This window comes from Equus caballus, chromosome 14 (assembly GCF_041296265.1).
Source record: "Equus caballus isolate H_3958 breed thoroughbred chromosome 14, TB-T2T, whole genome shotgun sequence".
NCBI lineage: Eukaryota > Metazoa > Chordata > Mammalia > Perissodactyla > Equidae > Equus > Equus caballus.
Window position 1 is genome coordinate 32,445,424 of NC_091697.1, and position 144,179 is coordinate 32,589,602.

A 144,179-nucleotide genomic window follows, 5' to 3' on the forward strand; every position below is an offset into this window, starting at 1 on the left:
CGGGTAAAAGGGAAGGGAAAATGTAAAGGGAAATGACTGAAATTAGATTCCCACATCCCCTCCCCAACACCTCTCCATTCCTCGACTTCTCTCCTTGGAGAGACTAACGTGGATGGTTTCTGGACTGGAAGGGGTCGGGGTGAGACGGGCAGGTTGAGGATGGAGTTTCTGCATGAAAATAGGAGTAATAAGTGAACATATGAAAGCTGAATGTTAATTGCAGGACCTCTGAACTGTGTGGGAACTCGTACATAATCTAGCAAGGAATCCAAAACTGCTTACCCTAGATCTCGGGACTCAGTCCCCACTGGACGAACTGCTCTCTTAAGTAAGAAAGTCCATTATATAAAGGTACGCTTGGCTCTAACAATGGCTCTCTACATTACTAATTATGGCATCTCTAAGGCGCAGTTAGCCTGAGGAGGAAGAGGGTGGCGTGAGGGAAGCCCTGGGTGCTACTGGGTGCCGCCAGCCTGAGGCTGATTCCCCTTCTGGCCCCTCTATCTCCAGCCTCTCAAGATAGCTTAAAGCCATGATAATGATGTGCTGGTGTGCCTGGCAATCTCCTTCCTCCAGCAACACTTTTTTGTGATAAACCTGTTACCTGGCTACCCTCTCCCTGAAAAAGCTTAACAGTACAGATTTCAGTCTTCTTCCACTCTGCCACCAGACCACCGGCAGTCAAACTTTTGCCCCCAAGCAGGGGACTGGAGAACATTTTCTGAGGAATATCACCTGCCCAAGAGGAAAAACCTAAAAATAATGACATTGGGAATTTCCCGACTAAAAGGGACCACTCAGATTGTCCTAGAAGAGTTGTTCTCAACTGGCATGACTTTGCTCCCAGGAATCCCTTGACGATGTCTGGAAACATTTCTGATAGGCATGACTGGTGGGGTGTGGCTGGCATCTAGTGAGTAGAGGCCAAGGATGCTGTTCATCATCCTACAATGCACAAGATGGCCCTCTTACACACAGATACTCAGCGACTCCAATTAGCCTTTTAGTCTCTCACCTCAATCATGATCAGACAGCCAAAGATCACCAGCCGGCTTAGCAAAGCCTCTAACAGAAAAGAAAACAGATCAGCACAAACAAACAAAAGCAGTTTGGAGGAAACAGCTTAGAGGACCCTCCCTCAAAAAAACCCCTAAAACACAATTATCACTAATATTTCAGAGAGAGAACAGAATCCATACATCCATGAAACATGATAATGATACTAGTTTTTAAAAAAGGAAATACTGAGAGAACAAAGAAAAGCTCTTGGAAGATGGTAAGCTAAGATGGTAACAAAAAAGAATAACTGAGTAGAAAAATTGGGGAAATTTTTAAAAGTTAAGGCAATCTCCCAGAACGTAGAGTAAAAAGACAAAGAGGTAAAAAATAGAGAAGAAAATAAAGGAAAATTGGAGGATCAGGGTATTAGTTTCTTTGTGCTGCTGTAACGTATTACCACAAACCTGGTGGCTTAAACAACACAAATTTATTATCTTTCAGTTCTGGAGGTCATTAGTTTGAAACAGGTTTCACACTAGGCCAAATAAAATACCAAGTGTTGGCAAGCAAATGGAGAAATTGGAACCCTTGGGCACTGTTGGTGGGAATGTAAAATGGGGCAGCCACTATGGAAAACAGTACAGCAGCTCCTCAAAAAGTTGAAAACTAGAATTATCATATGGGGATATGGCCCCATGGCGTAGTGGTTGAGTTCAGTGTGCTCCACTTCAGTGGCCTGGGTTTATGGGTTCAGACCCCAGGGTGTAGACCTACACTACTTGTCAGCCATGCTGTGACAGCAATCCACATACAAAATGGAGGAAGACTGGCACAGATGTTAGCTCAAGGCTAATCTTCCTCAGGGAAAAAAAAAAAAGAGAATTACATATGATCCAGCAATCCCACTTCTGAGTATGTACCCAAAAGAATTGAAAGCAGGGTCTTGAATAGATATGTTTTTGTATTTTTTTGCTGAGGAAGATTCACCCTGAGCTAACATCCATTGCCAATCTTCCCATTTTCGTATGTGAGCCACTGCCACTGCATGGCCACTGACAGAGGAGTGATGTAGGTCGGTGCCCAGGAACCAAACTTGGGCCACCAAAATGGAGCACGCCAAACTTAACCACTAAGCCACTAGGTCTGGCCCTCTTGAATAGATATTTGACACCCATTTTCACTGCAGCATTATTCACAATAGCCAAGAAACAAAAGCAGCCCAAGTGTCCATCAATGGATGAATGGATAAACAAAATGTGGTATATACATACAATGGAATACTATGCAGCCTCAAAAATGAACAAAATTCTGATACATGCTACAACATGGAGGAACTTTGGGGACATTATGCTATGCGAAATAAGCCAGTCACAAAAAGACAAATATTGTATGGTTCCATTTATATTAGGTACCTAGAATAGTCCAGTTCATAGAGAGAAAAAGTAGAATGGTGGCTGCCAAGGGCTGGGGAGAGGAGGGAAAAAGAAGCTCTTGTTTAATGAGTATAAAGTTTCAATTTTGCAAGATGGGAAGAATTCTGGAAATTTGTTGCCCAACAATGTGAATGTACTTAACACTAGTGAACTGTATGCTTTAGAATGGTTAAGATAGATTATGTGTGTTTTACCACAATTTTGAAAAAAGAAAATTTTAAGTGAGGATAATGGTTACCTTGCGGGGAAGAAGTGGCACTGTGGTGGTGAATTTTATGTGTCTACTTGGCTAGGCAATGGGGTGCCAAAGATATTTGGTCAAATGTTATTCTGGGTGTTTCTTTGAGGCTGTTTTGGATGATATTAACATTTAAACCGTGCATTTTGAGTAAAGCAGATTGCCCTCCATAATGCTGGTGGACCTCATCCAATCAGTTGAAGGGCTGAATGGAAAAAAAGACTGGCCTCACCCTAGCAAGAGAGGATTCTCCAGCAGACAGCCTTCTCACTTCATCAGCAACATCAGCTCTTCCTGATTCTACAGCAGAGTGCCTTCAGACTTCAACTGGAACATCAGCTCTCCTAAGTCTCCAGCCTGCTGGCCCATTCTACAGATTTTGAATTTGCCAGCCTTCATAGTCACATGAGCCAGTTTCTTATAGCAAATCTCTTTCTACATATATACACATCCTATTTGTTCTGATTCTCTGGAGAACTCTGACTAATAACAGACACAACAGGGGAAAGGCATACAGAGCTTCTAAGATACCCATAATGTTCCATTTCTCAACCTGGGTGGTAGTAGGTATGTGGGTGTTTATCATTATTCTTCAAACTGTGTATACATTTTATGCACTCTTTTGTACGGATAATTCTTTTCACAATTAAAAACTTTTTAATTAAATCTAAGATTGGGATAAAACCAATCTACTCACCAAAGTTCACCTCTAGATTTATTTCTTACCCCTTCAAGATTTTAAATAAATAACCTGGGCCTGATAAACCTGTCTGTAGCTGGAGATGATGCTAACTTAAATTGGTTTGGCAGACTTAAGTGGATCAAAGATGATGGATCTGTAATGAGTCATTAAGAGAACTCAGGAATTTGGGGAGGTTGACATTATGAAAGATGACTATCCCTCATGCTGCTGAGACACACGTTATCAAACTAGACAGTGGTGCCCTCTCGTACGGTGTCCTCTCAAATGGTATGCATTTTTTCCATCATCCATCCTCATCCTCTAGTTTCAGGGTCAACTCTAACTACGGAAGAACACTTCCACAGGCCAGAACCCTCATCTCTCTTTCAATTCAACTATTCAACAACCTAATATGTACTAAGAACATAAAGCCTGAGGGTGATATGGTATAACGAGAAGAAAAAAATTATTCCCAGCCCTTTAATATGTCCAAGTGTTTGACTTATCCTGGATAAGTTTTAGCATCTCACATCAAAACATTCTGAAGTCTCTATATAAAGTTTACATTGCAAAGGCAACATTTTTTGAAAATTAGAATTGTTCAATAATAAATATGTAGTATGTTTGTCAAAAATCAGAATGAAGATGGGGACCATGGAAAGCAAAACAATTGTAGCCATGAGCTGAGCAATTTCACAGACATCTTTTGATATAAATCATTTGCGAACAAATACATGAATTTTAATTTATCTGATTTCCAGAGATACAATTAAGTGCATATAAATTCAAGTATTTTGCCATTTGCGTGGAAAAACACAGAACTTTCAGAAGTCATTAGGCTAAACAGGTTACAAAAATAATTTTTCTTCTTTGAAATCACCAGTATGGATTCCGGATGCGGGCATGGCACTGCTTGGCAAGCCATGCTGTGGTAGGCGTCCCACATATAAAGTAGAGGAAGATGGGAACAGATGTTAGCTCAGGGCCAGTCTTCCTCAGCAAAAAGAGGAGGATTGGCAGCAGATGTTAGCTCAGGGCTAATCTTCCTCAAAAAAAAAAATATGCTGCCATATTTACTACTAATGATACGATCGGGTATTCAAAGAGACAGGATTTAACTTAGACTCCATTAATAATTTCTTCCATAGGTTTTGCAATTAGAGTTCGATGTTTCCTACTTCCTTTTGAAAGTGAGTAAAATGTTTACTGTTTTGTATTAAAACAACGTGAAATAAGCTAATACATTTAACTACGTAGGACAGTAGTTCAAGCATATAGCATAAAAATATTCTGATTTGAGAAACATTTGTGTTCTTTTCTTCACACATTCAGGTCCATATCTCAGGCTATTTTCCTATTTTGATACTGAAATTTTCTGAATACTTTCTTATTTTGCAGACTGATATACACTCAGGACCTGTAGCCTATACTTGCAAGTTTGTAAGTATAAAGTGTGGATATACAGAATAACAAGTCTCATGATCTTGACTAGGCTCACTAAAATCATGCTCTAAAGATTCATACACATCTAAAGCACATCAATAGGAAACTGATTAAACAAACTGTGGTTCATTCATTGATACAAGGGAATAAATGCAGCCATAAAAGAATATCTAGTTCCTTCTCTGTGGGGCTCTGCTGGTAGGTGGTGGCCTGTGTGTTGGGTGCAGTGCCTTGTAGGCTGGAGACGGGGAAGTCCTTGACCAGGTGCAGTGGCCCACATGGTCAGGAGCACCACGGCCATGGCCCAGGGGTCAGGGATGCTCAACTGGCTCATGGAGGCCTGAGTGACGAGGGGAGCACGCGGGACTTGGTGTGAGAAGCATGGTTCTTATCGATGACTTGAGCAAATGAGCAAATATATTGAAAATAATGGGAGCTAAGCTTCTCTGTCAGAGAAAGGAGCTACAAATAATGGAAAGAGGGAAGCTAAAATAAACCCTGTGGAACAATACTGGAATTGGAGGTATCAATGTGAATTTAAGATGTCTTTAAAACCTATAGAGATGTCAAAAATGTCAAGATCATGAAAGAGAAAGAAAGACTGACAACCTGTTCTAGATCGAAGCTAAAGCGATGGTAAATGCCAGGAGAGGTTCCGGTTCAAGATGGCAACGTACGAGGATCCTGAACTCACCTCCTCCCACGGACACACTGAGTCTGCAGCTACATATGGAAAAATTTCCTCTTGAAAAAAACTGAAGGCTGGCTGAGTGACAACTACACGTCAGGCAAACAGGAAGAAAACCACATTAAAGCAGGTAGAAGAGGCTGGGACACAATCTTTCCATAAACCCCACCCTTGGTGCAGTGACCACAACCAGGCAGGAACTCAAAACATGGAGTTTCTCCCCAAGGAGCGAGGAGTTCAAACCCCACGTCGTGCACAGAAACTTTTAAGACATGCTCTTGAGATGAGCACCCAAAACATCTAATTTTGAAAACCAATGGGGCTCGTGTCTGGGGACCCACAAGAAGGTAGATCTGAGAAAGCTCCGTGCCAGGACTCACTGTCCAGGGCCCAGGTCAGAGGCAGCCGATGGAGCCAAGACTTACAGTGAAGGAGGCTCACCCGCTGGGGGCCAGGCCTACAGTTTCACACACACATCTAGAGCCTGCTGGAACACTCGCTGAGTGGGAGACTGGCAGGGTCTTCTCCCGGCTCTCCCTTTGCTCGGGAGCACCAGTATCTCCCAGAAGGGGGCCTTTACATGCGTCTGGTGCCTCGATCTTTGCAGCTGCCACCCAGGGGACATCTCTTGATCACCTGGCTCTGGAGGCCAGGGGAGCTTGCATTCCTGGTCACATGGGACTGTAATAATCAGTGTCTCCCAAAAAGGAGCTCATAGCCCAGTCTGGTGCCCTGATTTTTGTGACTGCTGCCAGGGGACACCACTATATCAACCCACTCTGGTGACCAGTGTCGCTTATGCTCATGGGTCTTCCAAGACTGTAACTGGCAGAGTTCTTAACAGGGCACAGCAAGAGGCAACAGACCCAGGGGCTCCATCTTTCTGTAAAGGAGGCCTATTAGCTAAATATTGTGACTGTGGCCTGAGGGCAGGCTTCTCATTGAACTCCATCTAGGGGCTGACCGTAATCCTTTCCAGAGACCTCAGAGGTTGGGGTGCTATCTTCACGCCACTTGCCACACTCCAGAGCACCAGAATCTCCTGGAGGGGAGCTTTAGAGTGTCTGGGGCACTGGTTTTTGCAGCTTATGCCCAGGGGCGCCCCTTGATCACCTGGCTCTGGTGGCCGGGGTGAGATGGGGGGGGGGGGTGCTTGCATTCCTGGGTCCCAGGGAACCGTGGCATTCGGAGAGATGGTTATTGACAGATTACCAACCCTCACAGCACGGCCCAGACAGCAGACTGAGGCACACCCCACCCCCAGTCCTTCTGTGAAGGCAGCCACTCAGCTTGTCCTGGAGCCTCAAACTGAGGTGTAGGCTTCAGGTCTGGGACACATTCAGTGGCCTACGGAGCTACTCTCAAGGAACGCAGGATGTGGACGCCTTCTTTGCGCTCTCCCTCTGTCTTGCTCCCGCTCGAGGTATCTCCCAGAAGGAAGGTCCTACACTCGTCCAGAGCCCTGATTTTTGCAACTGCTGCCCAGCAGACACCTCCAGATGACCTGGCTGTGCCAGCAGGGCTTATGCTTACAGCCCCTCAGGACTGTATGTATTTGCATACTTTTAAAAGCTGCTTCCTGAATTTAAGCCTGAGACCCTCCCCTTTGGGATACTGACAGGTCTCGGCACACCCTCAACTACTGGGAGCTATTAAAAATACACTAGGCTGCTTGGACAAGCAGAGGTTTGAGAGACAACCAAGAGCTGGGGCAGGCTGAACAAAAAGGTTCATCTCCTCCATGAGACCACTCCTCCAAGACTGGGAGAAGTGGCTGTTTCATCTACTGTATAGAAACCAAAACGGACAATCAAGCAAAATGAAGAAACAGAAAACTACGTTCCAAATGAAAGAACAAAATAAAACTTCAGGAAAAAACCTTAACAAAACAAACACAAATGCCACAGGTAATCCTGGATTGGAGAGATTTATAAAGGACACCACTGGGAGAACTGAAATGTGAATAGGGTCTGTGGATTAGATGATAATATTGGATCACTGTTAACTTCTTGATTTTGATGGTTTATTATGGGGTTATGTGGAAGTGCATTCTTATTTTTAGAAAACACATACTTAAATTTATCTACTAAGTGAGTGATTTCACATCATAGCTGCAACTCACTTTTAAACGGTTCAAGAAAAAAAACATGATTTACTGTATCATATATGCTGCTCTGTGTATAATTAAAGAGGAGATAGTGAGAGCATGAACACACACATATGTTTTGAGTGTATTCTTATACACACAGGGTGCCTCTACAAACATAGCAGAATCTGATCTACAGTGGTTTCTTCCACAGACAGACAACAGGGGTCTTGAGAAAAGAATGAGAAAGAGGCTTTTTTACTCTGAAAATCGGAATTTGTTACTATGCAAAATGAAGCAACAAAAAAAAACCCCAGGAAGCTTCAATTCGGTGGTTGCCAAATGCAAATGCCAGGCCGGCTACCTTAGAAGCACCTGGGGAACATTTAAAACTAGATTAACAGGCATCAATTCCAGAAATTCTATTCCTGTGGGTTCAGGGCAGGGCTCAGGTATCAGTAAAATTTCCCTAGCTAATTACAAAACATAGCATGGTTTGAGAATTGCTGCTTTAACCAAATCACCCAAATCTAATCCTCTCTAAACTCAAAACTAAGAAATCCGGGAAATTAGAAACAAATATTTTTGTCCAATGAGAGAATAAGATCATAATCTAAGGAAAGAATACCCCACAAATGAAATCAGAAAATCTGAAACCAGGATTTGAATAGAAGCCAAGTCATACATGTCACTTTACCTTTTCTGCTTCCTTGTTAAGGACCAAAAATAGTATTGAGGCTAAGGTCACCTGAATATTACTTAGTATAGATAACACATTCACAGAACTCTGCATTCTTCAAAAGGAAGATCCTATGTAAATATATAACAAGATTACAAAGCTACTTACTTTTAGTTAAAAAATGAGTATCTCTAAGATTCTAGATCTCAAGTGGAAGGTACGCCAGTGTTCATTTTATTATTGTGTTTTGTATCTCAATATATTAACTATATTCTCTTGTATGATTCAATTGTTACATAAGAATGTAATTTTAAAAAATCAGAACTAACAATCAGACATTTGATCCTTGCATTCAAAAAGAGAAATAAATACAAGAAAAACAAGCCTTACCATGCCAGCAGTACGTATTTATTATTATTATTCATGAATGGTCAAAAGACTTACAAGGCCAATTATTAGTATAACCACACATATGAAATATCACTTAGTGTGACATGGAGTGAAAAGGACAGTTTTATATATATATTAAAAAAATACACATACACACATCCTCTCCTCTCTCAAGTGCTCACCATACACTGCTACAAAAGCAGGAGGCGCGAAGCTGCAGGAGTTCCAATATACATAACACATCGAAAGATCTCGAGCATAAAAACCTCACTTAAGTTGCAAAAATAAAGTATCTTTCTTCAAACATTTTGATCTGAGCTCAGGCAAAGCAAATAATGAACACCAATGATTTTCATACTATTTAACACTTTAAAACATAAAAGGGTCAACAGTTGCAAAAGTCATGAAAATGTAGAGCTTATAGGAATGAACGATGCATTTCATCCAAAAAACAAGTCTACAGCAGATCTGTTTCAACTTGGCTCTCAAATATTTCAGAATCATAATTTACTATACGCAAACAGCGAGTTAAGCCAGAACAAACAAAATGATAAACAGAAAAACTGTTACTTCCGAAACAAGGCATTATTGCCCTTAGTTTCTTTAGACCATTTCACTAGCGCAAGAGCATCATTTACCTGAAAGATCATGAGTCACAATTAAAGAGCACTCATACAAAACTATTTCCTTTTCTTTAAAAAGTGCCACATACTATACTTCTGATTACAAAAAAAAAAAAGACCACACATACACTAATGAAAAACCGTTTGTCTCCATCTCTTGTCAATGAGGAAAGGCCAGAGTGATTCTTTGATTCCAATTCGAAATGGTGTTCGCTGGCCAATGCCCAAGGTCTCTAATTTGGAGCAGTCAAGCTGAGCATTTCTTGGACGTAGTGCTCCTAAGACTGGACTGTCAGTTATCTTTAAAGAAAAATAAACACAAAAAATAAATGAAAAGCCACATATTGAGGTTTTATATTCTCTACTTCATTTTGCCTTCAGTGCAAGAAGTCTGCCGTGATCCCTGGAAAAATAAACAAAAAGTTTGCCACAATCAAGACAATGCTTTTCCTATAAACTTCACCAATCCTCACGGCCTTCTTTATACACGATAACTTAGAGAAAAGTAACAATATAAACTGCCACAAACAAGCAAAGTTCACTCTGATTAGTACCTGAAAAGGAAGTTATCCAACACTTCCAAAGCAACAAGAAAAATGTTACCAATAATACACACTATAGCGATGGATGTGGACTTTCAAAAAGTGAAGAGGTTTTAAATGCCATGTACTTACAGGTCTTAAGTGACTGCTGGGGAGGTTGAAGGCATCGGCAATGGCACATGCCATTTCATACTTAGTCATCTGTTCGTTGCCAGACCAATGAAAGGTTCCCTTAATTGACGGATCCTAACGAGAAAACAAAAGATTCAAAATAGTTTCAACTTTTTGAGTTGAGTAGAATGGCAGCTTTGACAAGAAAGCTAACTTAAAAGGCCCAGGAATTAAAATGTATCCCTCCTTTTGGAATGTATTCCACAAGATATCTAAAATCAAATTCCTAGAAATATTCCCACCTAAACACAAAAAGCAATTCCTAGAATTTGCCTTAAGAATTTTTAAAAATAAAAACATAAATGGCTCTAATTTTATTTAGTGGAAATCCTAAAAATGATTAGATTTTTATGGAAACACAGGTCAATTTAATGAGTATTTCTAATTATCCTAAGAGCTATAACCAAACCTTAACAGAACCATTTTTCAGGATGAGCTAATTAGCTGTAACATCTTTAAATACTGTCATAGCACAAATTTGAAATATATAAGTTTTTATGCATTAAACTTTAGTCATACTATTATTAATAGTCTAAAATAGATCAGTTATTCTAACTTTTCCTTTTATGGATATTCTATTTTAGCTCCAACTTTTTTAAATGCTTAAAATTAAGCCCTATCCAAATATCTCTTAAAAAATTACAAATCAGTCTTAAAGGGGCTGAAATAATAAATTGCTATGTAGATTCTTCTTTGGCATGACGTAGATCTTAAATAGGGTAACTTCTTAAAAGACATCAGAAGATTATTTTGTTACCCAAAAGAAAATATACAAGTTTTCAGTCATTTTGCAATGAAAGAACAACAGAAAGGATCTATAATATTTGGGAAATAAATTCAAACTCAAGAGCGTAATATTTTTCTTACTCATAAATATAGCCTACTATTTGTAAACTACTTTTATTTGGTCTCCTTGTAGTTTTATTTACTTTTTAAGACTGGCACCTAAGCTAACATCTGTTGCCAATCTTTTTTTGTCCTTCTTCTCCCCAAAGCCCCCCAGTACATAGTTGTATATTCTAGCTGTAGGTCCTTCTGGTTGTGCTACGTGGGATGCTGCCTCAGCACAGCTTAATGAGCAGTGCTAGGTCCCTGCCCAGGATCTGAACCAGTGAAACCCTGGGCCGAAGTGGAGCACGCAAACAACCACTCAGCCATGGGGCCGGCCCCTCCTTGTAGTTTTAAAAACAACACTTTAACTTTCACTCATTAACAGGATTTTTACTCATTCACAGAATTTTTACTAAAATGGAAGTTAGGAACTCATCCTTCCACAGGTTCTCACCAGCATTCTCTTCTCGGCTAACTGACGACACACGGTGGCTACATCTTTGACATGGGTGGGGAACCTCTGCTGCCAGTGGTCCATGTTCGCTGACTTGTTGCTGAACTGCACTTTATCAAACATAATAGTCACGGCACTTTCTTCAAGCTTCTCAACTTCTCCATACAGAACAGGAATTCTCAAAACAGCAGCTCCTAGAGATTAATAAAAGCAGATAGTATTTCAAAGCCGATGGGTTCTTAAGTCTTGATGTAAGATGAAAGTATGTGGATTTAAACACCACAAAGGTAGAAAACTTGCAAGATGCCAAAATGACATTAAGGAACACTTAACAAATGTGTTCCTGAATATTTTTAAATTTCTCTGTCATTTGGGGTATTTTTACATATAATTTCTTCATTATTATGAACATTAAAAATAAAACTTAACATGACAACTGAATGCAATGAGAGAACCTTAACTGGATCCTAGATTAAAAAATAGAATGTAGGGGCCAGCCCAGTGGCACAGTGGTTAAGTTCGCATTTCTGCTTCAGCAGCCCGGGGTTCACCAGTTCAGATCCTGGGTGTGGATCTATACACTGCTTGTCAAGCCACGCTGTGGCGGGCATCCCACATATAGAGTAGAGGAAGATGGGCATGGATGTTTGCTCAGGGCCAGTTTTCCTCAGCAAAAAGAGAAAGGTTGGCAGCAGATGTTAGCTCAGGGCTAATCTTCCTCAAAATAAACAATACGTGAAAAAAAAGGAAAATAAAATAAACTTAACTTCTTGGACAACTGTATACAGACAGGTATTCAAGGATGATCCTGCAGGATAATTTATAATAAAAAAATCCTGAAAAACTAGATGCCTGTGAGTATGATGTGTATGATAGGGGATGCTTCTCAAGGATGCAGTACAGTCTAAGGCAATAGTTTCAGTGTATAGGATCATTAAATCAAGTACTATGCAGCCATTGACATGGAAAAGGTATCTGAGAGACGGCTCCATTATGCACTGAAATGCAAGTGTGTGTGTGGGGGGGAAACAGGTTACAAAACAACATGCACAAAAATACTTGCATAGATGACCACATTTGGTACCCCTCTCTCTGATGTAGCATAATAGTAAGAGAATTTCCACTCTTTACAATTATTAATTTTTTCTTTCAAGAAGGGTGCACTTCTCATAATCAGCACATACATATGTATAAGTACATTTACACAGAAACACACATATGAAAAAAGAAAAACCATACAAATAGAATACCTCAATCTAAGAGAAATGATATTAATCTGTTTTTTGAAAGTAGACTACAAAAATTTGTACTATATGATTTGTTTTCTATACACAATGATATTTATGTACATACTGATACTGGAAAAAGTCTAGAAGGATTCATAAATTCTTTAGGATTTCTAAAATTTATTTTTCTTTTTTATTAACTACGTTCTCTAATTTTTCTCCAATGATTTGTGTTTCTTGTTTTTAAAAATTAAAAACGTACATATATATCACAAAAAGGAATCCTCAAAACAGTGAGGGGCTAACGAGACTGTCTTACCTAAATTGTTCTCCAGGACGGCCTTTTCTCCTTCTAATTTGGTTTTGCCATACAGGTTTAGGGGACTTGGTATGTCTTCCTCCCTATAAGGTGGATTTGTTCCATCAAATACATAATCTGAGCTAATGTAGATTAGAAATGCTCCGATTGCAGCTACAAAAAAAATGAGCAAGAAAAATACCTATTATTACAGGACATTACTCTTTACTGGAATTTTTAATGGCTTATTCATCGTATATAAAATCAAATCTCTTATATGTGATCTATAAACCTTTAATCTTCACAAACTCGGCAATCATTTAATATTTAATGAAGATTTTATAAAGTCACATTACCTGCTTCCTTTGCTAAATTCCGAGAAGCATCCACATTAAGTCGAGAAGCAGCATCCGGCTGATTTTCCACCACATCGGGCCTTCTCTCTGCTGCACAATGCACTATGACGTGGGGCTGGAAGCGAAGCATTGACGCATTTTTAACCCAAAAAGGAATAAAATAGAGGAACCACAGTTTTCCAACAGTAAATTAATGTATAGAAAAATGTTTGTTAAATCAACATTCTTTCCACTAAAGTATCAATGTAATTTTTTAATGTAATTTTGTCACAATTCCCTTTCCCAAGGTTCAAACTTCCTCAAAAATATATACAGGCCCTGAAACGGGAAGAGTAATTTAGTAGTCCCTAGGCAAAACCGGACAAAACTCTGTATCATCAACTGTATTTCTAAATCAAAATAAGCTTCGTCCCCTAATTTGGATGAGAGAAAAGAGCTATCATTTATATAATTAATATGACCTAATATTTGATAAATCTATGTTAAAGGAAGAGGAGTATTTTGAAATTAAATTCAAAAATTCCAATCTCTTACACCAACTATTTAAAGAAAACCAACTATCTATAAAAATTATATTTCCAGTTGAGTATTTGTATGCCACTTATATGCTAAGCACTGTGTGAGCAGCAAGGATTTCATAATTTTGTGGAAAAGACAGATACGTAAAGAGACTGTTTCAATATAATGTGACAGATGTCAAGAGACAAATGCAGAAGGTCCTTTGTCAAGCAGCACCTACTTCCCAGAGGAGCTGAGCAGAGGTAAAGCCTGGGATGACCACTCAGGCAGGGCTGGTACACCCACATACGAAACTTCCTCCTTCGCAACTGCTTGAGGCAGCATGATCTCAGAGTTGTCTGCAAACTTAATGTGCATAATCTGAGGTGCTTCTTAAAATGTAGACTCCTGGGCTCCACCACAGATGGACCGACTTAAACTCTCTGGGAGGGAGGGCTAAGCACCAGTCTCCCGAGTGATTCTCATGCAGGTGTTCACTGGACCATATTCTTAAAAAGGACTCTCGATCTGATCAGAGGTGCAACAGAACGTAAATTTTTCTCTAACTTTTCTGCGACCACGGCCAACAAGTTATTTAACCTCTCTGAGCCTCTGTCATCTCTAAAATGGAAATGATAATATCTATTTTGCAGTGTTGTAAGGTTTACAGATAACACTAAAAAGGCATTTGCACAGAAAGTGGTACTTAGAAGAGCACTTTAAAAACATGAGCTTTTGATAAAATGCTTAATATTTTTGTCTTTTTTCAACTTACGTCACAATCTAATCATTTTAAGGATTGCATATGCTTTGTAATGCTAAAAAAATAAGTCAGTTCACCATCTATTGTTATTGCTTTACAGGTTAGAGCTTAAGTATAGTAACTTCCTTGAGAGCAAGAACATTTTCTGTGTCATCCAGACAATTTTTAATGCAGTTTACCTCTGGGTTAAAGCGCACAGACTAGACCATACCTGAACGTCATGAACAATGTGACGAACCGCATCGGAGTCCAACAGATTGACCTGCTCAAACTTTGGCCTCGCTCTTCTATAACCACAGCCAAAGGCATGCCAATTATTCTGCTTAAATTCTCTGTACACAGCTCTGCCAAGAAGCCCAGTGGCACCAGTGACCAGAACCCGCCTGCTGGGGATGTTCACTTCCTCCTAAAGGGTGAAAGGGGAAGAAAAGGATTATTCACTTTGAAAATATTCTCTCCACGAAATTAGTCAACATAATCGTCCACTAAATACTTCAAAGTCTAAGCAGTTTACTTCGTGTCCGAAATCTATAAGCCAATCCATAAGTTATGAAAAAGATTAATCAAACTACTTCACAAAAATTTTAATCATCTTACCCAAGAAAAAGAACCTAAGACGATACTGCAGAGAACTACCTAGACTAACAGATTTAGATTTCCTGTGTTAATGATGAAAAGTCTTATTTTGACGAGCAATGATGTCCAAATGAGCAATAAATAGCAATTTTAATAATGTTCTTCAGTTTATTAAAATGCACAGTTTTAAGCTTATTTTATGGCCTGATTAAATATTTGCTATTTTATTTGGTCAGTAAATCTACAAGTTGACATTTTTGGTCTTCAGTTTTTAATCCCATGTTTTCTTCCAAATTTCACTGAGATAACATATTTTGCTAGGCTGAGTTAGAATTCCTATTTCATAGGAATTTATGTGGAGAAAAAATAATTTTGGTCCTTACAGCACTAAAATCTTTCTAAGTTTAACCGAATTAGTAAATGTTCCCGAGTAAATTCTCAATTGACCTATGAAGACCAGTTAAAACTAATAAATACAGATAGAAGAAAAAGAAAAAAACCTAAAGTATTTTAAACTGACTCGTGTTGCTACCGTAAAAACGAAAAAAGTCCTTAAACACTGAAATTGAAAGAAACTACTATTTAGGAAACATTTCAAGTTCTGTGTTTCCAAGGCATAGTTTAAAAAATTCCCCTTCTTCCCAAGACAGTTACACCAAATTTTCTCCCAGACTCTTGAATAGAGTCAACATTTACTATTAAAAAACAAAAAGTTTTATTATATTTCATCAACTTGAGGCTTTTTGATTTCCAATGTTGTTACAGTCACCTAACTCTGAGCTGTCAAAAACTGTAAACAGGCATACAATAACTACAGACCTATCTTTCTTTGCCCTTAGGTCAGCTGAATAACTGTGCAGACTATGCATTTGAAAAAGAAGAAAAGGCCACCTAAATCAGGTATTTCTATTGTAGGAAAAATCTGAAATAAAATGGCTGACAGAGACAGTATAAAGGCTAATACTTAACGATATCTTTTCTTTAGTTCAACCAATTTCAACACATTTTAATGGGTGAAGAAAAATTCATCTAGGTTTTACATGGCAACCCTTGACTCTAGGCCAATTGATCTCAGAAAACAAAGATTTCAGCCTGCAAAATATTTTCTTTGAATTCTGGCAAGAAGACAGCTATACAAAGACTGAATTATAAAGAGCAGAAAACAAGCCCAAGTCTAGTAGAGATACAATCAGAAAACAATTCACACAGGATAAATACCATCAAGATCCCTCGGAAAATACTGTAAGAGAGCCATGATTTGGTTTCTTCTGAGTTTTTCACTTTTTACTTCACTCTAAAGAAGCAAAGGAATAGACAGCAGTTCTTAAGTCACTGGTTCTCAGGCTTCAGCGAGGATCAGAATCACCTGGAAGGCTTTCGGACCAGGTGGTCTAGGGTAAGGGCTGATGAAAGCTCCCAGGTGGTGCTGATGATGGTGATTTGGGAACTCCGCTTTGAGAGCTGTAACCTTGAACTCCGGGAAAGTCCAAAGCTTTCTTAAAGATAAATTTCTCTTATACAAACAAGCCAATAAATTGCCATTTACCCTTCTAGAAACAACATCTTTCCCCCTCAAAAAGGAAAACTAGAAAAACAAGTCAAAGAACAAGCATTAGGCAATCTACAAAGGTTACTAAACATAAATTAAGATCTGTGTCCCTTGTTGATTCTGTGAGGCACACTTTTTCCTCATTTTAAGATCTCTGTTAAACGAATGAAATAGAGATGCATCTTATGAATGCATCAGTTTGGTGGTGTTGCTTACTTTTTAGTGCAGCTTAGAATAAGAGTCCAGATGATCTTATAATCAAGAGCATCTTAGATTTGATGAAATACAGTATTAAGTTAAAGCACAGCAAGGGTCTTAGGGACTATAATACACTTAATTTAAAAAAAAAGGATAGCAGTTGTATGGAGAAAATACAAGCTTACATCCTTACACCCTGGGGTAATTTGTAAGGTCCCTAGAAGAAAATATGAAACAGTTCATGGTACCCAGTGGTCAGACGTCATTGCTCAAAATTTTCTTTAAAAGAGCAGAGATCTGAAGTGCAAGCATTTTCTGAAACAGAAATGATTCTGCACAATTGTATATTTGTTACATAAACCTACCCCATACCTTTGATCATAAGAATAGCCTCGTTAGGCAGGGCAGATATTATTTCCAAAGTGAGGAACGTGAAGTCTAGAGATGTTAAAGGTTGTGCCCACAGTAACAGGGGAAAAGTTGGGAGCAGAACTTGGGTCTTCTTCCTTCTGTGGTCAGCCAAATACATACTGAGCTGTCTCAAGCCTTTGGACTTCTATTTGGTTTCATGATGATTAAGTTTTATCTGCTCTGCCACAAACTGTGGTACTGAGAAGTTACTCCATCCCTACCCATCTAATTCCTCATTGGTAAAATGAGGCCTCTGGGCGCGATGAGTAAGGGTCTTCCAGCTTTACAGCTCTACAACTCGAACATTTTCCATGTTATCCTTACCACAAAGGGGTCTGAATAGAGTGAAAGGAGCTTCATTTACTTAAAGAACTTTTCCTCTTTTCCCATAATTCCCTCTAGACTCATTGACACCTTCTGTCACCAGTACAGGAGCCAAAACAAGATTTTTCTCATTTGGATTGCAAGTTTATTGGTGGTTGGCAAATAAAATAGGTGCATCACTCTGAAATTAAAAGATGCCAAACAAAAATAACTCTTCTATTTTTGAGTTTCTATATATAAACCAAACTCTACCTGAAGCTTTTTAAAGCGCACTATTTTGATTTTTTTTCTTTTTAAAAGAAATATTCCTCTAAAAATTACTTTGGCCCATTACTCTATAAATTATTTTAGTCCTGCAAAACAGGAATGTCCAAACACCTCAAGGGACTCAGAAAGGAATAAAAAGCTGTCTAGTTAGCCCAAACCACAACAGAAGAGCTGAAAATATTCTGTCTGCCTGAAAAGCCTACTTTCTCAATTTTTATTATCTTACGGGTTATCTCAAACGTCAGTTTAAGTTACTCTATTGTATATAAACTCTCAGATGTACAGAATTCAATAACTTCAGGTGACCAGATTTATAGACACTCAAAGAATTCTTGAAAAATTAAATACATATAAATGTAGAGCTATTGCTCTTATTATGCTATGTAATTAAATAATACCAAATTGTATAGGTAATCAGAGATAAACAGCTCTTTCAAAATGGTCCAAAGAGGACTCTGGGACAGAGACTTCTACTTTAGCACACTTGCATCAACTTCTACTAAAAATGCCCGAGGAAAAGTAAAGAGCAAAACATTACTAATATCTAAAGAGGGATCTTCCTAAGTTTCAGTGATAAGGATAATAATACTTTGCTATTTTTAGAACCTCTTAAATTTGGCAAAGCTCCCTATTCATTTCCTTAATTGGTCCTCACAACATAGCCCTAGAGGCAGGTCTTTCACCAGACATTCCTAGACTTTTAATAAACGTTTTATAATCCCATTACTACCTAGGACACTGGTCTAACTCCTACTGTCACCATCTTGTACCCCAGAGCCAGTATTACTAACAGAAACCATTACAGTTTGCTTTCTCCAACATCAACTATAAGACAGCCCTCATTCTCACGAGTGAATTTTAATTTTACAGTTTTTGAGAGCAGCAAATATGTGCCAAGCTTTTGGTTGTACCTTTTTTTTGGTGAGGAATATTGGCCCTGACCTAACATCTGTGCCAATCTTCCTCTATTTTATGTGGGGTGCCGCCACGGCGCGGCTTGGTAAGCCATGCGTAGCTCCGCCCGTGGGATGGGATCCGGATCTGTGAACCCAGAAGCGGAGGGCGCGAACTTAACCACTAAGCCACCAGCCTGGCCCCTAGTTGTTACCATTTTTAATGTAGGAAAACCCATTTCTATTAGTCTACTAAACTCCTACTGTGAAAACTGATTAAGCTTTATACATGCATATATACATACATGTATGCATAAACACTAATGTAAACAATATGTAACATTATTTAGTTCTGTTTGGGGTACATAGGAAAAATACGGAGGTTTAACAGCCCATCCATCCTAACTTTACCCCCAAAATCCCAAAGCGACTTGAAAACACTAAATGTAGCACATGTTGGAGGCGTAAAAATTTTGCATTATCAAAAACATCCGTCTCCTATATCCTCTCGTATAACCATAAGACATATTGGCCTGGGCATTAACAGTCTTCCAATCCCCAGTGCTAGATATACTCTCTGGACTGATGCACGCTGGGGGCCTGGAACAGAGAACACAGAGAATGAGGGGAGAGGAAGGGGACTGCCAGGGATGGCTCTCGCGAAGACAATCATCCCCTTCCTTTCTGCAACCTCCGTAGTGGTTCAAAGCCTGCGATAGTCAAACAGACCTGTATTAGAATCCCGGCTCCAACCTTACTGAATGAACTTGAGCCAAGGACTGACCCTCTAAACCTCAATTTTCTCATCTGTAAAATGGAGCAAAATCAGATCTCGGAGTTATAAGGATTAAAATAATGCATGTAAAGTGCGTAACATAGTGCCTTGTATAAACTAAGCGTTCAATAAGCTGCCACCTCCAATACTGTCATTATTTCTGGAAAGCCACCTTTCCCCTTCTTTCTCAGAGATACGAACTGCTAAGATCGAGGGTATCAAAGAAATTAAGAAAATTAAAACCGCAACAGCTCTGAAAACCCCTCTTCGTTCCTAGCCAGGGAGACCGAAGATTCGGAAGTGAAATTCGACCTACTCATTTCCTGCCGCAGCACTGATACAGAAAACCCTGACGCGCGTGCCAACTTGGTGGCACCGCCCTCGCGGTGGTAAACAATCTCGGCGGCACCGCCCTCGCCTCCCGGGGCTGGAAAGGCGGCGCCGAGGCGAAATCAGGGCGGCGGCCCCGCCTGGAAAACCACTCGAGTCCCCGAGACGCGGCTCATCTCCCTCTGCGCCCCCGAGTCCCAGACCCCCGGGCCGATTCTTTCACCTCTTCGAGCCGGCAGTTCCCGGGAACAAAGTGGATGGCGAGCTCCTTCTCCCGTCCCACCATGCCCGCCGCCTTCGCGCCGCCGCTGCGGCGACCGCCACTATCTCCAGCCCAGATCGCTAGCGGCCGCGGCTGCGTCGCCCTGGGCCCGCCTCCCCAGTGCGGGCCAGCCCCCGCTCGCCGCTTCCGGCTTCCGCCGCCAAGGCCGCGCGCGCTGACTGGCTACGCTGCGCCGACCCTCCCCCTAGGAAGGGCGCGAGAGCGTCTGGACGTTCCCGGCCCACGCGCCAATTCTTAAAGGGCTACGCAAAACAAAGGCCTTGGTTTTAAGCGGTGAGCGCGAGTTTTGTTTGGGGCGATTTGCGTATGCGCTTTTTTCCTTCTTGAGTAGGGAAGGCTTGAATCGGATTGCCTGGAGTTTCCATTTTGCAGACTGTGAGCAGTGTGCATGAGAATCAACTGGGCATGGAATATATAAAGTGGGATAAAATATTTTAAAGTCATGGGCAGGGAGGCGAGAGGGAGGAAGCACAGTGGACATACAGTATCTAGAGAGATTTAGAAAGAGACATGGAATAAAAATAAAAGTGTTGGTATCTGAGTCATTAACACCTCAAGAACTCATTTGTCTTTCTGGGATGCTAAAAAAAACAGTACGTGTGAAATTCCAAAGATGTCAAACTATTTTTTACTTAGTTAAAAAAGGTGGGAGGGATGAATTTTTTGGGTGCCTCTTCGAAATGCAGACTCTCGGACTGTCCCAATAACTACAGAACGAGGATCTGTGGTATTCCAGCCTGGGACTCCAGAGTTACTAGATTTACCAAGAGTTTAGGGCACCCTTAGAGAAGCACAGCCTTAGGGCTGCAGAGCTGGGATACAAGCGCCCCTCCTCTGCAACCACCGAAAATTAAAGAAGGAACCAAGGGGAGAGAGGACTGCTGGACCTTCTGCTGCCTGTAACGCGTTTTAAGTGACAAATCAGAAACAGCCCTAAGTGTTGAGCCTGCCCTAGCACGCAAGTGATTTCCCTTCCAGTTCAAAACCTCTTAAGTCCCACGCCAGCCGGGATGCCTATGAAATTTACTCAGAAAAAAACTCCAGCATAGACCTTGTAGGGTTCGCCAACTTTTCACCGAAGTGAGGGTCCTTGCCAGACACAGAATAGCAAGACCTCCAAGTCGCCCACAGACGAAACTACTGCTTGGTTCTTTCTAAAAGGCTTTATTTTCCTAATCCTTTTTGGTTTAATCTTACAGCTAAAGAACAGGCAGCCTTTTAAAAAAGTTTTTCCACGTCTGAGAACCGTGACTTTCCTTTCTACCCAATCCCCAACAAAAACTCATTTCCTTCTTTGTGTAAATAGAAAGTTTCTTTGGAACAGAAACGGAAGAGACCCTGAGGCCCCTCACTTCGATTTTTGTTTTAATCCAGGCTGTTACTGTTAATCGGTCTAGCATTATTTACGAAGTCGTTGAAAGGACTGTCCCAGCACTGAACGTGCATCATCAGGAAACAAAGAATAGGCATTTGTGGATTCGGGGAAGCAGATTCAAGATCCTCTTAATCCTCGCCCCTTTGAAAACTGGGAATTTTTTTTTTTTAAGTTTCTAGTTGCAAGGTGTGATACAATCTAATCTTTCTGGGGAAAAAAAATTAAGTGTTCAACGTGAAGAATATTCAAGGATATGCACATGCGATTAGCATTTTGCTTCTCACAGCAGCCTTGTCTAGGGTGAGGAACAAAAGAGTTTACTTGCCCACATTTGAGACGCTGGTTCGATACTTGCCAGGTAAAACTGGGGGATGGTTCTAGGGGCATATGTTCGTGTTATGACTTTTAATCATTCTCTTTAGAGATGAAAGTTTCTACGTGAATAAAAACGCCACCGTTATACAGACAATATCCAAGTTCGTGTGGTGGCTAAGACTGTAAGATTAAAGAGAGCAACCTGGAGCTAAAAGTTACATTAGCAGATTCAATTCATGCCAAGACAAAGAAAGGCTGGAGAACACAACTATGGATAAAATCCTCATTTATAGAGAAACTTCGCTTGCATCATTGCATATAATCTGGTAAACGAAACTGCTGTTCTGTTTTGCATTTTATTTTTGTCACTTAATGAGACTTAGCTGAGCTCTCCGTAACCTGGTTCTCAGGGTCAGTAATTAAAGTCGGTTTATTCTTGCATGTCCTAAGGTTCTGTGTTTTAAGGAAATGAATGACATCTTTTCTATTTTTTTTTACACAGCCCTCCGGCTTTTACCAAATGTTTAGTGGGATGCTTTTAAAGCAACTCCAACTCCAGAATACTTTATTTCTTGAATAGTTAGCTCTTACCTGTTCCATGTCCTCCGGCATTTCAGGCATGATTCCAAAATTCTCTCAGGAAAACAGATTTGGGTTGAGTCTCAGCCTCTGCCTCCCCTGGCTGGGTCTTTGTTCTGCCCCACAGAGCGCAGGCACGCGAAAACGTGAGCCGCAGCTTCACTCGACCTTTTAAATTAGCATTTTGATTCCTATCCCAGAATCTCGTGCAGTTTTTCACATTGCAGTAAACTGGCAGCTGATTCCCCGTGGCGGTCTCGAAAATACCCAATGAGAAGTTTCATATTTAATTGCCACCCAAGTGAGGGTTCATTCGCAAAACCATTAGGAAAACCAACTTACTTAAAAGGAAACTTTCTTGAAGACTTGTTGCAATTTTCTCTTGCAGAAGAAAAGCAAGACCTAGCAGCTGGGAAGCACGCAGACCGTGCAATTGGTTCCTGTTCTGAAATATTGTATCCTTATGCCTTCTTACAACAGAATCTATTTAGTAAATTCCGCCAGCTCTTGCCCCCATCCCCCAGTGCTTTCTAATTAACTATTTCAAAGGACGCTAAAAGGCACTGGTGGTAACAGCAGGCTGAAATGAAAATGCCACAGGTCATTTCTATTAACATTGTCCTGCCCTCTGTTTGAGAAAAACCTTAGGTTTGGCCAAGCGTTAAGGACTTGTAGATCAGGGATTCCCAAACTTGCCTGCACCACAGAACGTACGAAACAAAATCGTTCTGTAGGAGTGGAGCCCAGCAATCTTATCGTTAACAATTTCAAAAGTGATGAATATGCTCTGTTAAATTTTGAACCACTGTTTTGGATTATGGCTCTATAACAATTTAAGAACAACAACAAAATTGCCATTCAGATGGGGGGGGGCGGGGGAAGGAATCACTTAACTCTACAGGCTAGCCACTTAGAGAACACAGCACATGTTAAACTCTGTGAGCCATGCAGAGGTAGTGAAGTAATGAACTATACAATTTTTAAAAATTGATAAAATTCATCAAAATTAAAAACTGTTCATCATAAGACAATATTAAAAAATGAATAAGCAGAACAGAAAAAATACTCCAGATACATACATCTGAAAAGGACTTAAATTCAGAATATTTAAAGAACTCCTACAACTCAATAATTTTTAAAGAGTCACTTTAAAAATGAACATAAGTTTTTGGGGTTTTTTTTTTTGAGGAAGATTAGCCCTGAGCTAACACCTTCTGCCAATCCTACTCTTTTTTGCTGAGGAAGACTGGCCCTGAGCTAACATCTGTGCCCATCTGCCTCTACTTTATATGTGGGACACCTACCACAGCATGGCTTGCCAAGCAGTGCCATGTCCGCACCCAGGATCCAAACCAGCGAACCCCGGGCCACCGAAGCAGAACATGCGCACTTAACGCCTGTGCCACTGGGTTGGCCCCCTGAACTTGAGGTTTAAACAGATATTGCACAAAGTGAAGACATAGTATGGCCAATAATCACACACAAAGATGCTCAACATCAAAGAAATGCAAATTAAAATCTCACTGAGATACCTTTACATACTTAACAGAATGGCTAAAATTAAAAAGACTGATAATATCATATGTAAACAAGCATTTTGAGCAGCTAGAATGCTCATTCATTGCTAGTGGGAGAATGACATAAAAGAACCACTTTAGGAAACTGTTTGGCAGTTTATTATAAAGTTAAATGTATACCTACCCCACAGCCCAGTAATTCCACTTTTAGGTGCTTATCCAACAGAAATGAAAGCATATATGTACACAGACTTGGACAAGAATATTCATAGCAGCTTAATTCAAAATAACCTAAAACTGGAAACACCCATCAAAGGATGAATGGATAGACAAATTGTGGTATATCCATACTGTGGACTATTACTCAACTATACAAAGAAATGAACTATATGAATGAATCTCAGAATTGTTATGCTGAGTGAAGTTAGAGACATGTGAAATGCTAAAACAGGTGAGACTAATTTATAGCGAAAGACATGATCTTGCCTTGAGGGAAGGATAGGGATTGACTGTGAAGGCCATAAAAAACTTTCTTAGGTGATGGACATGTTTTATATCTTGATAGGGGTGTGGGTAACATGGATATGTGCATTTATCAAAATTCATCAAACTGTAACAGTGAAGATCTGTTCATTTCACTGTCTGTATTACTGTATGGAATTTATACCCCAATTTTAAAACAATAATACAGAAGGTTAATGGGGTGGGGGCACAAAAGTTCAATTGAAGGGTGAGGAAAGAATGGGAAATAAAGACATCAACCCCGATATTGTAGAAAACTCTTCCAAGCACTTTTTCTATGAAGAGGGAAAATAAAGGCATGGAAGCTGGAGGGTAATATAAGATCCAAGGATTGTGAATTTTGTTGTGTTTTTTGTTTTGGTTTAGACAGTCCGATACTAGACCATGTTCGTGTGGTAGTGGGAATGGTCCGCTAACTAATGGAAGGTGGTAGGGCTTGAATTGTATCCCCTAAAATGATATGTTGAATGTGACCTCACCTCACAATGTGACCTTATTTGGAAATAGGGTTGCTGACCAACTCACACTTACGAGGGCACAGATGTATAATTCTCCAGAAGGGAGGGACACTGCAAGTCTCATGGCGCAGGCTGACGTCAATGGAGTGGAGAAGTATAATCCTCCCCTTGGAATGTGTATTTTGAACACTAATACAAGGTGCTACGAGAAGTAGAGGCAGAGGATATGAGTACAGTACACATGCATTCATGCTCACAAATTCGTTCGGGGAAGGATGAGGAAGTCCTCGTCGAGCTGCTTCGGTTTTCAGTTGTGTGTGTGGTAATGCCATCAGCTGAGGGTGATGAGGAAAGAGCGAGCCGTGAGTCAGAACTTTGAGGAGAGGCCTACGCTGAAATTATATATAACTTTTTAGCTACTGTAAGAAAATTTTTAGAACTTTTTATTACAAAAATTTTCAAACATACAGAAAAGTTTAAAGAACACCCTAATGAACACTCTTACCCTTTCTACCTGAATTTTGTTTGGTTATGTCTTTTTCTCTTTTCATCTGAGTCAGCCCTTCTACTCTTTTTTTTTTAACTTATTTATTAAGCCTTTATTTTTTTAGAGCAGTTTTAGGTTCACGGCAAAATTGAGGGGGAGATACAGAGCTTTCCCATATGTGCCCTGCCCCCACACATGCACAGCTTCCCCATTATCCACATCCCCCAGCAGTGTGGTACATTTGTTACAACTGATGAACCTACATTGACACATCATCATCACCCAAAGTCCACAGTTTACATTATGGCTCGCTTTTGCTGTTGTACATTCTGTGAGTTTTGACAAATGTATAAGGACAGGCATCCATCATTGCAGTGTCATACAGAGTATTTTCACTGTGCTAAAAATCCTTTTTGCTCCTCCTATTACTCCACCCTATCCCTCAAACCCAGACAATTATTGATGTTTTTTCTGTCTCCATAGTTTTGCTTTTTCCAGAACGACAAATAGTTGGAATCATACAGTATGTAGCCTTTTCAGATTTGCTTCTTTCACTTACTAATATGCATTTAAGTTTCCTCCTGCATGTCTTTTTATGGCATGCTAGGTCATCTCTTTTTAGCACTGAATAATATTCCTTTGTCTGGATGTATGACAGTTTATTTATCCTTTCACCTACTGAAGGACATCTTGGTTGCTTACAAGTTTTGCAATTGTGAATAAAACTGCTATAAACATTTGTGTGCAGGTTTTTGTGTGGAATTACTACTTTTTTCCTTCATTACATTGATTTTTTGAAGAGCTGATGTCAGTTATCTGATTATTTTCTTCAGGAGTCATTTAATATTCCACTAAGCCTTGTATTTTCTGTAAACTTTTTGAAGGGGGACTTGATTAGATTGATGATGCTGTGTATTTCGTATTGTATCATATTAGGAGGCACTTGACAAAAGGTCTTCCCAGTATTAGTGATTCTATGTTTTACCATTTGGTAGGGGGCCACTTTTTTTACCCTTTGCAATCAATAAGTGATCTTTGGCGTCCTACTTTGGAACCGGGGAATATCCTGTAACCTAAGAACTTTCACCTAATTGCTTCCATTGACGTTCCTCCTCTAAATCAATTATTGCATTGGAGGTGGCAAAGTGTGAAAGATGGTGTTTAAATTCATGAGAATGAGATCATCTAGGGAGAGAGTGTGAGTGAAGAAGAAAAGAGTCCAGGTTCACCCCCTTAGTGACTCCAACCACTGCAAGTCAGGTACAGGATGGTGCAGCAAAGGGGTGAGGAAAGAAGCAGTCAGATGAAAGGAAACCAAGTACAGAGAGCGTTTCAACAAAGAGGAAGTTGTGAATTAGCGTAAGATGAAAAAAGAAGTGCCCATTAAATTTGGCAAGATAGAATTCACTGGAGAAGTTGGCAAGAGATTTTGCAGAGGACTGGGACAGAAACCAGGCTACCGTGGGTTAAAGTGAATGAGAAAGAACAAAGGAGAAAGCCATACTTTTTCAGACGTGGCTTTAAATATCTCTAGCTTGGGCTTGTCAATAAACATTTATTGGCTTTCACAAATTTCACATTAATTTCTCTTCCTTTGGTCATTTCTCTCAACATGAGCTTTGAAATGTAGTATAGTTAGATACGTAAGTGTAATTGATCGTCTTTCTTGCTAGACTGTAAGCTCTGTGAAGACAGGAATTGTCTTGGTTCATTTCTGTGGCCTCTGGCATAGTAATTATTCAACAGATCTTGGTAGTTGTTACATGACTCTAAGTCTGGCAGATCTCATTGATCGTACGATCAATTACCATCTGCACGGTCATCATTCCCAGGTGTGTGTCTCTAGCTCAGAGCCTTCTCCTGAGGACTTACATATGCAAGATTTTACCCAACATCTCCACTTCACCTCAAACTCAGTGTGTCCCAAATCGAATGCATCAATGTCACTCTGCAAATACGCTTTCACCCAAGTTCTTTATCTTAGGGAATAGCATGGTCATTAGTCCAATTGCCCGAGTCAGAGAGCCTTGAACTCTTCCTCAGGCTAGGGGCCGTCTTCTACTCTTATCTGAATTATTGTCTATTTTTGTTTAGTTTTTTAAAGCAACCAGCCAGTGTCTAACACATACTAGGTATTCATAAATAGTATTGGATGAATGGTCTGACTTCAGGTTTATTCCCATTGAATTCATTTTCCACTCAGCAGTCAGCGACTTTCTGAAACATATCTGATGCTGATCTAATGCCACTTAGTGGCTCACCATCGTCCACAGGTTAAAGATCAAATTTCTTGTTGTTCATTGGGCTCTTTATGATTCACACAATCAGATCTACTTACCTCTGCAGTTTAACTTCTTGCCACTTTACTCCTGGTGATTCTGAATGTTCGGTGTCTCAAATGTGCCAAACTCTCTTCCCTTTCCACTTTATGTTACATTTGCACTGAATCCTCATATTCCTGATCCTCTTTCATCTGACTCACTCCTACTAATTCTTTAGGTGCTACCTTAGTGCTCACCTCCTGACCTGACCTAGACTAGGTTAGAGACTCCTGCTAGGTCACAAAGCATTTTGCTAATCAAGCATTTACTTACGCACTTAAGTAATCAAGGCCCACGTTGCCTTTTGCTACCAATTTTGCAAGGAACATTCTTACACTAAAGTCTTTGTACAGACTGTCTGAAAGGTTAGGTCCTGGGAGAGGAATTTCTACATCAAAGAGCACATGAGTTTTGACTAACAGATATTGTCAAGTTGTTACAATTAAGTTGTACGGTATGCCATTTCCCTCTACCTTCATCTTAGTGTATGGTGAAAGTGTTTGCTCATTGTTAATCTGCTATGGAAAGATTGGCATTTCATTTTACTTTGCATTTCTTGGATGATAAGTAAGATTATCTTTTCAAAAATAAAGGACATTTGCATTCCTTCTAGGTTATCTTTGCATGGATCTTACCTACTTTTTGTCTTTTCCTTATTGATTTATAAAAGCCTCTAATCAGAAGAAATTTGCTTTGCCTGTCAGGTGTTTGTCATTTGATTATGGATTTTTCCTCCATGCAGATTCTTTTTCTTTTTATGAAATCACAGCTATCTTTCATGGTTTCATAGTCTGCTTTAGAAAGTCTATTTTAGGGGCCAGCCCTGTGGCTGAGTGATTAAGTTTGCGTGCTCCGCTTTGGCGGCCCAGGGTTTTGCTGGTTCAAATCCTGGCGCGGCCAGGGCACCACTCATTAAGCCACGCTGAGGCGGCATCCCACATGCCACAGCTGGAAGGACCCACATCTAAAAATACACAACTATGTACTTGGGGGGCTTTAGAAGAAAAAGGAAAAATAAAATCTTTAAAAAAAAAGTATATTTTGAAATTCTAAAGACACTCTCCCACATTATCTTGTACTATTTTTATAGTTTCTTTTTTTAAAATTTACATCTGGAATTTATTTTTAGTTTGAAAGTAGGTGAAAGATACAAATTCTTTCCCCCATGTGGAAAGCCAGTTTTCCCAAAATTATTTCTTGAATAACGTACACTTTGAGGAAATTCCACCATTGATTGTTTCTATTTTCTTTGTGAAGTAGAAGTTGCTATTATCTGCTGAGAGGGAGTTGCTGAAGTCTGAGGTTTGAGGAAAATTAAAAATGGGAAAGAAAAAAACCCCACAGAATGTTAGGTGATATCAAGAGGCTAGCTAAGGTTGGAAAGCAGGGCCTTGCCATAGCCACCACCCTGATATTAGAGGATTTTATTTAGTAGTGCTCAACAGCTTGGCTTTAAAAGCATAAGATGCAGACATTTGAATTTGTGCAGTGTTGAATTTATTTATTTTTAGGAAGATTGGTCCTGAGCTAACATCTGTGCCCATCTGCCTCTAATTATATGTGGGAGGCCTGCCACAGCATGGCTTGATAAGCAGTGCGTAGGTCCACACCCGGGATCCGAACCAGTGAACCCTGGGCTGCTGAAGCAGAGCGTGCAAACTTCATCACTACACCACTGGGCCAGGCCCTGTGCAGTGTTGAATTTTAACAAGATGAGAGGAAAAAGAATGGAAAGATGGGGGATAGAGTGATGGACCATTAAATCTAAGATAAATAGTAAAGGGAAATAAATAGAATATAGTCTGGTAACAACTCTCTAAAACCTAGTGGCTTAAATGACAACATGTATTTTGCTCACAAATCTATAATTTGGGCAGGGCTCAGCCCAGGCTCTTTACTGCTGTCCAGCATCACCTGGGACAGCTGGCTTGAAGACTGGGAATCAACTGAAGTTGGCTGTGTTCCAAGTGACGTTGTATCATCTTTTTTTTTTTTTTTGAGGAAGATTAGCCCTGAGCTAACTACTGCCAATCCTCCTCTTTTTGCTGAGGACGACTAGCCCTGAGCTAACATCCCTCTGTGCCCATCTTCCTCTGCTTTATATGTGGGATGCCTACCACAGCATGGCTTTTGCCAAGTGGTGCCATGTCTGCACCCAGGATCTGAACCAGTGAACCCCGGCCACCGAAGAGGAACGTGCACACTTAACTGCTGCGCCACCGGGCTGGCCCCATGTATCATCTTTGACAACTGTGGTAGACAAAATAATGGCTCCCCCAAAGATGTCCACATCCTAATCTCTGGAATCAGTGAATATGTTTACCTCACTTGGCAAGGGGACTTTGCAGATGTTAATAATGGGGGGATTATACTTGATTATCTGTGTGGGTACAATATAATCAAAAGGGTCCTTCCTTCTTATAGAAGGAAGTCAGAGGGGCAGTCAGAAAACAAGAGGTTGGAGTGATAGGCTTTGAAGCTGGAGGAAGGAGTTATATGCCAAGGAATGCTGGTGGCTTCTAGAAGGTGGAGAAGGAAACTGATTGGTCCCCAGAGGCTCCAGGAGGAATGCAGCCCTACCAAACATCTTGATTTTAGCCCCATGAGACTCATTTTAGATTTCTGACCTCCAGAACTGTTAACAAATTTGTGTTCTTTTAAGCCACTAAATTTGTGATTTGTTATAGCAGCAATAAGAAACTAATATAGATGACCCAGATACTGAAGTTACATAGCGCCACTTCCACCATTGTTACTGACCTACCCAGACTCATGAAACAGATCACCATCTCCCAATGGAAGAGTGTCAATGTCACACTGAAGAGCATGTAGGGTGGGAGACAGTAGTGTGGCCATTTCTGGAAAATATTATCTGCCACAGAAAGAAAATTAGGATCAACTTGATTAGTAAAGGGCTAGATGTGGTCAGATGCCTAGCCTTCAGGAGGTGAGTATTTGTAAATTTTCATTAGGCCTTAACCATGAACGCTTTCCAATATGTGGCCTGTCAAGCCTAGGTGCTTCTCAGAAATTATAGGCAATCTAGGGGTGGTGGTAGCAAAAATCTGGGCATATAGTTTGAACTGTTCCAAATATGTATTAAAAATACTAGTAAATGGAATTTGACATTATGTATAAGAAAATAAAGAGGATCTTTATTATTTCATACCTGAAGGACTGTATGATGGTGGGGGTTAGGAGCAAACAAAAAATAAAGTTTGGGACTTGACATTCTCATTCTGAAACCGTCATACAAAGATCCCTCCTAACCAGTGCCCCATTTCCTTCATGATCTCAAAAGGCAAGAAGTCATTAGCTTCTACAAACCGTTCATGATCTTTATAGAAAATGCAATTTTAAAAAGGGTATATTTTCTTCTCTTAAAGGATTGTCTTCCATTAGTGATTTAAAAAACAAACACATTCTGAAATGCTTCCCCTAAAACAAAGCTAAACATTTTCCAAAGAATGCGAGAATGCAAACTAATTTCCTTTCAAATAAATCTTATGTAAAAATAATGCATGCAAAAATGAACAGGTTTTCATAAATAAAGCCATTTTAAACCAGTAGCCCAAGAGAAAATAATCATCTCAATGTTAAGACTTTAGTTTGAGAGTGATCTATTTGATTGTTTTAAGAGCTTTATTGAGGTATAACTGACATATAATAAACTGTACAGATTTCAAGTGTACAATCTGATGTTTGACACTCATATATTTATACACAACCATATATATATATATATATTTATATACACACCCACAAAATCATCACTGTGATCAAGATAGTGGATATATCCTCCACCCACAAAAATAATGCATCTTATTCCTGATATTGGTAGTTTATGTATTTTTATTTTCCTGATCAATCTAGTTAGAGGTTTACCAATTTTATTGATCTTCTCAATGAATCAACTATTTTTCATTGATTTTTCTCTTTTGGTTTTGTTTTCTAGTTTATTGGTTTCTGCTCTTTACGATTCCTTTTCCTCTACTTACTTTGCATGTAAATTTCTTTTCTTATTTCTAAGGTAAAAGCTGAGGTTATTGATTTGAAACCTTTCTTCTTTTGACATATAGGCCTTCAGTGAGGTAATTTTGCTCTAAATCTGCTTTAGCAGTATTCCATGTTTTGAAATGTTGTGTCTTTATTTTCATTCTGTTCAAGTTTCTAATTTTCCTTTTGATTTCTTTGACACATGGCTCATTTAGAAGTGTGATATTTAATTTCCAACTATTTATGGGTTTTCCAGAGATTTTTCTGTTACTGATTTCTAATTAAGGTGAATACTTGAGGAACCTTTTGTTGATCTCCAGAGTTCTCTTTCTGTGCAATTTTCTCCTTTCTAGTACTCTGTCCTGCCAACTCTGGCCACTTTGCTCTCCCCAGATCTCAGCTCTGTCTTTTCAACTAAGACAACTGGGTGGGCTCTGCCTGAGTTTCCCTTCCCTACATCATAGTTTGGAACTTCTCTCAAGGCTGTAAACAGGGAACAATCATAGGGCTCACCTTAATTTTTCCCATCTCTCGGGGATTGCGGTTCTTTGTTGTTTCATGTCTAGCATCTTGAAAATCACTCTTTTGTGTATTTCATCTAGTCTTTTGATAGTTTTAGGGGTATGGGTGTGTGTGTGTGTGTGTGTGTGTGTCGGCTAGAGGGAGGAGCAATAAATCCGATCCCTGTTACTCCATCTGGCCTAAAAGCAGAAGTCTTGAATTATTTGATTTTACTGGACAATTTTTCTAATTTCTACATTTCCTCTGAACTTAATCCAAATAATGACATTTAAAAATTCAACCATGTATTAAGATTAATAAAATAATTTTTTATGAAAAGCTATTCTGATTGTAATAGTCTCAGTTGGTCCACCAATGGGGAAACATTACAAAAAAGTGGTTTATAATAACATACCAAGTGTGTAAATCAGATATTTGAGATGGGAAATTACCACTTTCTAAATAGTATACTACCATTTGGGATTCTGGAGACAAGGTGAGGAGGGGGGAGGCCAGAGACAATAAATACACTGTAAATAGAAGTATTAATACAACTTCATATAATACAAGTTGAATAATGGGGTAATTGACTTAATATGTGATTTTATTTCATATTACACAAATATTAATCAAACAGTAGTCAGGCAGATGATAAGCTGTATACGACAAATTCTCTAGAGAGGATATGAGCAGGGTTTCTCAGATTTACTGTATCTAAGAATTAACTGCAGAGTTTGTTAAAAATGCAGATTTTCAGGCCACACCCAGATTTTAATTTAGTAGGACTGGGGTGGAGTCTAGGAATCTACAAATTATTGAGCAACTCAGTGACTCTGATAAGAGCTAGAGAGATTACTATGGAGTTAAACATGTCCTTATTTCTTATTTGAACTGGATAAATGGATGATGGGTAGGACAGAATGAACACTATTAGGTGAATCAATACAGAGGCGAGAACAAGCCAAGCTTTTTTAGCCTCGCTTAAGAGGTTCAGAGTAGAAAAAGCCTGCAGTATCAAACTAAAACACCTGGGGATTAGAATCTTGAAAACATCTAGCATTTCGGAATAGGGGGATAATAAAATGAGAGTGAATTTTAAAGGAATGTTGATTTGATGGGATGAGTTGTAAAGCGGGAAAGCCAGTCAGAGGTTTAGAATAAGGTGATAAAAGTGAGCATTGAGGAAGAGTACGGACAACAGAAAATAAAACGTTAGAAGACATATTGGTAAAAAAGAGTTGAACTTCCTTTCACATACTTAAGGATAGGAAGTAATATTAAATACAATGTTAAAAATATTTATTACAAACAGAATAATAATAAAATCTCAACAATAATAAAAACAAGATGAAATAATCTTCAGCAGGTTTTCAGATGTTTACTTGGGTGAATCTTGAAACTCCACAGGAGCTCAGTAGCAGTTTGTAGTGCCTGGAAGGATTATCCAACAGTGATATTAGTTTTCTAAATTAAAACAAATTCCCCAGTCATTATAAACTAAAGACAGGCACTCCGTATCTTGTGTATGGCAGATGAAGCAATGCTTGTGTTTTGTAGCATAATTTTATTTATATTTCATTTACTATTTCAACCGATTTTGATTTATTGTTAAAGATACAAAGATTCACAGTCATGAAAGACAGAAAATCGACTCCAAAACTACAAATTAGACATTTCGGTTAAAAATGCTAAGGGCATGTTAGAGGGAATAATTCTGGTGAGGGGGAGGTAGGAGCAAAATGTCAGATGAGGCTTCAAGGAAGACGGGGTCTGAACTGGGCTTGAAGGACAGGTGGGATCTGGACATAGGGAAAATAAAGAGTACGGAAGGAGGAAGGAAAAGGCATTTTACACGGAAATCTCAGTAAGAATTTCTTTTATATCTGAAGATGTTAACAAATTTTGACAGTTCATAAAAATGAATAACTTGCTAAATGCTGTGACAGCAAATCCAAAGGAAGCTGATACTTCTACACATTTACTTGTTTCTTACCTTCTTTTAATGGGGTTTTGAGAGCAAAATTTTCTTTACTTTCATGAACAAAAGCCTTTGAAGGATCAAAGTGTTTGATGCCCAGAACTTTATTCAGTTCCTCTTGAAGTTTTCTCTCACTTTGTTTCCTTTTAGCAAGCTGAGAGCGGAGTTTTGACACCTCCTATGTCAAAAAATATAGACAATAAACAATTATTAAAGAGCGTGTCGGTGAAACGTGTTACCAATGTTACTGACAAATTCCAAAGTTGCTCAGTGGCAAAAATCACTACTAGGTACAGGCTTTAAGACAATGAACTATAAGATGGCTTTGAAGAGCTGTGACAAAGGGGACAATGAGTCATTTAAATCTTCTTGCCCCTCTACAGGTACACAGCTTTGTTTCTGATAAAAGTTCATCTCCAAATTAAATGCTGAGATCAACTTCTGGCATGAGAGCATGAGAAGCTCCGGTGAGCCGCTTCCCAGGGAAACTAAAAATTATAAAAAGGCTACCACGTAAGGCCTCTAAAAACGGTCCTAAGGCAAAACAGCCAATGAAGAAACAGCCACTCAAGCAAATCTACAAAACTGCAGTGAAAACGGCGAGGGTCTGTGGGATTTGAACCAAGCCTGCTTTCTCCCTCCCCACTCCCAGCTTAGCAAGGCGAAAACTCCAGCCAGACTGCAGCGGCCAAGAACACAGGGCTCCCTCTCCCCTCAGGAGGAGCAGGGCATCAGCATTTCTCATCTTGGCCCAGCTTCCTGTTGCTGAGGCCACGTCCCAAGCAAACAAGGTTGAAAAAACCTCAGGGTGCTCCCCAGCATCCTCTCCCTCAAGTCCACAGAGCACTCAGCTCCTAGGGCAGAGGTGTCACTCAGAAGAAAGCTTGCCATTGTCCCCAACTTGGGCTCCAGAGCCCTGCCTCAGAGATTTTACCTGGGAGGAGAAGCAGGCCATAAAACATAAAGCTCGTAATTTCTTCCCAAAGGAACTGACTTCACTTGCAACAGAGCTTGGAGAAATTAAAGCCAAAGGGCGCCCTAAATAAGGTAGAGGCTGTGGTGCAAGGGAATTGGGAGGTATTAAAAATGTAGGCTACACTGTAGACTGTCTGGTGTGTAGAAGAGAACTGGTGAATAATACAGTTAGTTGGGAGGAGCCCTTCTCGAGTCAGAACAACGTCAATCACTGACCTCAGACATAATTCCAACAAAGGAGACAGAATTTGATTGGATTAGTTTGTAGAGCAATTTATGCCTCAGGGCATTGTCGAAAGTAATAGAGCAATAAGCAACTAGGTATCCAGCAACCAGTTTAACATGCGGTCAGGGAAAGAGAGGAAGACAAAGAGAGCCTTACCAAAACCAGTGTCATCCCAGGGAGACTGGGCATACCCAAAACTGAACATCCCTAGTAGCAACACCAGAGGCACAACACTATTGCGGATGGAGAGGAGAAATAGTTTTCACTAAAAGTCTAGCCAAGGGGCCGGCCCTGCGGCCGAGTGGTTAAGTTTGTGCGCTCTGCTGCGGCAGCCCAGGGTTTCGCCAGTTTGGATCCTGGGCGCAGACATGGCACTGCTCGTCAGGCCACGTTCAGGCGGCATCCCACACGCCACAAGTAGAAGGACCTGCAACTAAGATATACAACTATGTACCAGGGGGATTTGGTGAGATAAAGCAGGAGAAAAAAAAAAGATTGGGAACAGTTGTTAGCTCAGGTGGCAATCTTAAAAACCAACCAAACAAACAAAAATCTAGCCCATTATTAAACAAACACGAAAATAACAACATACCTGGAAGGAGAGGGCAGTACACTGAGGGGCTACAAGGTATTATCTAAAATATCCACTTTCCAACAAAAATTTACAAGGTGTGCAAATAAACAGGAATGCATGACCTATACATTGGGAAAAAGCAGGGAATAAAAAATGCCTGTAAGAGTAATAAGATATTGGATTTATCCAGAAAAGATTTTAAAGTTGCCATTATGAATATGTTTACAGAACTAAAGGAACTACAAAAAGTAAGATGACTCAAATTACTAGAATCAGAAATGAAAGAAGAGACATTACTACTACTGACCTTACCAAAATAAAAAGGATTATAAAGGAATACTGTGAATAATTATATACCAACAAATCAGGTAACTTGAAAGAAGTGGACAAACTCATAAAGACACAAAACTGTCTACTGAAATTGTCTCAAGAAGAAATAGTCAATCTGAATAGGCTTATAAGAAGTGAAGGAATTGAATTAGTAATCAAAAACTACCCACAAAGACAAGCCCAAGTGCAGATGGCTTCACCACTGAATTTTACCACACATTCAATGAAGAAGTAATACCAACTATTCACAAACTATTCCAAAAAATAGAAAGGACAAAACCGTTTCCGACTCATTTTATGAGATCAGCATTATCCTGATGCCAAAACCAGACAAAGACATTACATGAAACCTACAGACTAGTATCTGTTAGGGGTATGGATGAAAAAACCCTCAACAAGTACTAGCAAAGCAAACCCAGCAACACATAAAAGGAATTATACACCATGACCAAGTAAAATTTATCAGGAATGCAAGATTGATTTAACATCCAAAAATCAACCAATGTAAGAAATCATATCAATTGAATTTTTCAAAAATCACATCATCATCTCAATAGAAACAGAAAAGGCATTGACAAAATTTAACACCCTTTCATGATAAAAACTCTAAAGAAACTAGGAATAGAAGGAAATTTCCTTAACTTGATAAAGAGCATCTACGACAAAGCCACAGCTAGTATCATATTTAATAGTAAAAGTCTGAATGCTTTTCCCCAAATCAGGAACAAAACAAAAACGTCCACTCACACCACTTCTATTCAACATTGTCATGGAGATTCTAGCCAGGGAACATGGGCAAGAAAAATAAATCAAAAGCATTTAGATTAGAAAGGAGGTAAAACTACTTCTATTTACAGATGATCTTCTATAGAGAAAATCCTAAAGAAACCACTAAAAAACTATTATGACTAATAAATGAGTCAAGCAAAGTTGCAGGACCCAAGATCAAGATACAAAAATCAACTGTATTTCTATATACTTGCAATGAACTACCCAAAAATGAAATTAAGGAAACAATTTGATTTACAATAGCCTCAAAAAAGGATAAAAGATTTAGGATTAAATTTAAGAAAAGAAGTTTAAAATATATAAAATATATACTCTGAAAATTACAAAACATTGAAGGAAATTAAAGATCTAAATAATTGGAAAAACATCACATGCTAAAAGACTTAACTATGCCCCAAACTGAGAAGATGACTTCTCTAGAAATTGAAAAGCTGATTCTAGAATTCACATGGAATTGCAAGGGACCCAGAATAGCCAAAACAATCTTGAAAAAGAGGAACAAAGTAGAGGGACGCATGCTTCCTGATTTCAAAACTTACCACCAACCAACAGTAGTCAAGACAGTGTGGTAGCACAGGATAGGTATATAGATCAATGGAATGCATTTGAGAGTCTAGAAATAAGACCATTCATTGAGGAAAAGAGTAGTCTCTTCAACAAATGGTGTGGGAACAACTGGATACCTACATGCTAAAGAATGAAGCTGGACTCTTACCTCTGGGCCTCACTCTGTATACAAAAATTCACTCAAAATGGATCAATGACCTAAATGTAAGAGCTAAAACTATAAAACTCTTAGTAATAAACATAGTGGTAAACCTTCATAACATTGAATTTGGCAAAGATTGTTAGATGCAAAAAATAAGCCACAAAGGAAAAAACAGGTATACTGGACTTCATCAAAATTTTGTGCTTCAAAGAAAATCATCAAGAAAGTGAAAAGACAATGCACAGAATGGGAGAAAATATTTTCAAATAATACATCTGATAAGGGACTAGTATGTAGAATATAAAAAGCAAGAATAAAAAGACAAAAGACAAAAAAAGACTCATAAAAAGACAAATAATCCAATTAATAAACAAGCAAAGGGGGCCAGCCCGGTGGCACAGCGCTTAAGTGTGCATGTTCCGCTTTGGTGGCCTGGGGTTCGCCGGTTCGGATCCTGGGTGAGGACATGGCACCGCTTGGCAAGCTGTGTTGTGGCAGGCGTCCCACATATAAAATAGAGGAAGATGGGCATGGATGTTAGCTCAGAGCCAGTCTTCCTCAGCAAAAAGAAGAGGATTGGCAGCAGATGTTAGCTCAGGGCTGATCTTCCTCAAAAAAAAAAAAAAAAAAAAGGTAAAAAAAAAACCAAGCAAAGGATCTGAATAGACATTTCTCCTAGGAAGATATACAAATGGCCAATAAGCACATGAAAAGATGCTCAACATTACTAGTCATCAGGGAAATGCAAGTCAAAGTCACTATTAGGTATCACTTCACATCCACTAGGATGGCTAGAATCAAGAAGTCAGAAAATAACAAGTATTGGTGAGGATGTGGAGAAATGGGAACCCTCATACATTGCTGGTAGAATGTAGAATGATATAGCTGCTTTGGAAAACAGTCCAACAGTTCCTCAAATAATTAAACAGAGAGGTACCATATGACCCGGCAATTTCCCTTCTAGGTCTAACCCAAGAGAAACAAAAACATATGTCCACACAAAAATCTGTACACGAATGCAGCATTATTCATAATTGCTTAAAGGTGGAAACAACCCAAATGTCCATCAACTGACAAATGGATAATTAAAATGTGACACATCCACACAGTGAAATATTAGGCCATAAAAAGGAATGAAGCACTGGTACATGCTACAACATGGATGAACCTTGAAAACACTGTGCTAATCGAAAGAAGCCAGTCATGAAAAACCACATATTATTTGATTCCACAAATAAGAAATGTCCAGAATCAGGAAATTTATAGAGATTGAAAGTAGATTAGTGGTTGGAGGGGCAGATGAGGAGATAGGAAGATGACAGCTAAAGGGTAAGGGGATGCTTTTTCTTTTCTTTTCTTTTTGAGGAAGATTGGCCCTGAGCTAACATTTATTGCCAATCTTCATCTTTTTGCTTGAGAAAGAGAGCTGCTGAGCTAACACCTGTGCCAATCTTCCTCTATTTTCTGTGGGATGTCACCAAAGAGTGGCTTGACAAGTGGTGCTAGGTCCACGCCCAGGATCTGAACCTGCAAACCCCAGGCCACCGAAGTGGAGCCCACAAACTTAACCACTAGGCCACCAGCCTGGTCCCAGGAGTTTCATTTTGAGGTGGCGAAAATGTTCTAAAACTGACTGTGGTGATGGTTGGCACCTATATGTGAATATACCAAAACCCAGTGAGTGGTATACTTTAAATGGGTGAATTGTATGGTACGTGAATTATATCTCAATAAAGCTGTTAAAAAAACTTTAATGCCTAACTATTTTTGAACGCTGCTTATCTATATGGTATTTAATTACATCGAGGACTTTGCTATTTTGCAAATAGAAAGGATGTGTAAAGCTTTATGAATTCTTCCAATTCCACTAGTAATTTTCAATATATTAATGAGGTAGCTGGAAAACCAGGGAACATTCATACCCATCTGATCAACACTCTAAAATAAACCCATAATTCTCAGATGGATTTTTCCCTATAAACTGTTAGTTGTTTCTGATACCAAAGTCCTTCATTTTACTTAAATGTTATCAACAAAATAAAACATACTCCGTCCCAATATCTTCAATAGAACTAATTGTATTGTTTTACAAACCGATTTGAGTTGGCTGTTTTCATCTTTCAATTTCACAACATGCTTGATTTTTTGCTTGAGATTCTGATGGCCCAATAATTTCGCATATGAATCGCTCAGTTTATTGAGCTGTTCCTGAGCTGCACCATGTTCATTCAACAAAGCCTGTTTCTCAGCTTCAAAGGCATCCAGTTGTAGCTGAAAAAGATTTTATTTTTATAAACTTAAGACTTAAAACTGTTATATCTTACTTGGTTCATATAAACTATGAAAATAAGAAAATAAAAAAACACTGGAAAAAATAGATTATGGTGATATATTCTGAGAGCTCTTCATAAATTCTCTGAGACTCTTTTAAAAGAACTGTGCATTTTTCATTTCGAAGATCACTGAAAATGACGGAATGAAACAAGGAAAGGAGAGCAGCTAGCCAGCCTAACTGTATCAGTCAGATCACCATATTACAACCAATACTGTCTTTCTATTTGATTTAAGTGCCAAGATAAGCATTTATCCTTTTTTTTCTTTAAAATTGGTGTATTAGTTTGAAAAACCACTAAGAAAGATCGCAACCAAATAAGTATCACAAATTTACATAGATTAATTATCAAAAGTTCATATCAGGTGAGCCTTCTAAGCTATTAACTTTGTCTCTTATTAGAAGGTATTTTTTAGCTTATAAAGGCCATGTTAAAAAATGTATGATAATTTAATAAAATTTGTAAGCTTTCTTTAACAGGAACTTAAATTGGCACACTAAATGCACAGCAAAATGATCTAACAGAAAAAACTAAGTCCCTGTTGTGACTGTGACAGGCAATAAAGTGAATCCTAACACAAACACAAGGACGTTTAGTCCTAACTGACAAACCTGAAAAGGTTTTGTTTTATCATATAGCTCTTCGTAAAGGAGACGCCACTTATTCATTTCCTCGGTTAATTCTGCTGTTGCGTTTTCCTTTCCAGATTTTCTGTAGGGGAAATTAAATTTAAAAACGTAGTGCATTAAAAAAAGAGTAACTTAGGAACGTGGCACTCAGGTTCTAAACCTAGATTACCTTGCTTCTTCCTCGTCCAGTTGTTTCTTAAAGTCTTCACCTTGTTGCTTGAGTTGGTTCTGCAAATCAGTGATTTTTTTAAGAGAAGAAACTGTGATTTCTTTAATTTCTGCTTCTTTAAGTGCTGATTTGGTCTGCAGATCTAGAAGCATCCTTGGGTTTGAGAGAGAACAGTCCACAAAACTCCATGTAAACATTTTACAGCCATTTTAATTATTTTTCTCCTTTTTTTTTTTAAATTCAAGGAACTCTTCGAGAATTGTACCTTTTTAACTGTGTAAATTCTTAATTTGTAATGGAAGATCACCCAAAGCAAGCCACAGGACCACCATCCCTGGCATCACTTAGTGGCTGGCTTTGTTTCTCCCACTTACCTTGCATATTCTTGATTTGCGCTCTCAGTTGCCAGTATCTGACGTTGTACATCCTCTGTACTTTTCTCGGCCTTGGTCACTTTTTCCTGAAGTGATGAGTTCTCCAGCTTAAGATCTTCTATCTCACTAGCTGTTAGTGCTTTATAGCTTATTAAAAGGAAAAGTTAAAGGATTTTTCTAACTACTGTATTCATGACAAATATATAGCTGATTAGTTTATATTTTATATACATTTAAGTAAAACAAACAAAGTCTTGTAATGTATTTATGCACACACAGGTAAGAATTTAGTGTTCTGAGGTCAGTACTAATGAGCTTATATGGCAGATGCTGTTCATTCAAAGAAAAAGAAATCGAGTGCCTACTATGTGCAGGAAGTATGCATACAGAGATGGAAAAAACCTACTATCAAACACGAAAATTACTTCAAAACAAAATGGACAATCCCTGCACCTACTGTCACAGAGTTTATGGTTTTGTGGGGAAGATAGGGAGATGCCTCTCCAGGTCTTTGCAAAAAAACTGGAAAAATAAATATGGAATTAAATTTGCGATAAGTATTACGAAGGAAAACTACAGAGCACCTTAAGCTGATAGAACAGGGGGACCTAAATTTTGGTTGGTGATTTAGAAAAGGCCTTTCTGAGGAATTTATACTTAAGCTGAGACATGATGGATAAGGAGGATTTAGCTAGGCTGTTAGGAGAAAGTATTCCAGAACGAAAAGATGCATACGTGCTCAGAGGACGGTAGAATACAGTCCATTAAGAGATGAGACTGGAGCCTAATGAATAAGAGAGGCAGGAGCAGAAGCTAGAGGCAAGAGGATGGTCATCACTGCAGGGCACAATGAGTTTACCAGAGGGGTAAAGCAGAGAAAGTAAAAGTGTCTAAGGAAGTGTATGGATTACTGTGGAGATGTGGAGAATGGATTGTGGAAGGAGCAGGAATGCAAACCTGGAAGACAAATATTTATCAGCCCAGGTGAGTGATAAAGGAGGCTTGGACTAAGGAGTTGGCAATGGAAAGATGTGAGATCTTGTTTAGAGGCAGAATTGAAAAATTCAAGAAATAGATTGGATGTTGGGAGAAATGGAGAGAAAATGATCAAAGATAGCTCTAAGATTTACGGAATGAGAATCTGGGAAGATGGCAATGTCACTGACTGAGAGAAAAAATAATGAGACCAGAGGTGGAAAAGAGATAGAAAGAAAATCAAGAGTTGTTTTGGACAGGTTACTATTAGATGATAGTGAGACAACGACTTGGAGATGTCAAGTAGGCAGCTGGATGTATGGGTACGGAGCTGAGCGGAGAATTTGGTTTGAAGAAATAAATTTTAATGCCATTAGATACGGATGGTGAGTGAAGTCACAGAATGGCTAAAAACTTTGTAAAGCACTATTTTTCAAAGTAGCAAGAAGGGAAGTGTTGAAAATAGGACTAAAACATATATATTATATATTTTATCTGGTTTACATAATTTATATTTAGGCTCTGACAAATTATAATTAAGATGTATACACACATGTGTGTGTGGGTGTGTATATATGATATATGTGTCATAATATATCATATGTAGACACAGATCACTGGGGAAAGAAGGTATTATTCAATGAAGGGGCACTAGGCAGTTGGTTACTCATATGGAAAGACAACAACAAATTTGATCCCATATCACTATACACACAGAAATCAGGTCTACGTGGAAAAATGAAAAGTGAAATTTTGAAACTTTTAGAAAAAAATAAGTTACACATCTTCGGGTTCTTGGCATAGAAAGAAGTTCTTAAATGAGATGCAAAAATGTTCACATAAAAATCTCTAAATTTAACCACGTTAAAATCAAGAACTTCCATTAATCATAAGAAACCCTAAATACAATGAAAAGATAAGCCACACTATGGGAGAAGACATTTACAACTCATATTGCTGATTAAAATTCTACAAATCAATGAGGAAAAGAAAATAATCCCATAGAGAAATGAACAAAAGTCACACACAAGCCTTTTACAGAAAGGAAAGACGAATTATCCACGATAAGAAGCCATTTTACGCTTAGTTCACTAAGCAAAATTTAAGCTGACAAGCTTTGGAAAGGAAACAGATCAATGAAAACTAACATCACTAGTGGGAGAGTAGTGTCTCACCCCTACTTTGTAAAGTGATTTGGCATTAAATTTTAAAGTTGAAATTCATACACCTATGACTTTAGAGTAATTCTTACAGGTGTATACTAGAAGACTATAAGAATATTCATAATAACAAAAGAAATGTTTTGGGAAACAACTGAAAAGCCCAAAGTGAGAAAGGATAAATAAATTGTGGTATATTAATAAAATCAAATATTCTACAGCAGTTACCATAAACAGACTACAGCCTCAGTCAACAAAGTGATTCAATCCTAGAAACATACATAATGTAGAATAAAAAGAGAAATCTCAGGAAATGGCTTAAATTATGATGATATTTTTTGATGAAGTTCAGGGAAAAGCAGAATTAGATATTATTTGTATGGATATACATGTCATAAAATTATACACGGAAAAAAGCGAGGAAATAATGAACGTCAGCTTTGAGATGGAGTTATCTGTTGGGGGAAGGCATGACAATGGTCTAGTGGGAGGAATGCATGCATAGAGACCAAGTTGTTGAAAATCTTTTGGCTTATTGGTTGCCTTTTATGGGCTCATGCATGTAGATTTTATCTTTTTGCTCTATCATTTACGTACACGTTGTAGATCTGTAGATAAAAGAAAAAGAGACCTCCCCCAAAATGTTCTAAGGTAAATATGATAAATAAAAACATTAACATTACAGGGCCGGCCCAGTAGCCCAGAGGTTAAGTTTGGCATGCATTGCTTCGATAGCCCAGGTTCATGGGTTCGGATCTCGGGCGTGGACCTACACCACTTGTCAGCCATGCTGTGGCAGAGACTCACATACAAAATAGAGGAAGGCTGGCAACAGGTGTTAGCTCAGGGCCAACCTTCCTCAGCAAAAAAAAACCTTAACATTAATATACTCACAGTATGACATGCATAGGTATTTGTTTTATTATCCTTTGCAATTTGTAGTTCCCCCCAAAATAAACTTTTATTTTTAAAAGGGAAAATAACGAGTAGTGGGAAAGGGAAATTTCTATATATAGTAAGATTACCAGGTAACACTAAATGCCCATTTATGGTTGGTCGTTATGGAATTTAAATTAATACCAACCCTTCTATTTGTGTGATTGTTTTTTCACAGATTTCCCTAGGTAAACACCCCTCCCTGCTCATACTATATTTGAGAGTGCAGGCTCCCACTTAAAATACCTTTCAAACTGAGCAGTAACATCTCCGAGGTTTTGCATTGCACTATCATATTTCTCCTGCAAAAGCAGGGTGGCCTGAGTGTGAGCAGCCTTATTTTCCTCCAGTTCAGCTTCCTTCCTAAGAAAAAGGAACAATTAAAAGATAAAACACTAATTACAAATCATTATCCCAAGAAAGATATCAGTATTTATCTTTGACACTGTGAAAACAGTATCCCATATCTTCATCTTTGCATAAACTACTGGCTAGCTTAGATGTAAATTTATGACCTACCTCTACTAGTATGTTTATTTATGTACTAACTCTTCTTCTGGTTTCATCTTATCTTTCCTGCTCTTTTACTTGTTTTCATCCTAATTTACTTATGTCCAAATTTATCTTTTGATATTATATATATTTATGTAGGTAAACATTTTTTTGGAAGAAGGTAGGGTAACTCTAAAACAGAATCTTAACAGCAGCAGCCAAGACTAGAGAATGTGAAGGATTCCCAGTGAAAAAGCCCTTGGATTGAATAAAGTTTAATTCTCTGTATTTAAACATTTAAGAAATACTAAGTACAGTTAAAGACACTTCATTTTAAAAGTTCTTTTAAAAAAAGAGTTTATAGGACTATGTAGATTTATTTTGATTATATCAATAATCCACATAATAAACTATTATTCAAATTATTATTTTGATTGGTCAATAACTCAATTTATTTAGTGGGTTATTTTGCATAGACAGAATAGCTTCTAAGTCATCTTTACAAATACGTACCACAAATCTCAGAGATTTTTGAGATGTTCATATCATATATTACCAAAATGGTGACAAAAATTTTTAGATAAGCATATGAGCTCATAAGAGATCTTTTAAAAAATATACAGAACTAAAAACTATAAATAAGAAGCATTATTCGCTTACAGACAAAGTCAGACACTGAGACAAGATAAACAGCTGATCAAATAAATTCTGTAAAAAGTATGGGATTTTAAAATACAGTCATGCAATGCTTAGTAAGGGGATATGTTCTGAGAAATGTGTTGTTATGCAATTTCATTGTTATACAAACATCACAGAGTGTACTGAAGGGGAATAAAATCTGTCACCCCAAAATATGTCTCTTTGATATAAGAAATATTTTAGACAGATTATTTCTAAGAAACTTGAGGCTGAGTGGTTAAGTTCACATGTTCCGCTTCGGCAGCCCAGGGTTTCGCCGGTTGGGATCCTGGATGCGGACACGGCACTGCTCATTAGGCCATGTTGAGGTGGCGTCCCACATGCCACAGCTAGAAGGACCCACAACTAAAATATACAACTATGTATTGGGGGGATTTGCAGAGAAAAAAAAAGCAGAAAGGAAAAAAAAATAAAAAAGAAACAAAAGACTCAGAAAGTTTTTCTTGTTACCTCCCCCTTAACTGCCTAAAAGAATTCAGATAAAAAAAACTGTCTCAGGAAGTGAGCTATCATCTTAGCATAACATGAACAAGGTGTAGACAGAGAGGAACCAAGAAAAGCTGGTTTGTTGGGCTCCTCTCTGTGTTCTTCTGTTTCTCTGTGGCCAAACACTTGTTTTCCAAATGTTTGCTCCTTTTCGCCTACCTATAAATTGCTTCTCTTCCCTTTGGAGACCCACTCTCCCCACCCCAACATCTTCTTTTGTCTTTAGCTGAGGACGGTATTTAAGGTGAGGGTTTCCATCACTCTGCTGAGTTACTGGGCTTTCCTGGGTTTCACCCATGTATACATGCTACTAAACTTTTGTTTTTCTCCAGTTAATCTGTCTCATGCAATTTAATTCTTGGACCAGGCAGAAGAACCTAGAAGAGTAGAGGAAAATTTCTTCCTCCTCTACAGTACTTACACAAACCTAGATGGTATAGCCTACTACACACCTACCCTATATTGTACTAATCTTATGGGGCCACTGTCCTATATGCAGTCTGTTGTTGATGGAGACATTGTTATGTGGGGCATGACTGCATACACACCACAAATACACGTCACACCACTAAAAGCAGTCAAGTATTACTAAATGGTTTATGATAAAAGTACTCTCTTCCTTGCCCCCTAGAGGAATCACTTTCAATTCTCTCAGTTTCTCTCTTAAGCCTTCAGGATGGAAGGGACCTCAGAAAACATCTCATAAAACTCCTTTATTTTGTATCTAATGAAGTAGAAAATTAAAGAAATTAAGATTGTCTTGCTTAGAATCACACAGCTAATTAACAGATCTAGCAATAAAATCCTTATCACCTGACCTCTGGACCAAGTTCTTTGAGTTAGAATAAACGATGGTCTCAACTTTCTTTTCTCATGAAACTGACATCATCTACTCCGTTTTTTTAAAGTGCCTGTTCCCTGGGACTGGCTGCAAAACAGAACAATCCCCCTATTACACTTTGGCACTGTTCCCAAAAAAGCAGGCACATCTAAGGCCTTGGAGTTCTTTTCATCACTTATCACCACAAGCAAACAGAAAAGGGATTAATAGCAAAAACATTCAACTCAACAAGAGATAGACACACAGTTGGGAATTCTGTAGGCTAAGGTCTACTCCATGGTTCCTTGCTAGAAAATTTTTTAGTGATGAAACCCCACAGATTTAAATAACATAATTATTTTATTTGCAATTTGAATTCAAGAATCAACCTGGCTATTTTAAGTAAATGGAGTAGAGAAGGACTCATAACGTGATGAAAATAACATGAAATTAGAGCAAAAAAGAGCACGAGATCTCAGTCTTTCTACTTTTAATGATAAATCCCTTATTTTTTTAGTGTTTCCCAGTTCTGGTTGTTTTTTGCCATTTTGCTTTTTTGATTGCTATTTCTGAAGTGTTTGTGTTCCCTCAAAAAAATTAATTAAAAGTATAGATTTTACTATGTAAAACTGATGAACATATACACAAAAAAAGAAAATGTTTCTTATTAAAAGGTGGGGTTCTTGTTTTTCTGGGTTTTTTTCCTAAATTCATTATTACTGCAATGCTGATATCCAATAATTTTTATAAGAGTAGTAAAGGAACCCCAAATTTTGGTCATCTGTTGTTAAAAATCTCTTTAATTAAATCTCTAACCTTAAAAAAAGGAAGGGCATGGTTTCCAGCTTTGGCTGACACACGTTTTTATGTACATCCTATGTATGTACTTTACCTTTCTGTGTCTATTTCTTATTTGTAAAATAATTCTAACCTTAACCACTCATATGATTGATGTGAGAATTCTGAGAATGTACTGAAGTCATATATAAACATGAGGTCTTACTAATACAAACCCTTTCAGCTTTTCTTCTAGAAGTTTTAGCTCTTCAGCTCTGGATTTTGTTTCCTCTTCCAGCTGCTTGACCAGCCTTTCAGCTTGTTCCTCTTTTTGCTGTAATTTGTCTAGCTCACCCAGTGCTTGCTTTAATTCCTCCTCAAAGAGATTCCTCTCTTTAATCATCTCCTCTTGAAAAGAACATAGCTTCTGCTGAAGACTAGAAGATAATTCCTACATCCAAACGAAAACCATCAAAATAATTTGAAAGGTTTCAATAATTTAATAATTTGTGAAGTTTTACTAAGGACAAAAAGAAGTACAGACAATGAAGTATAAAAACTAAATTCAGGAGTCTCAAGGAAACTTGAAAAATATAGATATTATACTCATTTTGTCATGGATCATATCCTACATCTTGTTAACACTGGCAAATGTTATTTCAATCTTTTTTCTATGCAACAGATATACATACTTTTTGTAAAACTAGAATATTTTACAGCTGACTTTTATGATATATTTTTCTCATATGATATTACACAAAAAGGGTACTGTGATTTCAATGCTATATAAATACATTTTACAGTTATATAATACACAAATAAATCACCATTGTAAAAAAATTCTAACATTACAAATAAAGTGGAAATTGCCTTTTTTAAAAATTTTTTTTATTGTGGTCTAAATAGTTTGTAACATTGTGAAATTTCAGTTGTACATTAATCTTTGTCAAACACCATATAACTGTGCCCCTGCACCCCTGTGCCCATCTCCCCCCGCTTCCTCTTGGTGGAAATTGCCTTTTGACTACTCCTCACTCCAACCTCAGTTTTCCCATTCCAGAGAAAACCACTAGTTTGGCATATACGCCTTCTCATCTTTTTGTATACATTTAAAAAATATAAATGATAAATTCTCTATATATGTAAGGGTCATTTAAAAAGATCATAAAATAGTTGAGATATTTTCAAGCCAGTATATACAGATTTATTCAATGTCTTTAGTTGTTACAGGTTGCTCAACAATATTTCATGAGTACATGTGAGTACTTATTTGCCCAACTCTCACTGTTATATTATCGAATGTTTTAATTTCTGCCAATCTTATAAGTGAAAAACAAATTATTTCCATCCCTGATTACTACTGAGGTAGAACATCGTTTCATGTTTACAGGTTGTCTGAATTTCTACTTCTGAGAACTATCGATTTCCATAGTATGCCCATTTTTTAATTGGACTGTCTTTTCTCATTGATATGTAAAATGTTCTTTATGTAATCTAGATTTTAAAAAAAGTCAGTTTTGTTTCTTGTGTAACTAGACAGCCTTACAGTAACCTAACACAAGAATATGCTGGAAAAAAATTTTTTTTTTTGCAATTTTTTTCCCTAAAGATTGGCACCTGAGCTAACAACTGTTGCCAATCTTTTCTTTTTTTTTCTTTTCTCCCCCAATCTCCACAGTACATAGATGTATATTTTAGTTGTGGGTCCTTCTAGTTGTGGCATGTGGGATGCTGCCTCAACGTGGCCTGACGAGTGGTGCCATGTCTGCGCCCCGGATCCAAACCGACAAAACCCTGGGTCCCGAAGCAGAGGGTGAGAACTTAACCATCAGGCCATGGGGTCGACCCCTGGAAAAAATTTTTAAATGATTTACTATTTTGTTTCATCTGTTGTTTGTAATTTTTTCACATTATCAATAACCCTGTGGTGAACATCTTTGGAGCTATATCTGTAGCATAGCCATAATAATTTCTTCAGGATACGACTCTAAAAGCAGAATTGTTGGATTAAAGAATATATACAATTTAAAGGTTTGCTGGTACAGAGGAAAATATATGACATAAAAGAAGCACTATTTTTTTTTGGTATTGTAGTAAACTACCTTCTCTTGCTGCAGAAGTGAATCAACTTGCAACTCTTTTTGTTGTAGCTTCTCACGTTCTTGTTTTTCAAGAGTAAACTTCTCTTTTAAGGTTTGTATTTCAGAGTTTAGATTTTCGTCCCAATCTCTATGCCTGTTCATGAGGTCTTCTACAAAAGGAAAAACATTAAAAATGCTGTTATTGGATAGTAATATTAACTTTGAGAACTCACATTCCCATTACATTCCATTACACTGCTTTATTGCTTTTAGCATATTACACAGATGAAGTATTTCCAAAGGCGGGGAAAAGCAAAACAAACACAAAACACAACTCTGAAGTTTGTATCATTACTATATATAATATAGTACACATTACATGCCATATAATAAAATCCCCAAACCTAGTTCTATGTATCTACCAAATTTAAATGGCCACCCAATGGGCAAGTCAAGAACTGCCCAAATGTATATATTTCACATATTCCAACTGCGACAGGCAATATGTTGAAATTAACAGAGAACAAACATTATAAAAGACAAAATCTCTCATACATACAACAGGGTTTTTTTGGTGTTGTTTATATAATTTTTTTTAAAACAAATTGTTTTAGGGGCCGGCTCTGTTGCCGAGTGGTTAAGTTCGAGTGCTCCGCTGTGGCGGCCCAGGGTTTGGATCCTGGGTGCGGACATGGCACCGCTTGTCAGGCCACGTTGAGGAGGCGTCCCACATCCCACAACTAGAAGGACCTGCAACTAAGATATACAACCAGGTACTGGGGGAGGGTTGGGGAGATAAAGCAGAAAAAAAAAAAAAGATTGGCAACAGCTGTTAGCCCAGGTGCCAATCCTTAAAAAAACAAAGATTGGCAACAGTTGTTAGCTCAGGTGCCAATCTTTAAAAAAAAAATTGTTTTAACATGGCAGTACTTTTCTTAAATATTGTAGATAGTACTTATGTGAAGAAAGTAATACCATAAGCAGCACAGTACCTTTTTCTTTTTCAAGCAGCTGACATTTAGCATTGAGGTCTTCTACTTGTTTAGACAACACACCATTTTCCTCAAGAGACTGCTTAAGGCTTAAAACTTCATGATTCTTCTCTTTCAAATTTTCTTCTAACTGGGCAATATCTAGCTTGTATTTTTCCACTTGATCTGATGCACAACTGCATTAAAACAAATTACTTTGAAGAGCACATCTATTTAGGCATAGGGAAAATTAACCAAAAAATGATAAAAATGATATATTAATCACTATTCAACAAAGTAAAAGTTCAATTTAAAATTACTGTTCATATTACCTAATTTCTTCGATGTATTCTAAGAGTTTTTCTGTTTCAGATTTTTCAGTCTTTTCCTTCTCTATTGAAACACTAAAAAAAAAATTGCGCATATTAAAACATACTAATTTATTTACTTAATAATCACATATAATGCTTACTTTGTACCAGACACTGATGTATGACGCAGGCTGAGTCTAGAGTCCAAACTATTAACCATTATTTTATGTGGCCTCTTAAGTTGATAGGAAACTGAAGTTTTCTTTTAAGTGAGAAAGCTTTCCAAATATATTCTGATAAAAGGGCTGCGATGGTGAGAGTCATCATCTATAACACTCCAAGTGTTAGAAATAATCTTTTTCGTAGCTTTTCTGATTTCCCCAGCCATCACACTTACAAAATAGCATTTTGTGTGCTACAAAGCCTTTGTTCTAGGCTGCCTTGATTCAATTACTTATTCATTTACCTCTAACAACTCAATCTACGAAATGGGCAAGAGACGTACAGACACCTTACAAAAGGATATATATGAATGGTCAATTATCACATAAAGAGATGCTCACCATTTATAGTAACAAATTAAAATCAGAAATGAGGTACTACTTCATACCTACTAGAAAGGCCAAAATCAAATAGACTGACATCAAATGTTGGTGAGGACGTGGAACAAATGGAACTATTATACACTGCTAAATGGAGTGTAAAATGGTACAACCACTTTGAGTCTTTTAATACCTTATACATACACTACCCTATGACTCAGGATTCCACTCCTAGGTATTTACACAAGAGAAATAAAAACATGTCCACAAAAAGATACACAACACGGGGCCGGCCCTGTGGCCAAGTGGTTAAGTTTGCGTGCTCTGCTTCCACGGCCCAGGGTTTCACTGGTTCGGATCCTGGGCATGGACCCAGCGCTGCTCATCAAGCCATGCTGAGGTGGCGTCCCACATAGCAGAGCCAGAAGGACTCACAACTAGAATACACAACTATGTACTGGGGGTCTTTGAGGAGAAGAAGAAGAAGAAAAAAAAGGATTGGCAACAGATGTTAGCTCAGGGCCAATCTTTAGGAAAAAAAGACATATAACATGTTCACAGCAGTCTCATTCGTAACAGTCAGAAACTGGAAACCCATATATTGATCAACAGGAGAATAATAAACAAAGAGGTATATTCATATACTGAAATACTACTCAGAAATACAAAGGAACAAATTATAATACACACAACAGTATGGATGAATCTCAAAAAAATACAGTAAACAAAAGAAGCCACACACACACACACACACACACACACACACACACACACACACTGTGATAAACACACCTAAAAAGACAAAGCCAATTTATGATAATGGAAATCAGAAAGTGATTGCAGGGGTGGGGGCATTACATGGGGAGGAGCAGGGGAGTAGGAAAGGGCATGAAGTAACTCTTTGAGGAGACGGTAACATTCTCTATTTTGTTTGGGTGGTGATTGCAAAGGTGTGTGCAATTGTCAAAGTCATCAAACTGAATACTTATGATCTGTGCATTTTATTGTATGTAAATTACAGCTCAGTATCAAAAAGAAGCCTAGGATTATGCATGAATCACAGCTTCCTATACCAATGTTTCTCAGTTTTGGTCTACTACCTCCATAAGATTATGCTATTAGAAAGACTATGAGGCCTTTCCTCATCATTGATACAGAAGATGTACAAAAGTAAAACATTCCTACATCTTTTCAGCATAAAATGGGGATGATTAGGGCTCTACTGCCACTTAGGAAGAGAAATACGGCAATTGGAGGCCATGAGCTAAGTATTGAGGGAAGGTTAAAGTCTCAGTAAACAGTAACTAGCTGAGTGAAGGGCCTGGGCCTTGCTTGCTCAGCAGAAGTCCCCAAGCCCATTGCAACCATGTGACCTTCTGGTTCCCTTCTAGGCAGGATGCCCAGCTGCTGGGATTTGTAGCAATCCAGGGCCTGGCCCAGATTCAACCTTACCTCACCTAAAGAACATCGCGTCTTAAAGGGACACAGAGCCCCTCCACGTGAGCTACTCTTCCTGGGAATGCAGGTTGTACCAAGGACAGCCCCTTGGCAAGCATACAGTCTTTGTGTCCCCCGCCTATATAAGAAACTCCCTCCCCACCTGTGGTTGCAGGTACACATTGCTGTCCAGCTGCCCATTACTGGACCTCCTTGTAACTAACTCCCAATAAGCCTACCTGTCTTGTCAGCTGACTCTGGGTCTTTTCTTTGACCTCTCCACAACCTATCCCACACTGCTCACCCAACTGGGCATGTGGCAGAACACACAGTAAGTCAGCCAGGACACTAAAGAAACACCTGTGAGCACTGAGACTATGGGGGATAGGAAGGGGAAATCCGCAGGGGAAATCCTGGGTTGGCTGATGTCTTCCCTGTGGGAGCTGGTCACCATCATACTTGATGGATGGGGCCCACTGCGTGAGTACGGGGACACCCTGAAAATGCCAAAGGGCCTAGGGGAAGTCCTGGTCTTGAGAAATGTAGAAAAAAAACCTCAGAAGCCCAGGCCATTGCTACAGCTGTGGGGTGGCCCCTCCTCACTGTAGGATGGCTTTCAATGAAGGCACGGAAAGTCCTGGGCAAGATAGATGTAGGGAAGAAGTCAGAAGCCCAGGTGGTAGCTGCACTGTTTGGGTGGCCCCTCCTCACTGTGGTAAGGCTCACAACAGAAGCTGAGATGGAAGCAAGAGCCAAAGTGAGGCAGCTACAAGAGAAACTGAAGTTAGAAAGAAAGGTTCAACTCACTCAACCCAAGACAACCGAGGCGCTCTTGACACACCTACAGAGTCTGATGAGAAAATAGAGATCTTAGCCTGCTGTTTTGCTAAGATCAAGGGACGACTGGTGGAACTGGGAAACAAATTCAGGCAGAAGGGGAGAGAAAGCATCCTGGGGTGGCTTTTCTGTCTCTGGAATACTGGATCAGAAGGCATTTTGCTGTCAGGGACGGAAATGAGCAAAATGGCGTCCATCACTTCTCCTCCCACCCTGTGGCAAGGCCTCTATAGTGCCACCTGGTGGACAAACCCCCCAGTGTTGCCTTGTGCCATTAAATTGATGATGTCACGTTAACCTCTCAGTCTTTTTCAGACCTCCAGGAAGCCTCCTGCTCCTTTGTCACAGTGCATGACAACAAATTGCAAGGGTGGGTTGTCTGTCAAACACTTGGGTGTTGTCTGGTTGGGTAAGACAAAAGTGGTTCCTGCTGCTGTTATAGATAAGATACAGGCTGCCTGTCCTCTTTATAAGTTGGTGTGAAAGAGTGCTATCTGGGACTGAGAGACCACCAAGCAGGAGGCCTGCACCCAAGCCAAAGTAGCAGTAAAACAAATCCAGTCCTGGGGTGTTTTAACACAAGAACAACCATGTAAATTGGACATTTGCAGTTATTCAGAGGGGTTCAGATGGGGTCCCTCACAGAGGCAAGGTAATAAACAAGTGTCCCTTGGTTTCTGGTCTCAATTGTGGAAAGGGACTGAAAACCGATATAGCGCCCTGGAACAATTGTGTGCTGCTTACCTGGCCCTCCAGCAGGTGGAGCCCATAACCCGTTCCCTGCTGGTAACAGTCTGTACTTATCTGCCCACTGTGGAGTGGCTGCAGAACGCTTTCCAAAAGCCCCACTCAGCAACAGCCCAAACAGAGACAGTGGCAAAATGGCATGCATACTTATGACAACGAGGGACCCTCACCAGTAGTCCCTTATGTGCAAAACTGCATGCCATCCTGGGGCCAGTAATATACACGACAGAGGAAACAACGCCGTTAGATGAGGAAACCCTGCCAAATGTTTGGGAAGGAAAAGAATCAATCCCGGCAGAGGCCTGGTATACTCTTGTCCAGATGGCTCCACAAGGGACAACCTCCCCCTAGTGGACAGCAGTGGCTATCCAGCCTTCGACTGCCAGTATGTGGTTGGACTGTGGCTCTGGGTTCGGTAGTCAATGGGCCGAATTGTGGGCTGCCTGGATGGTGCTGTCTCGTGAGCCCGATCCAATGTGTCCGTGCATGGACAGGTGGGCAGTCTACAAGGGGCTCATCCTGCAGATGGCACAATGGGTATGACAAAAGTGGACTATTAAAGGTCACCTGTTGTGGGGGGCAGAACTCTGGGATGGTATCTGGCAGTGGGTTCAGGGAACGACAATAACAGCATACCATGTGTCTGCACATCAGGCGACAATGCCACCAGGAAACCAGCAAGCAGAAGAGTTAGCTCAGATCTGTCTCCTAGAAGAAGTGCCAGCCAAAACAGTGGTAGAACGACTACATAAGAAGACTGGACACAAAGGATAAAGGACTCTATGGGCTATTGCCAAGGCCTGGGGCCTCCTACTATGTTATGCTGATATTGTGCAGGTCTGTCAGGCATGCCCTTCTTGTTCCTTGCAGAGACCCTGGGCCATTCCCCAAGACACAGGCCAAATCACCAGAGGCAACCAGGCCGCTCAACTCTGGCAGTTGGACTACATCGGGCCTTGCCTCTTTCTGATGGCTGCCGGTATGCTTCACTTGTGTGAACACGTAAACAGAACTGCTACAGGCATATCATAGCAAGAGGACCACACAAAAGATCACTATAAGAGGCCTGGAACACCTCTGCGCTGTGTATGGTGTTCCTACGGACACTGACATTGTATTGGATACCAGGTACAGACGTGGGATGATCAAATGGACACACATTGGCATTTTCACCCGCCATACAACCCCATGACTACAGGACTGGTGGAACAAATGAACGACTTGCTGAAACAACAACTGAGGACAGAAGACAGGAGCATAGCCCATTGGACAGGATGCCTGACGACTGCAATACGTCAACCGAATGAATGTGAAAGGCACATCCAACCCAGCACATATCAGATGTTGACACAAGGACCTGATGACAGTACATCTACAGACAGAAGCTACTCAAGGAGACAAACTACAACCACAGATAGGCACTCAGAACAGTTTGCTTTTGCCTTCGTGACAAGAACTTCCTACCGGGACCCATGTGGTCACTGGGTCCTGGGACTGGCAGGTGGGGCCCCTCTGGTGTGGTTTCTTAGACCCTTGGGGAATAAGCTTAGGAGGATATCACAGTAATACGCTTCACGGTGGGGAGGCCACCTAAAACCTCCTAACTTACTAATCCAGGGCCTGCAGTTCCCCAAGGTACGTTCTTCCTTTCCCTCTGGTGTGTTACTGTTCTGCCCTTATCCTATACCACTGCAACCACATGAGTCTTGTTGGACGGTCATGACCTCCTTGTTTTAGTTCCCTCTAAACAGCTTACTTTCATCCTTAGGAGAATGTTTGCCAACCTTTTCGCTGTTTGGGCATGCACTGTTGCAGAAATACAAAATCGCTCCAACTGCTGGGTATGCAGCGAGCTGCCTCTCTTCTACCATGGTGTCTCCAAGCTGCCAATGCCTCTGACTGTAGAGCATGCGAGAGTGGAGGAACGCGCCCCTACTTTCCCATTTCTACTCCCCTCCCGCCAAGTAACCTGTCCTCGCCATCTTATGCTGCCTCTTGCAAGTATATCTCTCAGCTTGTGTGTGAGGAGGTTAACACAACCCCAAAGGCAAGGTACTTTGTGTTTGATGGTGTAGGATGGTTAACTGCTGCACAAGTAGAATTAAGAGATTCCCTTCCCTGGTGCCTTGAACATCACAATAACTCTGCACCACCAAATGAAAATATTTAAAAAATGTAGGGTGGACACCTAAAGCAATGTGTAACCAAACAATTATCATCACTGCTGATATGAGGCTGAGAAAACAAGACATCCCCATCGGAGGAGCCTATGCCTCTCCTCGGGGGTGCTTGTGGGCTTGTGGTGCTCACAGCTGGCCCTATCTGCCTTATAATTGGACCACAAGATGTACATGGGGCGCCCCTACATCTCTGCATGCATCCTACCTTCCCTTCAACAGCTTCCCTCTAACTGGGAGGCAGTCTGAGGACGCCATTGTGTGTGACTCGCTGCACAGTGGTTTTACTCCCTTGCTATCTTTTCCCCACCAGCTGCAGCTATTGCTGTAGGATGGCAAGTGTCTTCTCTAGCCCAACATGTGGCAACAGCCCTGATAACACCAGACAGGCCGTAATGCTTTTGAATGAGGAAACATCCCAAATGAGACGAGTGGTGTTGCAAAATAGGATGGCTCTGGACATGCTCACTGCTGCCCAAGGAGGGACCTGGGCTCTGATAAAGGTAGAATGCTGTATCTATATCCTTGACTATGCTCATAACATTTCTTCTGCAATGGCTTCTTATATACCCATACACAGGCTACTGATGCCGTGTCCACTGATCTGGTCTTTGCTTGGATTCAATCCCTCCCCTCAATCCGGCAAAAGGTATTCTTTGGCATTCTCGCCTTCTTATTGTTGATTTTGTTCTCTTGCTGTGCTCTCTGTTCCTGTTGTGGTATCTGGTCACGATGCTCCTCTATGTGTCTGGCTCAAGGGACTCCGCGGAAGAATGACATAATAAGATTGTGAGGGCCATTCAGACACATGGAGGGTAGGGTGTGGGGCCTGGGCCTTGCACGCTCAGTGAAAGCCCACCAGCCCATTGCAACCATGTGTGCTTCTCACTCCCTCTGGGCAGGAGGCCCAGCTGCTGGGATTTGTAACAATGCAGGGCCTGGCCAGCCAGGACCCTACCTTATCTCACTTAAAGAACATCGTGTCTTAAGGGGACACAGAGCCCCTCCACGTGAGCTACTCTTCCTGGGAATGCAGGTCGTACCAAGGACAGCCCCTTGGCAAACATATAGCCTTGGTGTCCCCCGCCTATATAAGAAACCCCCTCTCCACCCACACTTGCGGGTACACATTGCTGTCCAGCTGGCCGTCACTGGACCTTCCTGTAAGTAACTCCCAATGAACTTATATGTCTCGTTCGCCAACTCTGGGTCTTTTCTTTGGTCTCTCTGCAACCTGTCGCACACTGCTCACCCAAGTGGGCGTGTGGTGGAACAGTGAGAGAGGTAAATCAAGAATTGGTCATACTAAGTCATTTCTCTTTCTTTTTAGTCACTCACAGTTTCCCCTCAAGTTGCGCGATTTTCCCCTGAGACTCTTCGAGATTCTTCTGGGTGACCTGCAGCTTCACTTCCATACCTTCTTGTTTAGCCATCATACTCTACACAACAGAAATATGTTTTAGGAAAGGAGAAATTGTTCAGATCCCCACATCCAGACACAGCAAACTGAGCAGAGGTATCACTCACCTTCATCTTTGTTTCTCTTCTGTTTTTAAGTTTCATCAACTCGAGGCTTAGAATTCTCATATTCTTCTGGTTACCATCTTCAGAAAACTAAGTACAGCCGATACATAGAAATGTCAGAAATATTTTCCGCTAAGTCATATACAAAATCACTTAAATATTGATTATTCTATCTACAATTGGGACTATTATTTACCTACAATATACTGTGGTAGAGAAAACAGCTTCTGATCAACACAAGGATTACTGGTTTTACACTACTGTTGTTGTCCCTCCTTTCCTTAACATGACTTTCTGGTTTATTTTTGAAAGTAGTTTGGATGGTCACTGACGTCTATATGCCGGAAAGTCCATGGCAAGGCTCTAAAACAAGCCTCTTGGAGAGGAGTTCATAAAGTATGTATGCTTAACAGAAAGTATCTGAATTGCCTGGTCTGCTTTGAAATATGCAGACAATAGGGTCCATCCCTGGCATACTAAATGACAATCTCCCTGGGTGGGGCCCAGAAATCTGCTTCCTTCTTCACGCTTGACTCCTATACACCCTCACACCCTTTGTAAGCAAAGAGCCCAGCACATTACAGGCCCTGAAAAAATGACTCCTATTAAATTAAATAGAGATTTACAGCCTCGCTCTACTTCTGTAAGAAGCAAGGTGACCATGTTCTTTAAGATCTATTAGTATATTAATACTGATAAACACAATTTATCTATTAAACACATTTAAGGCCACAAATTTATTCATTTCCCACTTCATTCCCAAAAGGATTGGAAATGGAAGCCCGCTATTATGCTATTATTTCAGAGAAAGATCTTTAAAGTGACTTCTGGATGTAAATTCTGCAACTCTTATGAACGGTCTTATTTACTGAGGGTGACTTTGAAGAAGGGTGAGAAAACGTCAGACATTAAAACAAAAAGTAACTTGTTTGTTTATAACCTCTTATGTGCCAGGTGCCATAATAAAAAAGATGCTATAATAATTCCTATTGGAAGCAGCTTAATATTTAAGACACATTTAGTGAAGGAAAAGGATTAAAGTAGAGCCTAAAATTCCCTAACAACTATATGAGAAAAAACAAGTTGACTATTTATTCAATTGTCTATTTGTACATTATCGAATCGTATATTGGAGTACTATTTATTCAATTATCATGAGGCTCAGATACCTTAGCTTTTAGTAGCTCATTAGTCTTGGTTAATTCAATCAGCTGTTTCTCTAGGGAAGCGTTACTTGCAGAGAGAGATGTTTTTTCCCTGACTGCAGCATTCAGCTTTGCTTCCATCCTCTCCACCTCAGCTTCCAGATCCTGGATCCGCTTGTCCTGAACACCACGTTCCTGAACAAGAACACGAATCTGGATGGAAACAAGATGATAAATGAATGATTCACTGACACAATGCCAATGCAACTAGATGCTACTGACACTTAAAATACTAAACGTCTAGAAAAACCTCTGATTTTGACATAATGCTCTTAGATATTCTAATTTCACTAGCTGTTTCAACAATCATATTTACTTTATGAGACATCTTAAAAATCTGTATGCATTTTAAGAAGAGAGGATTTTAATTGCCATAAACTTCCAGGTGCAATTAACTGTTTATTCACTTTTAAGATATTTCTACCTGTAAGAGTTCCTCTCTTTAGTTCTGATTACATGAATTTAAAACTATAGTTTGAAATGCTAAATATCTTTTTTTATTTCAAGAAGGCAGAGCTGGGCTTCAGGGTAGGATGTAGCAGGCATCAGCAAACTATCATTCCTGCTGTGATTACTGGATAAAAACCAAAACCAAAATCAAAATCACATATTTGTTAATAGAAAACGTGGAAGCCAAAAGACAATGAAATGACAAATGTCTTTAAAATGTGGGGGGTGAAATCTCCCAATCTAAAATTCTATTCCCGATGAAAATATCCTTTAAATATGAAGGTGACATACAAATGTTTTCAGAGAAAAAAAAGCTGAGAGTATTTGTCAACAGTAGGCCTGCACAACAAGAAATACTAAAGGAAGTTCTTTAGGCTGAAGGAAAGTAATCCCAGACGTTTACAAGATATGCACTTAAATATAAGGACATAGATAGATCGACAATAAAGGGATCAGAAAACGGTTACCATATAATTACTAAACAAAAGAAAAATGGTATGGCTATGTTAATACCATACAAAGTAGACTTTTAGGCAAAAAGTGTCACTAGTGATAAAGGGGCAATTTTATGACAAAAAAGTCATTTCAAGAGGAAGACAATCTTAAATTTGCTGTGCAGGTAATATCATAACTTCAAAATATACAAAGCAAAAACTGACAGAACTGAAAAGAGAAACAGACTGATCCACTGAGCTGGAAATTCAGAAGTACTTCTCTTAGTAACTAACAGAATAAGCAAACAAAAACATCAGCACAAATAAAGATTTGAACAAAACTATTAACCAACCTAAACTAGTTGACACATGTAGACCACTATACCCAACAAGTGAATATACATTCTTGTCTAGTACACATAGAACATCCACCAAAACAGACTATTTAATGGGTAAAAAGCAAGTATCAAGAAAGCAGAGCTATATTAAGTCAAATGTAAAGTATTTTCTACTGTTCCTGGCTTTGTATTCATACCAATCTCCGTATTTCAAGCTAACACTGCTTAACTGAAAATGTATCAAGCATCATTTACATGTAAAGCTGTGAACTAGACGCTAGGGACCGAATGAGCTGATATTATTAGTTTCTAACCAGTGTTTATAGGATAGTATTATAAAGTAGAAAAAAGCACAAGGAGATTATCTACCTCACACTTTTTGCAGTAAAAGAAGTTTAAGCTCCAAAAAAGAGTTTGTAAACTCAAATGTTTATATAGCCAAGCAGGTAATATAAATAAGCAAAGAGAGCCAGCTGAGGGCTGGGGAGCAACCATGTGGTCTAAAGGAGGCGGTCCTGCGTAGCCCCAGGAGAGTGCTGCCCTGGAGGGGAATGTGAAACAGTGTTGTCAGACCTTCTGATTTTGCAACAGAAGTCAGAAATCTGAATTTGTTTTGCATGAAATTTTACTTTTAAATATTGATAACTAATTCAAATCAAACAAACAAACAAAGAACATATACTGTGGGACTTAAATAAAATAGTCTATTGGTCAAAAATCTCTCTTCTAAAAGATTAGATTATCAGTTCTAATCCTACCACTGTCACTTACTTACCAGCTGTCTCACTGAGACTCAGTTATCACATCTCTAAGCATGACCCCCTACACTATAGGCATATGTGTATCCTCAATACAATGATAGGTAATATTATTAAAATAAATACAAAAAGGATCAGAGCAACCAGAGCAGAAATTTGCAAAGTTATCTTGACATATTCTTGGTCCTAAGTTAATACTTAACTATAATCAATGGAAAGTTTTAATGTATCAAAAGAATATGTCCACCAGAAAGAGTTGGTCAGCAATAGAAACGCAGAAAAAAGACTGCCAGAAGAGCAAAGTTGGCAGTCATCAACTCAGCACAACTTAGGGTACTAAGCGGGTTCTTTATGTCAGTCCTGCTCAAGAGAAATTTCCACCATGGTGGAAATGCACTGTCCAGTATGGTAGCCACTTGCCACATGTGGCTATTGAGCACTTGAAATGTGACTAGTGCAACTGAAGAACTGCTCTTAATTTTATTTAATTTAAATCACCGCATGTGGTGAGTGGCCACCAGATCGGACAGTGTAACTCTAGGTCCTTTTATCCTTGAGAAAGGCATATACCTATGGTGCAGAGGAATGCATCAGGTTAGCACAACTCCATCACAATCCAAGTAACCTACTAGGATTTCACACTCACCAAGCAATTCTCTCGCTAGTCACTGTCTTATACAGATTAACACACAGGAAGAGAGTGCGCTATGAGTAAATATAAATATTTGATCCATGCATAATTGTAATAAACCATCTTAATTTGTAGTTATCAGCTTTTCTTGCAGTGGGTTATCTTAAATCTGTCCCTTAGGATGCTAACAAACTTGACTTTGCCAGCACACCACACTGACAACCAGGCTCTGACATATGGTATCCAAGCCAAGGAACGGACACCCTGTAGGCACTGGTCTGGATGACATATTCGCCTTACTATATGACTCCTCAAACTGACAGAATCCCTGTCTCTTCTCTATTATATGGCACGTTTGTTTTTCAGTAAGTTGAAAGCATTGCTTACCTCTTTTTCCAGTATCTTCAAATCTTTATCATTCTTTTGAGATTCCTTCTATTTAAAAGTCAAAGAACAGTGATAAATTTAATTGCCACAAAAATCACAGCCAAATTTGATTTTTAGTTATCAGAAAAGATGAAGGATTCAAAACAGTTCATTTCACTGAGTCTGTTAAACATTTTGCAGGTGACTTATCTGGTAAAGGAAGGAAAAGATTCTTTACATCTCAAAATATTTTGGGTTTAAAAGTTTTCACCCCCAATAGATTAGGCTTTTTCTAACAAGTCCAGTGAAAAGAACAGGTGGAGCTTTATGAATAAAGGTACTGACTGCCTCCTTTCCAACATTAAACAGAAACACATTTTGAATATTTAATTATGCCACCTAGGAATAAAAAGAATCTTACCAAGAGAAATCAACTTAAAATTTGACACCCAAAGAGGAGAAAAAAAATACAGATGCAAAGAAAAAAAATGAAATAGTACAAGCTGTGATTCTAATGTACTCATTGCCTTTATTCTAAATAGGACATATAATTTTCATACTACATCTTTTTATATCCAACACCCTTTCTGAGGGAATAGCCAAAAACAGAATATCTATCTTTTCCATCTGAAAATGGAAGAAAATACACAAACATCTTGAATGAAACCTGTTTTACATGTTTCTAAGTTGGGGGAGGGCCACACCAGTCTCATGTCTTAATTTCCCACCTGATGGCATTTTCTAAAAAGGAAGGTTTATTATTTTGGGATTTGACACAAACTTTCTATGTAATTTAGTTTTCTAAGAGGCTTTGTGAATTCTATAATTAATTCAAAATTTCAGAACTATTTCTCCAAGAGATTAAAGTCAAGAAATTTACATCAATTTTCAAGAAGAGTATCTATATTAGTACTGCCCAATAAAAATAGAATGCAAGCCATATATGTATTTTCAAATGTTCTAGTAGCCACATATAAAAAGTAAAAATTTTAATAATATATTTTACTTAACCCAGTATATAAAAAATATTATTTCAACAGGGGTTAGCATAAAAATTAATATGAAATTACATGAGATATTTTATATTTTTTGTACTAGGTCTTCAAAATTTATCATGTATTTATACTTACAGTATATCTCAATTCAAATGCTAAATCTTCATCAGAAATATCTATCTATATTTAGATTTCATAAAAAACACAGATGCAGATGGAGAAGTAAATTCACATACCCAAGTTGTTCCAAAAACGTTTAAAATTTTTCCAACAGAATTGAGTATTAGTTTTTAAGTATACATTAATTAAAACTAAATAGCATTAAAAATTTAGTTCTTCAGTTTCTAGTGCTCAATTTCAAGGGCTCAATAGCCACATGTAGGAAATTATTTTCATATTGGACAATGCAGCTCTATATTATAGGATAAGAGACTTAGGTAACTGCCAAATGAATGAACAAGTCTAAGCTTAACCTATAGCTTTGGTTTCCCAACTCTGAATCTTTTACACATTAAAACATCAATTTGTACAACTCCTTAAGAAAGTACATCTTGCTTTTATGAACTAATGGAAACAGTAATAGTAGTAGGCTCTTGCACAAGCCGTAACATGAAGTTATTAAGAATTTAATCTCCCACCACTCCTTGGCAGTTTCTGAGTAGCAAACTTCTTTTAGGTATTAGAACGTTTTTTCCTTTTTCTTCACCAATACTTACCCTTCCCCACAAACAAATAAATAAAAAAAACCAATACAACTCAAACGATGATAAATAACAAATCAAAGCATCACATATTATACAATTTATCTAGATGGGGCCAGCCCGGTGGTGTAGTAAAGTTTGCCTGCTCTGCTTTGGCAGCCCAGGTTTCGTGGGTTCAGATCCCAGGCATGGACATACACACTGCTCGTCAGGCTATGCTGTGGCTTCATCCCATGTACAAAGTAGAGGAAGACTGGCACAGATGTTAGCAGCTCAGGGACAATCTTCCTCAAGCAAAAAGAGGAAGACTGGCAACACAAGTTAGCTCACGGCCAATCTTACCCACCAAAAAAAAAAAAAAAAAAAATCTAGATAAAAGACTGAGAAGTGCAGACCATTTTGTAATTCTGAACTAAGGGCACATTTAGATGCAATATATTCAGTAATGATGTAGGCAGAAATGTAAATCTTACTAGAGTCCTAATGATAACATGTTTCATTAATTTACAGATTTTCTTATAACCTTAATTTATATGCTTAACTTCTTCTAGTCAAATACAATACCTTTCAGAAGTGTTTTCAAAGATAGTTGATAAACCAGCTAGCATATAAGAGCTCCTCACCTTTAATCCTAAAGTCTTAACTTTTCTTGCTGAAGTAGGCAAGGTAGTATCTTTGTCAACATTAAGATTTTGTTGAGATTCTGCAATAAGATGAATTGTAGAGATCATGGTTGGTGCTCACATGTTTGAACCACAGACTAAATACAATTTCCAAATTCTTAGTGCAGCTATTAGTGAAGCAATACAAAGTTATTCTTTTCTTGATTTTCCAAATAATTAGTTATACAATATTTTTTACACATCTAACACTTTCCTGATTTTCCTAATAGTCCCTGACAGAGGGTTAGGGTAATCACCAAAAGGGAAACTACATATCTCCATGAATGTCTTGCTTAATTTTCCTGGTTATACAACACTGTAATGATGAAAGTATTATTCTGTAGTTGACCCTTTTGTAAATCCGTCAAATAAGAAAATTTAAACATAGCTGTAGCTTCACACTGTTAGAAATACTACAGCATCTTTAAATTTAAATAGTTATTCATAATTTTAAAACTTACAAGATCAAAAACCATTATTCTATTTTTGGATCCATTACCTTTTGGTGTTTTAAATCTTTGCGATTTCCGAAAGGATACTGGTCCTTTCAATACTTCTGAAGTTTTAACATCATAAGCACCTGGAGATGGTGCACACCCTAGAGGAAACACAAAACATTAATGTCTCATCTAATGTTACTTATGATCTTAAGTTAAAAACACGTCATAGTAAAATGAGTAATATAAACGTAAGTTTGCCATTAATAAATTGCTTCTTTGCTTTTTCAAATGTAAAAATAGCACCAATTTGATATTATAAAGTAGGCCTCTCTATGAAAAACAGTACCATTAGCTTCCCAAATGCCCTTTACTTCAATTGGGTCAAAGAAACCCAGGCAACTGAGCAAAACAGCAGACGGTCTTGGGATGAACATCACGTAAGAACAGGCAATGTGGTTTTGTTATTAAAGATCGAATATAAGAAATAACATGCTTGGAATCAACTCTGCTCAAAGAGAGTCACTGAGGTAACTACCAGCAGATTCTAGAAATGAAGCAACTAAAAGTGTCTAGCCCTCAAGCTCTAGCCTAGAATAAAAATTTATAGTGATAATTCGTCTCCGGCTAGTATTAATATATCAGGAAATTTATAAAGTCATGTCATGTAAAGTACAAAATATACTAGACTAGATTTCTATGTTCCAGAAATTTATACTGTATAGCCTCATGTAACTGGAGTCCCAGATGGAAGGCATTTCAGAGTGTCTATTTCGTTTCAGTGACTTAAGATCTGGCTCTCAGGATTTATAACAATAAAAACATTATTAGCATATATCTTCAGCTGATTTGGAATCAATAGATTTATGCTATTCTCTGAAAAGCTATTTAATTCAGTCTAGAGTTTCATGCAAATAAATAGGAACAGCAGGGAATCTGACCATTCCAAGGCAACTCCTGCTGTCCCAAGTGTTTTTCAAATAGAATCATAGGAACTCATTAGTATATCTTGACTAGCATACACAAAAAACGCAACACAACAGAAAATATCAGTGTGACTCATGTTGCAAAGTTAAGCACTGTTTTGTGGGACTTTTGTTTCAGTTATGCGTAGAAATATAAAAATATATCCCAGATAGAGATAGAGAATTTTTCACCCTGGGACACAATTAAAAAGCATTAAAGTCATTGCTTTCATCAATTCACTAGGCCATAAAAACATCAAGGATAGAATTAAGTTTCCATCCCTCTATCTGAAACAATGATCATTTATAGGTACTGACACAAAGATTCCAATCTTGGGAGCTTTCGGATCTAAATGTGGTGAATAAGGGGTAGAGATAGCGGACTTCCAATCAGGAGAAATTCTGAAAACGAAGTGTGGAATTCACTGGGGTATCTAAGGTAAACGCAGACCCAGCAAAAAGCATTAACCTTGGCTAGCTCAGGTTTCTCAGACCTCACAAACTATTTACACCCTGGGGTGAAGGGTAGGGTGAGAGGGGCTTCCCTAAAACCAGGTTAAGGTTGGCACATCTTACAGCATCTATTTTACTTCTCTGGGATAGAGGTGGGGGAGGCAGGGGGGAACATATTATTATTATTATTATTTTAAGATTTTATTTTTTTCCTTTTTCTCCCCAAAGCCCCTCGGTACATAGTTGTATATTCTTCATTGTGGGTCCTTCTAGTTGTGGCATGTGGGACGCTGCCTCAGCGTGGTTTGATGAACAGTGCCATGTCCGCGCCCAGGATTCGAACCAACAAAACACTGGGCCGCCTGCAGAGCACGCGAACTTAACCTCTCGGCTACGGGGCCAGCCCTGGGAACATATTATTTTTTAAAGCAAACAGGAGGTTTCAGAGAAAACTGTCACCATTACCGTTAGTTATGCCTTTTTGGGGAAGGAAGGGTGAGGGGATGCAGAGACTATGGTTATTCTCCTTTGCTGTCTGCTGTTAGGGATGCTTCTGTGGAAAAGTGTGAAAAGCAAAGCTCGAGACCTGGCAGAGCAGCCAGAAAATAAAATGATGCTGAATTCTAGTATTTTAGTTCATCATTAGGTCCACACTCTCAAAAGGGGATAATGGCCAGCAAAAGAAGGGATGGTGGACAGGGACTAAGCAGGATCATGTAAGCTGAGAACAACTAAAATCAATCTCAGCAGGAACCCTTCCCTAAAGACTAAAGAGTCAAGTTTGACAGTTATGGGGATTTAGACTTAAGAAAAACTAGGTTGAAATCCAGCCTGTACACCTACCAGCTCTTTGTGAAACTGTGGCATGTACCATTTTCATGGTCTTTTCCTTACTAACACTTAAATGTATGACATTATAGACATGACCTGTTAGAAATCTGGGAAGAGGGAATATCAGACAAAAGGAATGGGATATGTTGGGAGATATCACAAGCTTTCTGCAACAACTTACATCTTGATTAACAATGACTGGAAGATAACACAGGTAATCAATACTTGTATGCGAACAAAACATTATGCAGTACATTAAACATTAAATAAATGCTTCAAACTTCCAGACCCCTTTATTTCCTATTTCTCCCACGTAGAATGGACAGCCTGCCTTCCATTTTGCCTGGCTAACTCTCACTTATCCTTCAACTCTCAGCCTGGATGTCACCTCTGAGCTTTCTCTGAAACCCCAAATCAGTTTAGAAATCTCCCTCCATAGCAGCCTGCACGTAGTGTTTCTATCATAAAACTTCTCAGTTTTGTAATGGTTTATAATAACATACTTATCCATCTCCCACATTAGAAAAAACTGCCTGAAGTTAGGGACTGTCTTAATCGTGTCTGTATCCCCAGCATTTAGCTCAGGGTTGAGTTTGGCAGTGTGGCGAAGAAAACAGAAAGTTGTTGGTGATGTAGGACTGAGAAGAGAGTTTTGTAATCAGCCAGATCAGGGTTCAAATCCAGCTTTGTCTGCCAATCAATAGAGATATTACTAAGTGCAAAGTAATTTGTTGTCACAGGGCGATGGTGAATAAGACTCTCTCCTTTTCCAGTCTAGCGTTAAGACCCCAGAAAGTTACTTCTATTTGAGGCTGATTCTTCATTCATGAAACAGGAAGAAAAAACAGTATCTACCTCATAGTATGGTTGTTAGGATTACTGGAGTAATATGAGAAATCACTACTGTGCCTCACACACATATCAAGCATCAAACAAGTGATAACTGTTATTACTCCCGAGACTGTGAGGCTGAAATATTGCATCAGTGGTAAAGTCAGTTTAATTCATTATAAAGCAAAAAAAATTCACCTTAAAAGACAAACTACTGACAGCACTTAGAGCAGTTCTTTGAATAGCAAGGAAATAACAAGGTCCTTGAGTCTTTTAATTAAGAAAATAAGCTTGCGCTGAGCCATTTGCTCACTTGGTCTTCCTTTGTGAGCAGTGGTGCTCAGTTCTATCTGCACGTCAGCTGATAGAAATTAAAGATGTAATGAGTGAGTGTTAAAAAGCGTATATTATAATGGACAAATCATGGGCTTTGATGTTCAGCTCTACCACATACTGGCTGCTCAGCACAGTCATAAAAACCCTAAACCTCATCTGTAAAATGAGGACAATATCAGTATCTTCCTCATCTGGCTGTTGGAAAGAATAAACCAAATCTAGTAGGGAAGACTTTAGCCACGTCCCTGCATAGAGTTAGCATCTACTAACGATGAGAGCCTTACTAAGCACATCCAATGCTTCCTGGTTGCTGAGCTCATGCACTGCAGTGGTTAAGAGCACAGGATCCATGGAGGCCTGGTTTCATGCCGCCGTTCTGCCAATTTGGTTGGGTAACTGAGCAAATCTAAGTCTCAGTCATTTTATCAATAAAATAATGAATAATAGGATTACCTGTTAGGGATGTTGGTGAATTAAAAAAGAACTAATAATCGATATAAAGACTTAGTATGGTGCCTGGGGTGCTATCAATATTAACTGACACTATTTTATTTATAGTATTTTCGGTAAGTGCTACTGCCATAATTTTACACCCATAAACTGCCTTTATCAATCTTCCTTCTTCTATGACCGAATGGAATAGGCAAAAGAAACCCACAAGTTCCGACGAAAAGCAATGGTCAAATGTTTTTTTTTTTTTTTTATCAGGGAGGCCTTCCGGATTTGACCATCAAATAGCTACCAATGCTTCTTCACGCCCATTCCCTTCCGTCTGCTTCAGTTTCTCTACAGCACTAATTGTTTACTGGCTGTACTCTCAACTGAAGGTAAGCTCCATGGGGCAGGGACTTTGTTTCGCTCACTCTATCCTTATCATCTTGAATAGTGCTTGGCATGTACTAAACACTTAGTATATACTTCAGAAAAGTGATCAATTTAATGAGCCCCATCCCCGCTCTAAAATCGCCTCCCATATGCCTCTGATGAAGGGAACACCGAGAGGGGCAAGGGGCGTGAGAGCATCTCCCGTCCCCCAGCTCCTTTCCCTGTACGCACCGGAAGGGTCATTGAATCGTTTCAGGGGCGCCTTAGGAAAGGACATGCTGACGACCAGCTCCACAAACCGAAGATCACTAGCGCTCCTCGGCAACTTCCTGCGGTTTATTACGGACTTAATCGCTTCAAATTCAAATCTCCCCACTTATTCCCCGCCCATCCCGAAGTTAGCCAATTGCAAAACCAAGACCCTAGGTACACCAATCCAGGACGGGAACAGCCAAAGAGCATGCGCACTCGGCTCTCGCCGAATCCAATCAGGTGGCCTGCGGGTTTAGGCTACCAGCCAATAGGAGACTGTTACTGTCTCCTCCCTCCGCCAAGCCCCGCCCACGCCGCTCTAGTTGTTATTCAATTGTAACCTACGCGCTAGGAGGATTTGCGCAAGCGCACTTCACATCCCAGAAGTTTGAAAGTTTGTGTTTGGCGTCACGTAGGGGACAGTGCAGTGAGTTCCAGCTTAACTGGTTCCAGCCCTCTCCAACCATTCCTTGGGTGTAAGCTTTTCAGGATTTCAGTTCTTTCAAACTGGGTTCTGACCAGTTTGGCCTAAACGGAAGGAAAAAACGAACCCACGTTGAGACGTCAGCTTATATTCCTTGCGCATGTGCTGTGACCCGAGCAGCGAGGCCGGGGCGTGGCCTGAGCGTGGAGATTCCGCGCATGCGCTCAGCTCGCACGGCGCGGCTGCAGCCAGGAGGCGACTGAAGTATGTCGGCCCCATTTGAGGAGCGCAGTGGGGTAGTTCCGTGCGGGACGCCGTGGGGCCAGTGGTACCAGACCTTGGAGGAGGTGTTCATTGAAGTTCAGGTGCCGCCTGGCACGCGCGCCCAGGACATCCAGTGCGGCCTGCAGAGCCGGCATGTGGCTCTGGCCGTGGGTGGCCGCGAGATCCTCAAGGTAGCGGCAGGTCGGGGCTGGTGCTGTTTCTTCCCAGCCTCCCTAAACCCCCGCGTCCTGAACTTCACGGTTTCCGTGGAAAGACTGGGAAAGCCTTACGGCGCGTCTGCGTGGCCGAGAGAAAATTGACCTGGTTTTGATCTGGTCGGAGCCCCACCTTCAGGGCCAGTCCTGAGTTGACGTGGAAATTTGAGGAGCCCATGTTTCAGGCTTTATTTCTAAACCAAATGAAGCTGCTGCTTTTCTCTGGGGTTCTTAAGCGGAGAACAACTTAACTAGATGGTTAAAGGAACAAATTTTATCATACATATCCTTTCTTCCAGGCACTGAGTTAGGTGCACAAGATAGATAAGGTTCCTGCCCTTGAGAGGTTGTATTCTTGTAGGGAGGCATAATAAAACTAAACTAATTAATATTTAGGCAATTATGGGAAAGTAAAGAAGAAAATTCAGGCTGTCGGGATGAGGATTCAGAGATGATGTCAGGTGATTTATTTTCTCATCTAAAATTAGAAAAAATCTGCATATTCGTGGAGCTATTAAGTAGGTGGTCCAGAAGTGTGTGAAGAAAATAATATCCCATTTATTTTCACCAGTGCCCTTTGGATCTGGGACCCGCTTTGTCCTTGTTAAGCTTTATAGTTAAATTCAATTAAGTTGAAGTTAGATTTCTTAATCGGATTGGATGCCAAGATGTTTGGTGGCGGTGTAGTGTAGTGGTGAGGGGAGACGACTTGGTAGGTGGTTCTGCTGTTTTTCTAGTTTTGTAACCTTGGGCAGGAGATGATCCAGTGTCTCCAAGCGTTTATCTGCAAAGTGCGGTAATTATAGTACCTTTCTCATAGGCTCATAGGATTATTTTGAGCATAACGTGATATCCGTGTGAATGAACATGTAGGAGTGGTGTCTGGTACTTAATAAGTGAAGACTACATGTTAGCTGTTATTATTTAGTATGGAAGTGCTTTGAGTGCCTTAGGCAAAAGCAAGAGTCATATGAAAGACATTGATTTATGTCAACTTGGGTCTTAATAACTTTTCTGCACATTTGTGCATTTCATAGTTTCCTGAACAGTGGTTTAAGATTGCACTTCAGAGTTACTTTAGTAATTCCAGTAACTTTGGGATTTTAGCAATAGGTCTAACTCTAGGATTTTAGGTCTACACTTAGACCAATAAGATTTTTTTCACTAGTGTTGACATGAAAAAAAATGTTTTCTTTTTTTATGTGACATTTTAATTTCATTTCCTAAAACTTAAATTTGGCAAGCAGCAACAAATCAAAATGGATTTGAGTGGATGCACTGTCTTTTAAACTTATATTTTGCTTTTATCTTTCTTAAAAACAAGTTTCTGAAAAATCAGTTAAAAACTTAATCTGACATCAGATCTGCAGTATTTGCTTTAAAATTTTTTAAATGCCAAATTGCCCAACAAAGAGATTGAACCAGTTTTTAAAAGTTTATTTTAAAAGACATCATTTCTTCTTAATTTCAGTGGGAGAGCTCTTCTTATAGTTCATTTTGATTGGTAAAGTATTTCAGATACTAATTTCACATTTGGCTAATCAGTGATTAGTAGTATTTCTTTTTCTTCTAGAAGTTGAGTCCTCACCTTTCTTTAGAGAATCCTGTGTTCTCTGTCATAGTAAATATTCCGAGCATTGTAAACGAGATTCCATTTCACTGGCTAGGAGGAAGCTTAGGGTTGAACACCTTTCAATGTGTTAAAATGGTATAAAATTTGATCTCTCTATTCTAACCAAATTAGAAAATTATGTGTGGATTAGATAGGAAATTAGGTAAGTCCTAAATCATGAAAGCTTTAAAAATTAATGAAATGTCTGTATTTTTAGTGCTTTATATGTCTGTTTTTTTCAGGGCAAACTCTTTGATTCTACAATAGCTGATGAGGGAACGTGGACTTTGGGTAAGGGTAATCTATTAGAATTCTTAGAATCTTTTTTAAAATTAATTTTGTCTCAGTATGTTTCCCCTGTTGTATTAGGTCCTTTGTCTTTGCAGCTTTGGAAGATATAGTGATAGAAATGTATTGAAAACAATTGTATGTCAAGTACATAATGGTTTTGGAAAATAAATTTAATGATGAACTCTAATTTTTTTGTGGTTTTTGTTTGTTTAGAAGACAGAAAAATGGTCCGTATTGTTCTTACAAAGACAAAGAGAGATGCAGCAAATTGTTGGACTTCTCTTCTAGAATCTGAATATGCAGCTGATCCTTGGGTGCAAGATCAAATGCAGAGAAAACTTACATTAGAGAGATTCCAGAAAGAAGTAAGTCAGATGAATGTATGAATATGTATAGTTAAACATCTTACAATCATAGAATAATTATTATTTGAAATTAATACTCAAATGTAATTATAAAAATGACAAAAAGTGTTTAGAGGAATTTTTTAAGTTAAATGATTAGAAAAATGATTGGCCTTTCTATGTATGGACTTGATTTTTTATTTTATTTTCTTGAGAGGAATATGTTTGTACTGCCATGATTTTTAAGTTTAAATTTATATAATGTATACCAGTAATGCATGAATGAAGTCATAAACATTCAATCAATATAGACTTACATAGTATAAAAAAGTGAAGGGCACCTTCAGCGTCTCCCCATTCCATACCTCTGTCTCATTCTCATCAGTATATTGGCTTGTATGTTTTGTTTTTAACATAAATGGAGGATCGCACTTTGTGTATTTTTCATGTTGCTTTTTCCTCTTGATAATATATCTTGTGTCTCTTTTCCTCCTAGTACCAAATAGATAAAACATTCTTTTCAACTGCTTCAGAGTGTTTTCTGGTTTGAATGTATCATGATTATTTATTTAGGTATTCCCCTTTGATAAGATTTAGATTTCTCCATTTGTAGCTATTTCAAACAAAGTTTGTGCCTTCATTTCTGTGAAACTATTCAGATGTTCTTTTAAGATAGATATCTAGGAGAAGAATTACTGGATCAAACTACTGTTAAAGTTTTGGTGGATAATTTCCATCTATGTGATGATGATTCCCAAATGAATCATCTCTAGCCTAGACTTTTCTACAGAATTTTGGATTCACATTTCCAATTGCCTATTCAACGTCTCCACTTGACTGTCTGACAGACGTGTTAAATTCAACATGTCCAACCTGAACTCCCTAACTTCCCTCCCTCATTTGTTCTACCTCTAGCCTTCCTGGCTCAGTTGAGGAAACTAGTTGTTCTGACCCCCCAAAAATTGGAGAATCATCCTCCATTCCCATCGTTCTCTCACACCCTGTCCAATTTGTCAGGAAACCTTACTGGCACTACCTTCCAAATATATTCGGAATTTGACCACTTCTCACCACCCACTCTACTACCGCTCTGATCTGAACCATATCTAACATCTTATCTGGATTACTCCAATAACCTAGCTGTTCTCTTCACTTCTACCCTTGCCAAGCTACGGTCTTCTCAAAACAGCAGTTAGAGCAGTCCTTTAAAATGCAAGTCACATTACATCACTTCTCTTCTTAGAACTCTTTCACTCTAGTAAAGGACAGTATTTTACAAGGCCCCACCTGACCCCGGTCCTCCGTGATCTGCCTGACCTCCTCTCCTGCTGCTGTCCCCCTCATTCTGCTCAAGCCATACTGGCTTTTTTGCTGTTCCTTAGACATGCCAGGCTGTTTCTTTTCTGTCCTTTTGACTGCAATGCTCTTCTTCCAAAGCTTGGCTAACCTCTTCACTGTTCTCAAGTCATGGCTCAGTGAAGCATACTTTGATCTTTGATCATACACTTTAAATTCTATAATCTTCTCCTCATTTCCCTAACTCTGCCTTCTTTTCTTTCTTTCTTCTTTTTTTTTTTCCTAGAGCAGTTGCCAACTTTTAACACCCTAGAACAGGGGCAGGCACACTACGGCCCATGGGTCAAATCCTGCCCACTGCCTGCTTTTGAAGTAAAGTTTTACTGGAACTCACCTGTGCTTATTCGTTTGTGTATTGTCTTTCATATAGCAATGGCAGAATTGAGTAGTTATGACAGACACTATATGGCCTTGAAAACCTAAAATATTTACTACCTGGCTCTTTGTAGAACAGTTTGCTGATCTCTGCACTAGATAGCTTAATGGTTTATTATTTGTCTCCTCCTGTTGAATGTAAGCTCCACCAGAGGAGGGATCTTTGTCTGTTTTGTTCACTCTTAAAATCCACGTGCCTGGGGCCAGCCCGTGGCTGAATGGTTGAGTTCGTGCTCTGCTTTAGTAGCCCAGGGTTTCGCTGGTTTGGATCCTGGGTGTGGACATGGCACCACTTGTCAGGCCATGCTGAGGCGGCATCCCACATAGCACCACCAGCAGGACCTACAAGTAGAAGATACAACTAGATACTGGGGGGATTTGGGGCAAAGAAGGGAAAAAAAAAAAAAAAGATTGGCAACAGGTGTTAGCTCAGGTGTCAATCTTTAAAAAAAAATCCACTAATGGTGTCCTCTAATGCCTCTGATGGTGTCCTCCAAATAGTAGCAACTCAAATGTTTGTTGAATAAATGAAATGCCCTCCAACAAAAACTAAAGTTGTAGGTAGTACTTACTTCATAGGATTTTTGTGAAGATTAAATATGTTAATATATGTATAGGTCTTAGAACCCTGCCTGGCATACAATAAGCTCTCAAAAAATGATATTAAAATCTGTTTACATACTGGTACTAAAGTATATGTTTGCCCATATACTTGTCAACATTGTAATATACATATTGATCTTCTAAATCTTTGTAAATCTGAAAATTGAAAAATACGTCATAGTTTCAAGTCCCATTCTGGTGGTTACAGTGAAGTTTGATATCTTTTCAAATGTTTATTGGCCATTTAGGTTTCCTTTCTTGTCAATTGCCAGTTCATATCTTTTTAGCATTTTCCTTTTGGGTTACTTATGTTTTTCCTTATAAGTTTTGTTTTATCGTAATTTTTTTCATATCTTTTAGAATCCTGGGTTTGACTTCAGTGGAGCAGAAATCTCAGGAAACTACACTAAAGGTGGACCAGATTTCTCAAATCTTGAGAAATAACCGCTATTTTTTTTGCTGCATTCTGTGGATCCTAGCAGTTGTTGCCAACTTAATCAAAGGAACAGATCATGTGGTGGAAGAAAAATGTGGATGCCTGCAGTTAACAAATTGCAAAATATAAATATGGTTCTAAAAATTGCATTCAAGTATGATTTACATAGGAAGCATCTTAAATACTGTGGGAACTATTCTATTGATATATAGTAACTTGTTTTTGGACTTGTTTTTGCTCAGCATGAAGTTTTATATGCTGCATTTTACTAATTTCATATTTAACCTGTATTTTTAATACAAAAAACATGAGGGTATAGATCATGTGAAATGACAGGGTGCCTTCAGGGAAAATTAAGTTTTTCTTTGAATAAGTGTGATGTGGAAATAATGTTCAATAAACTTTTCTAAAATAGGAATTGTGTACCCTTTTTCGAAGTATATGAGTTCACAGAAGGATATGATATTACTAAAGAAAATTTTAAGAAAGGAAAAAGCAATCCACAAAAAAAAAAACTTAACTCGTTAAAGAGTTAATGAAAATTTCTGAATTAGTGTATTATTCCTTGAGAGATGACTTTATCTCAAGAAATTGAAAAATAGCAAACCTAACAATAGGAATGGATTAATACAAAAGAGAAGTGGTCAAGTGAATGTGGCTGTTGGTCAAACCCTTTGTTGATGACAAAAAACAGATTATGGCCTGTGATTCTAAGTCAGTGGCATCATGTTGATCTTCAGTAATCCAGACATATAAGTAAGAATTGTCTTAAAATTTTATTTCATCCTTTTCCTGTACTTTTTAATTTTAAAAACTATTTTAAACAATTTCAAATGTACAGAAAAGTTACTAGTAAGCTACACAGAATTGTTTTCCTCCTGAACCATTTGTGTATAAATTGGTGACATGATGTCCTGTCACCTCAGAGGGTATGTATTTCCTTCAAAGGACATGCTCTTACATAATTACAACATGACCATTAAAATCAGGAAATGAGCATTGATACATTACAACCATCTAATCCCCACACCATCATTCCATTCAAGTTTAACTGATTGTCCCAATGATGTCCTTTACAGCAAGAGGATCCAGTCAGACTTATGCCTTCCCTTTAGATGTCAGGTGTCTTTAGTCTGCTTCATCTGGAACAAGTCCTTATTTGTTCCTTCACTTTTACAACCTTGGCACTTTTGAAGATTATAGGCTAGTTTTGTGCAATATTCCTCATTTTGAGTTTTGTCTGATATTTCTTCATGATTAGATTCAGGTCATACATCTTTGGTAGGAATGTTACAGAAGTGATGCTGTGTACTTATTGCATCCTATCGTAGTTAATAATTTCGATTTGTCCTTTTTCTGATAGTGTTTACTTAGATTACTAAGTGGTGTCTGCCAGTCTTCTCCACTGTAAAGATACTCTTTTTATGTTTATAATTAAGTATTTTGTGGGTAGTTTCGAATTATCATCATACTTTCTATTTATTTATATCTGTATAGACTCATGATTTCCTACTTTATTCAGTGGGTTAAAAATCTATTATTCCCATTACTTTGATGCTCATAGTTTTTCTAAATTTCGCCAGTGGAAGACCATTCTAGGTGGCTTCTATGTCCTTTTGACATGTCCTCAACATTATTTAAGCAATTTCTTAGTCTCTCGCACAAAATATGCCAGGCTTATTGTGATTTCCCTGCCCTAGCCAAAGAATCAGCCATTTTTCCAACAAGACTTGATTCTCTTTAGTGGAGAATGGTATTTCGAAGCCAAGATCTGTGTGCTAGTATACAATTGCTTTTGGTGTGTGTATATAATGCATACATTTACATCTATATTTGTTTCTATATCTACGTATAGGAAAACCATGTGTTCACACTTAAACTTTCACTTGTAGTTTCATGGGGTTCTTTTTTGTTTTCTCTCTTTCTCTATAACTCCTTTCCACAACAGTGAGAAACCATATTCTTATCCTGAGTAATTTTGGTTCCCTGTTCTAGGTCATCTCCACACATGAATGCCTTCCTCACTCTGCTCAGACTCCAACACCCTATGCCAAGCAGGGATATCCTCCTCACCTGCTTGGACTCTAACGCCCCACTCTGGGCCACTGTAGCATAGCCACATCCTTTGGCAAGGCGCCTATCTTGTACCCAATATTAGGAATGAATTATTGGGGAGGAGGCTTTTTCTTTTAATTAGCTTCTCTTTTGATTTTTTCAAAAATTTTATATTTTGAAGAAACATACAGTAAAATTAACTTTTTGCTAGTAGTTTTGTGAATTTTAACATATGTAGAGATATGTGTAAACACCTCCAAAATCAGGAGATTGAACAGTTCAATCACCACAAAAACTCCTCCTTGCTCTCTCTTTATAGTCACACCCTAATCCTAGCCTCAAACCCTGAAACCACTAATTTTAGTCTCTGTCTCTATAGTTGTCTTTTCAAGAATGTCATGTAAATGGAATCATATGTAATAATTAAAAAAAAAATGTTTTATTGAGATAGAATTCACATACCATACATTTCATGCATTTAAAGTGTAGAATTCGGTGGTTTTTAGTATAATCACATATATTCAACTCTCACCACAGTCAATTTTCATTTTCATACCTCAAAAAGAAACTCCATACCTTTGAGCTGTCATCCCCCAACCCCTCAAGCAACCACTGATTTACTTTCTGTCTCAGATTTCTCTGTTCTGGACATTTCATATACATTGAATCAGAGTATGTGATCTTTTGTTATTGGCTTCTTTCGCTTAGCATAATGTTTTAGAGGTTCATCCATGTTCTACTATGTGTCAGTACTTCACTTTTTGTATGGCTGAATAATATTCCATTGTATGTCTACCATACATTTATCCGTTTGGCAGTTGGTGGACTTTTGGGAGGCTTCCACCATTTGGCTATTATGAATAATCTTGCTATAAACATTCAAGTACAAGTTCTTATGTGCATGAATATTTTCATTTCTTACCTTGAAGTGGAATTTCAAGTTTTATGGAAATGTGGTTTGATCATTTGAGGAACTGTTAGATTGTTTCCAAAGTGACTGCACCTCCCACCAGCAGTGTATGAGAGTTCCAATTTCTCCACATCTTTGTCAACACTTATGTGACTTTTTGATTCTAGCCATCCTAGTAGATGTGAAGTGCTATCATTGTGGTTTTGATTTGCATTTCCCTGATAACTAATTTATCTTGAGCATTTTTTCTTGTGCTTATTGACCGTTTGTGTATTTTCCATGGAGAAATGTTTATTCACATCCTTTGTCCATTATTTAATTGCATATCTGTCTTTATATTATTGAGTTGTAAGAGTTCTTAATATATTCTGGACACAAGTCCCTTATCAGATATATGATTTGCATATATTTTATCCTATTGTGTAGGTTTGTTCACTTTCTTAATGGTATCTTTTGAAGCATGAATGTTTTTAATTTTGATGTAGTCTAACTCATCGTGCTTTGGGTGTCATGTCTAAGAACTCTTTGTGTAATCCGAGGTTGTGAGGATCTTTTCCAATGTTTTCTTCTAAAAGTTTTATAATTTTGTTTTATGTTTAGATCTGTGACCCGTTTTATTTTTTGTAGAAGCTGTGAAATATAGGTGGAGGTTCATTATTTTGCATATGGATGTCCAATTGTTTCAAAATCATTTGTTGAAAAGACTATTTTCTTAGTGATTTTTGCACTTTTGTCAAAAATCAATTGCTATTTATAGTCTAGTTTTGGTCTCTCTATTCTGTTCCATGTATCTACCTTCCTCTATACCACACTGTCTTGATAATTGTAGCCTTATAGTAAGTCTTAAAATTGGGTAGCATGATTCCTTCAACTTAATTATTTTTCAAAAATGTTTTGGCTATTTTAAGTTTGCCTTTCCATATAAAGTTTAGAATCAGCTAGTTTGTATCTACAACAAGTCCTGCTGAGGTTTTCATTGGAGTAATGTAAGTCTTCCAATCCATGCACATGAGGTGTGTCTCTATTTAGGAGCTCTTTGATTTCGATCATCTGCATTTTCTGGTTTGCAGCTTATAGAACCTTCACGTCTTTTGTTAGATTTATTCCAGTGTTCATTTTCTGGAGCTGTTGGAAATGATTTTTTTTTTCAAATTTCGGTTCCCAATTAACATTGCTAGTGCAGAGAAATGTTTGATTTTTTTGTTGACTTTCTTTCCTGTGACTTTGCTAAACTCACTTATTCTAGTTTTTTATTGTTGATTCCTTGGAATTTTCTGCATAAACCACAAATAGGAACAGTTTTTTTTTCTTTCGTCTGTTGTAGTCTGTAGGTCTTTTCCTTTTCTTGCCTGATTGCACTTGCTTGAAGAATAGAAGTGGTGAAAGTGGCCATCCCTGTCTTGTTCTGGATGTTAGTTTCAAAAGCATTCATTCTTTCACCATTAAGTATTATGTTAGCTGTAGGTTGTTATAGATGACCTTTATCAGATTGAGGAAGTTCCCATCTGTTCCTAGTTAACTGAATTTTTCTCATGATTGGATTTGAATTTTCTCAAACACTTTTTATGTATCAATTGATTTTCTTTTTAAAGATTTTATTTTTACTTTTTCTCCCCAAAGTGCCCCTGGTTCACAGCTGTATATTTTTCAGTTGTGGGTCCTTCTAGTCGTGGCATGTGGGATGCTGCCTTGGCATGGCTTGATGAGCGGTGCAGTGTCCGCACCCAGGATCCAAACTGGTGAAACCCTGGGCCACCAGAGTGCGAGAACTTAACCACTCGGCCACAGGCCGGCCCCAGTATCAATTGATTTGATCATGTTTTTTTCTTTATACTGGTAATATGGTGGATTATATTGATTAATTTTCAAATTTTGAGCCATTCTTGTATCTCCTCCCATCCCAAACTTGGTCATAGTTTATTATTCACTTTGTATGTCTGGATTACTTTATTGAGCATTTTTGTGTATGTTCATTTGTGTTGTTGGTAAGTAGTTGTTTTTTTGTATTTGTTTTGGTTTGGCATCAGGTTAATGCTGGCCTCATAATATGAAATGGGAAACGATTCTTCTACTTTTTGGAAGAGATTTGTAGAATTTTGTTAAGTATCTTCTTTAAATGTTTCATGGTATTTGCCAGTGAGATTGTAAACAATGAATTTAATTTTAAAAAATAACTGTAGGGGCCAGCCCCGTGGCTGAGTGCTTAAGTTCGCACGCTCTGCTTTGGCGGTCCAGGGTTTCGCTGGTTTGGATCCTTGGCATGGACATGGCACCGCTCATCAAGCCATGCTGAGGCGGCATGCTACATACACAACTAGAAGGACCCACAACTAAAAATACACAACTATGTACCAAGGGGCTTTGGGGAGAAAAAGGAAAAAAAAAATCTTTAAAAAAGGAAAAAAACTAGAACTTATTCAGGTTATCTACTTTCAGTTAAGTTTTGGTAGTCCATGTCTTTCAAGGAATTGATTCATTTCATCTAACTCTGTGCAGAGTTGTTTGTGGTATTTCCTTAGTGTCCTTTTAACGTCTTTAGAGTCTGTAGTGGTATGTCTTTCATTCCTAAGATTGGTCATTTCTGTCTTTTTTCTTTGTCAATCTTGCTAGAGGTTTATTAATTTTCTTGCTCTTTTCAAAGAACTAAGTTTTGATTTTGTTGATTTTCCCTCTTGTTAATTTGTTTTCAATTTCATTAATTTTTTACCCCTACAATTTTTATGACTTTTCTTTTTGCTTGCTTTGGGTTTTTTTGCTCTTTTTCTAGTTTCTTAAAGTGGAAGCTTACATTATTGAGAGCTGTTTTTCTTAATTAAAGCAGTTGATACTGTGAATTACTCTCTAAGCACTGGTTTAACTGCGTTCTATACATTCTGATATTTTAATTCAGTTCAAATGTTTTATTTTGCTTGAGACTTCCCCTAGAGTCATGAATTATGTAGAAGTCTGTTATTTAATTTCTAAGAGTTTGGAGATTTTCCTGTTATCTGTTATTGATTTCTAGTTTAAGGTCAGAGAACACACTTTGTATGATTTCAGTTCTTTCAGATTTCTTAAGGTTTGTTTTATGACATGGGATATGGTCTATCTTGGTGAATGTGCTATATGCACTTGAAAAGAATGCTATCTTGTTGTTTTAGGATGAAGTTTTTTATGTCAAGTAGCCAGTTGGTTGTTGGTATTATTCAATTCTTCTACATCCTTGCTGATTTTCTAGTAGGTCTGTAGATTAGAGAGGAGTGTTTAAGTCTCCAAGAATTGGTTTGTCCATTTATCCTTTCAATGTGGTCAGTTTTTGCTTCTTGTATTTTGTGTGTGTGTGAGGAAGATTGGTCCTGAGCTAACATCTGTGCTAATCTTCCTCTATTTTATTTGGGATACCACCACAGTGTGGTCTGACAAGTGGTGCAAGGTCCATGCTTGGGATCTGAACCTGTGAATCCGGGGCTGCTGAAGCAGTGTGCAAACTTAACCACTACACCACCAGGCTGGCCACTGCATCTTGTATTTTTAAGCTCTGATGTTGGGTGCATACATATTTAGGATGGTCATATCTTCTTGGTGAATTGATTCTTTTATCACTACTTAACATCCTTCTTTATCCCTGGTCATTTTGATTGCTCCTAAATCTACTTTATGAAATTGATATTTAAAAAAGGCTTATCTTTTAATTCATCTTATTTGACTTATATTTCCGGTTTTGGTTTATGAAAAGTTACAGATTTCACACTGAGTAAGCAATAACACATTTTATAAAAATTATTCTAGGGGGCTTGCCTCATGGCGTAGTGGTTAAGTTTGCATGCTTTGCTTCAGTGGCCTGGGGTTCCAAGGTTCAGACCTATACACTGCTTATCAAGCCATGCTGTGGAGGTGTCCCACATACAAAATAGAGGAAGACTGGCACAGATGTTAGCTCAGGGACAATCTTCCTCACCGAAAAAAAGAATTCTATTATTAGGAAAATAAATTCACGATGGTAGTGTTGAAGTTAATATGGCCAGAATATAGTTGGAAATTATACAATTTCAAGAGACCATTTAATCTTCTATTTTGGGAGGTAATGTGCAGGGTGCTTAAGAGCACAGCCTTTGGGTCAGAACTGCTTGGATTTGAATCTTACCTTCAAGTACCACATATGTGACCTTCAGCTAATCACTTCTTGGTGGCTCCAGTTCATTTGTAAATTGGGATAACTTCATTCAGTATGGACGATTACATGAGATGATTCATATAAAACATCCCTGGTCAAGCCTGGTGGTGCAGTGGGTAAGTTTGCATGTTCCGCTCTTGCAGCTCGGGGTTCACCGGTTCAGATCCCAGGTGTGGACATGGCACTGCTTGGCACACCATGCTGTGGTAGGTGTCCCACATATAAAGTAGAGCAAGACGGGCACAGATGTTAGCTCAGGGCCAGTCTTCCTCAGCAAAATGAGGAGAATTGGTAGCACTTAGCTCAGGGCTAATCTTCCTCAAAAAAAAAAAATAAATAAAATCACTCATTTAAAAAAAAAAATCTCACAATCATACCAGACAGTAAAAACTATCATTACTAACCACAGATGTTAGAAATGTCTATTGTTTTTAGATAGTATGTCACATAATTGTCAGGACATATAAGGTTCAGGTGCTCTTTTTAAAAATAACACTTGTGAAAAGAGGGGATTATGATATATAATCTGACTCAAATGCAAAAGGAACCTTTTATAACAGTTTTTCTTTCATCAATAATTCCTTGCGGTGTCTACTTTATAAGATGTATTGTTAATTTAATTAAACATGAACAGTTCAAAATCATATATTGTTTCAGTTCCAATAATTACTAGTTGATCTAAAAGGCTAATACAATACTTGATAGTTACCAGAAATTACCAAACCACTTTGCTGGAATGCTAATTAGGTAAGAGGGTTTGCCCAGAACTTTTGGTGGGCACAATCTAAGGGTGAGTTTGTATTAAGGACATCCACAGTAGTGATCAATCTCAAGGACAAAAGTGACCAATAGTGCATAAACACTAACTTTTTAATGAACATTAAGCATATTTATCAGTGTCTAGTTTAAAAAACCATCAGAAAGTAAAAAGTGTCAATTAGTCAATAGTCATACTATTAAAAGAGATTTTGTTTCTACTACCATGCATCTTTAGTGCTAAATTTAAATATACTGAGTAGATAGCTTTTTATTTTTTTTTCCACATTGCCAAAAAAGTTAATTGAATCAGAGGAGAAACAGAAGACCACTCAGCAAAGGAATGCATTTCAATAACTTTATTGAAAGGTATATCCCTTGGTACCAGAACATAATGGTAGTTGGTTAGGTTAACTCTGCCAACTCAAAATTAACACTGATGTATTCAAAATACTGAAATCTATCAGCCTTTTGGGAAAACTGAAAAATTACCCACAAAACATGGTGTACAAAAGTATAAGATACATTGTGGTTCTTTGGTTTACTTTTCCAGTGCTTATTTACCCACAATATGATATCAAAATTGGGTACAGCCATCCTGGATGGACTCAGGCTACACGCTGTACTGAGTAACCGTTTACAACACTTTTAACGCTGTAGATCTCCTTAGATTCACTGACTTAATAGAAAATCCTGAACTCTACCATCAGTAATCTCACAATTACACAGATGCCTACTTACTTAGTAACTTTCTTTTGGCACAGTAGGGGCAATTTGTGAAAATATATTCACTTCCTTTTAAACAAAATTCGAAATTAGAAGCAATGACAGTTTTATAAAAACAGTCCTTAGTCCTTAGTAAAAACTTCTGGAGTGTTAAATCGGCAAGTTTTAAGAGGGATGTTAATTTACTTTGAGTTACAAATACAATAAAGACTAATTTTCTTGATGGGGCTAGGTTGCAGCAGATTTTGTATAAAAATTTTTTATCATGGATACATACAAACGTTACCTGTTTTCTAGAAAAAATATTAAAGATAATATGCCAAAATTACTAGGTCTTTAGTTTTCTTTATATAAAATATCCTCAAATTTAAATGTAATTCCCATGTAGCAATAAAGTCCGCATCTCTAGATTATGTATTACAGGCGCCAAGAAACCATTTTTACTGCCTAGAATAGTGACTTGTTATGTCTTAAAAGTGCATTTGTGAAATGTTGGTTTTGATGTAAACCTCTTAATTTAAAATTTAAATTAAGTAGGTTACCATTTTTAATTTTACCTAAATACAATATATTGACCCAATATAGAAAGTTGGATCAATGTTAGAAATGAAGATTCACAGTTTACCTTCCCAGGCTTATTTGCATTTCACATTTACGCTCTTAGCTTTGATTTGTATGCCTCACTCACAGATGAATTCAAATTTAAGCATAATTCCTGTACAGCATAATGTTAATTAGGCAGTTTTCCCAAATCTGAGCACATCAGTGCTAATCTAGTTGTGATGTTTTGAGGCTTCACAGCTTACATCCATTAGAACATTAAGGAATCCACAGCTCAGGATTGTGGAGAGGCTTCAGAGAAGAGTTTTTGTTGCTGTAATAATCCTATTTAAACAAACAAAAAATCAAGTTATCAGAAGTGTCCCAAACATAAATCTTACTACCTGTTAAAAATGGACTGTTCATATCTAAGATTCATAATCATGTTATATGTAGATGTGTTCAACGTTAACATTTAGTCCTGAGTAGAGAAAAAGTTAAATCACCACTGTGAGTTAAATTTAGAGGGCAAGAATATATGTCATATCAGTGACGAAGTTTATGTTTTTTATGCATATAACTACTTTGCAGTGTTCCAACTGCCATAACAATGATACCCCCAATGTGGAGACAATCTACCACAACTTTTTCTTTAGGTACAACACCCAAATTTATACTGATTTTGCTTAGAAGCTAATAGTCTCAAATCAGTTCATAAATGCTTCAATTTGGTCCTGTTGTCCTGCTCAGGCTTGTGTAACTTTAAGTGAGCCAGAGCTTCAGTCTACATGTAACAAATGATGTGCAATTAAGAAAATACGGTTTTAGTGCTACTTTTAAAATTCAGGTCATTAAGGAGGATGCTGTTTTCTGAGCTGATAATTTAACGAAATGGCTAATGCATATGTCAAAGGTTGGATAATTCCTTACTCTGAGAGTTTTGTACCTTGCACGTAATAAATGCCCTCAAATATTAGCTGACAAGATCAGTCAAATCATTTTTCCCTTTGCTATTCAACTCCATTTTGTTTTGAAAATAATTCAGATTTTAATTCTTGAAATGCAGAAGAAAACTGTAGCATTAGAAAATTTTCTCTATTTGGAGAATAACTATGAACAAATTTACCAATTAAGGGACCATTTCAGGAATTGTTGGAAGGTGGGTTATTCTGTAGTAACTATGCTTCAGTTGCCGTGCAGTACGCCCCGAAACAATCCATTTCAACTTCTGAACATTCGGTTTGGAACACTTGTTCGATGAATATTCAGTTAAACACTTGGATACAAGCTCTTGCCAGAAGGTCAAATCTCTGCCATTTATCTGTGCATAAATTTTAAAAAATTATTACTCAAAATAAAACTCCGACAGTATTTAACCACAGTAATACCTACAATCTTAACATGCGTCTTTCCTCGTCAAAAAAATTTGAGGATAAGCTACTTAAGTTTCAAATAAACACATGGTATCTCATTTTACTTCAGGAAATAGTACAAGTGGTTTAGTTTCTTTTACAGCTGTTAACAGGCTTTAGGCTATGACCTTGACGTACCTTGGAATGTTTCTGAAGACATTCTACCCCTTCTGTTAACTCTACACACTTCTGGGCTTGGATCTCCAATGCAATGATGGACAATGCCAACACAGAAGGCTAAAAAGAGATAAATTTTAAAGTAAATGTTGAATATAAAAATAGGTCTACAAATAGGTTTAACCTTTATAAAATATTTACCTTTGCTTTAGAGAATATGATCCTGCAGTAGCATGCCTTAAGTTGAGCTTCTAGTCTTTCAAAATTAAGGCTATTCTTCCTTTAAAAAGAAAATGAGGTTAATTTTACATAGATAATTTTAAATCTAGTCAAAAGACAAATTTTTAGAAAAACATTGAAGTTACTTTAAAGTGAAGTTTATGCACACTTATCATAGGAAATAAATTATTTGAAGTAAAGAATTCCCCTTGCTTTGGAGATGCCACCAGTATCAAGATTTCTTTTCATTTTAATAAATTTATTTTTGCATCTACTAAAGTTACTTTTTCCATAAATCTATTAGATGCTTAACTTATTAGTTTCTATAAGTTAACTAGTCTATAAATGGAAAATATAATTTAAAAAAAAAGTTGAAATGTCCTTTAATCCCCAAAATTAGCCTTCACAGACTTCAAGAAGCTACTGACAATTTAAGGTCTTCTCACTTCTGCTGGACAGTGAAGTGAAATTTAAGGAGCCAGAGCTTTCATTTTATTTCTTTTGATTGGAATTCTCCCAGGATATTGATTTCATGCACCATCCAGACAACACCATTCTGACTTCCAAATCTCCTTTGTTCAAAACCAAGATCACATACCTTTCAAATGGCAAGTTTTCTTGAATGAGTGAATAATAGAGTTGCAGAAATTGAAAGGCAGTAGTAGCTTTGACTTTCCAACACACCTTCTCCAACACAATCTTTTCCATTCTCATCAAGTCTGAAACCGTGAACCTATACTGGCTGATTCGGATCAAGTCAGTTGCTAACGGGACATTCCTCTCCTCTTCTATTGATTTTACAGCCAAGTAGAAGCAGCTCAGTCCAACACACCCAAGGTGCTTGGGTTGTACCTAAAAAGACAATAAGCCCATGTCCTTACCTTATTTCAATTAAAAAAACAAAGGATAATCTAGAACTCAGATCCATCATTTCAAAAATGTATCTCTGAGGTAATATTTCTCACTTGAGAAGGACTTAACGAGGTCCACTCATATCTCAACTGTAGCCTGTCAACCCTATGCACCCCACCTGGAACCCACTTTTGAGTAAATGGACTAAGTTTCAGTAAAATGTTTGGCTCCAGCACATAAGAATTCTTACTTTTATTGTTGTTGTTGTTTAGATCACTGCAGAACTATAAGCACTGTGTTCTGATTGGACCAAATCAGTTACCTGGTCAAAGGCTTACAGGAGGACTGAAACACCTTACAGCTTATGCACAAAATTTCCTTCCAGAATGTTGAGTGTTTCCAGGCTGTTTTCTTTGTAGTAACACATGTAAAATAGTTTTTAAATATTGTAGCACATATTCTTTGTGCTCCTGTAAAGCTCTATTCTCTACTGATCTCTCCTTTTTTAAAATTTATTGATCATTTTCTGAATGTCTACAATGAGAGGCAGTCAAAATTCTACCGGCCCAACTAAGTTCTGGTCAACTGAAAGTTTGAGAAGCCTTTACCAGTATTTGTGTTCTCCTCCTCTTCTTGGAACCCCCTAAGCAATATACTTATGCCTCTTTTGAGGTATAATTTATTTTTCTTATTATGCCGTATAACTGTATGATAATTGTCAGTGCAAACATTATTCCCACATAAGATTTTAATATAGTCAAGGGACAGATGTATATTATTCATCTGTGCAACATTTATAGAGTCAAAGGTCGTGCCTGCACATGGTGTCTAAAGCGTTGTTTAGTCTATTGAACAAATTTCTTGAATAATCCAATTAAAGACTGAGTTTCTTTTGTATATGATACATTGTTAGGTACTGAAAACTAAATGAGTTTCATTTTAATTGTCACATTATCTCATCATCCACCAATGACCATGGGCACACAGAGAAAGCAGATGTATTTTTAACAGTCAAGCTTGGAAAGCTACACTGATGTCCTGCTTATCCAATATAGGGAAATAATTATATAAATGCTCCTCCTTCAGAAGATAGTCTCCTTTCTACTGTATGCAAAGTGAGGCTGGAGATGCCAAGCATAAGCAAGACCTGAGCAGGTCTAAGGCTAAAACAATTAGAACTTTATATATGAGGAGAGATTATATATGAGGAGAGATACTCTGTTGACTAGGTATGTAGGTGATTGACAGCATCAAAAAATATATATTTATATTCTCTAATTCTTAACCATAATCTAGCATTCTGGTTCCAACACATTTCTTTAACCTTAAAACAACAGCAAACAAATGAAAATACCCAACGTATCAAGAAAGATTTTTAAAAACAATAGCCAACTCTCTTACTGGGAGACCCTGCAATTAATTATTTGATATTAGACTATTTTTCACAGTCAAACCTAATAAATGATGTATTACTCTTGATTATAAGGAAGAGTGTTCAGCAATTCTGTAGTACATAAAACTACTATGTTTTGGCTACTTGCTGAAAATAAAAAAGGTCAAATTTTTGACTACTAGCCCAAAGCTAGCAATTCCATCTCCAAAACACATTGAGCAAAACTAACAAATACTCAGGGTAATGTAGCTTTAAACATACCTTCATTTTGGACAGGAATCTGTCCAGTAAATTCACAGCTAGAGAAAATGTCTCTGTGTCGAAGCCAAAGAACTGAGTTAGACTGAGAAGATCTTTTACTTCAAAGTCCCTTAGCCTTGCAGTCATCCTGAGGCCATTATCGTGTGCAGATTCAATTAGTCTCAAGCCGCAGACCTTTGGCTGACATCTGGACTCCTGTTCCAACAGGGCATTCAGCTGGTGTAGCAGTTTCTGAGAGTCAGTTGTCAGTACCTCTATCATCTATGTATAGAACAAAGCCCAGAAAGGAGTGTAAGAATAGCCCTTCCTCCGCTGTGTTGTGCCAAGTGCTTTACAGCACAAGTCGCCCCTCTTCCAGTGCTGCTGGTGAATCTAAGTCACTGCACCGTGCCACCTGTTATTCCCCCCACCCCACTCATTGGTCACATCCTAAATTGTGCGTTCCTAGAGGGCAGGAGCCATGCCCTTCTAAAAAAAATTGCAAAAAATACAAGAAGTACTTGTTCACGTTATTCATTGTCAAGAGAGAATGATGAATAGATGCTGTAAGACAGGATACCAAAACTTTGAAATGAGATGGTAGTATGTATTCTGCTATATATTGACAGTGTGAACTGTTCAAGTTAGTTAATTTTTCTTAGTCTTCAGTTCCTCATCTGTAAAGTGGGTATAAGGTTATCACCTACCTCATAGACTTGTGTGGAATAAATGAGCTCACCTAGGTGTAGAGCTTGGCACATATAATAGGTGCCTGAGAAACACTGGACAATAATAATGAACTTATTTCTATGTCTGTAAAATGAGGTATCTATACCTGTCTCTCTGAATGGCTCGGAACATTAAACAAGATGATTCACGTAGAGTTTAGCACAGTGCTTGCTTGGCACACAGCACTCAATAATTGTTAACGTTTACTGGTGTTAGGAAAGAAAGCTTAAAGAATGCTGTGGGAGCACGCAGTGGTGGCCGGAGGCTAATTTAGCCTGCAAAATGAACCTGGGAGTTTCATTAATTTAAGCCTGGGTATTACACATCTACTATGTCCCAGGCACAGGCTAAGCCCTGGTCCCTCCCCACATTAACTGGAACACAGGAGGGGAGGGGATCTTTAGGCTCGAGCGCCGGAAGGGGTGGGCAGATGAGGAGCCACTAACTTTACGGGTCCAACTCTTTCGCCCCTGGGCTGGTCCCTGGGACCCGGCTGCCCTGACTCTAAGACACCTCTGGAGGTCGGATCTGGCCCCGCCCCTCCGGGCTCGGACTAGCCTGGACTAGTTGCTTACAGCAGCGGGAGAGTTAATCGAAGAAAAGGGCGCAGGCCAGACCTATCCCTCACCCCGCGCCCCTAACCCCGCTCCCCACCCGCACCCACAGGTCAACCCCGCAGTCCCAGCTCACCTTGATCGCTCCTCAGCGGTAACCACCCTCCCCGGGCCTGCTCTCACCTCACCCCACGATATCAGATCCGAGAGGCCTACGAGGCGAGGGGACTCGCGGGCAAGAGGGGAGAGGCCCGGGGAGGGGAGCCGTCCTGGGAGGAGGTCTGCGCAGCGCCGCCCAGACGACACTGCCCTCCTCACGGTCAGCTCGGAGCCGAAGGGGCCGTGACTGCCCGCCTCAGTAATATATTGGAGGGCGGGGTTTTCCTGCGAGGGGGGAGGAGGGCGTTTTGACCGCTGATTGGTGTAGTTCTTTTGATGGATGGCTCCCTCGGTCCAAAGAGGACTGGTCCGTATAGGGAGGCAGTCCGGCCAATCAGCACACAAGCTCTATTATCCTGGAGTCAAATTCTCCGCCTCTTGAGGCCAAGCCCCCTACCTCTAAGCGTCTCTCATTGGAGAATTTCCCAAAGTGTCTTCAATGAAGAGGAGGGCGAACTTAACGCTGCACGCACCAACCCCTTCCCGGGTAAGGTCTCTGCTGGCAGTCGATTGGCCAGAATATCATTCCAGAATGTACTGGAAGTTTTTGTTTCATGCGGTTTAGTAGAGTGGTTCTGTCCTCTCTTTCTGAAAATACGGTGGCTAGTTACAAAAAAAAGTAAAGCGTTGATTTTTTATTGCAGTTGGAGAGGTGGTGGATTTTTTGTGGTGTGGCTAGCTTCCAGAAATTTCTCCCTGTGAGCTTTGGCTATCAATTGATCCTTGCCTTATGTTGCTTTTTGTAGAATTTATCAGAGTGGAGTTGGGCTACGTAAATTCTTGGTCTTCTACCAATTTTCTGAATTTGATTTTTGAGCAGATTGAGATAGAAACGTTGGTAGTTTTTCAGTGGCTTAAAATGAAAGGTGTGTGATTGACTGTTAAGGAGAATACGTGGGCAAAATTTTAATGTCTATGAATCTTCACATCTGTGTGTGAAGCAATATTATTCTTTATATTTACTGTAAATGAACTTAATCTGTGATTTGAGCCTATGCCAGGTTACTGGGAAAATAATTAGCTTGAAGCCTTCCTGGTGCCGCTCCCTCTCTCTCCCCCACCCAGATTGTCACAAATGAGAAGGTCCTACATTAAAACGGCCTAAGGACTGGTAAGGAAGTAATCAGTTATCACTTCTCATGGCCCCTTCTTAATTAGTGGCTATCTGATCTTGGAAAAGTGAAAATTTGAAAGATTTGCTTGCATCTTTGCTATTTGCCTTGCCTTGTGCTTTCCTGCGGCAGTGCCGCAGAACCAAGCCCTGAAATGGGGACTGAGTTGTAGGGAGAAAAGGGAAAGGAAAACCAGGGAGAAAAAGTTAATATCTCAAAATAATACCTCAGCTACATAATCAGGTCAAAGTGCGGCCTTTCAAATGGGTAAGGGGTCTTGATGCTCCTTGAAAACAAACACGTAATGAATGTAAATGGGCAATTAAAACATTTAAAAAGTATATCTCACAATAAGGTGTGAATTTACAAATGTACGTGTTTCTCCTTTTGGCTTTTAGTCACAAAATTAGGAATGTATACACATGTACTCATATTAGGTGCCAGTGAAGAACAAACTGTCCTCGTGGAACCTGTAGTCTTGTGGACAATAGAAACATCTAGACTTTGGAATAAAACTGACTTGTTTTCAAAGTGCAGACTGCTAACTAGCTATGTGACTTTTAGCAGGTTGTTAAATCACATTGTTTCCATTTTCTTTTCTCAAAAATATGAAAAGTACCTTATTTGTACAGTTATTAAGAGGATTAAATAATGCAAAATACATAAAGAGGTAGGCACTGTGTCCAGAACACAGTAAATACTTGATAAATGGTAGCCTTTATTATTAAATTACTAATGTTTCTTTGGAAATGTCTTGCTTAAACGTACATTTGTGTTTTTTCTATTGTCAGATTTAGCCTTTTATTCTCAGCTTAGAATCAGAGTATTAGAATTGTTTATTTAACAGTAATAAAAGTATCTAAATTGGGTATATGAATTTCTACACCTTGTTTATATTTGAATTTTTCACATAAAGCTCTAGGTAATGTATCATTGTTTATGTGATAAAAATGTTTTCTCTCACATTAGCATCTTGCTATTTTTCTTTTTATTAAAATCTGAAATGCCTACATGGAAACACTTGTTTCAATAGCACTGAAGAAACATTGATTAAACATAATCAAGTCAAGGGGACATTTTTTACCTTTTCTCCTTCCCCTCATCCCCACTGTTATTTTTATTCCATCATATTAGAATATAGAATATTGTTTAAATAATTTAAGAGGCCTAATTAGCAAAATGTGCAAATGTAAGACTCAATTATATACTCTTGTAAAAGAAGGAAAATGAGCCCTTCACTAACTATGATTTTATTTTTAAAGACGTGTAGATTTAGTAATGAGTTTCTACTAGGAATTTTTCAAATGACTAACTGCTGGAGTATTTTCTAGGCTCAATGATATATTCAGCTGCCATCTTCATACTTTCTTCTCCATCACTAGTTAAGTGCAGCAAGAACCAAAGCTCAGAATAATAGCCTTGAGGCTGGGCAAGAATCCCAGGCAGGAGCAGGAAGATTTAATCATATTCTCTGCATTGTAGACCACAGAAGTGCCTTTGAGCAACAAAAATTCGAACAAGCAGGTATAATAGTGATGGTGTGTCAGATGCTGCCCTGACTCATAGGGAAATTCCTAATTGATTCTGTTTCCATCCTGGAGATTGGAGGAAGCTTTGCACCTTACTCTGTTCAGGCTCCCTGACAAATGTCCAGAACTTTTGGTTGTAGGCTCGTCCAACTTTGATGAGGGCTGAGGAAGTGAGGCTCCAAAGCATCTCAGCAGAGTCCCTTCCCCTCTACTTCTCGATCCTTCCTGGAACTATTTATTTCAGCCCCTGCCACCTCCTCAGCTGTTCTCTAGTACATCTGCCCTGTCTGATTCATTTGAAGAGAACTTGCTTGGCGGTGGCTTCTTTGAGTCTTCATTAGCCTCTGGGATCCCAGAGAAATTGTGTATAATCTAGGGGGTGGTGGGGATGCCAGGAGAAGGATGCATAGAAAACAGACTAATAATGTCAAGTATATCTTGCCATTCAGAAATTCTAGCTACCTCAAGTAACCCCTTCCAATTAATTGAGAGTTTACTATATTCCATGAAAAACTAAACTTTTGATTTGTCCAGTAATTACTGCTATAGAAAGGCGCTGGGAAACACTGGGGAGAGATCCCCAGCTCTCTAGCATTTAGTTTAATGGCCATAGACTCTGTTGAGTGCAGGGCTCAAAGCCAAGAGCTGCCAATAATAAAAAGTTTGCATTTGTTTTATGGTTCCCATGTGCCAGGCCATGTGCTGAACTTAAACACACATGATCTTATTTGGTCCTCTAACAACTTTGATATTATTATTATCTTCAGAAATGCAGGATATCTTGTATACCTCCTGTTTAGTAACTAATATTTACTGTTTACTGAATATACTTTACACATAACTTGAATTTGGATTTTACTGCATTTTTAAAAAAAGTTTTTATTTTGGATTTCAAACTCATTACTGAGCTTCAACAATCATCATTTTGCTTATGTTACCTATTTATTTATTTTTTTAAGATCCTAGTCTTCCTTTTTCTCCCCAAAGCCCCCCGGTACATAGTTGTGTATTTTTAGTTGTGGGTCCTTCTAGTTGTGGCATGTGGGACGCCACCTCAGTATGGACTGACGAGAGGCGCCATGTCTGCGCCCAGGATTCGAACCGGTGAAGTCCTGGGCCGCCAAAGCGGAGCGCTCGAACTTAACCACTCGGCCACAGGGCTGGCGCCTGTGTTACCTATTTACTTTATGTTTGTCCAAATATTCAACAAATATTTATTGAGGGCTTGCCAGATGCCAGACCATTATGTTTTGTGGTCTCAGATTTAGAATGTTACAGCTTTTGTGCCACATGGTGTATTGGCTCTTGTTCTCTGTGAAGGTCAGGGGTTGGAAGGATCAGCTGAGTCCTTGCCCTCCAGGTGCATCTCTTCTCTGCTCTGAAGCCCACACTAAGGTGTTTCTAGGGTCTGCTGCTGTGGTAGGAGAGGATGGGAATGGGGAGCGATAACAAGTCCTTTCCTTATTCAGGTTTCTGCCTGGGCTGCTAATCTCCCTCCCGCAGAAGCACACACACACACACACAACTACATAGAAGGTTTTGACAGAGTTGAGATTTGGGAAATGAAGTATTGCACTTTCTAATCTAGCTTTTGTGTCTGTTTGCACTGTACTAGAATAAGGGCCCTCATAGGTCAGAACTTTTGTTCTCTAGGTTGGCCTTAAACTGGTGAAGGCTTTCCTTATTTCAGGTTACCACTTTCTTCATTTCTTTAGCCTTTTAACTCTTTAACTCCTGATCTGAGTTTTGAAAGATTTAGCCATGTAAAGAGGCTAGTCCAGACGGCATTCCAGACAAAAGCAACAATTGTGCATGTGCAGAGGCACAGAGGAAAGAGAGAGTAAGTTGATTTCTACAAATGAAATATAGATTACTCTGGCTAAAGCATGGAGGTGTTGAGGAAGGGTGTCTAGCAATGCGATGGGGAGAGAAGCAGTTGCTCATCCTGAAGGGCCATGTATAATATTCTTGGAATTTTGCACTTTATTCTACAGGCTTTGGGGAACCAACCACGGAATTTAAGAGAATACCACAACTGGACTTATGATTTAGAATGACCATTTGGCATCAGCCTGAAGATTGGAAAGAGGGGGCCAAGACTGGAGTCAGGAAGATCAGTTAAGAGGCCATTTCTTAACCAGCAAAAAGTGACAAGACTGAGGGAGTGAGAATGGGGATAGAAAGAACGAGATGAATTCAAGGGACTTTAGGAGGTAGAGCTGATGGATTGTGGCGATTGATTAGGTTTCATTGATTAGGTGATAAGGAGGAAGGAGGAGTCAGGAATAATGTTCAAATTTCTGGTTTAAGCCAAAGATTGAATGGAGATTCTATTTACATGCTAAGATCAGGGAATACAGGAAAAAGACCAGGATTGTGGAGGAAGACTGAGCTAGACATGCCTGAAGGACTTCCAGGTGGAGATGTCCAAAAGGCACATACAGAAACATTTGGTGCTGTAGAGAGCTTTGGGACTCAGCAGAATATAGGGGGTGATTCGAGTCATGGAAGTAGATTAGTTAGGGACAAGAGAGACAGGACAGAATATGTTACAGAAATCAAGAGAAAGTGTTTCACGAGAGAGTGAGCACCAGATAGTGCAAAGAGGATAAAATGAAGTATGAACATTAAAGAGAGAAAATGAAATCAATGAATATATAAACCACTCTTGCAGGGAACTTGATTATGGGCATAGAGGCAATGGGCAGAGGGTGGATATGATATTGAGAGAGAGATTTTGCTTTTCAAAGATGAGCTAGATTTGTGCATGTTTACATAATGCCAAGAAAGAGCCAGCAGAGAAAAAGAAGTGTCTGACTGCTGGAACAATCTAAGGCCTCATATGATGCTAGTCCATTTACATTCAGTCAGCTGTATTGTTATAGAAGCTTCTAGTCAAATACTCACAGACTGCAATGGAAGGGAACAACATAAAGGAGCAGAAATTCTATGTATTTAGCCTGCTTAAAATTCTCTAAATAGGTGTTAAGAAATATCGCTAAAGGCTTTATAAATGTTTGTTTTCTATAGCTGTTTTAGATTCATAATTTTCAGTTTCAAATTATTCAAAGGACTCTTCTTGATTTAAAATATTCTGACTTGTCAAGATTGGGAGTTTTATATCAGTGTTGAAGTAGGAGTAATAAATAAAAACATACATTTTATGTACCTATGTGTAGTTAAAATCTGATGGAGCAAGGCATCAATTTGCTTAAGCCTTCTTAAAATATCTAGCTTTTGTTGGAAGTCATCCATGCACAGATTTAGCTCAAATAGAGTAAAAACTTTAGGCACATTATGGAAGTTTCTATTTTTAATGGAAATATACATATATTTACATCATGCAATCATAAGTATGTGTGAACATGAAAATACATGGATGTGGTAAGTAATACTGACAAATAGCATTGATATAGATTTTTCTGGAAGACATTCCCTATCAATCCTGGCCACGTAGAAGAACTAAAAAGGAGTGGTTTGGTTGAGACATTAAAGGACAGACTGTGGTCTGAGTCTCAGTTTCCCCAGTTACTGGCTTGCACATTCAGTACTTTCATGTTTTAATTGAGAAATAATAACAGTACTACGTCAAAGGTTGTTGTGAGGATTAATTGAACTAATACTTGGAAAGAGCCCATGTAAGGGCTTAATAAATGTTAGATATTATTATCTATAGAAATAAGTAACCTTCTGTGAGATAAATAAATGACACCCCACGGTGCGGTTGACGTCAATGACTAAATATATTTAAACTGAGTGATGTTATCAAGGTCTTTGCCCTTCATTACTTACAACAATATGTTAGTCTTCCAGTTGTTTTCACTTTAAAGTGTGAATTTATCTCCTAGTATGCTAGCTATAAGACCTCAAACTGGGAGGAGTTGGTTTAATACACATCAACTAACAAACATAAGCCAATATTTTAAGTTTTTGTTTAGTCTTTTTTCTGTTAAGTATTTTCCTTAAGTGCACTCTCCTTTATATTTGAAAGTGTATGATGATTCCCATCAAGAGATAATGGTATCTTCAATTTTTAGTCAACTTCATAGTTTAAAAAGGACTTTCACGTATATTTTCTCACCCAAACTTCCTAGAATCCTTGCCAGATTTTCAGGGCAGAGATTGTGTGTTAGTTTGCTAGACTGCCATAGCAAAATACCACAGACTGCGTATATAACAGATTTATTTTCTCACAGTTCTGGAGGCTGGAAGTCCAAGGTCAAGGTGTCAGGATAAATCTTCCTGATGTCTCTTCCTCTTCTTATAAGGATAATAGTCCTATTGGTTTAGGGCCACACCTTTATTACTTCATTTAGCTTTAGTTATCTCTTTAAAGGCCTTGTCTCCAAATATAGTCACATTGGGATTAGGACTTTGTAGGGAAGGAAGATGTTTCCTCTACCCACTCTGGGTCCTTCTGGCCGGAAAACAAATTAAATTCACGTGAGACAGAATAATAGGAGAAAATTAAACAACGCTTTATAACATGTATATATGGGAGAGGCTCAGGCAAACTGAGCAACACGCCAAAATGGCTGAAGCCACCACCTTACATATCATCTTCAGCTAAAGGCAAAGGAGGATTTTGGGGGTGGGGAGAGTAGGTTATGGGAGATTACCAGACAAGTATGGTAAACAAGAGTCAGGTTATTATGCAGACTTGAGTCCTTGCCTTCCACATTGATGAGAGTTTCTAGAGATAAGGTCATCCCTCCTTCATGGTATGGAGAGGGAGGCACATTTACAGATGGAGATTTCCTTTACAAATGTAAATGTCTCTTAACAAAGGGTAATTGCATTCTACTTTTCAGAGTTTCTTTCCTGTCTGCAGTTTTTAAAAGTAACCAGCCCAAAATAATCCTCATGCCAAAGAGACATGTCTTGGGGTGGCCAATTTCAGTCCCCTACAGCTTCAATATATGAATTTTGGGGAAGGGACACAATCTAGTCCATGATAGATTGTGATCCATATTTTCTTGGATAGGACAGTAAGGCCAGAGAGGTTAAATGACTTCAGGGTCACTTGACTTGTGGATAACAAGTTAGGACTGAAGCTCAGCACTTTTCATTCTCCTATTTTTCCCCATCATACATCTCACATTCCCTTCTGGAATTACTTCTCCAGAAGTACTTTCTCTTTTTTTGGTGAATAAGATTGGCCCTGAGCTAACATCTGTTGCCAATCTTCCTCTTCTTTTTTGCTTGAGGATGATTGTCCGTGAGCTAACATCCATGCCAATCTTCCTCTACTTTATATGTGGGACACTGCCACAGCATGGCTTGATGAGCAGTGTGTAGCTCTGCACCCAGGATCTGAACCTGTGAACCTTGGGCTGCTGAAGCAGAGTGTGCGAACTTAACCACTACACCACCAGGCTGGCCCCCCAGAAATACTTTCTTGGTGGCATGTGTTCATGAAAATTATTTTAAGTTCATGGACAAAAGAATGCTATTTTATCCACACCTGAAATCTAAGCTCCGATTTTCATTGCTTGGCTGTATTTTGCTTTATTCAACTAAATTCACTGTCTTAGACTTCACTGTTGTTAAGGTTTAGATGGTCGTTTCACAATAGCTTTTGCACTAACTTGAGAAATTAAGGGCTAGCTTTAGGCTAGCTCCCTAGCTCACAAATGCCTTAACAATAAGCACTTAAAAAGAGGAAATAAACTATTGTGAAATATCTGGTGAGGGATGTGGTGTTAAGAACTCCTCTTGGGCCATGAATGAACTAGTGCTGTGGTTCCAAATTTCTGTTTTTTTTTTGAAAACAGGGGAATTAATAGGGACATCTTCTGAGTATCAAAACAAATGAAAAGTCCACTGTGGAACATAGTCTCAGCTCTTCTGTTCTCCCCAACCCTGCAGTTTGTCAGGAGCATCCTGCTTTGATTAATTTCTCTCCCACGAGGCTCACAAATTTGTATCATGTTGAGTAACAGAAATTGGTAATATTTTAGGACTTAAAACATCTTTCTAGTCAGATATTTTGTTACATTTACACAGGTACTCTTGATTCATTGTATATATTTTAAAGATTTTATTTTTTCTTTTTCTCCCCAAAGCCCCTTGGTACATAGTTGTATATTTTTAGTTGGGGGTCCTTCCAGCTGTGGCATGTGGGATGCCATCTCAGCATGGCCCAATGAGTGGTGCCATGTCCGCGCCCAGGATCCGAACACGGGAAACAGTGGGCCGCAGAAGCGGAGCGCATGAACTTAACCACTCAGCCACAGGGCTGGCCCCTCATTGTATATTTTTAAAAAAGATGTTTAGTGCAGACTTATCTCTGATTTGTTGTACATTTTAAACAGAAGATGTTTTCATAGCCAGTATGACTGCAGTCTTCTTTCTTTCAAGGGGAGGTAATCATACCAATATTCTATAGAAAGATATCCACACACAAGGTACACCTGCTTCCATTTTCCTACTTCCAATTTGAGATCCTAACTAAAGAGAATTTTATGAATCTACCAACATATATGTTTGTTTCTTAATATATACCTCTTTCTCACATGCATGTGCCTTCCATAAATTATCATATATATCATTTATTCTCTCAGTTATCATAGTGATTTTTAAAACTTTTTGAACCTCTTTATCAAGACTTTAATTCACATACAATAAAATTCGCCCACTTAAAGTGTACAATTCAGTGGGTTTTTTATATTCACAGAGTTGTGTAACCATCACCACAATCCAAGTTTAGAACATTTCACCCTAAAAGAAACCCCATATCTCTTAGCAATCGTTCTTCATTCCCTCCTCCCAATCCCCCAGTTCTAGGCCACCAATAATTTACTTTCTGTCCTTATATATTTGCCTATTCTGGACATTTCATATAAATGGAATCTTACAACACGTGCTCCTTTTGGCTTCTTTCACCTAACATAATGTTTTCTAGGTTCTTCCATGTTGTGGCATGTATCAGTACCTCATTCCTTTTAAATGATATCCATTGTGTGAATATACCACATTTTGAATGTCCGTTTATCAGTTGATGGGCGTTTAGGTTTGTCTTAGTCATCTCGGGCTGCTATAATAATATACCATAGACTGAGTGGCTTAAACAGCAGACTTTTATTTCTCAGAGTTCTGGAGGCTGAGAAGTCCAAGATTAAGGTGCTGGCAGATTTGGTTCCTGGTGAGAGCTCTCTTCTTTTGTATGTATAGCCACCTTCTGGCTGTGTCCTCACATGGTGGGGGCGGGATGGGGGTGGGCTGGGAAGGAGAGAGAGAGCTCCCTAATCCCGTCAAGTAGGTCGTACACTCAGGACCTTATCCAAACCAAATTCCCCCCTAAAGACCCCATCTCCTAATCCCAACACTTTGGATGTTAGGGCCTCAACATATGAATTTTGGGGGGATATATTAGGTTCCTAACAGGGCTGTTTCTACTTTTTGGCTGTTATGAATAATGCCACATTCATATACATGTTTTTGTGTGGACATATATTTTCATTTCTTTTTTTTAAAATAGGTTTTTTTTTGTATGTGAGGAAGTTTGTTTCTGACCTAACATTTGTGCCAATCTTCATCTGTTTTGTATGTGGCATGCTGCCACAGCATGGCTTGATGAACTGTGTGTAGGTCCGTGCCCAGGATCTGAACCTGCAAACCCTGGGCTGCTGAAGTGGAGTGCGCGAACTTCACTATGCAACCGGGCCAGTCCATATTTTCATTTTTGTTAGGTATTTACCTGGCAGTGAAATTGATGGGTCACATGATAGCTCTATATTTAAAATTTTGAGTAACTGCCAAATCATTTTCCAAAGTAGCTGCATCATTGTACATTTCCACCAGCAATGCATGAGGGTTCCAATTTCTCTACATTATTACATTATTATCTATTATTATTATTATTACACTATTATCTATTGTTTTGATGATAGCCATCCTAGTGGGTGTGATGTGGCATCTCATAGTTTGGGTTTCATTTGCCAAGTGACTAATGATGTTGAACATATTTTCATGCAATTAATGGTCATTTTAATATCTTCTTTGGAAAAATGTTCAAATCCTATGCCAGTTTTTTTTATTGTGGTAAACTATACATAAGATAAAATTTAACGTGTTAACCATTTTTAAGTGTGCAGTTCAGTGGCATTAAGTTCATTCACGTTGTTGTACAGCCATCACCACCATCCATCTCTGGGACTTTTTCATCTTCCCAGATAGAAACTCTGTACTCATTAAGCAGTAATTCCCCATACCCTCCTCCCCAGGTCCTGGCAACCACCATTCTCCTTTCTGTCTATGAATTTAACTATTCTAGGTATTTCCTGTACATGGAATCATACAGTATTGGTCTTTTTGTGACTGGCTTATTTCACTTAGCATGTGTCCTCAAGGATCATACATGTTGTAGCATGTGTCATAATTTCTTTCCTTTATGATGGTGAATAATATTCCATTTTATGTATGTGCCATATTTTGCATATCCATTTATCCATCAGTGGACACTTGGGTTCTTTCCATCTTTTGGCTCTTGTGAATAATGTTGCTATGAACACTGGTGTACAAGTATCTCTTTGAGACTTTGCTTTTAATTCTTTTGGATGTATTGAAATGGGATTGCTGGGTTATAAAGTAATTCTATGTTTAATATGGGGAACTGCCATACTGTTTTCTATAATGGCTGCCCCATTTTACATTCCCACCAATAGTATACAGTGGTTCTAATTTTTCCACATCCTTGCCAACACTTGGGATTTTCTTTTTTCTGATAATAGCCATCCTAATGGGTGTGACATGGTATTTCTCTGGTTTTGATTTTCATTTCCCTAATGGTTAGTGATGCTGAGCATCTTTTCATGTTCTTTTTTTTCTGCTTTTTTTTTTTTAACTGATGTTTATTAGGTGTCTTCTAAGACTAGGTCTGGGCACACAGAAACAAAATACCTGATTCCGGACTTCAAGAAGATCTTCTTGGCAGAGTATAATTTAGTGTTTAAGACCTCTTTGGATTTGGGCTAGCTCTAGTTATGTGACTTAGAAACATTATTAACTTGTCTGACCATCCATTCCCTCTTCTGTGTAAAAGTACTAGCACCCATTTCATAGGGATGTTGTGTCTTTTTGTGTTTTTCTTGGCCATTTGTATATCTTCTTTGGATATATGTCTATTCAAGTTCTTTGTCCATTTTTTAATCAGGTTGTTGTTGTTATTGAGTTGTAGGTGTTCTTTATATATTCTGGATACTAACCCCTTGTCATGTATATGATTTGCAAATATTTTCTCTCATTCCTTCAGTTCCCTTTCCACCCTGGTGATAGTGTTTTTTGATGCTCAAAACTTTTTCATTCTGATGCAGTCCAACTTTCTATTTCTTCTTTTGTTGCCTGTGCTTTTAGTGTCACATCCAAAAAATCATTGCCAAATCCAATGTCATGAAGCTGTTCCTCTGCATTTTCTTTTAGGAATTTTATAGTTTTAGCCTACCCAACGTAAGCAGGAAAAGTCTTGCTTTACATGCAATATCTTTCTTCTTCCTTTTTCTCTTCATGTTGTAATCCCTCATGGTTCTTATGTCTACTACAAAATGTCTAGTTAATCTGAAAAATTAACCTCTACCCACATTAATGTGTTGTTCCTGTTGGTTATCTATGGCTACATAAAAAACACCTCAAAGCAGGGGCTGGCCCCGTGGCCGAGTGGTTAAGTTCGCGCGCTCCGCTGCAAGTGGCCCAGTGTTTCGTCGGTTCGAATCCTGGGCGCGGACATGGCACTGCTCATCAAACCACGCTGAGGCAGCGTCCCACATGCCACAACTAGAAGGACCCACAACGAATAATATACAACTATGTACTGGGGGGCTTTGGGGAGAAAAAGGAAAAAATAAAATCTTTAAAAAAAAAAAAAACACCTCAAAGCTAAGTGACTTAAAGCAATGATGTCATTTGCTTACTAACAAATCTACACTCAGCTCAGGTTGGCTAGAGTGGCTTGGAGGCTGGAGCTGGAATCCTCTGAAGGGTCACTCACTCACTCACACGTGTGCCCTTAATGCTATCTGGGACTTTAGCTTTGGCTGTGGCCAGAATACTTACATGTGACCTTTCCATGTGTCTGCTGGGCTTCCTCATAGCATGGTAGCTGGGTTCTAAGGGTGAGCCTTAGAGAGAGGGAGACAGACAGATGGACAGAGCAGGCAGAAGCCATGTTGTCTTGTATGAACTAGTTTTGGAAGTCATGCTTCATTCTTTCTGTTATTCTCTATTGGTCAAGTAGCCTAGCCTAGTTCAAGGGCAAGGAAAAAAAGGCTTCACTTCTTGATGGAAAGCTGCAAGGTTCTGGAAGAGCATGTGAGACCAGAAATATTGCCATGGCTATTTGTGGAAAACATAATCTCCGTACTCTGCAATGGTAATATACAAATTTTAGAAGGCAACGTGAAAATCTAAAGAAATGGTTATCAAAGTGGGAATGTCAGGCAAAAAAGCACACCTGTGGCAGAGATATTTAGGCAGCTCTTTCAATAACATTGGATAGGCAACCACACATTCTACAATACATGGGCCAGTTCTGAAAGGGAACAGTGAACTTTTCTAAGAATTAAGTGAGCCAAGCTTTCCATGCAAAGTCTTACAAAGTAGGCATTATTTTTGCAAACTCACTAATCTCAGGATTTGAAGGGAATGTTCTAATAAGTTCCCTTATCATTGCTGCTTAAACTTCTACAGAAATATTGCCATCCAAAATGATCAGGATGTTATCAGTGTGGATTCTTTTTGAAAACTCTGAAACCACCTAATTCTAAAATTAGTAAAGACTAGGCAGTTTGAAGGATGAATGTTGAAAACAGTAATATGTAAAAAGGAAAGTCAGAAAAGGACATGGATTTGAAGGTCATCTGGAATTCTAAGGAGAAAGAGTGATTCTATTGCAGTCGAGTGCCAAGAGTATTGGCGTATTGGCAGTGCCTTATTCGTGCTGTTCTTGAACTTAAAGTCTAAGTGATTTACATTTGTGTAACTGTGCCTGATTATTTCCGTGGTCAATATGTGCCTGTTGAGAAAGTTACTCATAACCGGAGGAAAAAGAATGACTCCAATACTTTATTGTTTGTCACTTTGCCTATCAGAAAGTTCTACAAATAGACACGTTTGATATTTTTATGAACCCCAGTCTAATTACTGGCACCAAATGCTGACCCTCACTGCAAGAGAGCATTAAGTGAATATTGGATTGCGACAGTTAGTTATTATTCTGATTTGAGAAGAAAGAGACTGTTGCTTCATTCTTTTAATCACAAGCTGTTACGTCAGTTGCTGTTTCTCCCTGTTTACTCCCATGAGTTGTAGGTTAAAGATTAAGGAAACTCTAATCCTGTCAGTTAACCACAATGTTTGGCTAACTCTCTTTTATCATGCCCCTGGACAACGGAGCCTTTATTTTACATGTAACTCAAGACTATTGTGGTAGGTACAGGGAGTTCTTGTTAAATAAGAGCTCGTGCAAGTTACCCCACAGTGACAATGGTGGATCATAATATGAACATACTAATGAACCAATTCTTGTGAAATTAGTCTCATCTCAAAGATTCTTTCACTCATTAGCACTTGTGTCAAGCCCACCCATCAGGTCAATGTCTGTCAAGCAGAATGTATCATGTAAATAGGACACCAATGGATTATAAAATCAAATTGCAAACCTAGTAAAAAGGATGATGATAGGGTAGATGATTCAGAAGGGAATGATTTGAATATCAAAGGATAAGGAGAGGCCCTTGGGAAAATTGATGAAGCTCTAGAATATTTTGCAAAAAATGTGAAAATTGAGTATGGAGGAAAGCCTGACTTATGACTCTCATACAACTTTATCAAAAGAATCATGCCAAAAAGGAAACAAAATCAGTCCCTAATTCATTTTTTGTTTGTTATGTTAGAACATAATTGTAATTATAACCTAATTTTTAAATACAAGATAAAATTATTTCATAATCTTTGGTTTCTCTTCTCATTATGAATGTCCCTATAAATTTTTTCTTATTATTTAATATGAAATGATATTTCCCTTTTAAGTAGATTTAATTTTCCTATTATCAATTATCTACAGATAATGAGGACATCCTAAATCGATACTCTTCATGTTGGTAGTTTCCTAAAGACCTGGATATTAACACATTAATTCTCCAAGACTAGAACCCTTCAGGGGCCAGCCCTGTGGCCAAGTGGTTAAGTTCACACACTCTGCTTTGGTGGCCCGGGGTTCGCTGGTTTGGATCCTGGGCACAGACCTAGCACCGCTCATTAAGCCATGATGTGGCAGCATCCCACATAAAAGAACTAGAATGACTTACAGCTAGGAATATACAACTATATACTGGGGCTTTGGGGAGGAAAAAAAAAAGACTGGAACCCCACAGATACTTCTTACTGTCTCATACTGGGTTGACATCCCCTTCTTAAAAACATTTTAGAATTCCAGCAGTTTCGTAGAATATTAGAGTTTGACATGACCTAACATGTCACTGTTAGGTGACACTGCACTCAGCAGTGTGCAGCCCTCTGTCCTCTAGTTGAAGAAACTGAATTCTTTCCCTTGTCTCTCTGCAACTGCTCCAGTGTATTGATTCTCTTTCCCTGACTTGCATGTTTGATCTCAGCTGAATATAAATTCTCTGCCTGAAGTGTCTCCCACGCTCTTCTCTCCACCCTTCTCAATTGTTACCGCCCTTTAAGATAGTTTCGAACACAACTTCTTCAGTCAGGACATTCCCTACTCACCAGTTCCCAAAAGAAAAACTTTTTCTGTTGAAGTTTTTACATTGTTTGTCTTCTACATTTGGCACTTATCACCTTATGCCTTCTTAGCACTAATAGTAACAGCTGATTCCACATCTATTGATATGACTCACATCTCCTACCCCACTTCTTCCCATCCCTCAGTTCTGTTCATTACAGACAAAAGATCTTAACATTTTAACCACTTCTTCTTACATTTACCTCCATATTTTTATATGGAGGGCAGGCGTTCTCATCTGGGGGCAATTTCGTCCCCCAGGGGACATTTGTAGGTATCTGGAGACGTTTTTGAAGTTACCACTGGGGTAGAGCTATGCCTTTTAGTGGGTAGAGTCCAGGGATGCTGCTAAACATCCTATAATGCACAGGACAGGCCCCACAGCAAAAAATTATATGGTCCAAAATGTCAGTTATGCCAAGGTGATTAGGCATAATGATCTCCACTGTATTAGTGATAAGACAACTGGGAAATATATTCACAGAACTATTTAAAAAATTATTGTCTTCTTATTTTCATAGAGCTGCTTGGGGAGTGTTCATTTTCTCCACCAAGGCATTCTCTAATATTCTGTCTGCAGAATATTTTTTTTAAATAAGTTTAGCTGACAGTGTTTTGAGAGTGAGGTAGGGAGGGGAGCTGGAGTTCTCAGTCCCCCGTTTTCAGTGGGTGCCTCACCCCTGCTTCCCTCAATGCCTGCTGTTCTGGTGTCCAGGATCTCCCTGCTTCAGGTTCCTTAGAGATGAAGCCCTGTGCTGTCCTGTGGTGGTCTGGGAAAAATAATTGCCTGGCTGTGATGTGGGGATGGGGGCCTGGGGAGTTTAACTGCTCCTTATTCAGATTTTCAAATGATCACCCACATCTCACTCTGTCTTCTGACATACCTGGAGCCTTCAGTTCCTGTGGTACCTCTTTCTCCTTCCCTTTTTCTCTCCCTCCCTCTCTCCTTTCTTTCCCTCCTCCCTTCCGTCCTTCTTTCCCTCCCTCTCTCTTACTTTCTTTTGTTGACTGAATAGATTTTCTTCTTTGGGGGGAGAAAACCTCTTTCCTGAAGTGATGTAGCTCCGGTCAATCAGTTACCATTCCTCTGTGTATGTTTCATCTTTCAAAAACGTGTTAACTTCTTCATTGTCTCCTTTCCATTCTCTTTGCATTTTGGAGTTATACTGTTTGCATTTAGTTCACTACGGTTTTAGTGGCTGTCAGAAGGGAGTGGCAATAAACACATGTATTCAGTCTGCCACGTTAAAAGAAGTCCAAAATGCCCTTAGTCCTTTTGCGTGACTTTGGAGTATCATAAATAAAAAACCGACATAAAACTGACATAAAAGAATGAAGTGATTCTTACTCTAGAGATTCATCTTCTGTTTTTCCAGTGTAGGGTGTGTGTTGTGCCAGCAAGGGCAGATGACTAGAGAGCACGCACATCAGACCGGAGACAGCAGTGCTCAGCGGAGAAGGTTCACAGAGACAGAAGGAGCAGCCAGGTGGGTTCCTTTAGTCGGTTTGTTCTAGGGCAGCTCAGAGATCTAGCAAAGTCAGACCTCAGATTGCATGAGAGGGACTTTCAGCTGTGTCATTAGGGAAGCACTTGTCCCTCTCCTAGAGTAGTAAAAGGCTAGGATACAATAGCAATATGATGTGACGGACTTTTGGGCACAGCCCTAGCTCCACCTAGGGAGTGGCAAAACCTCAGAAGAAACTACCATTGGTGTGCCCAAGAAGCTGAGTCCTGGGGCTCCTTGGCTAGGCAAAGTCCCTTGTCCCCCACCGACATGATAGCAGTGGAACTACCCACTTCCAGGGCCCAGCAAAACCAGACCATGAGGATAGTGGCAGCAATCACAATGGACGGAAGATTCAATGACTTTTGTTTATTTTTCAAGTACTTGCAAACTCTCCAGATTCCCATGGAACTCTAGAGAAGGAAATAATGATAGAATTGGGTTAAAGGGAGGTAATGTGAAATTTCTTACACACTTGAATTGGTGAATTAAGTGGTGAAATGTTGTCCCACTGTCTCCCCATGGCCGGACATAAATTAATGTGAAACTAAGATGTTTTCAAGGCTCGTTGGGAGACTAAAATAGAGTTGATCTTTTTTCCTGCAAAGACTATGAAGACTATTTATTGCTATGAAAACTTCAGTACATTGGCCCCTTGACATTCAGAACTCCAGGGGGACATTAAAGTGATGAAGAAGTAGAAATAAAAGAAGTTTCAACAGCACAATTGGAAGAAGGATTTAAGAGCAAGATGAATCTAGATGATACAGACCAGAATGGGGCTAGCAAAGACTGATGGACCACGTGCTCTCTTCCCTATGTTGGACCAGGGACCAGTTATTGTCAAAACCATACTCTGCATACTGAGTAAAACAAAGCAGAAAAATGAAGTTATTGCCAGGGTTTCGGCCTGCAAGCCAGGAAACTCAAAGCTACAGGAGCAATGAGTTCTGAGTTGTTCACAGACTAAGGGGTTTTTATGGGGTAAATGTGGAAGTTATTTGCCTTTTTCAGCTGATCAGTTGCCTAGTGGTCTTCTTCCTTATTTGGATCATGGTAAGTGAGTCAGGGGAACAAGGAAGTCCAGAGACAGCATGAACAGACTTGGTATTTGAGGATTGGCTGGTGTCCTCCGCTGATCTCTGAGAGGAGATGTACATTCCTGTTGGGTGAGGTTGAGTTTCATTCTCCTTTATGCGCCTGTGTTGCCTGGCCCCATTTTGTTCCTGACATAAGTGACTCCATTTTAGTTTGCTTCTATATTATAATTTCAAGAACTGGCTCACAGAGGACCTTTCTCTCACCTTTGAGGTCTTGTGCTGATCAAGTTTTGTGTTCTGCTGGCTGGTCTCACACGTGAAGGAGGATCAGGGTGTGAGCACCACACAGCTTGTTCTGGGAAATGGATCAAATCCAGACTGGTGAGCTTGGGGCCCTGGGTGGAGTGTGAGTGGAGTTTCTGAGAGTAAGATGATGGGGACATTTGGCCTGGAGGCTGAGAAGGACTGTCTTCAAGATAAAAATAAATCTCGACTGAGGCAAATCATGTGTTTCCAAGTAAGTAGACTGAGGAGTTCTTGTTTGGGTTAAAAATATAGCTCTTTATCCTGTTTTCATTTGAAATAGCTTATTTTGTAGAGTTATCTATGAAGAGATGCTATGAGCAAATATCTCACAATTAAGTAGTTTACAGGCTCTGTCAAAGAAGATAGAGAGCATCTCACTAACAACTGAATGTGTTTAAAAGCCCAGAATTCAGCCGTTTAGAGACCATGGTACATGCTAGCTATGAAGTGACTATGATTTTAGATAAAAAGAAAAAAGAGGGGCTGGCCCGGTGGCATAGTGGTTGAGTTTGCACACTCACTTTGGCAACCCAGGGTTCACGGGTTGGGATCCTGGGCACAGACTTGTGCACCAATCATCAAGCCATGCTGTGGTGGTGTCCCACATACAAAATAGGGGAAGATTGGCACAGATGGTAGCTCAAGGACAATCTTCCTCAAGCAAAAAGAAAATTAGCAACAGATTTTAGCTCAGGGCCAATCTTCCTCACCAAAAAAAAAAAAAAAAAAAATGAAAGAAAGAAAAGGAGAAAAGAAAAGAAAATCCTCCAGTGAATAGGAAATAATAAAGAAATTCTTTAGTGCAAACTGCATTTGCTATATATATGTGTATGTGTGTGTATATATTTATATATATAAAATTTACAACAGGCAAACCTATGATGAGTTTGAGAGGGTAGTGACTTGTAGGGGAGTGGGTTTAGTGATTCTCATGTGTCCTCCCTTGTCCACATTGAAGCTGCTCCCAGAACAGTGGTCCAGGTGCCTCAGTGCCAGGCACTGAGGGGTAAATATGGTCCTGCTCGGACCCTCCAGCTCAATTTCCGGTGATGCTGCATCGCGAAGAGTTGGTTTTGTTAAAGTAATTAAACAAGGAGGCCATTAGACTGGGATAGCTCAAATGCCTTGGTAGGCAATGTAAGTGAACCAAAACCTAAGCAGGAGTCAATGACTGGAATCTGAGAAAATGAAATTAAAGAGCAACCAACCACAAACAGCCACCTAGGCTTTCCCAAATAAGGTAACCACTTAAGCTGTAGCTAATCAAATAATTTCCTTGCTTTGCTTCCACGTCTTCTCTATAAAAACCTCTCCCCTAGCTCCTGTCAGTGGAGCGCTCCCAACCACTTTCAGTTTGATGCTGCCCCATTCAGACTGATGTATGCTCGAATAAACTCTTGAAAATTTTAATGTGCCTCAGTTTATCTTTCATCAGTTTGCTTTTACTGCAACATAGTGGTCAAGAGCATTGGAGGTGGGGGGAAGTGACATGGGGAGAGCAGACCTCAGAATCTGTTTTGGTCTGAGGTTTAGGAGAAAGAAGGTTTCCATGTGGCCCAACCTGATTATTAGATTTCTGCTTGGGAGACTGGGTCCAAGGCTTAGGCTGGTAGTAATGTGTTCCTTTCCTCTTCTATGTCTGGGTAAGAACAACGATAGTAGTGAGATAATTGCCTTAATCCTGAGTTTGCTGGCCATAACAACATCCGAATACCTTCTTAAATGATTCCAGTTTCTAATAGCATGACATTCACAGCCCCTCTCAAGCTGGTGACAGCCTACCCTTTGGGTTGCTTATTTCCCTTGGTGTTCCATCATCGGACCTCTTGCTGTCCCTGGAACATGATACTTTCATGAGGTTATACTTTTGTTATTTCCATTTTCATTGTCTATGGGCCTACTTTCAACTTATCCTTCAAGGCTTAGTTTCCTAGGGCTGTTGTAATGAATCACCACAGACTTGGTAGTTTAAAACAACAAGAATTCAGGGCCAGCCAAGTGGCCTAGTGGTTAAGTTTGCATGCTCCACTTTGGCAGCCCGGGGTTCGTGGGTTCAGATCCCGGACATGGACCTATGCACTGCTCAAGCCACGCTGTGGCAGCCTCCCACATACAAAGTGGAGGAGGATTGGCATAGATGTTAGCTCAGTGCCAATCTTCCTCAAGCAAAAAGAGGAAGATTGGCAACAGATGTTACCTCAGGGCCAATCTTCTACGCCTCAATAAATAAAACAGAAATTTATTCTTTCATGGTTCTGGAGGCCAGAAACCCCATATCAGGGTGTTGGCAGAATTGATTCCTTCTGGAGGATCTGAGGGAACGTCAATTCCATGCCTCTCTCCCAGCTTCTGGTGGTGGCTGGCAATCCTGGGTGTTCTTTGCCCTATCACTGCAAGTTTTGCCTCTATCCTCACGTGGCCTTCTCCTTATTTCTCCTCTTCTCAAATCTCCCTCTCCTCTCTCTTACAAGGATACCAGTCATTGAGTCTAGGGCCCACCCTAAATCCAGGATGATCTCATTCAAGATCTTTAACTTAATTACATCTGCAAAGACCCTTTTTCCAATAATATCACGTTCACAGAATACTGGGATTTGGGGCTCAGATAAATCTTTTTGGGGCTATTACTCAACTCACTACAATGGTCTAACTCACTTTTCTCGCTGAAGGCTTTCTTTATTGGAACACACTGTTTCTCCATTGTTTGTGTGCCTGTCTCACATGAGAGGTTAGGATCTTTAGACTTGGTTTCGCTAGCACAGTGCCTGACATATCATAAGACCTCAACATGTTTGTTGAACTTAAACAAAGCATTGCTCACGTCACATTGTTATTCCAAGGCTGACTTACACAGCAATATGTTATTCAGACTGGAGCTGCTCACAATCCATTGTGAAATCAGTGAGCTCCTACCAATGCCGGGTATCTTCTCTGAACTGGAAAACATCTTACTCATTCCTACTCAGCTTTCTTAATGTCTTATACATGCGGCCAAGGGGAGGGGGCAACTGTTTATGTGGTATTCATTCATTCATTCATTTAACAAATCCTGAACACTTGTTCTCAGCCAGGCCCTGCCCTAGGATTTGAAATAAAATATACATGTGATAAAGCAGTCAGCACCAACCAGGATTGGAGCACGTGAACACTCAACTTACATTATATTATGGTAATGGCTTGAGTGCTGAGGGAAGTGCAGGATGCTGTGAAATTCCTAATAAGAGCCAAGGATCTAGACTGGTGGACAGGGAAATTATCTGGGAAGAAGTGACACAAATGCCGAGACCTGAGGAGCAATGAGGCAGGTGCGAAACTGTGACAGTGAGAGAGAAGGTGTGCCATGCTTGAGAAATGGTTCAGGAATGCGGGGGCGGTGGTTCGCAAACTGTGCATGCATCAGAATCTCCTGGAGGCTTGTTAAACAGATAGCTGGGCCTTAGCTCAAGTGTTTCTGAGTCTGTAGGTCTGGGAGGGCTGAAGAAGTTGCGTTTCTAACAAATTCCCAGGTAATGCTGATGCTGCTGGTCTGGGGAGCCACACTTTGAGAACCACTGGGTTAGAAAAAGCACAATCAGTGAGGTGCGGGGCTGGCTCGTGTCGGGCTGGCAGGAAGCAGGGATTGATGACAATGATCTTAAAAGATATCTTGGAATCGGGTCCTGAGGTCCATGGGAAGCCTTTGATGGGGCTTGACGGTGACATGCATTTGATCAATCTGCACACACAGAATCTATTGGAGAGGGGCAAAACTGAAGGAGGTCATTGAAGGAATGGAGAAGGGAGACAATGGTCACCTCAAGTACAGAAGTGGCAGTGGGGCTGGAAAGAATGGATGGATCTCAGAAAGGTAGGAGACAGCATAGGAAAGACCTGCAGAGGTGCTCCGGTAAAAGTTGTCTCCCTCGTCAGATGTGTCCCAGTTGAAAATTCTGTTGTTAGAAATTGGTCAGTAGTTCCCAAAGTATGGTGCCCATGCCAGTAACAGCATAGCATCTGAAAACTTGTTAGGAATTCACATTTCCAGAAAGTATACCGATGAGCCCCAATATTCTGTTTTAAAAAGCCCTCAGGATGATTCTGATGCACAGCAAGGTTTGAGAGACACTGCCTTAAGCAATTGTGTCCTTCAGTGAATACAGAAGAAAATGAGATGCAAAATAAAATAAAATCCAGATTAAAATACAAATCCCCCATGGAATGACCTTGCATTAGGATTCTTTTTTTTTTCCTGAAGAAGATTTGCCTTGAGCCAACATCTGCTGCCAATCCTCCTCTTTTTGTACGTGAGCTGCCGCCATAGCATGGCCACCCATGGAGGAGTGGTGTAGGTCCATACCGGGAAGCGAAGCTGGGCTGCCAAAGCAGAGCATGCTGAACTCAACCACTAGGCCGCACCGGAGTTGGCCCTGGGAATTTTAAAAAATAAAATAACAATGTAAATTAATCAGATTCATTTCAACATGATAGGTAGCTAACAGCAGCAGGTATTGACAGAGTGAAAGGGGCTAAGACCACAGAGCAGCAAGACCCTGGTGGGGAAGGTGGTTGAAGAGAATTCAAAGAAAGTGTTGTGTCAGTAGATTTGTTGCTGTGACTAAGGAAGTTGGCACTTTGCTGCCAATCAAGTATTGTGTTGCGGGGGAGTTTTTAAAATTATGGGTGCCTTTTTTAAAGGGTTTGTAGCTCTGGTTCTTAAATACAAAGGATTTGATTTTCATTCATTCAACCACTAGGTGGCAGCCTCGTGCCACTTTTCATGCAGTCAGAACCGGCTAAATTTGGGAGGAAAAAATTGAGCCTAGGAGTTTAGAAAGAATGCCAGCTCATTCATTTCTATCCTGAGTGTGGTTTTGACATTCTGTTTTTTGGACTTCTTTCATTAATTATGACACTCAAAGTTTTTTGTGCACAGAGAGGCAGAGAGCCAAAGCTTTAATTAAACCCATGGGGGCACAGCCTCAGTAACTACCATGGGCCAGGCACTTGACATAAACTGTTTCATTTAATTGTCATAACATCCCCATGAAGTAAGTATTATTACCTCTCGTTTTACACTGGAGAAAACGGAGGTTCAGAGAGGCTTAGCAATGAGCCCAAGACCACCCAGCTGAAAGATAGAACAGAGTTTGGAACCCAGGTTAGCTTAACTTGCCGGTCAACCAAGCTCACTAAATCCTTGAGGAATGTTCATTGAGATTAGTAGGTTTTTGACATCTCAGTAAATTACAGCTAGATTCAACCCCAAGTTTTATAAGATAGGAATCATAGATAAGGTCTTAAAATAACTGGTTTCCATATTCCAACATTTGAAGTTTCATCAGTTTTATTTGCGGGGGAGGAATTCTAGCCTTTTCTAGATGTATTCTAGAAAAGAAATCAGTTTAATCAGGATTTAGAAATAAAAATTTCTGATTCCAACTGTATGTTAGAATTCTAACCCTTTTTGCTTCGAAGCTCATAGAAAGTTAGGTGTGATTTTCTTATGGCATGCATCACTTTCTCCTCTTTACTGTAAAGTTGTGATAACAGATAAAATTATCTACTTCCCTGTGAGTCTGGGGAGATATAACCCAGGCCTGAGTAATTTCTCTGCATTCTTGCCTTATATTGCCTTTATTGAGTTTGTGTGTAATCAGAATGCGTGTAATCAGGGCGGAAAAAAACACATGCAACGTAATCCGTATGAACAAAATATCACAATTTTATATAAAGACAGAATCCATAATAATGCCGCACTGAGTCATCCTGGAGCCTGAGGCAGAGGAGTTTTTTGATGCCCCTTAAATTTTGCACTCAAGATGGATCCCTCGCTTGTCTTACCCTAGTCCCAGCCCTGGGACTAGGTTCAGACAGTTTTTCTCAACATTTATGCAGTAAAAACTTATTGAGTGACTACTGTGTGTCAATCACTGTGCTCAGTTTTCTAAACAAAATGGTGAGAAAAAATGGACCTAATTTCTGCTCTCATGGAGCTTATGGAACACACTACTCAAAGTTGGAAAGTGTTGTTATGTAGTAAATGTTAGCCACTCACTCCTTTGTTATAACCAGGAAAAATAGGTGGCAAACTGAGTCACGTAATGGCACTTTAATGGAACCCTGTTTTTTTGCTGAATTTTATAACTTCCGAGTATAATTTGTAGATTGAGATTAGAAAGTATTCTGAAAGAAGTTTCATCTGTTGAAATAAACTGTTATCCTTAAGTCCTCTTCTTTCATAAGTATTCTGACCAGGATGATTGACACGATATCATAATCAGGGACACCATACACTGTTCTTCAGTTTCCTAGTGGTTATGGGCGTGGGTTTGGGGAAGGTCAAACTTGAGTCTGGGTGTTATTAAGAACAACTGGTATCATAATGCTGGGGTTTGCCTCCCAGCTCTACCACCGTCTAGTTGGTCATCTTCAGAGAACTTACTTAACATCTCTGTGCTACTGTTTCCTCATTGCTAAAAGGAAGGTAATAAGCTAATCTATGTAGGGTGCTTAGAACAATTCTTGGCACATAGTAAATGCGTAATATATATATGAGCTTCTGCTAGTCATTGTAGTAGCAGTTCTGTCACTTATTGACTCTGTGATCCTATAAATTACGTGGGCTTATCTAAGTTTCAGTTACCTCAATTGGCAAATGCAAAAAATAATAGTACCTATATCATGAGGCTCTTGTGATGACTAAATGAGAGAATAAGTGGAAATCCCGTAGGTTGGCATATAAGTGCTCAAAAAAAGTTAGCTCATTTTTTTTTTTAATGTTTGTCTTCTTAACTAAACATCCTTTAAAATCCAGTAGGAACTATGGATTATTCATTTGTATACTTGGTGTTGTTCACAGTGTCTGGGACATAACAGGTACTCAGTAAATCTTTGATGAAAGTATGTAGAAATGAATAAATATGAGTCATAAAAGTCCTTAAGTAGCTGAGGTGTACATGTAATTGTGAATAAATAGAAGTCATTTTGGTGGTGTGTGTATATATGTGTGTGTGTGTGTGTGTGTGACAGAGAGAGAGTGAGAGAGAGAGAGAGATTATACCTATCTAGAAAAGTACTACAGTGTGAAAGTTTGTATCCCACCCAAATTCATTTGTCGAAATGCTAATGCCCAATGTGATGGTGTTAGGAGGTGGGGCCTTTGGGATTAGGTCATGATGGTCCTGCCCTCATGAATGAAATTAATGCCCTTGTCAAAGACGCTCCAGAGAGCTGGCTCGCCCCTTCCACCATGTGAGGGCACAGTGAGAAGTCAGCAGTCTGAAATGGTAAGAGCGCCTTCACCAGAACCCGACCATGCTGGCACCCTGATCTTGGACCTCCAGCCCCCAGAGCAGTGACAAATCAATTTCTGTTGTTGATAAGGCACAATCTGTGGTATATGTGACAGCAGCCTGAATGGACTAAGACAGAAAGTAACTGAGGAGCTCCACTGAAGCCCAGAGAACCATTTTTGTGCTTCCCTTGCTTGTGTTTAAGACTGCAAAAGGAGGCTTCAAGAAGACAGTGCAGATTTTTGCAGGTGGAAAAGGATATTCCCAGTTAGATGGCTCTCAATGTCCCTGACAAATCACCCAAGTCAAGTGGAGTTATTCAAATAGAGATCAGAGTAGATTAGTTCGTTGGAGAAATTTAAAGCCAAGGAACACAGGATAGTGGTGATATGTAGCTTTTCTTTCCTTCTTGATCCTCTCCTCCTTGATCATGTTCTCAGTTTAGCTCACCCTTTTATTCTCTTTCCTTATCTTTTTCAAAAGTTAGATGGAAAAAACCCAGGTCAATCAATATTTACTTTGAAGATTAAAAGCTGCAGCTTTTTTTAGAATGCATCTTTTAAGCTGATGCCATCGATATGAGGATTCCTGGACCCAACCCCCCTCCATGTCTAGAAAGGTTTTGTCTGCATTCACTACCAATTAAGTCAGATTGAATAATTGACAATAAGAAATAATCAGTTTAATGTTGGAAGTTCAGGCTGTAGTGTTTTTATCATCATGTCAGGATTATTGGTCTGGTTAAAAAAAATCGATTATCTTCTGGAATTTTGCCTGTGCTTGTTAAATAATCAGTTCGATTAAACTACCCACTTACCAAAAAAAAACTAATCTAGAGGGTAAGAGTGTGAATTTCTGGGTCAGACTGCTTGGCTTTGAATCTGTTACACTGTTAGCCAGTTATGAGAGTTTTACAGTTTACTTTATCATTTGAGTCTCAGTTTTCTCATCTGTAGAACGGAAATAATAATACCTGTCTGATAGTGTTGCTGTGGAAATTAAATGAGGGAGGTAAAGTGCTGAGCACCGTGTCGGCATATTACAAGAGCTCCGTAAATATTAATTATCATCATTGTTATTCAGCAGATTGGGCTTCAGGTGGCTGCAGCCACTGATGAAATCACTTCTGAAAGGGGAAATGTCAGAGCATACACTTTTTCCAAGGTTGCTATTTTGCAAACTTTAATATTAATGCACTCAATTCAAGGGATGAGCTTCAGAAAAATTGGAGAGGCGAAGAGGAAAATTACCTAATCAGCAATGTGATTTAAAAAGCTTGCTTCAGATTGCACTGAATGCTAATTCTGAACTGTTAGGGAGTGAGAATAGGATATACCACGCCCTGGATTGTTTATCTTTTCATTTGCATCCTACATACTCCTTTGAAAATATCAGTGATGTGAGCCCTTTCAGTGTATATATAAGAGAATGTATAGTATAGTATTTTTTGAAACTGGTGGTAAGAAATTGTGCAAAAATTTCTAGAGTATCACAAATTTCGAAATAGTTGGACACCAGAGAAACATAAATTCAAGGTAAAATATTTTAGCGTAGCCACTTCCACCACCAGATGAAGATGCATGGGTATTTATATTAAATAGAGTGTCCAGAAATATCGCTAGTTCTTCCACCTAAACCAAACTCTCATGAGTAAAAATAAGTGTAAGTACCTACTCTTTGGTAGACTCTGTATTTAGGTCTGTCAAAATTATCTCATTGCTGTGGCCAGCCTCATGGCTGAGTGGTTAAGTTCACGTGTTTTGCTTTGGCGGCCTGGGGTTTGTGGGTTTGGATCCTGGGCATGGACCTACACACATCTCATCAAGCCGTGTTGTGCTGGCATCCCACATAGAGGAACTAGAATGACCTACAACTAGGATATACAACTATGTTCTGGGGCTTTGGGGAGAAAAAAAAAACAAGAGCCAGACTGGCAACAGATGTTAGCTCAGGTGCCAATCTTAAAAAAAATTTTTTTTAGATTAATTTTCTCACCTTGTAGGAATTCCTAAGTATTTACAATGATTGCTGATATAAGTTAAATGTGTGATACAGAGCCAAATAATTTTTTTATTTTTTGAATTTTTTTTGAGGAAGATTAGCCCTGAGCCAACATCTGCCACCAATCCTCCTCTTGTTGCTGAGGAAGACTCGGCCCTGAGCTCACATCTGTGTCCATCTTTCTCTACTTTATATTTGGGATGCCTGTCACAGCATGGCTTGCCAAGCAGTGCCATGTCCGTACCCAGGATCTGAACCAGCAAATCCCGGGCTGCTGAAGCAGAACGTGCGAACCTAACTGCTGTGCCACTGGGCCGGACCCTAGAGCCAAATGATTTAAGAAACAAAATTTATAAAATGTTTAAGAATGTTTTTGTAGCAAAATTTATTTATTTGCAGTGAGGAAAATTGGCTCTGAGCTAAGACCTGTTGCCAATCTTCCTCTTTTTACTTGGGGAAGATTGTCACTGAGCTAACATCTGTACCAGTCTTCCTCTACTTTATATGTGGGATGCTGCCACAGCATGGCTTGATGAGTGATGTGTAGGTCCATGCCAGGATCTGAACTTGTGAACCCCAGGCCACCAAAGTGGAGTGGGTGAATTTAACTACTACGTCACCAGGCTGGCCCCGCAAAATTTATTTTTAATGAGGCATTTGGGGAATATTTTCATATGATTCATTAATATGGTGTGAGGGAGAAGATTCTAGATGTAAGAATGCTTTGGCCTTGTGATAGTCTCAAAATATCCTGGGCAGGCTTTTATTTTTAGCTTGATATCTCTTTCTACATAACCAGTATGGTGGTGGTTAAGCACTGTGACAGGATTAAGGACTAAAAGCAAAGACAGCAAGCTCCATTTGTGCCTGTCTCATCATTAAGTCAACAGCAAATAAGCAAGGTAGTTGCTTTTCAGTCAATATTGTCAGCTGGGTACTGCACCGCTGTGATGGCCTGTCGGCTCTGATTCACACAGAGAAAGATTAGGAGAGGAGGGAAAGTTGTTGTGATCATTGTACTGGGAATTGACCTGCTCTTTCTCTGTAACCAAACAGAAAAAACTGAAGTGTAAGTGCTGATCTCCTGAATAGCAGGTGGGGCTCCATTTTCAAAAGAAACACAAAATTCCCCAATGCAATTACCCATCTTGATTTTAGGGGCCTTAGTAGTCGCCTGGGATCAAGTCAAAGCCCCAAGCAGGGGAGTGAAGGCTTCAGAATCCACCAACGTGTTAAACTTGCACCCTGGAATGAATTTAATTGACTGATTAATTTTTCAAATAATGAAGAAAGAAAATCAAGTGCACTGAGACCACATTTTCCAACTCTTGCAGAAGACGAATAGGAGTCGATTCGTGTATTCCTAACACTAGATCAGAATTCACTCTGGGTCCCTGCTTTGCCTTCTTTAGCTCACTTTTCATAGTGAATATTTGTAGAGCGTTTTATAGCTAACAGGCAGTGCTAGGCCCTAGACATAGATCAGAGAACTAGTCAGATAAGCAATGTGTTCTCATATAGCTTCTGTAAAACCCGTCACCTCGTCATTCTGATTGTGATGTGCACAATGAAAGAAGCTACCAGGTGTGGAAGATAGTAAGGAACTGAGGTTTATAAAGGATAGGCTGGGATGTCCTCTGGGAAGAAGTGGCACTTAAGCCAAGAACTAAAGGATGAGAATGAGCCAGCTAATTGAACAGACGGGGAAGAGCATTGTAGGGAGAGGAACAGCAGATGCAAAGGTTGAGAGGTGGAAAGAACAACTCTATCCTTCGTGAAAGGCACGGTAGGGAGGAATCAGGGAAAAGTTGATGAGCCCCTCAAAACTGGATAATTCTCCATGATTTATTTAACAGGTACTTTTTAGGAGGCATTTAACTAGGTACTTTTATGGATCCAAAGATTAAGACATAGTCCTTGCCCTTGAGGAATTTACATAGAACAGTTAGTGTTTCCCTGGTAGAGATTCATTCTATAAATCAATGAGTAGATATACCATGGCTTGATGTATGCTGGGAGTGTATATCTCAAATTAAATTTACCCTAAACAAACAGAAACAAACACGCTGACTGACAGGCAGAAAAAATGGGCTGTGGGGTAGGATCTTTTAAAGAAGTAGACTTGGGTCACTCCAGAAAGCTGAAGAGTTGCCCCAAGACACATAACTATTTTGATCTCATGGCTTTAAAAGCTCAGATTTCAAATATAGCACATAGCAGATTTCCTTTGCTGTGTGCCCAGAAGGAGAATTTTAACTTTCTAGGCTTCAAGCACAACATCTGAAAAATGGAGGATTTGGGTGGAATCTGGCTGTTGTTCAAGCTGATTCTGGAACTAAATGATGTGGCCACATAACTATCGCCAAATAATTGTAGAAAGGAAGGACACGGTCCCCAAATGTGCTGTTTCTTCTTGCTGGCATTTTCATTGGGTGGGGGAGTAGGAAGATAAGAATAGACATAACGACGGCAAATATTGTTTGTTAGTCTACCTCTCTGTGCAGCCAAAGTGGTAAGCCCTTTTATACAATTTATCTCAATTCTAAAAAGTACCATACCAGGTAGGTATTCTTTAATCCCCATTCTACACATGGGGAAGCTGAAGTTTAGAGAACCCAAAGTCATGTATCTGGAAAATGGTGGAACCAGATTTTGAACCCTAGTTTGTAACCTTCCCACTGTATCTAGGGAAAGCTCCATTGCAGGCAAGTGGACGGATGACCTCTAGAGATCTCTTCTGCTGTTAACTTTTAGGAAGAACTTCCTAAATAGGATGCTTGTTATAGTCTGGGATGGTGGCTAAAGGGAGCTGGGAGGCCTTTAAAAACAGATTAGCTATTTAGCCAGAAGGGGAAAAAAAGGGGAATCAGGCAGAACAAGATAGTGACATTTATTGAATGTAATCTTTGTGCTCGACTCAACACTATATGCTTTCGATACATCTCATTTAAGTCTCCCAACAAACCTTTAGAGGGAAATATGGTCATCCCTCATAGATGAGGGTATCAATCTTGAGGAAGAAAGCAAAGCCAAGGGATTAGGAAATTTGCCTTTGCACAGAAAGCTGGTAAGCCGCATAGCTGACATTCAAACATCTATTTTTTCAAACCGCCAACCTGGGCTATTTCCACTAAAAGAGGTCAAGTTTTATATAGGAAGATAGGTCATTTCTAGATGTTTTTCTAGTTGTTAGTTTTTTTTTATGCTTTTGCCATCTATGCTTTATTTTAATTTTTTATTTCCTCATCCATATTTTTCACATACACAGAACATTATTGATATATATTATCCTTTCTTTACCTTTTGCTCAGCTCATTTTAATATAGCCTTTTCAGGGCCAGCCCGGTGGCACAGCGGTTAAGTTTGCATATCCCACTTCGCTGGCCTGAGGTTCGCTGACTCCGATCCTGAGTGCGGACATGGCGCCGCTTGGCAAGCCATGCTGTAGCAGTCGTCCCACATATAAAGTAGAAGAAGGTGGGCACGGATGTGAGCTCAGGGCCAGTCTTCGTCAGCAAAAAGAGAAGGATTGGTGGCAGATGTTAGCTCAGGGCTAATCTTCCTCAAAAAAAACTAAAACAAACAAAAAAACAAAACAAAACAAAACATAAAAAAAGAAAAAAAATATAACCTTTTCTTCCCTGTGGTTTTTTCCTTTGCTGTCTGTGACCAAAGCCTGATTGATGAAAAGTTAACAATTCTCTAGTTAACATATTAAATAGACTTTTATCCCTCCTACTAGTGTTGAGGCAACTAATTATCAGCCCCGTTTGGGAGCAAGGAAAGTTGACCTCACATAGACCAACAGAGCTTCTTCAAAGAGAAGATGCGGAGGTGGGGTCTCCCGCCTCCCTCAGCTCCAAGCCAGTCTGATCTAATTGCCTGAGAACAAGGCCTCGAGTACTTGGAGTCTTCCCAGATAGAGAGCCTCAGAAATAATGATCACAGCAAATCAGGGCTCATGAATATGCAGCTTATTTCTGCTCAGAGACACTTGAGTTATTGAAATTAAAAATACAAAATTATGGATTGCAAAGAAAGTGGCAGGGATTTTTTTTTTTCTTTTAACAATTGGAAAATATCACTGGAAATGAAGTCTTCCTGCCAAAATGAAGCACATAATAATCATGCCGGGGAAATGATGCTTTCCTAAATGCTTGTTTTAAATAGATTTTTTCCCCCAAATTCTGTTTAAAGATAAACTACGGAAGCTGTAACTCATGTGATTTTTCTTTTTGTGGATTTCAACTTCAAGGTTATTCATTTTTGGACATAGTCTTGTGCCATCTCATTCACAAGATGTTCCCTATAGTTAGCATCTACCCTCAGAAGCCCTGAAATAAGGCAACTTGATTTTGGCGGTGCTTTTCTTTCAGAGGTCCCTTCCTTTTTTCCAGGATCTCCTCAGATGTTCCTAATCTTGATGTGTCAAAGCCTCCATTCCTCTAGGCTTGACCTCCCAGACCCAACCCCATCTTTAGACTTTATCTCTTTCCCCTTCTAGTCCATCAAAATGTTTCATGCTATCTCTCTTCAGGGTCTTTTGAGGCAATGTGGTTAATAAATATAAGTGTATGTGTTAACGTTTTATAATTTGTCATGTTACTACTGTCTTTTTACAAGTCAAATTTGCAAACCCCATTTTCAGATGTCTGGGCTTGCAACACGAGCTTGCTACCATGTGGTTAAAATTGCTTTAAACGCGTGGTTGAATTACTAGATGTAAGAATATGTAACTCAAATAGCTCTTTTCAAATGTGTGTGTGTGTGTGGAAATAACCAAAGCACCGGATTTAATGATGCAGTGGAGGGTTGGCAAATATATAGCAGGTGTTTTTCTGTTTCTCTCTTCAGTGACTGTGACAGCTATTGCTAATTGCTGAGGTGTCTTTTCCAGTTAAGTTAGGATAAGACCTCAGAATCCTTCTTAACATAGCACCCAAGGGGGTGGGACATGCAGAGAGGCAATAACTAAGTCTGAAGTGAAAGGAGTGTCTTCTGGAGGATTGGGCAGGTTGGAGAGGGTAGAAGGGGCCAAAATTGAAGAGATTCCTTGAGGCTTTGCAGTTTTAGTTCTGCTCAAAACACATGTACCTCAAAGCCTTTTTCCAAATGCCCACCATCTGCCTACACGAAACAACTCGACATTTGCCATTTTGAATGCACAGGTTGGCACGTCTGCCGTGCTCTTTGCATTCCTAAATGGGCTTCTGCTAACGGTACATAGCCGCGTGTTCTAACAAAAGACAATGGAGACAAGAACAGGACAACATGCTTCTCCTAGAACCCTTGTTTCTTGAATGATGCAGTAATCTTAACCCCCTGCTAGTGGCTCCAATTGAGGTTGAAATGACAAGAATCCAGACTTTCCAGGCTGAGAAACAGTTGGGAACTGCTGCCACTGCATCCTGCTTTCTCACTGCCTATTGGAGAAACAATTGAATTTCATGTTCAGATTCACCAGTGAGTAAGTAGCTAGGGACCATACAGCCCTGCCCAAACTGTGCACTGGCCTAAAAGAGGAACTTGGAGTCACGGGATCAGGGATATCAGATTTATGATCTCTTCACTAAAGCTCTGATTCCTTTTCTTGGCTGGGTGGGATGCAAATGCATCTGAAATGGAAAAATTGAGAAGCCTAGATATTCTCCCAGGCAGCTCCTGGGTCTTGACCTTCACCTGACACGTGGATGCATAGGCACAGATGGTTGGGATTGCTACTTTTGCATTTCCAACATTATCTTCCCCCCGTCCCTCCCCACCACTTGTACAGAAAGGAAGATGAAGCCACATGGAACTGAAAGGAGGGCTCGATCAGATGCTGAAACCGGGGCTAAATTGCTTAGCAGGTAGTCGCAGGTTAGAAGATGAAAACCCTGCCTGTTTATGGTCTCTTCTCTACAGGCCAACGAACAGAAACTGAGGAAGGTGTTAAATCTTTTTGGTGAAAGGTAATCTGAACTCCTCAACTTGAAATCAGGTTTACTTCACAATGACCAACCAAAGTTAAGGGTTGAGACCATTATCTGGATAATTTAGGCATTGGGAAGGAGTCTAATTTTCCTTCAATTAATCTGATTTTACTGAATAAACATAGTAGAATTCTTGGCCTGTCTTATGAAGGTAGTTACCTCAATTTCTGACTTTTATTTGGTTTGGGGCGAATAGATAAACCCTTTCTACATTAGGGAGATGCAATAATAAAAGATTAAAGTTCTCAAAGGTAATATATTCCCTATTTCATGTCCCCTCCTGTGATGTGGCTTAATGTATTAGTTTCCTACAGCTGCTATAACAAAAGTACCCCGCACAGGGTGGCTTAAGCAACAGAAATTTATTGTCTCACAGTTCTGGAGGTTAGGAGCCCAAGATCAAGGCGCTGGCAGGGTTGGTTCCTTCTGAAGCTGTGAGGGAGAATCTGCTCCATGCCTCCTGCCTAGCTGCTGGTGGTTTTCCGGCCGTCTTTGGTGTTCCTCGGCTTGTAGAAGCGTCACCCTGCTCGCTGCCTTCATCTTCACATAGCATTCTCCCTGTGTGTTTGTCTCCAAATTTCTCCTTTTTATAAGATACCAGTCAAATTGGATTAGAGCCCATGCTCAAGACCTCATTATAAATTGATTCTCTCTGTAAAGACCCTATTTCCAAATAAGGTTATATTCTGAGGTATCGGGGGTTAGGATTTCAGAATATGAATTTTTGGAAGACAGAATTAAACCCATAATACTTAAGTATATTCTATGGATCCCTGATATATACACTGAATGTATAACTCAAAAACCATAATATAATTAAAATGCCATTGCTTCATTAAGAGTCTAGTTGAACAAGCTTTTCAAATATATTTTCATCTTCCTACCTTGAAATAAGAGAGTCAAAATTTATCAGCATCTATCCAGCACTGTGTTGGAGCTGCATAGTAATCTTTTTTCCTGTCTGGGAAATAGAACTGGACGGACAGCTGGCTTCAGAGTTTGCATGAAGAGTATATAATCCCACTTATGTAACCCATCGTGTTTGCAAAATCTGCGCTGCAGTTTTTGAGAGGGAATGAGATGTTTGGAAATAAAATCTGCTTTACAGGAGTGGAAAATTTATCCACTCTACATTATTTTTGCTGTCTGTATTTTAATTTTGCATTCTCAAGGGGTGTGTATCTTTGCTTGAGTGTTTTGCCTTCACTGCACATGTCAGAAATTCAGAAAATGTGATTTATGTCGCTAGGTCTATTCATTGACCTTCTTTGTGATGTCAAATTGTTTAACTCCTCAAGGATTATGATCTCTTAAGTCTAGAGTCAATCAGACTAGCTTGAGGTGGGACGAGGAAAGAGGGCATTAGGAATGAATAGTTATGCTTCCCTTAAAAGTGAGGGTTCATTGCTTAAATTGTAATTCTACAAACAAAGTTGGTCATTATATATTTGTGCTAAGCATCGTTTCTTTTAATCAGCCCAGCAACACTTTCGTCCTGCTTCTGATTTGTAGCATTATTATGCTTTCTTCTGTAGGAATTGTTATTTCTTCATTACACGTAAGTGCTTCTTTTGGGGATGTGAGTGATATTAACTCACTTCTTTGGTCATGGCCAATCATATTACCTATCAACTGGTGACAATGAATGGACAAAGAGTGGGCATGTGAACAAGTCAGCCAATCAGAGACCTTCCCTGGATTTTAGATATTAGTAAGGAGGGGCTGGGAAAAAGAAGCTTTCACTTTTCTCTGGTTTATTAAATTGGGATGACTTAGTCTTATCTGAAGTCATAGCCTGTTTAACATCTATGACGGAAGCCTCTGTATGGTAGGAAAGAATGAAACAACATGCAGACAACACATAGAGGGAAAGAGAGAGAGGAAGAAATTATTGTTTGAATTCTTAGAGAAGGTCAATTTCATGTCTGAGCTTTTTTTTTTTTTTTTTTTCTTTTGGGGCTTGACCAGAGAAAGATTTATTTCTTGCTCATGTGAAGCCAGTTAAGAGTTCAAGAGACTCAGCAGGGTAGCTGCCTTGAGTGTGGTTGTTCAGTAATCCAAAAGGCATCTCCTTCTCAACATGTGTTTTCCCAATTTCAGGGAAAGAGAGTGCTGGTGTGTCTTGCACTGTCAACTTAAATATCTCCACGCGGATACGACATATATCAGTTCCCTTCCAACTCATTGGTTTTCCAGTGTGCCGTGCCGGTGCTGCTGGCTCTGCTTGGCTGCCTCCTCTTCTTTCAGTCTGGTACTTCCTTTCCTCCTCTCAGGCAGGCAAAGGTACACACTAGCAATTCTACAGCCTAGGCAGATATCTAAGCTGGGAACAAGTTGCACTTGCCCTTCACACGGGCTCATCTTTTTAAGTTTTCTTTCCCTAAACTGCACATATTTAGTTAATGTTTTGCAAGGCTCTTTGCAAAAACATAGTAGCCTCTTGCCATCAATGCCCTCCACGATTTCCTCCTTTCCAGCGGCAAAAACCTTTAATTCATTTGGTTGTCTTTTGGTAGTCAATTCCAATATGCTTATACTGCTGCTTCTTGATCCTCCTATATCTATTGACTTCCCAAATGGAAAATTTAGCTATATTTTACGTAGATTCTTGCCCAGCATACATAAAATTCCCTCCCTTCCATCCTCCCAAGATAGTTAAATTATAATTTTTGGTTTGATCAATATTAAGACTTTACCATTTTGGGGGTCGGCCCGGTGGCGCAGTGGTTAATTTTTCAGGTTCCACTTCAGTGGCCTAGGGTTCACTGGTTCAGATCCCCGGTGTGGACCTACGCAATGCTTGTTAAGCCATGCTGTGGCAGGCATCCCACACATAAAGTAGAGGAAGATGGGTACGGATGTTAGCTCCGGGCTAATCTTCCTCAAAAAAAAAAAGACTTTACATTTTTATGACCTTGTAAATACTATTCATGTGTATACCATGATTATTTTCCTTTCTTGTGTAATTCTTTATCCTCCCTGGTATTAAAATAGTCTTTTCTGTTTATTTTCCTGATTTCCCATGTACACATTATAATTCCACCTCAAGTTTTCACCAAATAGATTTCATAAATCCTCTCTCAATGCTTTCAGACACAATAGGTCTTCTATTTTTAGTATTTTTGGAGAAAACACCCCCATCAACTTCTGTTCGGCTTCCATCTGGCCTGGTTTCTTCTAGGTCCCTGCAAACTATTCTTCCTGGGATCTCCTTTCATCGTCTTCCTGGGGATCGTTGTCACCTCTGACTTATGCCAGATCTGTTTCCAAGGTCCGCTACTGAGAAAGTACGCACAGGAGGCAGATATTGAAGATTTTACTCAAAACATCTCTATGCTTATCTTGAATTGATTTTGGCTGGGAATTGAATTATGGATTGAACATAATTTTTGCTCAGAATTTTGAAATAACTGCTCTATTTTTTTCTGGCTGTCAGTGGTGTGATGAGACTTCCAAAGCCATTTATATTCTAGATCCATTCTTTTCACCCCTGCCCCCTTCACATCCCTCCCAAAATTTAGACCCTTTTGATTTTCTTTGTTTTTTTTTTTTTTGAAATTGGAAAATACTGTATCTTCTCTTGGTGTGGATCTATTTTGAATCCATAGTCTTGGCACTCAGTTAGAGCTTACAATTTATAAATTCTCGTTCTGTCTGCAAAATATTTTCTTTTTCATCTTCACAATGTGACAAACTAGTTTTATTTATTTACTTATTTATTTAAATGAAGGTTATGAAAGTTAACATCCTTGTGAAATTACAGTTGTATATTATTAGTCATGTTGTAGGTACACCACTTCACCCCTAGTGCCCTCCCCCCACCCACCTTTCCCCTGGCAACCACCGATAAGTTCTCTTTGTCCATATGTTAACTACCACCTATGAGTGGAGTCATACAGAGTTCGTCTTTCTCTGTCTGGCTTATTTCGCTCAACATAATACCCTCAAGGTCTATCCATGTTGTTGTGAATGGGACGACTTTGTCCTTTTTTATGGCTGAGTAGTATTCCATTATATATATATATATATATATATATATATATATATATATATATATACCACATCTTCTTTATCCAATCATCAGTTGCTGGGCACTTAGGTTGGTTCCATGACTTGGCTACTGTGAATAATGCTGCGATGAACATAGGGGTGCATGGAACTTTTGGAATTGCTGATTTCAGGTTCTTAGGCTAGATACCCAGCAGTGGGATGGCTGGGTCATAAGGTATTTCTATTCTTAACTTTTTGAGGAATCTCCATACTGTTTTCCATAGTGGCTGCACCAGTTTGCATTCCCACCAACAGTGTATGAGGGTTCCCTTTTCTCCACAGCCTCTCCAACATTTGTCACTCTTGGTTTTGGATATTTTTGCCATTCTAACAGGTGTAAGGTGATATCTTAGTGTAGTTTTGATTTGCGTTTCCCTGATGATTAGTGATGATGAGCATCTTTTCATGTGTCTATTGGCATCCGTATATCTTCTTTGGAGAAATGTATGTTCATGTCCCCTGCCCATTTTGTAATTGGGTTGTTTGATTTTTTATTGTTGAGTTGTGTGAGTTCTTTGTATATTATGGAGATTAACCCTTTGTCGGATAAATAACTTGTGAGTATTTTTTCCCAATTAGTGGGCTGTTTTTGTTTCAATCCTGTTTTCCCTTGCCTTGAAGAAGCTCTTTAGTCTGATGAAGTCCCATTTGTTTATTCTTTCTATTGTTTCCCTCATGTGAGGGGTTATGGTGTCCGAAAAGATTCTTTTGAAGCTGATGTCAAAGAGTGTGCTGTCGATATTATCTTCTAGAAGACTTATTGTTTCAGGCCTAATCTTTAGGTCTTTGATCCATTTTGAGTTTATTTTAGTAAATGGTGAAAAAGAATGGTTGATTTTCATTCTTTTACATGTGGCTGTCCAGTTTTCCCAGCACCATTTGTTGAAGAGACTTTCTTTCCTCCATTGTAGGCCCTCAGCTCCTTTGTCAAAGATTAGCTGTCCATAGATGTGTGGTTTTATTTCTGGGCTTTCAATTCTGTTCCATTGGTCTGTGCATCTGTTTTTGTACCAGAACCATGCTGTTTTGATTACTGTAGCTTTGTAGTATGTTTTGAAGTCAGGGATTGTGATGCCTCCAGCTTTGTTCTTCTTTCTCAGGATTGCTTTAGCAATTCGAGGTCTTTTCTTGCCCCATATGAATTGTAGGATTTTGTTCAATTTCTGTAAAGAATGACATTGGAATTCTGATTGGGATAGCGTTGAATCTGTAGATTGATTTAGGTAGTATGGATATTTTAACTATGTTTATTCTTCCAATCCATGTGCATGGAATGTCTTTCCATCTCTTTATGTTGTCGTCAATTTCTTTCAAGAAGGTCTTGTAGTTTTCGTTGTATAGATCTTTCACTTCCTTGGTTAAATTTATCCCAAGGTATTTTATTCTTTTTGTTGCGATCGTGAATGGGATTGAGTTCTTGAGATATTTTTCTGTAAGTTCATTGTTAGCATATAGAAATGCTACTGATTTATGTATGTTGATTTTATACCCTGCAAATTTACTGTAATTGTTGATTGTTTCTAATGGTTTTTCTATGGATTCTTTGGGGTTTTCTATACATAAGATCACATCATCTGCAAACAGTGAGAGTTTTACTTCTTCGTTACCTATTTGGATTCCTTTTCTTTCTTTTTCCTGCCGAATTGCTCTGGCCAAAACCTCCAGTACTATGTTGAATAAGAGCAGTGAATGTGGGCACCCTTGTCTTGTTCCTCTTCTGAGAGGGATGGGTTTCAGTTTTTGTCTGTTGAGTATGATGTTGGCTGTGGGTTTGTCATATATGGCCTTTATTATGTTGAGGTACTTTCCTTCTATACCTATTTTATTGAGGGTTTTTATCATAAATGGATATTGGATCTTGTCGAATGCTTTCTCAGCATCTATTGAGATGATCATGTGGTTTTTGTTTCTCATTTTATTAACGTAGTGAATCATATTGATTGACTTGCGGATGTTGAACCATCCCTGTGTCGCTGGTATAAATCCCACTTGATCATGGTGTATAATCTTTTCAATATATTGCTGTATTTGGTTTGCCAAAATTTTGTTGAGGATTTTTGCATCTATGTTCATCAGTGATATTGGTCTGTAGTTTTCCTTCTTTGTGTTGTCCTTGTCAGGTTTGGGGATCAGGGTGATATTGGCTTCATAGAATGTATTAGAGAGTGCTCCATCTTCCTCTATTTTCTGGAATAGTTTGAGAAGGATAGGTATTAAATCTTCTTTGAATGTTTGGTAGAATTCTCCAGAGAAGCCGTCTGGTCCTGGACTCTTATTTTTGGGGAGGTTTTTGATTACTGTTTCTATTTCTTTACTTGTGATTGGTCTATTCAGATTCTCTATTTCTTCCTGATTCAGTTTGGGTAGGTTGTATGAGTCTAGGAATTTATCCATTTCTTCTAGGTTGTTCAATTTGTTGGCAATAATTTTTCATAGTATTCTCTTATGATCCTTTGTACTTCTTCGGTATCTGTTGTGATTTCTCCTCTCTCATTTCTAATTTTATTTATTTGAGACTTCTCTCTTATTTTTTTAGTGAGTCTGGCTAAGGGTTTGTCAATTTTGTTAATTTTTTTGAAGAACCAACTTTGTTTCATTGATCCTTTCTACTGTCTTTTTCGTTTCGATATCATTTATTTCTGCTCTAATTTTTATTATTTCCCTCCTTCTACTGACTTTGGGCTTTGTTTGTTCTTCTTTTTCTAATTCTGTTAGGTGTCGTTTGAGGTTGTTTATGTAAGATTTTTCTTGCTTATTGAGGTGAGCCTGTATTGCAATGAATTTCCCTCTTAGGACTTCCTTTGCTGCATCCCAAATCATTTGGTATGGTGTGTTTTCATTTTCATTTGTCTCCAGATAATATTTGATTTCTTCAATAATCCATTGTTTGTTCAGTAGCATGTTGTTTAGTCTCCACATTTTTGGCCCTTTCTCAGCTTTATTCTTGTAGTTGATTTCTAGTTTCATAGCGTTATGATCAGAAAAGATGCTTGATATTATTTCAACCCTCTTGAACTTATTGATGCTTGCTTTGTTTCCCAAGATATGGTCTATCCTTGAGAATGTTCCATGCATGCTTGAGATTTGTGTAACCTGCTGTTTTTGGATGAAGTCTCCTATATATATCTATGAGGTCCATCTGATCTAATTTTTCATTTAATTCTATAATTTCCTTGTTGATTTTCTGTCTGGATGATTTGTCCATTGGTGTTAATGGGGTGTTGAGGTCCCCTACAATTATTGTATTGCTGTTGATGTCTCCTTTTAGTTTTGTTAATAGTTTCTTTACAAATTTTGGTGCTCCTGTGTTAGGTGCGTATATATTTATAAGTGTTATGTCATCTTGGTGGAGCGTCCCTTTTATCATTATATACTGCCCCTCTTTGTCTTTCTTTATCTGTTTTGCTTTGAAGTCTACTTTGTCTGATATAAGTATGGCAACACCTGCTTTCTTTTGTTCATTATTAGCTTGGAGTATTGTCTTCCATCCCTTCACTTTGAGTCTGTGCTTGTCTTTGGGGCTGAGGTGTGTTTCCTGGAGGCAGCATATTGTTGGATCTTGTTCTTTGATCCATCCTGCCTCTCTGTACCTTTTGATTGGAGAGTTCAACCCATTCACGTTTAGAGTGATTATTGAAACGTGGGGGCCTACTGTTGCCATTTTATCACTTGTTTTCTGGTTCTTTTGCATTTTGTCCTGATGGAGAGCTGTTACTTTGTGTTATTGTCCTTCTGCTTATCTCCTTTGTTCTGGATTTTGTAACCCCTTTCCTTTTTTTGATTTTTCAGGAATGAGGTTCTTCCTGAGCATTTCTTGAAGAGGAGGTTTTGTGGCAATGAATTCCCTTAACTTTTGTTTATCTGGGAAAGTTTTTATTTCTCTGTTGTAGTTGAAGGATATTTTCACTGGGTAGAGTATTCTTGGCTGCAGGTTTTTGTCCTTCAGAGTTTTGAATATTTCATTCCAATCTCTTCTAGCCTGTAAGGTCTCTCCTGAGAAATCTGCTGATAGCCTTATGACGTTTCCTTTGTAAGTTATTTTCTTCTGCTGTCCTTAGCATTTTCTCTTTGTCATTGACTTCTGCTAGTTTCACTACTATATGCCTTGGGGTTGGTCTTCTTGTGTTAATAAAGTTTGGAGATCTATTGGCTTCTGTCACATGGAGTTCCATCTCCCTTCCCAAGTTTGGAAAGTTCTCAGCTAGTATTTCTTTGAACAGACCTTCTGCCCCCTTCTCCTTCTCTTCTCCCTCTGCTATACCTATAATCCTTATGTTGCATCTCCTAATTGAGTCGGATAATTCTCAGAGAGTTTCTTCATTTCTTTTTAGTCTTAGTTCTCTCTCCTCCTCTGTCTGCAGCATTTCTATATTCCTATCCTCCAAATTGCTAATTCTCTCCTCCATATTATCGACACTACTGTTCAGAGAGTCCAGATTTTTCTTAATCTCCTCCATTGTGTTCTTTATCTCCAGTATTTCTAATTGGTTCTTCTTTATAGTGTCAAGCTCTTTTGTGACATAGCTCCTGAACTCATTGAATTGTCTATCTGAATTCTCTTTTAACTCATTGAGTTTTTTAATAATGGCAGTTTTGAAATCATCATCATTTAGATTATAGATTTCATTGTCTTTGGGATTGTTTTCTGGGTGCTTATCATTTTCCCTCTGTTCTGGAGATTTAATATATTTTTTCATACTGCTTGATGGTGTGGATTTGTGCCTCCGCATAGAGATAGAGTTTAGTCGCTGCTTCCACTTGTTGCGACGGGTGTGTGTGGGGGCAGCTGTTTAGACTGCACCAACCAGGAACCCTATCAGCTGTTACTGACTGGGCCTGGACCCCTCCTCATAGTCACAGTGGTCCTGTGGGGTCCCTCATCGGTTGTGGGGCAATCGCAAGGGGGCCTCAGGCTGCTGGTGCCTACTGTTGCAGCCCACTTAGACGCACTCCCTCCTTGTGGTCTGCAGCAGTGTTGTGGGCTTTCCCAGCAGCCAGGAGCAGGATCACCTATAATTGCCGCTTTGTCCCTAACAGAGCCCACCAGATCACACTTGTCCACTATAGCTCCCAGCAGAGCTATAGGTATCTTCTGCAGTCTGTCATTAGCTCACCTAGCTGTGCTACTTTTGCCCCAGGGCCTTCCCACCTTGCGATTGCCAGTCGGGATGTCTCCACTAGTGCTGTGCAGAGGCTTTCTCTGAGGCTGCTCTAGGAACCTGGAGTTCCCCCCTGGGCTACGTAGCTGTTTCACCAGAGCTCCACTGTGCCCCACTCCACTCTCTCATGGGATCTCTGGGAGCCCCTTGCCTCATCTGGGACATGGCCAGAGTCCATGGGCCTGGCGGTGGCTTGTAAGCTGCTGCCTTGTGGGGAATTCTGCTCTAGGGAGATTCCTGGTGTTCTGAATGCTGGGCAGGGCCTCCCTGCCAATGGCGAGCAGAGGCCCTCCCTGCTGGGGTGATGCGGGACCCTGGAGCGTCCCCCCGGGCCGCAGAGCCGGGTGTTGGAGCTCCAACCCTGTCCCCAAGCACGTCCATGGGAAGTCCGGGCACCCCCTGCACCGACCAGTGTGCCGGAGACTGTGGGCCCAGCAGCAGCGTTCGGTCTGGTGCCATGCCGGGGAATCCGCCCGCCAGGACCTTCCCTTTATTCTGGATTCTGGGCGGGGCCTCCCTGCTAATGGCGAGCAGAGGCCTTCCCTGCCAGTTGGTCCGGGACCCTGGAGATTCCCCCTGGGCTTAGGTGTAATCGTGGGGGGCTTGAGTAGGGCTGTTGTCACCTGTTTCCACCGTCGCTCCGTTGGTGAGTGCACACTCCCACCCTCAGTGTGTGGTGATGCTATGGGGGAGTCCGCTGGAAGAGAGCCTCCTCCAGGAACTAGGCTGTCTGGGGGTCAGTGAGTTTTCACCTATTTCCACCTCCTGCCAGGGGGAAGTCCGTCCGCCTTCTGATGTATAGTAGCATGAGACTCTTAGGCATCTTGAGATGCTATCTGGATATCCTTTGTTAATTGGTGAATGTCCAATTAGTTGTAGATTCGACGGGGGAGAGATGAAGAAGACCACTCACTCCGCCATCTTGGTCCCACCTATTAGCACACTCTTATTGCAATTGTCCTCTTGATTGGGTTGGTACCCAGTGTAGCTGGTTGCTAGGCTCAGGGGCATACAGTTGTGATAGGCCTGAGGCCAACAAGGCTGATGTCAGTTCTCTTAGGAGTGCAGCTGAGTAGGGCTAGCCCTTGGCATGGAGGCACTCAGTTGTTTCAGGCTTTGGAAGGTGGGGCTGATCCTTTTTACGGCTATTTGTGAAACACAAGTCTTCTGCCGCTGATAAGCCTCACCTCCCACTGGACCGCATGCACTGTCAACACAGTCCCGGTCCGTGCACACTTCTCAACCCCCTGGAGCGTACCCCAACGCCACACTGCAGAGGCCCCCACCTCTTCCCCAGTGCCCCCCACAGTTCACCTGGTCCTCACACAAGCCCTGCCCCACAGAGGCAGACACCTTTGCCTGCCTGTAGAGGATCAAGGCACTCAGTCAATGCAGGCTGAAAAGTAGCCTGAGGGCTTGCTGTTAGGTGGGGCCAGTCTCTAGGGCGGGTTGCCTGCCCTGGCTGAACTGGATTAAATCTGTGCTCTAGTGGGTGTGGCAGACCCCTGGGCTAACAGCCCAAGGGACACACCTCAATGGCCCCCACCTGTGTCCATATCAGCATGCCTGGACCAGCTCAGAACAATGGCCCCCACCAATGTCTCAGTCTCCGGAGAGGGTCCTCCTCTCACCAAGATGCCCCCAGAGCCCACCAGGTGAGTCTTGTTTCACCAAAGGACAGTCAGCCTTCTCTCTGGTGATTTTAGGTTGCTGCAATGAGTGAGTTTGTGCGTGTGCCCTTTAAGGCCTTGATCTTTTCGGCTTTCAGCTGATAGCTTTTCTGGGGTGTCCTTGCTGCAGTTAATAGCGAGCAAAGCCAGACAGTAAGACCCCCCTCTCAGTTGGGCTGAGTCCGAAGGATGGTTATAGCAGCTCCAGACCTCACTCCTCCAGGGAGGGCTGCATACCTTAGGGTGGCTCCCGCCTGGCCAGCTGAGAAGCTCTGCTGCTCCCAAAGGTGGGTTTTTTCCTCTCTGGCCGGAGTTACTGCCTCTCCTGCTTTCGTCAGGACTGTCCCTTGTTGTGGGGGTTCTTTTTATCCAGTTTTCAGTTTTCAATCCAGCGTGATTCTTCCTAAAATTGTTGTAACCTGGTTGTGTTTGTGGGAGGAGGAGAGTTCAACGTCTGCTCACAGCGCCATCTTGATGAGAACTCCCTCATGTCTGAGCTTTTAAGTTTCTTGGGTCGATAAAGTTGTCCCACTACTTAAATTGGTTTCAGTTGGCATTCTGTCAGTTGCAACAGAAATAGTCTTCTTAAAATACAATCCATAAAAAGAAAAAAGGAATAATAGTTATATTAAAAGTTCAGAGTCTCTGTTTTCACTGGCAAGGAAAAACTTTCTGCAGGTAGCAATATTGGAAAAGTTGGGAAATAATGTATTTTTCATAGTCTTATTTTTTAGAATTGAAGCTAATAGAATTTTTAATTTTATTGATGTCATAATAGTTTATAACTGTGAAATTTCAGGTGTACATTATTATTTATCAGATATCATATATATGTGCTCCTTTACCCCCTTTGCCCACCCCTTTACGCCCTTCCCCTCTGGTAACCACTAATCTGTTCTCTTTGTCCGTGTGTTTGTTTATCTTCCACATATGAGTGAAATCATGTGGTGTTTGTCTTTCCCTGTCTGGCTTATTTCGTTTAACATAATACCTCCAAGGTCCACTCATGTTGAAAATGGGATGATTTTGTCTTTTTTGTGACTGAGTAGTATTCCATTATATATATATACCACATCTTCTTTATCCACTCATCAGTTGATGGGCCCTTGGGTGCTTCCACATCTTGGCTATTGTGGATAATGCTGTGATGAACATAGGGGTGCATAAGTTTCTTTGAACTGATGATTTCAAGTTCTTTGGATAAATACCCAGTAGTGGGATAGCTGGGGCTTATGGTATTTCTATTTTTACTTTTTTGAGAACTCTCCATACTGTTTTCCATAGTGGCTGAACCAGTTTGCATTCCCACCAGCACTGTATGAGGGTTCCCTTTTCTCCACATCCTCTTCAATGTTTCTTATTTCTTGTCTTGGTAATTATAGCCTTTCTAACAGGTGTAAGGCGACATCTCATTGTAGTTTTGATTTGCATTTCCCTAATGATTAGTGATGTTGATCATCTTTTCATGTGCCTATTGGCCATCTGTATATCTTCTTCGGAAAAATGTCTGTTCAAATCCTCTGCCTATTTTTTGATTTGGTTGTTTGGTTTTTGCTTGTTGGGTTGTATGAGTTTATATATTTTGGAGATTAACCCCTTGTTGGATATATGATTTGTGAATATTTTCTCCCAGTTGGTGGGTTGTCTTTTCGTTTTCTTCCTGGTTTCCTTTTCCTTGCAGAAGCTCTTTAGTCTGATGTAGTCCCGCTTGTTTATTTTTTGTTTTGTTTCCCTTGCCTGAGTAGACATGGTATTCCAAAAGATGCTTCTAAGACCAATGCCAAAGAATGTACTGCCTATATTTTCTTCTAGGAGTTTTATGGTTTCATGTCTTACCTTCAAGTCGTTAATCCATTTTGAGTTAATTTTTGTGTATAGTGTAAGATAATGATCTGCTTTCGTTCTTTTGCATGTGGCTGTCCAGTTTTCCCAACACCATTTATTGAAGAGACTTTCCTTTCTCTGTTTTTTGTTCTTGGCTCCTTTGTCGAAGATTAGCTGTCTGTAGATATGTGCTTTTATTTCAGGGCTTTCAATTCTGTTCCATTGACATGTGTGTCTGTTTTTGTACCAGTACCATGCCGTTTGATTACTACAGCTTTGTAGCGTATTTTGAAGTCAGGGATTGTGATGCCTCCAGCTTTGTTCTTTTTTCTCAGTACTGCTTTAGGTATTCGGGGTCTTTTGTTGTTCCATAAGAACTTTTGGATTCTTTGTTCTATTTCTGTGAAGAATGTCATTGGGATTCTGATTGGGATTGCATTGAATCTAGATTGCTTTAGGTAGTATAGACATTTTAACTATGTTTATTCTTCCAATCCATGTACATGGAACGTCTTTCATTTCTTTATGTCATCATTGATTTCTTTCAATAGTGTCTCACAGTTTTCATTCTATAGGTCTTTCACCTCCTTGGTTAAATTTATTCCTAGATATTTTATTCTTTTTGTTCTGATTGTAAATGGGATTGTATTCTTGAGTTCTCTTTCTGTCACTTCATTAGAGTATAGAAATGCAGCTGATTTTTGTACATTGATTTTGTACCCTGCAACTTTGCTGTAGTTGTTGATTATTTCTAATAGTTTTCTGATACACTCTTTGGGGTTTTCTATATATATAGAATCATGTTATCTGCAAACAGTGAGAGTTTCACTTCTTCCTTACCAGTTTGAATTCCTTTTATTTCTTTTTCTTGCCTAATTACTCTGGCCAAAACCTCTAATACTATGTAGAATAGGAGTGGTAAGAGTGGGTAGCCTTGTCTTGTTCCTGTTCTCAGAGGATGGCTTTCAGTTTTTCATCATTAAGTATGATGTTGGCTGTGGGTTTGTTATATATGGTCTTTATTTTATTGAGGTACTTTCCTTCTATACCCATTTTATTGAGAATTTTTATCATAAATGGATGAAGGATCTTGTCAAATGTTTTCTCTGCATCTATTGAGATGATCATGTGATTTTTATTCCTCATTTTGTTAATGCGGTGTATCACATTGATTGATTTGCAGATGTGAACCATTCCTGTGTCCCTGGTATAAATCCTAGTTGATCATGGTGTATGATCCTTTTAATGTACTTCTGTATTTGGTTTGCCAATATTTTGTTGAGAATTTTTACTTCTGTGTTCATCAGTGATATTGGCCTGTAATTTTCCTTTTTTGTGTTGTTTTGTCTGGCTTTGAGATCAGGGTGATGTTGGCCTCATAGAATGAGTTAGGAAGTATTCTGTCTTCTTCAATCTTTTGGAATAGTTTGAGAAGGATAGGTATTTAATCTTCTTTGATTGTTTTGTGGGGCTCTCCAGAGAAGCTATCTAGGCCTGGACTTTTGTTTTTTGGGAAGTTTTTGATTACTGTTTCCATCTCTTTGCTTGTGATTGGTCTATTTACATTCTTTATTTCTTATTGATTCAGTTTTGGGAGGTTGTACGAATCTAAGAATTTATCCGTTTCTTCTAGATTGTCCAATTTGTTGGAATATAGTTTTTCACAATATTCTCTTATAATCCTTTCTATTTCTGTGGTATCTCTTGTAATTTTTCTTCTTTCATTTCTAATTTTATTTATTTGAACCTTTCTTTTTCTTTTTTTCTCTTTTTTTCTTAGTGAGTCCAGCTAAGGGTTTGTCAAGTTTATCTTCTCAAACAATCAGCTCTTAGTTTCATTGATCTTTTGCACTATTTTTTTGGTTTCTGTTTCATTTATTTCTGCTCTAATTTTTATTATTTCCCTCCTTCTGCTGACTTTGGGCTTTGTTTGTTCTTCTTTTGCTAGTTCTGTTAGGTATAGTTTAAGATAACTTGTTTGAGGGGCTGGCCTCGTGGCTGAATGGCTAAGTTCATGTGCTCTGCTTTGGCTGCCCGGGGTTTGCTGATTTGGATTCTGGGCACGGACCTACACACTGCTCATAGGGCCTTGCTGTAGTGGCATCTCATGTAGAAAAGCTAGAATGACTTACATCTACGATATACAACTATGTACTAGGGCTTTGGGGAGAAAAACAAAAGAGGAAGATTGGCAACAGATGTTAGTTCAGGGTCAATCTTCCTCACCAAAAAAAAAAGCATACCTTTAAAAAAGAAAAATTAGATTACTTATTTGACATTTTTCTTGTTTGTTAAGGTCGTCCTGTATTACTATGAATTTCCCTCTTAGGACTGCTTTTGCTGCATCCCATAAGAGTTGGTATGATATATTTTCATTTTCATTTGTCTCTAGTTATGTTTTGATTTCTCCTTTAATTTCTTCATTGATCCATTGGTTGTTCAGTAGCATGTTGTTTAGTCTCCACATATTTGTGACTTCCCCAGCTTTACTCTTGTAGTTGATTTCTAGTTTCATAGGCTTATGGTCAGAAAAGATGCTTGATATGGTTTTAATCTTCTTAAATTTATTTAAGCTTACCTCGTTTCCCAATATATGGTATATCTTTGGGAATGTTCCATATGCACTTGAGAAGAATGTGTATTGTCCTGTTTTTTCATGGAATGTTCTCTCTCTATATCTATTATATCCATCTGGCCTAGGTTTTCATTTAATTCCACTATTTCCTTATGGCTTTCTCTCTGGATGATCTATCCATTGACACAAGTGGGGTGTTGAGGCCCTCTGCTATTATTGTGTTGCTGTTAATTTCTCCCTTCAGGTCTGTTAATAGTTGCTTTATGTACTTTTGTGTTCCTGTGTTAGGTGCATAAATATTTCTAAGTGTTATGTCCTCTTGGTGGAATGCCCCTTTTATGATGATATACTGCCCCCTTTGTCTCTCATTGCCTTATTTATGTTGAGGGCTACTTTGTCTGATATAAGTATGGCAACATCTGCTTTCTTTTGTTTGCCATTTGCTTGGAGTATCATCTTCCACCTCTTCACTTTGAGCCTGTGTTTTTCTTTTGAGCTGAGATGTGTTTCCTGGAGGCAGCATATTGTTGGGTCTTGTTTTTTAATTCATCCAGACACTTTGTGTCTTTTGTTTGGAGACTTCCATCCATTTATATTTAGAGTTATTATTGATATATGAGGGCTTAATACTACCATTTTGTTTCTTGTTTTCCAGTTGTTCTGTGTTTCCTTTGTTTCTTGTCCCATGTATTTCTGACTGCCATTTTGATTTGATGATTTTCTATGATAGTTTTCTCAATTTTCTCTCTATTTATCATTTGTGTCTATGTTCTGATTTTTTATTTAGCAGTTACTGTGAAGTTTGTATAAAAGATCACATAGAAGAGATAGTCCATTTTCTGAGAGCTTCTTATCTCTTAGCCTAAGTAAGTTCCATCCATTTCCTCTTCCCTAAGTTATTGTTGTCACAACTTATTCCATTTTCTGTTGTGAGTTTGTGATTAAAATGAAGTGATTATGGTTATTTTTGATGTTTTCCTTCCCTTTATCTTTAATGTTATAATTGTTTGCTAACCTGTTCTGATAGAGATCTACAATTTTCTGATTTTTTCTGTCTATTTATCTCCTTGCTCAAGGCTTTGTAAACCTTTTTTTCCAGGTATGAGGGCCTTCTTGGTCATTTCTTGTGGCGGGGGGACAGGGGGATCTAGTGGCAATGAACTCCCTCAGCTTTGGTTTATCTGGGAAAGTTTTTATTTCTCCATAGTATCTGAAGGATAGTTTTGCTGTATAGAGTATTCTTGGCTGAAAGTTTTTGTCTTTCAATATTTTGAATATATCATTCCACCCTCTCCTAGCCTGTAAGGTTTCTGCTGAGAAATCTACTGAAAGCCTGATGGGGTTCCTTTGTCGGTTATTTTCTTCTGCCTTGCTGCCCTTAATATTTTTTCTTTGTCATTGTCTTTTGCCAGTTTTACTATTATATGCCTGGGAGAAGGTCTTTTTGCATTGATGTAACTGGGAATTCTATTGGAAACATGTATTTGCAAGTCTGGTTCCTTTCCCAGGTTTGGGAAGTTCTCAGCGATTATTTCTTTGAACAAGCTCTCTGCTCTTTTCTCCCCTTCTTTGCCCTCTGAAATATCTATAATCTTTATGTTGCATTTCCTAATTGAGTTGGAGATTTCTCAGAGAATTTCTTCATTTCTTTTTAGTCTTAGTTCTTTCTCCTCCTCCACCTGAAGCATTTCTATATTTCTGTCTTCTAAATTACTAATTATGTCCTCCATAACGTCAGCTCTATTTTTTAAGGATTCTAGATTGTTTTTTTAATCTCATTCATTGTGTTCTTCATCCCCAGCATTTCTGTTTTGTTTTGTTTTTAGAGTTTCAGTATCTTTTGTGAAGAATTGCCTCTGCTCATTAATTTCATTCCTGAGTTCATTGAACTGTCTTTCTGAGGTTTTTGTAACTCATTGAGTTTGTTTATGATAACTATTTTGAATTCTCTGTCATTTAGATTGTAAATTTCTGTGACTTCATGATTGGTTTCTGGACACTTGTCATTTTCCTTCTGGTCTGGAGTGTTAATATATTTCTTCATTGTGCTTGATGGGGTGGACTTTTGCCAGCACAGTGGTAGTATCTGGTCGCAGATTCAACCTGCCACCACTGTAGGGGGGGAGGGGCCTGTGTTTTCTCAGCCTGCCGTGTCCACTGGCAGTTGCGCATGTTAATTGGAAGTTGTGCCAATAGGGTTCTCTGTGTCTGTCCACTGGCTGCTGCTGCTTCACACATGCAGGTGCAGGCACTCTGGCATGGATCCCCTGCCCTGGCCAACCAGCTGAGCTGGTGCACCATGTGGGATGGTGAGGGAGAGGGCATTTTCTTTCCTGCCTGAGCTCCCACTCTGTACTCACTGGTGGTCTGCCTGTGCTGTTTGGACTGGTGGGGGCACCCCCATAGTGACTGAGTTGCCTTGGTGTGGAGTGTTCCCATGGGCTGGAAAGCAATTCAGAGAGCAAAAGTTTTCCCACAGAGGGCTGCCTTTTCCCCAGTCTCCTCTCACAGTCGTGCACTGGCTGCTGCATGAGGTCTCATGCCCTAGATTTCTGCTGCTGGGGAGGGGGAGGAGATCTGCTTACCTCCTTTCACGGCTTCTTGGGGAATCCAGTACCCCCACTTTTAGACATATGGCTGCGTAGATCTCTAAGACATCTGTTGTGTTGTGTGGATGTCCTCTGTTGGTTAATGAATGTCCTTTTCATTGTATCTTACTGGGGAGAGGCTATCAGAACAGCTCACTCTGCCATGATGCTGATTTCACTCCCCAAAGCTAATATTTTTAAGGGAGTTACTCTTCTTTCCCCTTGCCACCTGGGATTTTACTTCTGAGTTCATCCTGATATCTCCCATAGTTTGAGGGGAACTTGAGACTAGTATCTAGGGCTCCCAAAAGCCCTCTTAAAGAGAGAAGGTCCTTAAGCTTTGCTCTACACTATCTGAAATGCTTTCTGTTTTCTTCTCGTCCTTTAAGACCAGTTGAAATGCTACCTTCTTTGTGAACTCTTCTCTAATTTGCTTACTTAGAACTGGATCTCCACCTGTGTCTCATAGTGCCCTATGTCTTAATGACACCAATCCCATTCTGCCTTCTGTTATGTGTTCCAGTGTTGTGGAACCCAAAATTAATGGCTTAAGACACCCGCTATTTTATTATAACTCCTTATTTTGTTGGTCAAAGATTTGAATAAGCCTTAGCTGGGGGATTGTTCTCCATCTGTTGTTGACTGAGGTCACTTGATGGTATTAGGTGGTCTGGTCTAGAAGGTCCAGGATACCTTCACTCACCAGTCTGGCACTTTGGAGGGGTTACTATTGCTCTTGTCTCCTCTCTGTCCTTTTGGGCTCATGCCTGAAAAAAAAGTCTCTCTTCTTATTTTAGAAGGGTTTCTGGAGGAAGCATGTTATCAATCTAGCATTTTTACCTGGAAGTCCCCAAAACCTAGTTTACACAGTACTTTCACATTCAGTTTCTTTTTGTCTTTACGACAGCCTTATGATTATTGTTCCTCCATCTTTTAAGATAAGAGAACTAAGACAGACAAGGTAAGTGCTTTAGTATTCAGACCTTTTTGATTGCAAAGAAAAGAAACCCATTCAGGCCAGTGAAGGTAAATATCACATTTCCATTTCCTTTAAATATCCTCATCAGCCCCCAGGGTTACACTTGTGCTTTTTGAAGGTTGCTCTAGGTAGACCCTCTAGATTCTCCTGTTTTCTGGAGCCAAGGTGTTCATTAGGGTTCCCAGATAAAATGGAAGATGCCCAGTTAAATTTGAATTTTCAGATAAAGAACAAATAATTTTTAAGTAAAGACATGTATCAAATTTTTTGTGGATTACTCATAGTAAAAAATGCATTATTTACCTGAAATTCAAATTTAACTGAGACGTCCAGTATTTTTATTTGCTAAATCTGGCAACCCTAGTCTACTTATGTCAACATGGGGTCCATTCTTATAAGGACTGGTTGGATTTTATAAGGAAATAAGGAAAACACCCTCTGGTGCTTGGCTGCTTACTATTGTAAACCTGGAGTCATTCTTTAGCAAAATCTGAAGGAGAGGGAAATGTTGTCTCTTTTCTTTTTAACTTTTTACCTTTACCTTTATCCCTCACCACATGTAAGCTGGCTTGAGTATTCTTCAAGCTATTTTCCAGCAATATTGTCATTGCCATGCATCATAATAAAAATAATAGCTGTTATTTACTGGGCTTTTACTGCATGCTGGGCATATTGCTAAATGGTTAGATGTATTATCTCATTTAATCCTCATACCAGCACTTGGTAACATTAGTGTCACCTTATTTTAATGGTAAGAAGAGGGCTGAGGATCATAAAGCTTAGATGACTTGCCTAAGACTAGTTAATAAGTGAAAGGGCAGTGGAACCATAGTACCCCACCTTTTTCCTGAGAGCAGAGTTTTGTTGAAAAATATGGAAGGAAAGACTGAAATTAGTCCTTTGCACCTTATTGTGTTGCAGTTGTATTGGTAGATTCTCATTTTCCAGGGACTTTGGAATTTTATTCTGTTTTGGCCATGAAAAAAATTCAGGTCTCCGAGTTCCTGGTCTCTTCTGCCTTCATGGCACTGTACCAACTCTCCTTCTCTTAGTTGCTCATTTTTGCAGGCCTGTTAGACAAATTCATATTCCAAAATAGAAGAGAGCTAGCAAACCCAGAAGACATTGACTTGTACTTCATTCTTCCGCAGAACAATGCCCAGTGGTTCTATTCTGCAAGACTAAGCCTGGAAGACTCAGTGTATTCTTCGTTCAGGGCAATTGATTCACCCTTGAGAAAGCAGGCCCATAGCTGAAGTTTGTTTACACAGTGACTCAGCCACAGTCCAGAATAAGGTAATAGGTCTTTATTACCTTTACTATTTTTCTTAGAAAAAGAATTGACTAAGTTCTAGAAGTGGAATGATTGCAGCATTTAGAGGTCCCTGTAGAAACTTCAGATGTTGTCACTCAGCATCTTTAAAGGTCCCCAGTACGACTTCTTCTCATTCCAGTCCTTCATCACTAAAAGAAAAAAATGCAGTTTTCATTTTTTACTTAAATCAATTGCCGG

General features: G+C 39.2%; 4 protein-coding genes across 10 annotated transcripts; 1 reads left to right on the forward strand and 3 right to left on the reverse strand.

Moving 5' to 3' along the window:
- Positions 1–8,634: 8,634 nt before the first annotated feature.
- On the reverse strand, positions 8,635–22,963 carry MAT2B (methionine adenosyltransferase 2B). Of its 5 annotated transcripts, none has more exons than XM_014730538.3 (7): positions 22,288–22,963; positions 14,612–14,806; positions 13,140–13,254; positions 12,805–12,957; positions 11,260–11,453; positions 9,936–10,049; positions 8,635–9,561 (listed from the first exon to the last, which is right to left on the reverse strand). In XM_014730538.3, exons 1-7 carry the CDS (start codon positions 22,315–22,317, stop codon positions 9,391–9,393), a joined length of 972 nt encoding a protein of 323 aa, XP_014586024.1. In that variant the 5' UTR covers positions 22,318–22,963; the 3' UTR covers positions 8,635–9,390. The 5 variants fall into 5 exon arrangements, with proteins under 5 accessions (XP_014586024.1, XP_070089059.1, XP_023473044.1 ...); XM_070232958.1 differs by having other exon boundaries at positions 8,635–9,664; positions 22,288–22,736; XM_023617276.2 differs by lacking the exon at positions 22,288–22,963 and adding an exon at positions 19,947–20,396.
- Positions 22,964–32,660: 9,697 nt separating this feature from the next.
- Positions 32,661–70,234, reverse strand: HMMR (hyaluronan mediated motility receptor). 2 transcript variants are annotated; one of them, XM_001917392.6, is made up of 18 exons: positions 69,585–70,234; positions 65,175–65,273; positions 64,637–64,716; positions 62,339–62,386; positions 59,305–59,493; positions 58,139–58,225; positions 57,950–58,050; positions 50,893–50,964; positions 50,582–50,757; positions 49,611–49,759; positions 47,745–47,959; positions 44,481–44,597; positions 41,164–41,310; positions 40,790–40,942; positions 40,603–40,702; positions 39,753–39,929; positions 34,071–34,233; positions 32,661–33,508 (listed from the first exon to the last, which is right to left on the reverse strand). In XM_001917392.6, the coding sequence occupies exons 1-18, from the start codon at positions 69,628–69,630 to the stop codon at positions 33,489–33,491; spliced, it is 2,139 nt and encodes a 712-aa protein (XP_001917427.3). In that variant the 5' UTR covers positions 69,631–70,234; the 3' UTR covers positions 32,661–33,488. The 2 variants fall into 2 exon arrangements, with proteins under 2 accessions (XP_001917427.3, XP_023473046.1); XM_023617278.2 differs by having other exon boundaries at positions 62,339–62,383; positions 69,585–69,806.
- Positions 69,942–75,943, forward strand: NUDCD2 (NudC domain containing 2). The gene is made up of 4 exons (XM_001503351.6): positions 69,942–70,484; positions 72,363–72,411; positions 72,625–72,776; positions 75,450–75,943. Exons 1-4 carry the CDS (start codon positions 70,296–70,298, stop codon positions 75,531–75,533), a joined length of 474 nt encoding a protein of 157 aa, XP_001503401.1. The 5' UTR covers positions 69,942–70,295; the 3' UTR covers positions 75,534–75,943.
- A 7,800-nt stretch (positions 75,944–83,743) lies between these two features.
- On the reverse strand, positions 83,744–90,772 carry CCNG1 (cyclin G1). 2 transcript variants are annotated; one of them, NM_001309417.2, is made up of 7 exons: positions 90,318–90,337; positions 88,920–89,180; positions 87,012–87,265; positions 86,396–86,474; positions 86,216–86,314; positions 85,792–85,986; positions 83,744–85,010 (listed from the first exon to the last, which is right to left on the reverse strand). In NM_001309417.2, exons 2-6 carry the CDS (start codon positions 89,178–89,180, stop codon positions 85,795–85,797), a joined length of 885 nt encoding a protein of 294 aa, NP_001296346.1. In that variant the 5' UTR covers positions 90,318–90,337; the 3' UTR covers positions 83,744–85,010; positions 85,792–85,794. The 2 variants fall into 2 exon arrangements, with proteins under 2 accessions (NP_001296346.1, XP_070088730.1); XM_070232629.1 differs by lacking the exon at positions 83,744–85,010 and having other exon boundaries at positions 85,791–85,986; positions 90,318–90,772.
- Between the last annotated feature and the right edge of the window lie 53,407 nt (positions 90,773–144,179).

Coding starts and splice junctions, on each gene's coding strand:
- HMMR (XM_001917392.6), bottom strand. CDS start 69,630: ATGTCCTTTCCTAAGGCGCCCCTGAAACGATTCAATGACCCTTCCG. Junction 62,387..64,636: donor TTAAGACTTTAGGATTAAAG/GTGAGGAGCTCT, acceptor ACTTTTAAATAG/AAGGAATCTCAAAAGAATGA. Junction 40,703..40,789: donor CTGGACGAGGAAGAAGCAAG/GTAATCTAGGTT, acceptor TTTCCCCTACAG/AAAATCTGGAAAGGAAAACG.
- CCNG1 (NM_001309417.2), bottom strand. CDS start 89,180: ATGATAGAGGTACTGACAACTGACTCTCAGAAACTGCTACACCAGCTG. Junction 87,266..88,919: donor GATTCCTGTCCAAAATGAAG/GTATGTTTAAAG, acceptor TTGTCTTTTTAG/GTACAACCCAAGCACCTTGG. Junction 86,475..87,011: donor GAAAACTTGCCATTTGAAAG/GTATGTGATCTT, acceptor TTCTTTTTAAAG/GAAGAATAGCCTTAATTTTG.
- MAT2B (XM_023617276.2), bottom strand. CDS start 20,009: ATGGTGGGACGGGAGAAGGAGCTCGCCATCCACTTTGTTCCCGGGAAC. Junction 13,255..14,611: donor ACATTGTTCATGACGTTCAG/GTATGGTCTAGT, acceptor CTTCGCTTCCAG/CCCCACGTCATAGTGCATTG. Junction 10,050..11,259: donor TAGCCGAGAAGAGAATGCTG/GTGAGAACCTGT, acceptor TTTTCTCGTTAG/GATCCGTCAATTAAGGGAAC.
- NUDCD2 (XM_001503351.6), top strand. CDS start 70,296: ATGTCGGCCCCATTTGAGGAGCGCAGTGGGGTAGTTCCGTGCGGGACG. Junction 70,485..72,362: donor GTGGCCGCGAGATCCTCAAG/GTAGCGGCAGGT, acceptor TGTTTTTTTCAG/GGCAAACTCTTTGATTCTAC. Junction 72,412..72,624: donor TGAGGGAACGTGGACTTTGG/GTAAGGGTAATC, acceptor TTGTTTGTTTAG/AAGACAGAAAAATGGTCCGT.